This window comes from Eutrema salsugineum, unplaced genomic scaffold (assembly GCF_000478725.1).
Source record: "Eutrema salsugineum unplaced genomic scaffold, Eutsalg1_0 scaffold_4, whole genome shotgun sequence".
NCBI lineage: Eukaryota > Viridiplantae > Streptophyta > Magnoliopsida > Brassicales > Brassicaceae > Eutrema > Eutrema salsugineum.
The window spans coordinates 1,600,667-1,744,499 of NW_006256686.1; the positions used below are offsets into that span (position 1 = coordinate 1,600,667).

General features: G+C 39.2%; 9 protein-coding genes, 2 non-coding genes and 1 pseudogene across 11 annotated transcripts; 5 read left to right on the forward strand and 7 right to left on the reverse strand.

The window, feature by feature from the left end:
* Positions 1 to 2,344: 2,344 nt before the first annotated feature.
* Positions 2,345 to 2,452, reverse strand: LOC112084926. Its single transcript, XR_002898580.1, has one exon. It is a non-coding gene; the product is annotated as a small nucleolar RNA R71 (small nucleolar RNA).
* Positions 2,453 to 10,971: 8,519 nt separating this feature from the next.
* Positions 10,972 to 11,665, reverse strand: LOC112084610. Its single transcript, XM_024153847.1, has 3 exons — positions 11,525 to 11,665; positions 11,165 to 11,429; positions 10,972 to 11,090 (listed from the first exon to the last, which is right to left on the reverse strand). The coding sequence occupies exons 1-3, from the start codon at positions 11,663 to 11,665 to the stop codon at positions 10,972 to 10,974; spliced, it is 525 nt and encodes a 174-aa protein (XP_024009615.1).
* Positions 11,666 to 16,661: 4,996 nt separating this feature from the next.
* Positions 16,662 to 16,768, reverse strand: LOC112084768. Its single transcript, XR_002898429.1, has one exon. It is a non-coding gene; the product is annotated as a small nucleolar RNA R71 (small nucleolar RNA).
* Positions 16,769 to 22,659: 5,891 nt separating this feature from the next.
* Positions 22,660 to 24,891, forward strand: LOC112084602. Its single transcript, XM_024153830.1, has 2 exons — positions 22,660 to 22,684; positions 23,048 to 24,891. The coding sequence occupies exon 2, from the start codon at positions 23,053 to 23,055 to the stop codon at positions 24,670 to 24,672; it is 1,620 nt and encodes a 539-aa protein (XP_024009598.1). The 5' UTR covers positions 22,660 to 22,684; positions 23,048 to 23,052; the 3' UTR covers positions 24,673 to 24,891.
* Positions 24,892 to 49,914: 25,023 nt separating this feature from the next.
* LOC18013601 (protein CTR9 homolog) lies at positions 49,915 to 59,065 on the reverse strand. Its single transcript, XM_006396054.2, has 25 exons — positions 58,918 to 59,065; positions 57,926 to 58,072; positions 57,585 to 57,651; positions 57,273 to 57,467; positions 56,882 to 56,982; positions 56,400 to 56,453; positions 56,122 to 56,238; positions 55,963 to 56,026; positions 55,647 to 55,861; positions 55,311 to 55,398; positions 54,931 to 55,031; positions 54,737 to 54,829; positions 54,327 to 54,395; positions 54,117 to 54,209; positions 53,782 to 54,042; positions 53,476 to 53,556; positions 53,233 to 53,391; positions 52,706 to 52,801; positions 52,150 to 52,251; positions 51,966 to 52,073; positions 51,646 to 51,870; positions 51,041 to 51,307; positions 50,850 to 50,921; positions 50,393 to 50,719; positions 49,915 to 50,295 (listed from the first exon to the last, which is right to left on the reverse strand). Exons 2-25 carry the CDS (start codon positions 58,064 to 58,066, stop codon positions 50,116 to 50,118), a joined length of 3,276 nt encoding a protein of 1,091 aa, XP_006396117.1. The 5' UTR covers positions 58,067 to 58,072; positions 58,918 to 59,065; the 3' UTR covers positions 49,915 to 50,115.
* LOC112084611 lies at positions 58,372 to 65,175 on the forward strand (annotated as a pseudogene).
* Positions 65,176 to 68,543: 3,368 nt separating this feature from the next.
* LOC112084612 lies at positions 68,544 to 75,429 on the forward strand. The gene is made up of 15 exons (XM_024153848.1): positions 68,544 to 68,599; positions 69,081 to 69,419; positions 69,502 to 69,559; positions 69,677 to 69,760; positions 70,457 to 70,527; positions 71,014 to 71,893; positions 72,258 to 72,539; positions 72,738 to 73,052; positions 73,122 to 73,172; positions 73,247 to 73,333; positions 73,482 to 73,664; positions 74,121 to 74,434; positions 74,516 to 74,600; positions 74,697 to 75,165; positions 75,248 to 75,429. Exons 1-15 carry the CDS (start codon positions 68,544 to 68,546, stop codon positions 75,427 to 75,429), a joined length of 3,456 nt encoding a protein of 1,151 aa, XP_024009616.1.
* A 943-nt stretch (positions 75,430 to 76,372) lies between these two features.
* Positions 76,373 to 78,036, reverse strand: LOC112084613. The gene is made up of 5 exons (XM_024153849.1): positions 78,019 to 78,036; positions 77,659 to 77,911; positions 77,352 to 77,569; positions 76,807 to 77,256; positions 76,373 to 76,708 (listed from the first exon to the last, which is right to left on the reverse strand). Exons 1-5 carry the CDS (start codon positions 78,034 to 78,036, stop codon positions 76,373 to 76,375), a joined length of 1,275 nt encoding a protein of 424 aa, XP_024009617.1.
* A 15,964-nt stretch (positions 78,037 to 94,000) lies between these two features.
* Positions 94,001 to 96,106, forward strand: LOC112084614. Its single transcript, XM_024153850.1, has 2 exons — positions 94,001 to 95,139; positions 95,239 to 96,106. The coding sequence occupies exons 1-2, from the start codon at positions 94,001 to 94,003 to the stop codon at positions 96,104 to 96,106; spliced, it is 2,007 nt and encodes a 668-aa protein (XP_024009618.1).
* A 4,270-nt stretch (positions 96,107 to 100,376) lies between these two features.
* Positions 100,377 to 102,953, reverse strand: LOC112084347. The gene is made up of 5 exons (XM_024153467.1): positions 102,072 to 102,953; positions 101,855 to 101,986; positions 101,520 to 101,771; positions 101,140 to 101,448; positions 100,377 to 101,063 (listed from the first exon to the last, which is right to left on the reverse strand). The coding sequence occupies exons 1-5, from the start codon at positions 102,951 to 102,953 to the stop codon at positions 100,377 to 100,379; spliced, it is 2,262 nt and encodes a 753-aa protein (XP_024009235.1).
* Positions 102,954 to 104,299: 1,346 nt separating this feature from the next.
* LOC112084665 lies at positions 104,300 to 109,806 on the reverse strand. Its single transcript, XM_024153956.1, has 14 exons — positions 109,674 to 109,806; positions 108,326 to 109,205; positions 107,960 to 108,226; positions 107,590 to 107,890; positions 106,735 to 107,509; positions 106,583 to 106,639; positions 106,464 to 106,510; positions 106,335 to 106,391; positions 106,182 to 106,230; positions 105,745 to 106,058; positions 105,584 to 105,664; positions 105,225 to 105,461; positions 104,990 to 105,159; positions 104,300 to 104,910 (listed from the first exon to the last, which is right to left on the reverse strand). The coding sequence occupies exons 5-11, from the start codon at positions 106,966 to 106,968 to the stop codon at positions 105,616 to 105,618; spliced, it is 807 nt and encodes a 268-aa protein (XP_024009724.1). The 5' UTR covers positions 106,969 to 107,509; positions 107,590 to 107,890; positions 107,960 to 108,226; positions 108,326 to 109,205; positions 109,674 to 109,806; the 3' UTR covers positions 104,300 to 104,910; positions 104,990 to 105,159; positions 105,225 to 105,461; positions 105,584 to 105,615.
* A 774-nt stretch (positions 109,807 to 110,580) lies between these two features.
* Positions 110,581 to 114,200, forward strand: LOC112084348. The gene is made up of 6 exons (XM_024153468.1): positions 110,581 to 110,838; positions 111,828 to 111,831; positions 112,093 to 113,088; positions 113,328 to 113,527; positions 113,640 to 113,884; positions 114,086 to 114,200. Exons 1-6 carry the CDS (start codon positions 110,581 to 110,583, stop codon positions 114,198 to 114,200), a joined length of 1,818 nt encoding a protein of 605 aa, XP_024009236.1.
* Positions 114,201 to 143,833: the final 29,633 nt, after the last annotated feature.

The window sequence follows — 143,833 nt, forward strand, 5'->3', positions numbered from 1 at the left end:
AGAAACCTCTTTTATGTGAGGATTGAAAAGTATTTCAGAATGGTCTCTAGCATTCTTTATACGATATCTCCCTGTATGATTTAGAAATATTGATAACACCGTATTTTGACCACTTTTATGGATCATAATTGTATCTTATGCAGGTGTTTTAACTCTGTTTTCAATGGTTTTTAAAGTGTTTTCAATGTTTTAGAGTTTCAAAAGACTTTACAGGAAATTTGGGCAAAAGATATGCAATTTGGAACAAATGAGCAATTTTGGATAAATGCAGACCGTCAGAAGTATAACAAGCGATGAAGATCTTCTCACCGTCTGATCACCCCCAAATTTGAGACAAGATAGAGGATCCAACCAGCTTTCTAATGCACTTGGTTTGGAGACAATCCAACGATTAGATCTTCAGATACTCCTGATGCAAGAATGACAGAAAATGCAGTTCCGGAAGAGAGCAAGTGCCGGGACCGCGGCCAACACCCATTTTCCCGCGGGTAGAGCCACCACGACCGCGGACTTTGGTCGTTCACTTTCCCGACGACTTAATTAAAGCCCAGATCAATTCCCTTCGTTATTTTTGAAGCCCTAAGTGTCCAGAACCACCTCAGAAGCTATAAATACCCCCTTTAGGTCATTCCTAAAGGTGTGTAGACGACATAAGATAGAAAGAGAGAGAGACACACAAACCCTAGAGAGAGGGAGGCCGCCGGTTTTTGAAGGAGGAGCCGCCGCAGGAGTGACCATCGCGCCTCCTTCTGCTTCTCTGTTCTTCGTTTTTCTTCCTTCTTTTCTTTAGTTTCCTGCACTTTCAATTTCGTTTATGATGCTTTGTGACAATATGTTTGAGTAGTTACCCAGTTGGGTTTAAAGGGATTTTTCAAAGGAATTTCATGTGTCTTTGCTTATGAATCGATAGATTTAGGATTTATAATCTTCTAGATGTTCTTCGTTTGCCTTTAATCTTACTGCGTGATTCTTTGCTGGCCACTTAGAAGCCGATCTGATATGACATGTTGCGAAAGCTTTCATTGATTGTCTGAACTAGGGTGAAACGAGCAATTCTTCTATAGGAGTGGAAACCTACCTGTAGTTGAGTTGTGAATATTGATGAGTCTTGTTCTGCTATTGCATCTTCTCCCTTCCAGAATCAGAGTGGAAACCTACTGATTAGGGTTGCGAGAGATAGTTGTTTAGTGCTGCGAAAGTAGGCTATTCATACTTCCGTGCCTCGAGTTCTAGAACATACGTAGTTGATTACCTTTATCACTTGTTTAAAATCGACCTAGCATATACTATGAACCCCTGCGAAAATCCCTTGAGCCCCAACGTTTGTCTTTTATTGCTTACAACCTTCAATTTCATCTGCTTTTTAATCGCCATTTATCTGCTTTTCATTCGCTTTTACTTGCTCCAATTCGCCTCTTGTTTTAATCGCTTTTTACTTGCTTTACCTGCTTTAGTTTTATTTCAATTGCTTTTTCTTTGCTTTCTAGTTTAGATTTAGTGACAACCAAAACCCAAAACCAAAACCCAAAACCCTTCTAGTTCTAATCTGATTTAAGCGTTGCGTTGAATTCGTACTGAAACAACTAAGTCTCTGTGGATCGATACCCTAAGTACTACAGCGCACATCTGTGCACTTGCAGACATTTAGGGGTTATAAATTTAAAACCTGAAGCTTAGTAAAACGAAAACAACAAACCTCGCTTTTGCTCGCATCAAGTTTTTGGCGCCGTTGCCGGGGACTTTCATTTGTTTCGTTGCGAATCCCAGCTTAAATCCATTAGAACACTTGTTTACTTTTACCTTTTCTTTTGAATTTTTCAGGTTTCTCAGCAATGAGAGACCGAGAACATGTTCCCGGAACTCTTGGTGATCCACCAAATCGTGTGGATGGTGATCCAAGCGATGATGACCTGACTGATGATGAGTTTGAAGAACCGATATATTATGACAATGAGCTAATCGGATCGGTCAAACACAAAGATGATGATGAACTGATTGGAAGTTTCGATTTACTCGAAAAGTTCATGGGAGATCGAAGAGCTATTCAACCAGCCTTACCTGAGGATGGCAAAACCGAAATTAAGGTACCCCATATCCATTTAGTTCAACAAAATCAATTCTCTGGTTATTCATTCGAAAACCCGATAGACCATATCAAGACTTTCGAAGAATTATGTGCAACCATTACAGCAAATGGGGATTACCACAAGTGTAGTCTTTTCCCATTCTCTCTTAGAGATAAGGCCAGCAAATGGCTAAAATCTTTGCCACCTGCTTCACTAAAAACGTGGGCAGCGTGTAGAACTGCTTTCCTAAATCGTTTTTATACTAGAAATCGTACAAATCTCTTAAGAAAGAAGATAAGAACTTTTAAACAAAAAGAAGATGAAGATCTTTTAGATACTTGGGAAAGATTTAGGGAATACCAAAGAGATTGTCCACACCATGGATATGCCGAGGAATACCTGCTAAGTATCTTCTATCGCGGTATAACTCCAGAGTTACGACACTCTTTTGATATAGCAAGTAATGGAGATTTCACAACTAGATCTGTAGAAGATGCTCACGTTTTCATTAAAAATTTAGGAAACAGCATCCGAAATCAAGTAACCTTTGGTAATTCTGCACTTCCTGAGAAGAAAGAAGAAATTTCAGAAGTTATAAAGTGTCTTCGTCACATAATGAGTCATCTTGGATTGCAACAACCAAATAGGGTACACAATACGTGTAACTTTGATGGTTGGGACAACCCTATGGATTCTTATGATCAAGGGATGATGAACACTGCAGAAGTCTATCAAATTCAAGATTTTCCATTCGTTTCTGATCACCGCGGGTCCATTCGTCCGGACCGCGGCCAAGCAAGCTGGTTCTGACCGCGGCCAAGACGTGTTTCACCGTGGTCGTGAGCCACCTGACCGCGGGAATGCCTGGAACCCACCTTCCGAACCAATCTCGGCTATTCAATCTAATCCTGTTCCATATCCAAGTTTTCCCTCTTCTGAAGCTGAAAACCTAAACAAAAAGATTCTAGAGCTTGAAAAATCTATATGTCTCAAGAGATTAGTGATCTTAGATCTGAACTAAAAGAGATGCAGAAGGATTCCGATACCCTCCTTAACATAATGGTCAAAACTAATTCTAAAAAGTTAGAAAATTCTGAAGAGGAGCTAAGTGAAAATTCTTTCGAAAGCTCAAGTGAAGCAGATCCCTCCGATCATGTGAAAGCTATCACACTTAGGAGTGGATTAGCTTACAAAGAGCCAGAATTTCCTAAAGATCCCGAAGTTGAGGAAAAGGGTAAGGAAAAGGAGAAAGAAAAAGAAAGAATCACGAATGAAGATGTTGAAAAGGAAGTGGTAGGAGAAAAGGATGGAGAAGAAGTAAGAAAAGATTCATCCCGGGAAATCCTCGGAGAAGACCCGATTCCACCTCCACCAACTCGTGTCTATAAACCTAAACCTCCATATCCTAGAGCCTTAAGAGCCCCTAAGAAAGAAAAAGAAAAAGCTAAGCTGAAAGAGTTGATTGATCAATTAAATGTGAAATTACCTTTCGTAGAAGCTTGTGCTATGATTCCTGCTTTAAGAAAATACATGAAGGGTATTCTAACAAATTCTTTAACTCTTGAAGAAGGTGTTATGATGATAACCCATGAATGTAGTTCTATCCTGCAAAGCCAAATCCCTGAAAAGAAAAACGATCCTGGAAGCTTCGTACTTTCATGCACCATCAATGATGTAGCTTTTGAGCGTGCTCTCTGTGATTTAGGATCTAGCATAAACATGATGCCTCTTTCAGTAGCAAAACGTTTAGGACATCACACTTTCAAGCCCACTAAAATTTCTTTAGTATTAGCTGATCGTTCTGTTAGACAACCAGTAGGTATCCTAGTAGATGTTCCTGTAGAAATCGAAAAATGTTCCATACCCACCGATTTCGTAGTTCTAGAACTAGAAAAAGAACCTAAGGATCCACTTATTCTTGGAAGACCATTCCTATCTACAGCCGGAGCCATAATCAATGTTCCTGAAGGAAAAATCGACCTTCATCTAGCCGGCCTAGTTATGCAGTTTGACATGAACAAAAGTTTCGATAAACCAACTTTGGATGGCAAAATTTGTTGGGTTGATGAGTTAGACAGAATTATTGAGGAAGTCTATGAAGATCTGCTTCTATATGACCCTTTAAGTGTCACGCTTTCACCCGCAAAAGATGACCGCAATTTCCTTGAAGAAATTTCAAGTGAGTGCACACGTATGCTTGATAAATCCGAAACTTATAGGGAACCTCTTCACTATCTAGATCTTAAGGACCAAACAAACATTCCTACACCTCCTAAAGACACTGCTGCAGCAATTAATGATCCTTGGAGCGAGCTTAAAGCCCCTAAAGTTGAGCTTAAACCTCTTCCCGTCGGACTTAAGTACGCCTTCCTTGGACCAAATTCTACTTATCCTGTCAAAATAAACTCTGGTTTGACGGAAGAAGAAACCACAATGCTGTTGACTGAGCTGAGAAAGCATAGAAAAGCCTTAGGATATTCCCTTGATGACATACCTGGAATCTCTCCAGATCTCTGTATGCACAAGATAAATCTAGAGGATAATGCTAAAAACTCAATCGAAAGTCAAAGGAGACTGAACCCTAATCTCATGGATGTTGTCAAGAAGGAGATTATGAAGCTTTTATAAGCTGGAATAATCTTTCCTATCTCAGATAGCACTTGGGTTAGCCCAGTTCATGTTGTTCCAAAGAAAGGAGGAGGCACTGTCATTAAAAATGATAAAGATTAAATGATCGCTACAAGAATAGTAACTGGACATCGTATGTGCATCGATTACCGGAAACTGAACGCAGCAACTAGGAAAGATCATTTTCCACTTCCCTTCATAGATCAAATGCTAGAAAGATTAGCTAATCATCCCTACTATTGCTTCCTTGATGGATACTCCAGATTTTTCCAAATTCCTATTCGACCGGAGGATCAAGAAAAAACGACATTCACTTGTCCATATGGCACGTTCGATTACCGACGTATGCCTTTTGGATTGTGTAATGCACCTGCTACCTTCCAGCGGTGCATGATGTCGATCTTCACAGATTTTATTGAGGATTTCATGGAAGTGTTCATGGACGATTTCTCTGTCTATGGATCTTCTTTTGAAAAATGCTTAGGCAACCTTGGTAAAGTTCTGCAAAGATGTGAAGATAAGCACTTAGTATTAAATTGGGAAAAATGTCACTTCATGATACAAGACGGAATCGTGCTTGGGCATAGAATTTCCGGAAAAGGAATTGAAGTTGACAAAGCTAAAATCGAAGTCATGACCAGCCTACAACCACCCACAAACGTAAAAGGCATCCGTAGTTTCTTAGGACACGCAGGATTCTATAGGCGATTCATAAAAGATTTTTCTCAAATAGCTAGACCTCTTACGCGTTTGCTTTGCAAGGAAACGAACTTTGAGTTTGATGATGAGTGCTTAGCCGCGTTTCATAAGATCAAAGAAGCCCTTGTCTCCGCGCCAGTCGTGCAAGCACCTGATTGGGAACTCCCATTCGAAATCATGTGCGATGCAAGTGACTATGCAGTCGGAGCAGTGCTTGGCCAGCGAAAAGATAAGAAACTGCACGTAATCTACTACGCTAGCAGAACTCTAGACGAAGCTCAATGCAATTATGCTACAACAGAGAAAGAACTTCTAGCTGTCGTATTTGCATTTGAGAAATTCCGTTCTTATCTCGTAGGAACTAAGGTCATAGTTCATACTGATCATGCTGCAATCAAGTATTTAATGTCTAAGAAAGACGCTAAACCTCGGTTGATAAGATGGATCCTCTTACTGCAAGAATTTGATATCGAAATTCGAGATCGGAAAGGAGCAGATAATGGAGTTGCAGACCATCTTTCACGAATTCGAGTTGAAGAAAGATTGCCTTTAAATGACAGTTTGCCTGAAGAAAACATCTATGCAATAGATACTACCCCCCAATGCCAATACCGCACCACCTCGCCCTCTAATGCGACGAGCAGATGCTTTCAACACCCCATGGTTTAGGCACATAGCAAATTACCTAGCAGCGGATGTAGAACCACCACAATTCTTTGGTTATAGGAAAAAAAAGTTCATGAAAGACATAAGACATTATTTTTGGGATGAACCCTATCTCTATAAGAGATGTGCTGATGGGTTATTCCGAAGATGCGTGGCTGAAGAAGAGATGGAAGGAATTTTATTCGGATGCCAAAGCTCGTCTTACGCAGGACACTTTGCAACCTTCAAAACCGCTTCAAAGATCTTACAAGCTGGTTTTTGGTGGCCTACTTTGTTCAAAGATACTCAAGCTTACATATCGCGTTGCGATAAATGCCAAAGGATGGGCAACATAAGCAAAAGGAATGAGATGCCTCAAAATTTTATTCTCGAAGTCGAAATTTTCGATGTCTGGGGGATAGATTTTATGGGACCCTTTCCTACTTCTTTTGGAAACCAATACATCTTAGTAGCAGTAGACTACGTCTCTAAGTGGGTAGAAGCAGTCGCTAGTCCCACTAATGATGCAAGGGTCGTCATGAAGCTGTTTAAATCTGTTATATTCCCGCGTTTTGGAGTTCCTAGAATTGTGATAAGCGACGGAGGATCGCACTTCATCAACAGAGTTTTCGAGAACCTTCTTAGAAAGAATGGAGTTACACATAAAGTTGCTTCCCCATACCATCCCCAAACCAGCGGTCAAGTAGAAATCTCAAATAGAGAAATCAAGTCAATCTTGCAGAAAACAACTGCAGTTCATCGCAAGGATTGGTCTACAAAGCTTGACGATGCATTATGGGCATATCGAACAGCATTCAAGACACCATTAGGAACAACACCATTCAACCTAGTTTACGGAAAAGCATGTCACCTTCCAGTAGAACTAGAATATAAGGCGCAATGGGCTATCAAGGAGATGAACATGAATCTGAAAACAGCTATAGAAAGAAGACTACTTCAACTTCATGAGTTAGAAGAAATCCGACACAATGCCTACGAAAACTCGAAGATCTACAAGGAGAAGACTAAAGCATATCATGATAAGAAGATTATTTATAGAACTTTTGCTCCTAACGATAAAGTTCTTCTTTTCAATTCTCGTCTTAAGCTTTTTCCAGGAAAATTACGTTCAAGATGGTCAGGACCCTTCACGATAAAGGAAGTCAAGCCATACGGAGCCATAGTCCTATGAGACAGAACTGGAAACTCATTTACAGTGAATGGACAGCGTGTAAAGCCATATCTGGCTGAAGAAACCGAAGACGAGAGAGAAGTGATGTTTTTGATTGATCCATCATCGGCCAATGATGAGACCAAGGACTGTCACGACCCCAGCTAATTCTAATCGAACCACAATGTCAAGCTAATGACTTGAAACAAGCGCTTAGTGGGAGGCAACCCACTTGGTATTTTATCTATTTCCCTTTGACCTTTATTTTCTATTTCCATTGCTTTGTTTCTGTTTCATTTAATTTCAGATTTTCAATAAGGAAGAACAAATACAAAAGACGAGCAGCACTCTCCAGCACGATAAGTTCACTTAAACATTTCAACATTTCTATTTTCTTTACCATTCTTTCCAAGATTTATCACACTGAGGACAGTGTGAAATAAGTCTGGGGGAGGATGTTCATCCGTTACTAATGAAATTTGATTTGTTTTGAGTTTGTTTTGGACACAAAAAAATTTTCAAAAAGTTTTGCATAAAATTTTTCGAAAATCGTTTTCAAAAATGTTTTTCAAAAAGTTTTCAAACCAGGAACACAGTAAACATTACTATGATGAATTAGACCAGTGTGCTTCTACGCTATTTCTTCGTTTTTTTTGCTCTTTTGTGATTTAGGCCTAGACTAGGCGGTAGCTAAGTACTTGCATTACGAAATCCCACCAGATGACTTCTATTCATGGAGATTCTTTCTGACAGGATATACTAGCTCATTTTATTTGACCTTAATATTAACATTTAATTTTCTCACCATTGATTTTAGGCAGGCATCGACATACACATCTAGGACGTCTTTTACCCTCACTTTTACCACTCTTTGTCGTCCTAGATGACCAGTTTATCTTTATCTGGTACCATACCCTAAACCCAAAACCCTTGTTTTCAATCCTCGTGCATTCTCTCGTTAGTTTATATCAGCAGATATGTGCAAAAACGTCAGAGAGAAGAGGAGCGACACAGTTTTCAGTCACTCACAAAGGAGACTGAATGGAATTGGGAAGGAAGAGTATCAGAAACATCAAGAATCTTTACAAGACAAATCTTAACAGGTAATTTCGTGCTCTCTAAGACTCTATATCTAAAGGTGTTCCCTCTCTATTCAAAAAAAAAAAAAAAAAAAAAAAAAAAAAAACGAATGAATGAAAAGAGAGAGGGAAACAAAAAGCCTAATGAGTCCTAGATTGTCAAAATTTGTGGAGCAAGAAGTATCTACTAAGCGTTTATAGAGCTATGTTTTTGAAAGATTTACAAAAATCTAAGTCTGGGGGAGTTAGGAGAGAACCTGAGGAAGAAGGCCAGTAATCTATGGCAAGAAGAAAGTGACTGAAAACTGTGGATACCAACAGCTTCACTCTCTCTTGCGGTTTTGCATAATATCTTGCATTCTCCAGATCTTCCGGTAACCCGTAAACACTTTAAGCCTTACCCCTAAAATAACCCTTTTTACACCTAGCCTAGATTGCCTTGCCTAGACTTTCTTTGATGAGAACCACCGAGATTTCTAATGAATGTTAAGAGTTAGTTGACTGGAAGTCAGATCTAAGTGTGTAGATTTTCGCATGACGGATTAACGGACTAGTTTGCTTGTATTTTGGTGAGAATTTTCTAGACTAGATCCAATTAGATGTTTCACGATAAGTTATGGTTTAGAAGGACGCTCACTGAGATATTGTTTAGTTCCTGCGATTTTTTCAAAAATTTCTTTCCTGACTTAAGTTTGTTTGAGGACAAACAAAAAGGTAAGTCTGGGGGAGTTGATAACACCGTATTTTGACCACTTTTATGGATCATAATTGTATCTTATGCAGGTGTTTTAACTCTGTTTTCAATGGTTTTTAAAGTGTTTTCAATGTTTTAGAGTTTCAAAAGACTTTACAGGAAACTTGGGCAAAAGATATGCAATTTGGAACAAATGAGCAATTTTGGATAAATGCAGACCGTCAGAAGTATGACAAGCGATGAAGACCTTCTCACCGTCTGATCACCCCCAAAATTTGAGACAACATAGAGGATCCAACCAGCTTTCTAATGCACTTGGTTTGGAGACAATCCAACGGTTAGATATTCAGATACTCCCGATGCAAGAATGACAGAAAATGCAGTTCCGGAAGAGAGCAAGTGCCGGGACCGCGGCCAACATCCATTTTCCCGCGGGTAGAGCCACCACGACCGCGGACTTTGGTCGTTCACTTTCCCAACGACTTAATTAAAGCCCAGATCAATTCCCTTCGTTATTTTTGAAGCCCTAAGTGTCCAGAACCACCCCAGAAGCTATAAATACCCCCTTTAGGTCATTCCTAAAGGTGTGTAGACGACATAAGATAGAAAGAGAGAGAGACACACAAACCCTAGAGAGAGGGAGGCCGCCGGTTTTTGAAGGAGGAGCCGCCGCAGGAGTGACCATCGCGCCTCCTTCTGCTTCTCTGTTCTCCGTTTTTCTTCCTTCTTTTCTTTAGTTTCCTGCACTTTCAATTTCGTTTATGATGCTTTGTGACAATATGTTTGAGTAATTACCCAGTTGGGTTTAAAGGGATTTTTCAAAGGGAATTTCATGTGTCTTTGCTTATGAATCGATAGATTTAGGATTTATAATCTTCTAGATGTTCTTCGTTTGCCTTTAATCTTACTGCGTGATTCTTTGCTGGTCACTTAGAAGCCGATCTGATATGACATGCTGCGAAAGCTTTCATTGATTGTCTGAACTAGGGTGAAACGAGCAATTCTTCTATAGGAGTGGAAACCTACCTGTAGTTGAGTTGTGAATATTGATGAGTCTTGTTCTGCTATTGCATCTTCTCCCTTCCAGAATCAGAGTGGAAACCTACTGATTAGGGTTGCGAGAGATAGTTGTTTAGTGCTGCGAAAGTAGGCTATTCATACTTCCGTGCCTCGAGTTCTAGAACATACGTAGTTGATTACCTTTATCACTTGTTTAAAATCGACCTAGCATAGACTATGAACCCCTGCGAAAACCCCTTGAGCCCCAACGTTTGTCGTTTATTGCTTACAACCTTCAATTTCATCTGCTTTTTAATCGCCATTTATCTGCATTTCATTCGCTTTTACTTGCTCCAATTCGCCTCTTGTTTTAATCGCTTTTTACTTGCTTTACCTGCTTTAGTTTTCTTTCAATTGCTTTTTCTTTGCTTTCTAGTTTAGATTTAGTGACAACCAAAACCCAAAACCAAAACCCAAAACCATTTTAGTTCTAATCTGATTTAAGCGTTGCGTTGAATTCGTACTGAAACAACTAAGTCTCTGTGGATCGATACCCTAAGTACTACAGCGCACATCTGTGCACTTGCAGACATTTAGGGGTTATAAATTTAAAACCTGAAGCTTAGTAAAACGAAAACAACAAACCCCGCTTTTGCTCGCATCAAATATAAAGGGAAGAAATGTTAGAAGCTAAAATAACATATAAACAAAGTCGAAATGAATGTTCCCACTCGATTATAAAATTTTATTACTAACCTTCGGAATCATAGGTCAGACGAAACATGCGCAAAGTCAAGACTGTTTCATAAGTACCTATGTCTTTCCACTTCTTCCAGAAATCCAGAGCAGACTTTCCAATGAGTTCGATATCCATATCATTATAATTAAACCAAAAATTATATTACAACAACATTAACTAAATATATAAATACTCTGAATTATAAGACAAAAGATTGGCCTTTACATATATAGATGATAATATAAAATGTCTTAGTTCATGTCCCTTATCTGAATGTCCAATTTGTGAGAAGGTCCAAAAATCATCTCGTATGGGTCATTAATGTCAGTACTTAGATCATCATCAACATAGATGATTACGCCGATCAAATCTACCAAGAAACATTTTCATTACACAATATTTATAACCCTATATATTAAATTGAATAAAGGTGAGAAGCCTAACCGATAAAGTACTCAGTAGGGAAATTCCCTCGAATAATGGCATCAAATGGCATAAAATCCATCATATGCTTAGGATTGACTTGAAACGTCTTGTCTACAACAGTATCGGCATTCATGTTGATGAAGTGGTAGTTTATAGTATTTCTGAAAGATCCGAACGCATTGAGAACGTTGAAGAATTTGACATAATTCCATTCTCCTTCTTTAAACTTTGGACCGAGGGAAGAAATAAGATCCTGATCTATCGATGCCTCTATTCTGTAACCCTAAATTCGTGAACCAAATAATCATTTCAGAGATTCATGTGTTTAAATGTTCATAACATGCAACAGAATAAAAAATTTTCAAAATATGAACTTACATTTTCATCACCGAGGATAAGATGCAATTCCTGGCGATGATTACGGTAGTTGAATTGTTCCCAAACTCTTAGAACTTTTATAAGGATTCTGGAGTCAGATTTTGTGGGAGAAAGATACTCAAGGGTACAATAGCGAGGCATGTTTGAGGAAAGTGGTTGTTTTCTAGGACTTTAGGTTTGTTTTTAGTTAAGATGACGAGAAGTTTTTCTACTTGGTCGTTTTATATGTATAGGAAAACAATAGAAAGTATAGGGTTTGAAAGGTTGTGTCGTTTTGTAAAATCCGAATAAATAGCAACCTTTGACATTTATTACATTAAGTGACTTACGAACAAACCAAAATGGTTACATTCAATTCATTGGTATATTTGACTTTTATATTGATTAAATATATAGTAAAATATGTATATATGTTAGGAAATGTCATATCTTGTACTGACTACTTCTTTTTAATTAAGTCAATTACTTCGTTCCATTAATTACAAATCATTAATGAAAGTACAATACCAGAATTTATGTACTCTACTTTTTAATACAGACACAAATCACGGACCATCCAAATTTTGAATATCATTGCTATTTTTTGTAATCAAAGAAATAGAGTACGATTCTCGACAATATACCCAAAAAATGTAATTGTTATTTAGAAAATATAAAATATTTTCATCGGATAAGTTATCTCAATCAGAATAATTTAAAAGTATGGTTTAACACAATAAAAATAAGAGAAAAGGAACAACAACTTCTTTTACTGAGACTAGTCTTCATATTTATCGTGGACCGGAGGAAAATCATTTGAAGATGCAAGCCTGAAATAATATTAGGATTTTTTTATCATTATAAGCGTTATGTCAATATAAGAAATATAACTATCATATATTTAGAAATATTATAATATAGGATACAATATCAAAGATGGAATAAACATACTTCAACCTTGCACTTTCCACTTCTGGGGTAGGAGGATCCTCGAGAATATCAGATATGAATCTTTCCGATTCAACTATCCATTCATCTAAATACATAGACATACTCACTATTTGGAAAAAAATATATATGTAAAACTTGTAATTAATTAAAAATATCAAATAATGAGGTAGATAGTTACCTCTCCATCTAGTGAAAGAGAAAAATCGCAATACAATAATATGCATAGAAGAACTTTCACGATTCGTCCAAAGATCTTCAAATTTCCTTGCCAAGTTATCCCAAGCAATACATTTCAAAGTTTCTCCACTGTATATTTAAATCATTTAGAACATTATTATTATAGTTTAAAATTTATAAAACATATACAAATAACAGATGTTCTAAGAATAAGTTGTACAGACCTGAAAGCTTGAATTTTAAAACGAATAAGTGGACGTTCCATGGGTGTGTCCGATGTATCGGACATAGGAACTCCTAACTGAAGTTTCTGAACAAATGTGACAACGCCGAGAAGATCAACTGCAACAATAAAGTACTGCCTTTAAATACATGTTGGGGTTCCTTAGATAAATGATTTAAAAAAAAAAATTGTAAGAAACATACCAAGATATCTATCTATATGAATAAATCTATATAAAATATTCATGAAGGTACAGAAAGAGTATATTCCTCTTGAAGACTTCAGATCGGTTTTTCTCAACAATGGTATCCTCGAGGAAATGTATATGATAGTTGTTTGATGATATACTTCGACGAATCACTCTGTCAATAACTTCAAAATTACCAAGAAAACCCAATCGCCTTCAACCAATTCATAATCGAATTTGTCCATAATATCATATTGAATAGTAGACAGGATGCGATTGCCCTACACGGTTTATAAAAATAAATAATTTAGGAAAACATTCCTAAAACATATGTTTGATAAATCTTTTCAAACTTGAAAAACTTACAAATTTATCCGCAAGAACTAACATCCGATTAGGTCGATCGAAGAGAGTATAATCATAATAATCTCTTAGTGTCTGAACACAAATACGATATCCGCCGTTTGAAATCTGAAGATCGGAAAGTCTTTCACAAGGAGACATTCTTTGCTTTAATAATTCTGTGAAGATGGAAGATGAAAGAAAATAAGGAAATGAATAGTTTTTATGTGATGGAGTAAAACGGTTACTGTTTTAATGTCGTCTTAATTGAAACTCTCGTGTAAATTTATGCCAGTTGGTTGTAAATAAAAAAGTCACAAATTAAAGTTTCAAAAAATAATAATTAGGGAAAAACAATCTAGGGTAACATTAAAGTTCCACGATTAAATAAAATACGCCAAAAGGTTCTGATATACTCATATTTTGTCATGATTAGGATTGCATTTTTGTCCAAATATTGAGTCTCATGCATACATTTAGCTAGTTTTATTAGAGTTTGTCTTTAGTTCTAGCTTTGTTTAAGATTTGCATTAGGTCCTAGAGTGTCCTGCATTTTTGGAGTGTTCTCAGGTCATTTGGAGACTTTTGGGAGCAACTTGGAGCTGGGATCACGGAGGAACCCTCGCCTGTGTACAGCAACTTGGACAGATGGTTTGATGCCGACGAAACCTTTACTTTGATCGCGTAAGACGAAGGGCTTTCCCTACGATTTAGCCTCCAGTGTCTTCATCAAGAATCAAGAAGGTCGAGTCTAGTTTCCAGAACACTTGAGATCGTCCCATTTAGAGTTGTGAGCTGAAAGTTACGGCGATCGGAAGCAGTGCATGTCTCGGAGCCGATAAAGGACCAAAGCGACGCGCGTCAAAGAACTGGTGGACGGAGCCTTTTCCGACGTCACCTGAGCTCGAGCCCTTCACCAAACTTGTAGCTAAAGATGTCATCTGGCTCATGGAGTTGGAAGATCGAGGTTCGGACCAGCGAGCAAGGAGTTATGAACAATTTGGTGCAGGCATTTTGTATTCATACCGACCAGTGGCATCGACTGAAAGTCAGTCGGTATGAATGCAAACAAAACCTGACTTTTGCTGATCCTTGGAGTTCAAATTTGCCGCATGAATGCAGAAGAGGCACACCTAGTAAAAGTCAATCGGTGTCCGTCCCCTGAAGCTATTCTTTACGCGGCACCGAGCAAAACACCGAGTGAAGTTCTGGTCTAGATTCTGTCTAAGAGATTCTTTACGCCACACCGACCAAAATCACCGACCGAAAGTCAGTCGATACAACCTCGAAGAAGGAATTTTTTATGGGCCTTTTTGGGGCCAAAACCTAGTTTGTTCTAGGTTGGCCCATCTAGAAACCCTACCTATATATATGTTTTAGGCATTATCCAGCAGACTTAAGCTTGATTCTCTTTGTTTTCTTTGCCTCTTCTGTGAAAAACCTAAACTTTGTAAGAGGGATCTTCATTTTCTGGGTTGAATCAAGAGAGTTATTAGGGTTTAAAGCTGAAATCCATCATTATCTATCATCTACATCTTCATCTTCCACTCCTTTGTGAGTTTTAATCAGAGAGATTCAGAGATTTCTGTGTTTAAAGCTGCAAACCCATCATCATCCATCTTCTCCTCCATCTCCATTTCTCATCATTAATCATGCCAATCTTCTAAACTTGCAAAGGTTTAAGAGAGCTTAGTATAATTAGTGAGTAGTTTAGCTTAATGAGGTTCTAGATGTGTAGGTTAGGGTGTTAAGGTGTTAGATTAGGAGTGCTTAGGGCTAGATTCATTGATTCATTTCTCTAAACAGCTGTTCTCTAGGCTAGATCCTTGCACATCACTTGTGATCTAGATTCTGGGAATTTCATGCACCACAAGTGTTTGATGAAATTCCTGAAAGAGCTGTATTAGAGGTTTAAGCATTTGCTGCATGATGATGTTTTGTTATTTGCTTGAATGATCTTTTAGAACTGTTTCTTAATGCTCATTGATTCAAATTTCACAAATGATGATTTGGTTTGAAAGTGGATTAGTGTAGAGGTTAATGTCTTTATGAGAGGATTAATTTAGATTAGAGTTCTAAATCACTTGAATCATGTCTCATCATTGTCATTAACATTCCTGATTTAGCATCAAAGCACCCTAGCCAACTATCATGTCTAGAATCTCTTGCTTCCATCATCTCATATTCACACCACTTTTTATTTGCTTGTATAAGTTGATCATTAGCTTTAATTCTTGTTTTAAGTTTGTTTAGTGGAAGTAACATCAAAACCTTACTCATTTGGCTTGAATTAAGAACTGATCCTGCATCTTAGTATCTACACATGATGGATTGATACCCTTTGTACTGCAAAGTGATAAAAGGGATTGATAACCCCTCATTTAGAGCCTTTAAAACTCTAGTTATCAATTGGCGCCGTTGCCAAAGTGTGATAGCATTAAGATTGTGTCATTTCTTGAGATCAAGCATTTTCTTTTGTGTTTTCTAATTTCTTTCAAGTTCTGGTTGTGAGTTTCAGGTGCATGAACACCAGGTCCAGATCAAGAAGTTGTGGTCCACCTTTCCCCTTAAACGATAACATTAATCTTTTGGTTCCAAGAAGGAGAAGGGATAGGCGTGGAAGACAGACTGATCAGGCTGATATGGAAGATCAAAGACAGCATGTAGTTGACATTGAGCAACCGGCTCAGGTGCAGCAGGGTAATGGAATTGGTAATGCAGCTGGTTATGGAGCTGGTCAAGGGTTACATCAGGGTAATGTTCAGCACAAACAGGAGCATCAACAGCAAGCTTATGTCCACCAGGGACAAGCTCCAGCTCATCAGCAAAGGCATCAGGCCAATGTACAGCAAAGAAAACAGGTGCACCACCAACAGCCCTTCCAACACCAACAAAGGATATAAGAGCAGCCACAGGTCTATGTTGGAGAGAATGACAGGGCCAATTCTCATCAGTATGGAGCTGGAATTCAAGCACCACCTATGCAAAACAACAATTTTGAAGTGAAGGCATCCATATTGAATATGGTCCAGAACTCCAAGTTCCATGGATTGGCAATGGAAGATCCTTTGGAACATTTGGATCAATTTGATAAAGTGTGTGACTTGACATAGATAAATGGAGTATCTAAGGACATCTTCAAGCTCAGATTATTCCCCTTCAGTCTTGGTGACAAGGCATACAAATGGGAGAAGAATATCCTAAGAGGCTCCATTCAGACCTGGGAGCAATGCAAGCAGGCATTTCTGTCTAAATTCTTCTCAACTTCAAGAACAGCAAAGCTAAGAAATCAAATCTCCAGCTTCACTCAACATAGCAATGAGAGTTTTGGTGAAGCATATGAGAGATTCAGGAGCTACACTAATCAGTGCCCACACCATGGGTTTAGTGAGGCTTCTCTTCTCAGCATACTTTATAGAGGAGCTCTTCGCAAGATTAGGAACCAGCTGGACACTGCATCCAATGGAAACTTTCTGGGAAAGGAGATCCATGCTGCTTTAGAGCTAGTTGAGAACTTAGCAATGAGCAATGATACATATGGAAAAGACTTTGATAGAGCCAATAGGAGTGAGAGCTCCAGCAGGGATCAAAGGTATGAAAAGGACTTTAAAACACTTGAAAGTAAGCTGGACAAAGTGTTATTGGCAACTCAAAAACCAATGCACTTTGTAGGAGAGTATGAGAAACCTTCTCAATGCTTTGAGAACATCAGTGAAGAGGGTCTTACTCAGGAAGAGCTAAACTATATTGGGAATCAGAGGTTTCAAAGGTATCAGTATGCCAATGCCAATCAGAACCTTTCCTACAGGAATCCCAATGTAGCAAACCCATAAGACCAAGTCTACCCTACCTCTCAAGCTCCACAGAATTTTGTTCCCAAGAACAACTTTCAAGGGTATTTTCAACCAAAGAATCAGTTTGTTCAGAATCAGGGTTACAATCAGCATCAGCAACCACTTCAGAGTTCTGGTTTCAGTTCACAGCAGCAGCCAAAGGCACCACCAGGGTTTGGTCCACCACAAATCCAGCAGCAGGCACCGGTTCAGCATCAGTTCCAGTCAGAACCTGTTCACCAGCAACCACATATGGGGTCAGATATGGTTGGGATTCTACAACAGCTGCTCCAGGGTCAATAAGTGTTTGCAAGTCAGTATGCATCTATGCAGCAGGACATCAAGGAATTGAAGCAAAATCAGGCCTCTAGCTCAAGGAACCAAGGCCAACTACCTGGTAAGCCTGAACCCAATCCCAAGGAGTATGCTAAAGCCATTACACTGAGAAGTGGCAAAGAGCTACCTGGTATTGAGCACAACAATGTGATCATTGAGGACAATGATCAAACTGAGGGGGAGGCAGACTTAAAGGATGATCAAGTTGCTGAAAGATCAAGGAAAGAAAAGGGTAAAGAGGTGGAAAAAGAACCTGAACCAGAGACTATATGTTCCACCACCTCCATACCAACCCAAGCTCCCATTTCCAGGAAGATTTAAGAAGCAGCTTGTAGACAAGGCAAGAGCTATATTTGAGAAGGTTCTCAATGAGACACCACTCACAATGCCTCTCATTGATGCATTTCTAATGATGCCAAAGATGGGTAAGTTTTTTAAAGATGCTATTCTGAACAAGACTAAAGAGCTTCAAGGTATGGTGGTATTGAGTCATAAATGCAGTGCCATCATTCAGAGAAAGTCCATTCCAAGAAAGTTAACTGATCCAGGGAGCTTCACACTCCCTTGCGCCATAGGTTCCCTGATGTTTTCTGGGTGCTTTGTGATCTGGGAGCATCTGTCAGCTTAATGCCATTCTCCATAGCAAGGAAGCTTGGATATAGAGTGTTCAAACCTGCTAGGATCTCTCTTGTCCTTGCAGACAGATCAGTTAGGTTACCTGTTGGGATGTTGGAAGATTTGCCTGTTAAGATAGGTGGTTTTGAGGTTCCTACTGATTTTATTGTTCTAGAGATGGATGAAGAACCAGCTGATCCATTGATTTTGGGCAGACAATTCCTACCCACAGCTGCAGCAATTATTGATGTAAGAGGTGGCATCATTGAGCTGCAACTTGGTAAAGAGAAGCTGAAGTTTGATATCAAAGACATGATGAAAAACCCTACAATTGAAGGAAAATGCTTCTATGTTGAGACAATGGATGAGCTTGCTGATGAGCTCCTAGAAGAGTTAAACACAAAAGATCATCTTCAGATAGCTTTAACAAAGGAACATGGAGATCATGGCTACCTTGAGGATGAAACTTTGGAGCTCATGAAGCTTTTGGAGTCTCACAAACCAGAGGGGAGCACCAGTTCTTACCTGAACCTGCATTATGAAGGATCAGAAGTTGAAGAGGACCAGTTTAGAAGCTCAGAAACGCCAATGGTTTGCATTCATACCGACCAAAATTCAGTAGGTATTTTGCTCGGTGCTGAGGGAACCATTTTGCCGGTGGGTGTGATAAGATGGATTCTGCCGTGTGTATATCGACTGAATATACCGACCAAAAGTCAGTCGGTGTGAACATGATGGCTGGTTCAGAAACGGGTTCTCAAGAGGCTGTAGGGGTTGTTCAGAGGCAAGAGAACAATGCTGAGGACAAATCACAAGAAGAACAGCCACAACAAGCCTCTCAAGCAGCTTGGGAAAGAGATTGGGATGCAAACAAAGCACCTCAAGTGGAACTCAAACCTCTTCCCAAGGGGCTCAGGTATGCTTTCTTAGGTCTCAATGAGTCTTATCCTGTCATTATCAATGATATGCTGTTAGAGGACCAAGAGCATAGGTTGTTAGAAGAGTTGAGGAAACATAGGGGAGCCATTGGCTACTCTCTGGATGACATAAAGGGTATCTCACCCTTCCTATGCACTCATAGGATTCACTTAGAAGAAGAGTCTATGTCATCCATAGAGGAACCAAAGGCGTCTCAATCCCAACTTAAAAGAAGTAGTGAAGAAAAAGACTCTCAAACTCCTAGAGACTGGGATAATTTACCCAATCTCAGACTCGAGATGGGTTTCACCAGTCCATGTGGTGCCCAAAAAGGGGGGAATGACAGTAATAAGAAATGAGAAGGATGAGCTGATTGCTACTAGAACTATAACTGGACACAGGATGTGAATAGATTATAGGAAGCTCAATGCAGCCTCTAGGAAAGATCATTTTCCTTTGCCTTTAATTGATCAAATGCTAGAGAGGCTTGCAAACCATCCCTTCTTTTGTTTTCTAGATGGTTACTATGGATTCTTTCAAATCCCCATAGATCCAAGAGACCAAGAGAATACCACATTTACTTGTCCTTATGGTACATTTGCATACAGGTGCATGCCTTTTGGCCTTTGTAACGCCCCTGCCACATTCCAGCGATGCATGATGCATATATTCTCTTACATCATTGAAAAGAAGGTGGATGTGTTCATGAACGACTTTTCTGTCTATGGCTACTCCTTCTCTGATTGTATTTCTAACTTGTCGCAGGTCCTGGAGAGATGTGAGCAGCATAACCTGGTGCTGAACTGGGAGAAGTGCCATTTCATGGTGCAGGAAGGGATTGTACTTGGGCATAAGATCTCGGAGAAGGGCATAGAGGTTGACAGAGCAAAGGTGGAAGTGATGGTGAATCTGCAAGCTCCCGATTCAGTCAAAGGGATAAGGAGCTTCCTTGGGCATACAGAGTTTTACAGAAGATTCATCAAAGATTTTTCAAGAATAGCTAGGCCTCTGACTAGGCTGTTGTGCAAAGAGGTTGACTTTGTCTTTGATGCTGAGTGTGAAGAAGCCTTCAAGAAGATCAAGGATGCATTAGTCAGTGCACCTATCGTTCAGGCCCCAGACTGGTCTCTTCCTTTTGAGGTTATGACTGATGCTTCAGACTAGGCAGTTGGAGCTGTGCTTGGTCAGAGGAAGGATAGGAAGCTTCATGTCATCTACTATGCCAGCAGAACCCTTGATTCTGCCCAGGAGAGGTATGCTACCAAAGAGAAGGAAATGTTGGCAATAGTCTTTGCATTTGTTAAATTTAGAAGCTACCTGGTGGGATCAAAAGTCATTGTATACACTGATCATGCAGCCCTCAGGTATCTAATGACCAAGAAGGATGCCAAGCCTAGACTATTGAGATGGGTCCTCTTACTTCAGGAGTTTGATATGGAAGTACAAAACAAGAAGGCTATAGAGAATGGAGCTGCAGACCATCTCTCTAGGTTAACAGTGGACTCTGAAGTCCCTCTTAATGACTCTCTCCCTGAGGAATCATTGATGGTGCTCAACTCTTATTTGGAGTTTGAAGAAATGGATAGCATCCAAGAGAAGAGAATGCCCTGGTTTGCTGACATTGTGAACTTTCTTGCTTGTGGAGTGGAACCACCAGAGCTTTATGCTTACCACAGAAAGAAGTTCTTCAAATATATCCAGAGATACCATTGGGATGAACCTTACCTGTATGTTCTGAACAAAGATCAGCTGTATAGAAGGTGTCTTGCTGAAGAGGAGATGCAACCTGTGTTGCAAGAGTGCCATGGATCAGCTTTTGGGGGTCACATGGGAGCATTCAAGACTGTGGCCAAGGTTCTTCAGAGTGGGTTCTGGTGGCCCACAATGTTCAAGGACGCTCAAGGAGTTGTTTCAGCATGTGATGCCTGTCAGAGGCATGGGAACATTTCAAAGAGAAGTGAGATGCCTTAAAATCTAATATTGGAGGTTGAAGTTTTTGATTGTTGGGGAGTGGACTTTATGGGGCCTTTCATCTCATCTTATGGGAATCAGTACATATTAGTAGCTGTGGACTATGTGTCCAAATGGGTTAAGGCTATTGCTTCCCCTACCAATGATTCCAAGGTGGTGGTCAGATTGTTCAAGAACATAATCTTCCCAAGATTTGGAGTACTCAGGGTTGTTATTTCTGATGGAGGGTCTCATTTTGTGAACAAAGCCTTGGAGGGATTGCTGAGGAAGCATGGAGTGAAACATAAGGTAGCTACTCCTTATCATCCTCAAACTAGTGGCCAGGTTGAAGTGTCTAATAGACAAATTAAGGCCATTCTTGAGAAGACTGTTAGCTCAAGCAGAAAAGATTGGAGCAAAAGGCTGGATGATGCATTGTGGGCTTATAGAACAGCCTTTAAGACTCCAATTGGGACATCCCCTTTCAATCTGCGATATGGGAAGAGCTGCCACCTTCCTGTTGAGCTGGAGTACAAGGCATTATGGGCTGTGAAGTTGCTGAACTTTGATATCAAAACAGCTCAAGAGAAAAGGATAATTCAACTCCATGAACTTGAAGAGATCAGGTTGGGGGCTTTTGAGAGCTCCAAGATCTATAAAGAAAAGACCAAGGCTCTACATGATCAAAAGCTTTTGAAAAGGGAGTCCAAGAAAGGTGACTTGGTGTTGCTGTTCAACTCTAGGCTTAAGTTATTTCCTGGAAAACTTAAGTCTAGATGGTCTGGTCCCTTTAAGATTCTTGAAGTTAGGCCATATGGAGCTGTTGTGTTAGAAGGTAAAGACGGTCAAGAGTTTGTGGTAAATGGTCAGAGGATCAAGCACTACCTAGTCTCACAAAGGAAGGAGGAAGCTACGTCAGTTCCCCTTCTTGATCCACCATCAGCATACTTAAAAACTTTAAACAAAGTGCTCTTGGGAGACACCCCAAGCTTATCACTTGTACATACTTTCTTTCTTGCTTTCTTTTGAACTTTTAGGACTTTTTGAAGTGTTTTCTTGAGTGTGTGTAGGTCTAAAATGGTTTAGGAGTTGTCTTGTGGGGATTTTGATGCAGAACAGTTCAAAAATCGGGTGTGAATCGCATTAGTATCGACTGAATTGTACTTGGTGCATTCACTCGGTGTGGAGGTTTTAGTATGACCGAATGAATATCGACCAAAACACCGAGTGAAATGTAGTCGGTATGGTGTCAAGAGGAGCCAACCGTGACCAGCACCAAGGAGATTTCAGTCGGTGTTTTTAGTCGATATTCTGCTTGAGAAATGCGAATAAATATCGACTAAAACACCAACCAAAATTCAGTCGATACTACCTGGAGGGAAGATACAAAAAAAAAAATGTGGCCCCAAGCTCTCCATGGTCAAAGTCAAACCTCCAGCTGTCAACAGCTGTCTCCCACAAGCAAGGAGAAAGCAGGACCACAGAGAGAAAATCGATTTCTCCATTGTTACTCTGTAAAAGCTCTCTCATCTGCTTGAAATCGATTTTTAGCCTCCATTAAACTGAGCTTGAATCCATTCTTGCACTGCATCATTCAACTCCAAGGTACATTCCGAGCTCAAGCATCTCATCCTTCTTGGTTTTAACCGGTTAGATTCTTTGCAACTTCTTGAACCGATTTCTTGTGGGTCTGACCTTGGAGTAGCTTAGATGAGCTTGGAATCTTGGGGTTTAGGTTGTGAATGGTAGGGAAAGAACCCGCTTGAGCTTGTTAGACTCTGAAATCTAGCTAAAACTCTCTCAGTTGTACTTGTGTTCTTGAGCTGTTGTTGGGATTTTAGAAAATTCTGTTGAGTTTGGATTTTGATGTTTGGACTTGGAATGGATTGATATGATGTTGCTTGAATTTATCCTGATGATTTTCTTGCAAGCAAAAATCATTTTCAAATTTTTTGAGACTAAATCCCTCTCATTGCGCTAATGGCTCTTTTTGAGATTCCTTGATGAATCAGGTACCATGGGAAGAACAGATGAAGCAGGCTCAAGTGTTGCTGCACCAAAGCCGCCAAAGAGAACTTATGGGAAAGCTTGTGCTTCAGAACCCAAAGGGAAATCAGTTGCAGCCAATGTCAAAACAAAGGGGAAGGGCATTGCAACTAGCTCAAGAGCAAATGGGAAGGAAAAGAGAGCTGAGAGGAGCTCAAGTGAGGAGTTAAGTGAGGAAGATGCCAATGTCGTTGTACCTGCAGCTGAACCACCAAAAAAGAAAAAGGTGGTTAAGAAGCCAAAAGCAAAGCCTCCCACTTACTCTGAGTACTTGAGAAAGCTTAGATCTATGAAACAAGAAGAGACTTTCTACCCTGACCTTGATCTGCTGCAGAGACTTGGGATTCTCGATGAGGTCAGGGGTGTTCTTCACACAATTGGTCTTGGTAACTTGATGGAGATGCTACATCCTTCTTATAAGGATGTCACTTGTCAGTTTCTTGCTTCTTTGCAAGTAAACCACCACAATGAAGAGGGACCAGACAACATTGCTGCTGGTTTTGGGTCAATAGAGTTCAAGATCGGTAAGGAACAGTATGAGGTAACTTTCAGAGAAATCAGTGATGCTTTTGGGTTCCCTGTTGAAGGAAGAAGCTGCCTCAGGAAACTGGCCTACTATGGAAATGATTTGCAACAGTTGTGGTGGGCTTTAGCCGCCGGTTCATATGAGGCTGGAGTGAGCAAAGCCGCAGCAATCAGGAGTCCTGCTTTGAGAATGGTACACAAGATCCTGGCCGACACATTCTTGGGAAAGAAAGAGTATTCCACTGTATATGATGCTGAGGTGATGATGATTGGTGAGGGGCTTAAACCTTTGATGCCTTCATTTAAAAGTGGACAGATTTTTTATGGTGATTCTCGCAAGCCTACAATGGCGGCTCTGCTTGTCAAGAACTTCATGGCCATTAAGAAATGGGCGCATAACAACAGAATAAAGGAGCCAAGTATGCGCATTGGAGGCCTGATCACTCCCATCTTGCAGCATATTGGAGTTGAGCTAAGTGGTGATAAGATCGGCTACAGGTTGATGGATGCTTATCTTAAGAAGATCAACTATCTTCATGGCACTGTTGGAGAATTTTATGCCTACAACTTCACTCTTGAAGAAAAGATTACTGCTAGAGTCTTGTTTCCCAATCGAGCCCTTACCTCACTTGCAGAGAGAAAGAACATTGCTTTTTATATCACCAAAGATCAGTACTACAACCCAGAGATTCACCCTCCTGTTCAGCTGATCAGAAAGCCCAATGCTGCCAAAAAGCCGTGTGTGAACACACCTGCTGAGGAGTCAAACCATGTTAATACCGAGCTTGAATTGCCAAGACCAATCTATGGGAGCCGCAGGTATTGTCTTGATCCTTATGATGGCCCCATGATGAACAACGCCACTGAAGCTGCTCATCGCCGCACCAAGAATCTCCAGAGGTGGAACAAATGGAAAGACAAGAACTTTAAGAAGATGGCCGGTACTGTAAGGAGCCTGGTGTACACAGTTAAGAAGATGGGTTCTAAGATCAAGAAGCTGAACGCAAGCTTGAGAGGTACCAAAGAGGTGAAGCCGCTGAGAGTTCATGCCATGAAGAGCTGTTGAGGACTTGTGCCGGTCCGTATGAGCAAGATCCGAATGATGAGGAGCTAAGGGCCAGGAGGGAGGCAATGCAATCACCATCAGACCAATCCTCCAATCCATCAGTCTCAATGGGGTCTCCAGCCCCATCTCTAAGTCCTTGAGAAGGTAACACTCCACTCTTGTAAATATGCATCTAGCTTAGTTTATTTTCACTTTCCATTTTGTGATTTTTCTTTGCACTTCTCCTTCATGCTTTTATAACACAAGGGACTGTGTTATCTAAGTGTGGGGGAGGGGTTTTATGTTTACTAATCATGTTTATTCTGCTCTTATTTTCCTTTTCACTTTGAGTCTCATTTTGCATTCATCTAAGTGCATATAAAAACCAAAAAAAAATTAAAAATTCTGAAAAATTTTCACAAAAAAATGCTCATGTAGTTGCATTCACATTTTAGATTGAGTCTAGTTTGCATTTTCATATAGGTTGCATCATATGCAAATGGGAGTAATGATAGATTTTTTTCTTGAAGAGAGCATCATTTTAAGAGTTTGGTCCTTTAATGCATTGCAAAACTGGTATGAAATCAAGTGTGAACCATGCTTTGAACTGGTGTCTCAATACTTCTATGCTAGCTGGATCGAGTTGTGAATAGCCTCAACCTTGCTTAAGTGAGAACCCTTGAATTTGACATCTAATTATCATGTTTGTGCATATCATTGTGAATTCATGGGTACCACATACATATTTGAGATTTCTTATCCCTTTTAATCACTCTTGCTAGCTCAAATAGCTGATCTCTCATCTTGAGACAGTTCCCGGCCTTTAGCCAAACCTTTCTTTGAAGCCTAAACACCCTTCTTGTGTACATGATTTGTGAGGCCTTGTTTCTAGTAGACTTGGTAAAAAGTGTTGGGTTTAGAGCGACAAAGATAGTGCTGCATGTAGACACTAGTCCAACATCAAGGGCTAGTCTAGGTTTAGGTGAAACTGAGAGCATTGATTTGGAGTTGTGAGCTGAAAAAGAAAAAAAAAATCTGAGTGATGAAAGTGGAAAGAACCGGATTGGTTGGGGGAATGAATGCTAAAATGAAAGAAAGTGAGTGTGTGCTGAAATGTAAAGCTCATGTGTTGAAATGAAAAGAGTCTCATGAAAAGAAAAAAAAAAGGAAAGATTCAAAAAGAGGCTGGATTAAGGAAGAGCTTGTGTGTTAAAGAAAAGAAACACACTAAGTGGTTGTTAAAGAAAGCATTCCCCAAAGAGATGAAATGAAGAGAGTAATGTGAGCTGATTGAGTGTCAAAGACAAATTGCCATTTGGGGTGAGTAGGCTAGAGAAAGAGTCTAGAGAGGTTTAAAGTTGAGTGTGAAAAGCATTTTGGGTGTGGGGTAGATGCAGTTCTATCTTTGTATGCATCCATTGCTTTTTACCCTTAGCATTTTACTGAAGTCTACTAATTTTTGAGTGATCCCCTTGCATGGAGTACCAGTTACTTGATTGAGATCATTTTAATCTCAAAACACAGTCCCAAGCCAAATGAATTCACTTGATTTGCATGAACATGATCCATTTGAAAATTTTAATGAATGTCAAAAGGTTGAGGTTAGGAATGCTTGTGAAGGTTGGTGCTTGAGTTTGGTTCATTTGGTGACAAGTATGGCTAATTTTTATGAGTAAACCAGTTTGCATTGCAGTCTAGAATTGGTAACTTGAACAATGAGCTTTGAATTCTTTTAATGATGATCTCTCTTTAAAGAAATATGAACTCCCATGCATTCAACCTCTCTCTCTCTCATTTGTTCTTGTTTGCTTGAGGACAAGCAAAGCACAAGTGTGGGGGAGTTGATATACACATATTTTGTCATGATTAGGATTGCATTTTTGTCCAAATATTGAGTCTCATGCATACATTTAGCTAGTTTTATTAGAGTTTGTCTTTAGTTCTAGCTTTGTTTAAGATTTGCATTAGGTCCAAGAGTGTCCTGCATTTTTGTAGTGTTCTCAGGTCATTTTGAGACTTTTGGGAGCAACTTGGAGCTGGGATCACGGAGGAACCCTTGCCTGTGTACAGCAACTCGGAAAGATGGTTTGATGCCGACGAAACCTCTACTTTGATCGCGTGAGACGAAGGGCTTGCCCTGTCATTCATTCTCCGGTGTCTTCATCAAAAATCAATAGGGTCGAGTATAGTTTCCATAACACTTGAGAAAGTCCCATTTGGAGTTGTGAGCTGAAAGTTACGGTGATTGGAAGCAGTGCATGTCTCGGAGCCGATAAAGGACCAAAGCAACGCGCGTCAAAGAACTGGTGGAACGGAGCCTTTGCCGACGTCACCTGAGCTCGAGCCCTTCACCAAGATTGTAGCTAAAGACGTCATCTGGCTCATGGAGTTGGAAGATCGAGGTTCGGACCAGCGAGCAAGGAGTTATGAAACATTTGGTGCAGGAAATTTGTATTCATACCGACCAGTGGCACCGACTGAAAGTCAGTCGGTATGAATGCAAACAAAACCTGACTTTTGCTGATCCTTGGAGTTAAAATTTGCCGCATGAATGCAGAAGAGCCACACCGAGTAAAAGTCAATCGGTGTCCGTCCCTGAAGCTATTCTTTACGCGGCACCGAGCAAAACACCGAGTGAAGTTCTGGTCTAGATTCTGTCTAAGAGATTCTTAACGCCACACCGACCAAAAGCACCGACCGAAAGTCAGTCGATACAACCTCGAAGAAGGACGTTTTCATGGGCCTTTTTGGGGCCAAAACCTAGTTTGTTCTAGGTTGGCCCATCTAGAAATCCTACCTATATATATGTTTTAAACATTATCCAGCAGACTTAAGCTTGATTCTCTTTGTTTTCTTTGCCTCTTTTCTGAAAAACCTAAACTTTGTAAGAGAGATCTTCATTTTCTGGGTTGAATCAAGAGAGTAATTAGGGTTTAAAGCTGAAATCCATCATTATCTATCATCTCCATCTTCATCTTTGATGCGGACATCAACCCATCAAGACGACTCATGGTGATCTCAACACTTGGAAGAACTAGGTGCAACGGACATGAGAGTCTAGCCAAGGGTAAAGGAGAGACGATCTCCCTTGTTGAACAAGTTAATGGCGAAGGGGAGACGACTGTCATTAATTTGTTCTCTCTAGACTCCTATCCCATCACCAGGAATCCATTAGATCACTCAATCTTAACCGGACCAAACCAAAGAAGAGGCAACCAATCTATTGAAGATTCTGCTCAGCCCAAAAAGAGCCACGAGCCTTGTTCAGGCCAAATGAAGTCCAAAAACAAGTGTTACAGCCCAACTACTACTTGGATTACCTTCCTAGCTCAGCCAGAGCACGCCTCGAAGTGGAATCAGTCCAATTGGAGTTCAGATGAAGGAGTTATTAAGTTTATAAATCAGGTGATACTCAACTTACCCGATTTGGACATATCCGCCTTAATTGGAGAATTACGACTAAACCAAGAGGAATTAAGCTCTAAACCGACTTGTTCTGGAATCTTGACTCATCAAAAAATCACAGAGAATTGGAATCAGACTGATATCGATTTTGGTTTAGGAGATATTCAATCTTTAAACCAATGGATCCTCCACTTGCCTTATTTGGAACCTTCCGGGTTTTGGAGACTTCAAACATATCAGTGGCGCCCAGGAGACTCTGAGTTACTTGTAGAAGCTTTCTACAACATCCTAAGGTGCACCAACATGCATTGGATCAGGCGGATCCAATTGAGTTCTCAATTAAGCCAACCGGAGCCGTTTAAGGAAAGTATGAAGACTGACCGGTTCAATCTCTTACAAACCCGATTTTGGCGACCAGGAGAGTTTCTTATACATGTAGAGGAGTCTACAAACGTCTTACCATGCTCCAGAAACCACAGGATCAGGCGGATCCTCATATTTGTACACTTTCCTTTTCCGGAAGCATTCACACTTGGAGGAATATCTCACCAACGGCTCTTTTCTCTTGAATGCTACGACTTGGACGTGTTTTATGAAGAAACTAATGTGCCAGAGAAGCTCACCTATCCCCTCAAACCGTCCAGATACAAAGGCTACATCACTTCCTCTACTTTGGCCGATTCTCGCCATAATAGCTCCAACGGCTATATTCTCTTATTGCTAAGATTTCTTTTCTTCTTTTTAGACTTTAGAACGTTGTAAGAGCTCTATATAAAGCTCATTATATCATTTGTACAAATCACCATTCAATATTAAAGTAATAAAGCATTTTCGTTTTTCTTCAAAGAGAGTTCTTTGCAAGAGTTGTTTCTTTTGAATATTGTGTGTGATTCACATTGTTCATTAGAATTCTTGGATTAAACTATTTGTGTGATTCAAGTAGTTTGTTCGATCACTTGATAGAGAGAGTCTATCATCAACAGATTGAGTGAGTCAATCATCCTATCATCGCGCCATCTCTACCATCTATTCCACCTTCCGCCAACAAAGCTTGTTGTCTTTGACAACCTTGTGAATTATAAGACTTGGTGTGATTCCAATCTTATATCATTTGGCATCAGAGCACAAGTTCCTATCAAGGTGCTTTTGTTCTTATCTTTTTCTTTTTGTTATTTCAGTTTTTGTTTCATCATAAAATTTAAAACCCATAAAAAACTTGTTTCAGTTTTGTTTTCATTGCTTTGTTATTTGATTTCTTTTATAAACTCAAAAACCAAAGAAAAATTATTTATTTGTTTTATTTAATCTCGTTTCATAAAAAGAAAATCCACAAAAATATTTGTTGTTATTGATTTCTCTTTATTTTTTGTTTTTGTATTATTTCCATTTTTACAACAAAAAAAAACACAGAAAAAAAAAATATTCCTTGCTTTTTAAATATTCTGTAGTTTAATTTAATTTTCGAAAATCAGAAAAAAATAAAAATAAGAAATTTTCTTTTGTTATTTAAGTTTTTGAATTTGTTGAAGAAAAAAAAAAAAAAACAAATTTGGCCATTTTCTTATTTTTGAAAAAAAAAAAAAAAACTCTCTCTCTTTCCTTTTCTTGTCTAGAACGAAACTGATCCACCTTTTTCCTCTTTGGTTTTACGAGATAAATCCTAAGGAGCAGCCACCATGGATTCTAGTGAAGAAGATGAGCCCATAGGGTTCAATGGAGATGAATCTGATGGTTCAATCCAAGGGTGGTCCGATGAAGAAGCTTATTATGAGTCTCCACCATGGCCAGGAGATGCTGACTTAAGCTCTTACTATGGAGAAAAATCAGATGAAGACGATCTTGAACCAGAGCCACCAGATATCTATGAGCCACACATAACAACAACGATTTGGAGCCAGCCAAGAGAACGTTTTTATGAAGAGGAGTATGGCGAAGGGTCTGCAGAGGATTGTTATGGAGATGAAGCCGATGAAAAGCCATGTGATGACTCATATGTGGATTATAAGCAACCTCTTCGACTAGAGAAGCCCCACTACATCATGGCACCAAGCCCAACACAATCATACACCACAGCAGCCGTGACAAAGACACCGACTAGAAAGAGAAGTAGTTACAACACCAAATCTCTTATCTTTTCAGGTTGTAGCAAGGACCCTGAGGTTTATCTCAATTGGGAAAGCAACATGAAGCAGTGGCTGCACGCAAACAATATCCCTAAGGAGAGGAAGCTGTCAAATGCAGTATCTGCTCTAGTTGGAGATACTTACGATTGGTGGCAAAAGGAGAATGCTCATGGCCTCTACAACAAGCCAGTGCGTGATTGGGGAGACCTTAAAGCCAGGATGTACCGAGAGTTTGTGAAGAAGCACCAAACTCACAGCAGCATCCCACCAAGGCCCATACAATACACCACACCAAGGAGAGTGATGACAACACCACGGTTGCACACTGATCAGCCTGAGCAACACAATACACAGAGGTGCCCACAAGTTGCAACTCACATGCAGAGTTCAACACCAAAGCGTGAGCTGCAAGCAAAATTTCAAAGTAAGACCTCTAACTCTTTGAAATTAAATGAACCAGTGTGTTATAGATGCCATAAGAGAGGTCACTTTGCTGCTGTTTGCCCTGAAAGACAAGTAATTAAAATTGCTAGTCCTGAACAGAATTTGAATTCAAATGAATTTAGCACTTGTTCAGTTCAGCCTAGTTATGAAATTTTCAATTCAGGATTGATGCACTTGTCTTTGCCAAAGGTTAATAATGCAGGTCTAATTCAAGACATGGAGCTTACAGAGAGAAAAGTAGACCACGAGCCAAATACATATGATCCAGAGCCAGAGAGTCGAAATGAGCCACCACCATTTGTTGGTTTAGCTGCGGATAAAGGAAAACCAGAGGACACAATTTCATCAACTGTACAGGAGCAACACGAGGTCAAATTATATCAGACTGCCCCTGAGAAAGATGAAGTTGTCACTAGCTTCACTCCGATCCAAGATGAGCCACCAGATCCTACACTGAATCCAAATGTCATGACAACAAAAGGAACAGAACTAATCGACAGTTCTGATCAGGTAAGTAACACATTTTTCTCATTAATTTCTGAACATTCTAAATATGTGATAATGAATCTACTATATCCAGAGACTTGTGAGAAAGTTGCAGCACCCAATCTTTGTTTTAAACAGCAAATCTATGACCAACTTGTTGCTTCACATAAAGTTAATAAAATGGTGCAACCTGAATCACGTTTCTATGTTTCTAGATATACAATGACTGCTATAACACACTTGTTTTTTGTCAAAGGTGTCAAAGATCTTGCAGGTACAGGAGAAACATTACAAAAGAGCAAACCGCCAAAATTTAATGGAGAAACACGATGTGAAAATAAAGTTTTCATAAAGACGACTACCTTGCTACCAAAGGAAATCAACAACAAACCTTTGAGAGGAGTCATTTCCTATTTACTGATCAAAGAAGAACCACCAGACAATCCAAAGCAATCCCACCTGAACCGAGATGGAGAAATGACCCAAGGTAAATTTCTAGACTCACATCTTTACCATGATACTAACTTGCTCTATCTTTGTGCAGATGAACTAGTTTCGAGAACGAAACTTTTTCAAGAGGGAGGGTATGATGCGGACATCAACCCATCAAGACGACTCATGGTGATCCCAACACTTGGAAGAACTAGGTGCAACGGACATGAGAGTCTAGCCAAGGGTAAAGGAGAGACGATCTCCCTTGTTGAACAAGTTAATGGTGAAGGGGAGACGACTGTCATTAATTTGTTCTCTCTAGACTCCTATCCCATCACCAGGAAGCCATTAGATCACTCAATCTTAACCGGACCAAACCAAAGAAGAGGCAACCAATCTATTGAAGATTCTGCTCAGCCCAAAAAGAGCCACGAGCCTTGTTCAGGCCAAATGAAGTCCAAGAACAAGTGTTACAGCCCAACTACCACTAGGATTACCTTCCTAGCTCAGCCAGAGCACGCCTCGAAGTGGAATCAGTCCAATTGGAGTTCAGATGAAGGAGTTATTAAGTTTATAAATCAGGTGATACTCAACTTACCCGATTTGGACATATCCGCCTTAATTGGAGAATTACGACTAAACCAAGAGGAATTAAGCTCTAAACCGACTTGTTCTGGAATCTTGACTCATCAAAAAATCACAGAGAATTGGAATCAGACTGATATCGATTTTGGTTTAGGAGATATTCAATCTTTAAACCAATGGATCCTCCACTTGCCTTATTTGGAACCTTCCGGGTTTTGGAGACTTCAAACATATCAGTGGCGCCCAGGAGACTCTGAGTTACTTGTAGAAGCTTTCTACAACATCCTAAGGTGCACCAACATGCATTGGATCAGGCGGATCCAATTGAGTTCTCAATTAAGCCAACCGGAGCCGTTTAAGGAAAGTATGAAGACTGACCGGTTCAATCTCTTACAAACCCGATTTTGGCGACCAGGAGAGTTTCTTATACATGTAGAGGAGTCTACAAACGTCTTACCATGCTCCAGAAACCACAGGATCAGGCGGATCCTCATATTTGTACACTTTCCTTTTCCGGAAGCATTCACACTTGGAGGAATATCTCACCAACGGCTCTTTTCTCTTGAATGCTACGACTTGGACGTGTTTTATGAAGAAACTAATGTGCCAGAGAAGCTCACCTATCCCCTCAAACCGTCCAGATACAAAGGCTACATCACTTCCTCTACTTTGGCCGATTCTCGCCATAATAGCTCCAACGGCTATATTCTCTTATTGCTAAGATTTCTTTTCTTCTTTTTAGACTTTAGAAAGTTGTAAGAGCTCTATATAAAGCTCATTATATCATTTGTACAAATCACCATTCAATCTTAAAGTGATAAAGCATTTTCGTTTTTCTTCAAAGAGAGTTCTTTGCAAGAGTTGTTTCTTTTGAATATTGTGTGTGATTCACATTGTTCATTAGAATTCTTGGATTAAGCTATTTGTGTGATTCAAGTAGTTTGTTCGATCACTTGATAGAGAGAGTCTATCAACAGATTGAGTGAGTCAATCATCCTATCATCGCGCCATCTCTACCATCTATTCCACCTTCCGCCAACAAAGCTTGTTGTCTTTGACAACCTTGTGAATTATAAGACTTGGTGTGATTCCAATCTTATATCAATCTTCCACCCCTTTGTGAGTTTTAATCAGAGAGATTGAGAGATTTCTGTGTTTAAAGCTGCAAACCCATCATCTTTTATCTTCTCCATATCCATTTCTCATCATTAATCATGCCAATCTTCTCAACTTGCAAAGGTTTAAGAGAGATTAGTATGATTAGTGAGTAGTTTAGCTTAATGAGGTTCTAGATGTGTAGGTTAGGGTGCTAAGGTGTTAGATTAGGAGTGCTTAGGGCTAGATTCATTGATTCATTTCTCTAAACAGCTGTTCTCTAGGCTAGATCCTTGCACATCACTTGTGATCTAGATTGGGAATTTCATGTACCACAAGTGTTTGATGAAATTCCTGAAAGAGTTGTATTAGAGGTTTAAGCATTTGCTGCATGATGATGTTTTGTTATTTGCTTGAATGATCTTTTAGAACTGTTTCTTAATGCTCATTGATTCATATTTCACAAATGATGATTTGGTTTGAAAATAAATTAATGTAGAGGTTAATGCCTTCATGAGAGGATTAATCTAGATTAGAGTTCTAAATCACTTGAATCATATCTCATCATTGTCATTAGCATTCCTGATTTAGCATCAAAGCACCCTAGCCAACTATCATGTCTAGAATCTCATGCTTCCATCATCTCATATTCACACCACTTGTTATTTGCTTGTTTAAGTTGATCATTAGCTTTAATTCTTGTTTTAAGTTTGTTTAGTGGAAGTAACATCAAAACCTTACTCATTTGGCTTGAATTAAGAACTGATCCTGCATCTTAGTGTCTACACATGATGGATTTGATACCCTTTGTACTGCAAAGTGACAAAAGGGATTGATAACCCCTCATTTAGAGCCTTGAAAACTCTAGTTATCAGGTTCCACAAAAATCGCAAACAAAATAAGGAATAGAGTTCAAACGTTATCCACCCATTGGACAAATTGGTTACAAATATCAAAAGCAATAATCAATCACCAGCAATGCATTTCTGCAATAAGTTCATTACGATGTCTTGCTTCTTCATAACTTCATTGGGATCTCTTGTTTCGGTCACTTTTTGTTAACAGATCTTTCACCTTCATCCAAATAGTCGGGACTCTTAATTACCTTCTTAGAAGAAGGAGTGAGTGAAGATCCAGACGATGGATTCTCAAGTTCGTCTGAACTCGTAAGCATCAACGGTTGCTGGAGACATAGGTACATTGTTGATGTCTTAATTTAACTAAACGATGAAAAAATCAAGCTTTAGAAGTTTGTAAAAATTTATCATATATTACCTCTAATCGAGAATCCCACTCCGTCATAATGTCGACATCTTGAGACTATAGTTCTACTACATACGGAGACTGGCTTCCTTTTGTATGTTCTTCTGAAACTGTTATTTTGAAAAGCATCCTCATAGTTAGGAGCTTTGTCAAGCCATCAGGGAGCCCTCTTGGTAAATCCTGCGCATCATTATATATAATGGATTAATATTATTTAAGAAAATGTAAATATTGCATAATGTATTCAATTATTACACAAATAACCTCATCATTTTGTTCCATTATAGACTCAGCTGAATGACCTAACAACTTTTGAGCAGTGTCATCAAACATTAGGAAGCGGAAATCGACGTCTAAATCATCAGTTACAAATAATACAATGTAGTACCTACATTGTTTGAAAGATATTAGAAGAATGAGTTATTTAAACGTTACAATCATAAACATGTAATGTAGTGCCGGAATAAATGTATGATGAGACGAATCAATGTAATAAAATAAGGCGAACATTTATCTAGTCAATCAGAGAAAGTCAATATTTATAATTTTGCTATATGTGCTAGATATATTACCTAAGCATACTTAATGAAATAAGTAATGTTTTCTTGACTTTATGGGACAAATCATTGTATTACCTTGCGACGATGGTATCATATGAATAAATATCACCACAATTCTTGCAACTGAAAAGAGGAATCCTCTTACCGTAATCTTCATCATCAGACATAATTTCATGCTCTAAAACTTTGATGTTGCAAGGTTTGCATGCCCAATAATACCACAGCTTTGAAGTGTCAACGTCTTTGACCGTAACACATGTTACAATCTTGTCAGGCTATAACAAAACCATTAATATGTATATAGTTAAATGTAAATATATTTATACCATTTTCAAAATATATAGCTCATACCACTTTTGTATCACGAATTCCAGCTATCGTCCGCCTCCTATTTTTCACACCTAAGAATTCTTCACGGTAGTCAATAGCACCACCCCAAGAAGTCGAATAACTCTGTTCAGCATGCACAATCATTTGATTTTTTTTGGCAACCTACAAAAACGTAAACAATAATTATATAAATTCTAACATTTTAAAATGATATTAAATTGTCACATAACATATTTGAGCTTTCTTATCCCTTTTAATCACTCTTGCTAGCTCAAATAGCTGATCTCTCATCTTGAGACGGTTCCTTGCCTTTAGCCAAACCTTTCTTTGAAGCCTAAACACCCTTTTTCTGTGCATGATTTGTGAGGCCTTGTTTCTAGTAGACTTGGTAAAAAGTGTTGGGTTTAGAGCGACAAAGATAGTGCTGCATGTAGACACTAGTCCAACATCAAGGGCTAGTCTAGGTTTAGGTGAAAGTGAGAGCATTGATTTGGAGTTGTGAGCTGAAAAAGAAAAAAAAAATCTGAGTGATGAAAGTGGAAAGAACCGGATTGGTCGGGGGAATGAATGCTAAAATGAAAGAAAGTGAGTGTGTGCTGAAATGTAAAGCTCATGTGTTGAAATGAAAAGAGTCTCATGAAAAGAAAAAAAAAGGAAAGATTCAAAAAGAGGCTGGATTAAGGAAGAGCCTGTGTGTTAAAGAAAAGAAACACACTAAGTGGTTGTTAAAGAAAGCATTCCCCAAAGAGATGAAATGAAGAGAGTAATGTGAGCTGATTGAGTGTCAAAGACAAATTGCCATTTGGGGTGAGTAGGCTAGAGAAAGAGTCTAGAGAGGTTTAAAGTTGAGTGTGAAAAGCATTTTGGGTGTGGGGTAGATGCAGTTCTATCTTTGTATGCATCCATTGCTTTTTACCCTTAGCATTTTACTGAAGTCTACTAATTTTTGAGTGATCCCCTTGCATGGAGTACCAGTTACTTGATTGAGATCATTTTAATCTCAAAATCCAGTCCCAAGCCAAATGAATTCACTTGATTTGCATGAACATGATCCATTTGAAACTTTTAATGAATGTCAAAAGGTTGAGGTTAGGAATGCTTGTGAAGGTTGGTGCTTGAGTTTGGTTCATTTGGTGACAAGTATGGCTAATTTTTATGAGTAAACCAGTTTGCATTGCAGTCTAGAATTGGTAACTTGAACAATGAGCTTTGAATTCTTTTAATGAAGATCTCTCTTTAAAGAAATATGAACTCCCATGCATTAAACCTCTCTCTTTCATTTGTTCTTGTTTGCTTGAGGACAAGCAAAGCACAAGTGTGGGGGAGTTGATATACACATATTTTGTCATGATTAGGATTGCATTTTTGTCCAAATATTGAGTCTCATGCATATATTTAGCTAGTTTTATTAGAGTTTGTCTTTAGTTCTAGCTTTGTTTAAGATTTGCATTAGGTCCTAGAGTGTCCTGCATTTTTGTAGTGTTCTCAGGTCATTTTGAGACTTTTTGGAGCAACTTGGAGCTGGGATCACGGAGGAACCCTTGCCTGTGTACAGCAACTCGGAAAGATGGTTTGATGCCGACGAAACCTCTACTTTGATCGCGTGAGACGAAGGGCTTGCCCTGTGATTCATTCTCCAGTGTCTTCATCAAAAATCAATAGGGTCGAGTATAGTTTCCATAACACTTGAGAAAGTCCCATTTGGAGTTGTGAGCTGAAAGTTACGGCGATTGGAAGCAGTGCATGTCTCGGAGCCGATAAAGGACCAAAGCAACGCGCATCAAAGAACTGGTGGAACGGAGCCTTTGCCGACGTCACCTGAGCTCGAGCCCTTCACCAAGATTGTAGCTAAAGAGGTCATCTGGCTCATGGAGTTGGAAGATCGAGGTTCGGACCAGCGAGCAAGGAGTTATGAAACATTTGGTGCAGGCAATTTGTATTCATACCGACCAGTGGTACCGACTGAAAGTCAGTCGGTATGAATGCAAACAAAACCTGACTTTTGCTGATCCTTGGAGTTCAAATTTGCCGCATGAATGCAGAAGAGCCACACCGAGTAAAAGTCAATCGGTGTCCGTCCCCTGAAGCTATTCTTTACGCGGCACCGAGCAAAACACCGAGTGAAGTTCTGGTCTAGATTCTGTCTAAGAGATTCTTAAAGCCACACCGACCAAAAGCACCGACCGAAAGTCAGTCGATACAACCTCGAAGAAGGACGTTTTTATGGGCCTTTTTGGGGCCAAAACCTAGTTTGTTCTAGGTTGGCCCATCTAGAAACCCTACCTATATATATGTTTTAGGCATTATCCAGCAGACTTAAGCTTGATTCTCTTAGTTTTCTTTGCCTCTTTTCTGAAAAACCTAAACTTTGTAAGAGAGATCTTCATTTTCTGGGTTGAATCAAGAGAGTAATTAGGGTTTAAAGCTGACATCCATCATTATCTATCATCTCCATCTTCATCTTCCACCCCTTTGTGAGTTTTAATCAGAGAGATTGAGAGATTTCTGTGTTTAAAGCTGCAAACCCATCATCATCCATCTTCTCCATCTCCATTTCTCATCATTAATCATGCCAATCTTCTCAACTTGCAAAGGTTTAAGAGAGATTAGTATGATTAGTGAGTAGTTTAGCTTAATGAGGTTCTAGATGTGTAGGTTAGGGTGCTAAGGTGTTAGATTAGGAGTGCTTAGGGCTAGATTCATTGATTCCTTTCTCTAAACAGCTGTTCTCTAGGCTAGATCCTTGCACATCACTTGTGATCTAGATTATGGGAATTTCATGCACCACAAGTGTTTGATGAAATTCCTGAAAGAGCTGTATTAGAGGTTTAAGCATTTGCTGCATGATGATATTTTGTTATTTGCTTGAATGATCTTTTAGAACTGTTTCTTAATGCTCATTGATTCATATTTCACAAATGATGATTTGGTTTGAAAATGGATTAGTGTAGAGGTTAATGCCTTCATTAGAGGATTAATCTAGATTAGAGTTCTAAATCACTTTAATCATATCTCATCATTGTCATTAGCATTCCTGATTTAGCATCAAAGCATCCTAGCCAACTATCATGTCTAGAATCTCATGCTTCCATCATCTCATATTCACACCACTTGTTATTTGCTTGTTTAAGTTGATCATTAGCTTTAATTCTTGTTTTAAGTTTGTTTAGTGGAAGTAACATCAAAACCTTACTCATTTGGCTTGAATTAAGAACTGATCCTGCATCTTAGTGTCTACACATGATGGATTTGATACCCTTTGTACTGCAAAGTGACAAAAGGGATTGATAACCCCTCATTTAGAGCCTTGAAAACTCTAGTTATCAGGTTCCACAAAAATCGCAAACAAAATAAGGAATAGAATTCAAACGTTATCCACCCATTGGACAAATTGGTTACAAATATCAAAAGCAATAATCAATCACCAGCAATGCATTTCTGCAATAAGTTCATTACGATGTCTTGCTTCTTCATAACTTCATTGGGATCTCTTGTTTCGGTCACTTTTTGTTAACAGATCTTTCACCTTCATCCAAATAGTCGGGACTCTTAATTACCTTCTTAGAAGAAGGAGTGAGTGAAGATCCAGACGATGGATTCTCAAGTTCGTCTGAACTCGTAAGCATCAACGGTTGCTGGAGACATAGGTACATTGTTGATGTCTTAATTTAACTAAACGATGAAAAAATCGAGCTTTAGAAGTTTGTAAAAATTTATCATATATTACCTCTAATCGAGAATCCCACTCCGTCATAATGTCGACATCTTGAGACTATAGTTCTACTACATACGGAGACTGGCTTCCTTTTGTATGTTCTTCTGAAACTGTTATTTTGAAAAGCATCCTCATAGTTAGGAGCTTTGTCAAGCCATCAGGGAGCCCTCATGGTAAATCATGCGCATCATTATATATAATGGATTAATATTATTTAAGAAAATGTAAATATTGCATAATGTATTCAATTATTACACAAATAACCTCATCATTTTGTTCCATTATAGACTCAGCTGAATGACCTAACAACCTTTGAGCAGTGTCATCAAACATTAGGAAGCGGACATCGACGTCTGAATCATCAGTTACAAATAATACAATGTAGTACCTACATTGTTGGAAAGATATTAGAAGAATGAGTTATTTAAACGTTACAATCATAAACATGTAATGTAGTGCCGGAATAAATGTATGATGAGACGAATCAATGTAATAAAATAAGGCGAACATTTATCTAGTCAATCAGAGAAAGTCAATATTTATAATTTTGCTATATGTGCTAGATATATTACCTAAGAAATACTTAATGAAATAAGTAATGTTTTCTTGACTTTATGGGACAAATCATTGTATTACCTTGCGACGATGGTATCATATGAATAAATATCACCACAATTCTTGCAACTGAAAAGAGGAATCCTCTTATCGTAATCTTCATCATCAGACATAATTTCATGCTCTAACACTTTGATGTTGCAAGGTTTGCATGCCCAATAATACCACAGCTTTGAAGTGTCAACGTCTTTGACCGTAACACATGTTACAATCTTGCCAGGCTATAACAAAACCATTAATATGTATATAGTTAAATGTAAATATATTTATACCATTTTCAAAATATATAGCTCATACCACTTTTGTATCACGAATTCCAGCTATCGTCCGCCTCCTATTTTTCACACCTAAGAATTCTTCACGGTAGTCAATAGCACCACCCCAAGAAGTCGAATAACTCTGTTCAGCATGCACAATCATTTGATTTTTTTTGGCAACCTACAAAAACGTAAACAATAATTATATAAATTCTAAAATTTTAAAATGATATTAAATTGTCACATAACATATTTGAGCTTTCTTATCCCTTTTAATCACTCTTGCTAGCTCAAATAGCTGATCTCTCATCTTGAGACGGTTCCTTGCCTTTATCCAAACCTTTCTTTGAAGCCTAAACACCCTTCTTGTGTGCATGATTTGTGAGGCCTTGTTTCTAGTAGACTTGGTAAAAAGTGTTGGGTTTAGAGCGACAAAGATAGTGTTGCATGTAGACACTAGTCCAACATCAAGGGCTAGTCTAGGTTTAGGTGAAAGTGAGAGCATTGATTTGGAGTTGTGAGCTGAAAAAGAAAAAAAAAATCTGAGTGATGAAAGTGGAAAGAACCGGATTGGTCGGGGGAATGAATGCTAAAATGAAAGAAAGTGAGTGTGTGCTGAAATGTAAAGCTCATGTGTTGAAATGAAAAGAGTCTCATGAAAAGAAAACAACAAGGAAAGATTCAAAAAGAGGCTGGATTAAGGAAGAGCCTGTGTGTTAAAGAAAAGAAACACACTAAGTGGTTGTTAAAGAAAGCATTCCCCAAAGAGATGAAATGAAGAGAGTAATGTGAGCTGATTGAATGTCAAAGACAAATTGCCATTTGGGGTGAGTAGGCTAGAGAAAGAGTCTAGAGAGGTTTAAAGTTGAGTGTGAAAAGCATTTTGGGTGTGGGGTAGATGCAGTTCTATCTTTGTATGCATCCATTGCTTTTTACCCTTAGCATTTTACTGAAGTCTACTAATTTTTGAGTGATCCCCTTGCATGGAGTACCAGTTACTTGATTGAGATCATTTTAATCTCAAAACCCAGTCCCAAACCAAATGAATTCACTTGATTTGCATGAACATGATCCATTTGAAACTTTTAGTGAATGAGAATGGTAGAGTTTTAGGGTTTACGATAGGTGGTATATATAGGTAGAGAAAGTGAATGAAAACATTTTAAAAATGATGTTAGGCGGGATTTCAATTATTTTGAGAATGAGAATGAAATGAAGAATATGGATATTCGGAATGTGCGTAGAAGTAGGTATTGTTGCGGGAATATTTGAGAATCAATATATTCAAATTGATTTAATTGCCAAAATTGATGTCTAGTATTAAACTGTAACATAAATTCTTGTTTCTTTTTTGAAAAATTAAGATTTCTGTATATTTCGTTACATTAACTCGGTAAATTCTGCTAATAGTTAATGTAATCTTCCATTTTGGGAATCATTTCTATTTTTTTACGCGAAAAAGTTTTTAAAAATCAATAATTTTAATAAATTTAGAAATGGGCTTCTCAGACGTATAGGGCCAAAGAGTGTTTTTAAAATACAGATAATTGGGCTGGGTCAGGTATAAAGATCCGCGTGTTTATCCGTTTATGATTTTCTATTCTTTTGTTTTTTTTTAAATAAGAAAAACTTGGACAGAATTTACACATCAGCATCATCATCCAATGAAATTGCGCAGAACTAACGACCTTGCCATGTCACATTTGACGTGGAATAAACGTCATCACTGAGCAAGGGAGCTTTTCTAAGCCAATCAAATTAAAACAAATCGGATTTTTTCATTAAACTACATTCTCATTTAATATATAGGATTGTGTTTAAATTTTCTTATTGTGTGCGGTTGCGTTGGTGTTCTCAATCTCATCTTATTTTATATCATTAGTGATTTAATATTGTGTTTTTTTTTTTGTTTTCCAGGAGTTATAAAATATTAAATTATAAACTCAACATATATGTGAGACTAGTATAGTATATATATTTATCAATATAGAAACACAGATATATAAATATAGTTAAATTTCGAGAGACAATATCCAAAGTTTTCATTTTTTGCATTTAAAATTTTTAGTATTGGTGACTAACTCCACATAAAACATGTATTTAGTTTTAAGAATTACCTATAATAGCACAAAATTAATTTTCTTGTTACAAAACTAGCATAGTCAAATTAAACTTTCAAAAGTAACACTATTTATTGTGTGAAGATATTTGTTTACTATAAATAAATTGCAAATAAATTATTATGTTTACTGGTATACGCCCTTCTTCTACAGATGCTAAGGATTCTATAAGCTGGACTTATACAAAAGATGGAAATTACTCGGTTCGATCAGGATACCACCTGCTACGTAAGTTATCTTCCCCAATTGATAATGGTTCACAATCTGCAAGATCCATTTCTCCAATGTTATTTGGAAGCTAAATATTCCACCCAAACTCAAACATTTTTGGTGGAGGTACACAATGCTTTACCACATGCAGAAAATCTGAAGAAGCGAAAGATGATTGTAGATGATACTTGTCAAAGGTGTGGAGAAGAAACAGAGAGCCTTAACCATCTTCTATTCCAATGTCGTGTCAGTCAAGAAGTCTGGGAACAGGCTCCATTACCAACTCCATCAGGTGATTCTCTTCTTAATAACTCCTTCGTTCAAAATCTAGAATCAATGCAGAGTCTAAATGATAACCATAGAAAGGACGTTAGTTTATTCCCTTTCCTTGGTTGGAGAATCTGGAAAGCGAGAAATGATCTTATTTTCAATACTAAGACATGGTCAATTCCAGATATTATCAATAAGACTCTACTTGATTATCAACTTTGGAATGAGGCTGTCCGGCTTAATCAGTCTCAATCTCAGTTGATTCATGTTAATTCTAACGCTTCGGAACGGACTGTGAACCAAGTGAAAACATTTCAAGACGTGCTTACTAGGACCACTGACTACTGTTGTCTAACGGATGGTTCATGGGTCTCCCCAAATCAGTGTGCAGGCGTAGGTTGGGTTTTATATAAGAAGAATGGCCAAATGGTTCTTAGAGGACAAACAGCAATTATACCTACCCCTACACCATTGGAAACAGAAGCTGAAGCTTTGAGGATGGCAATGATTCATTACTTTGAGGCTAGGATACAAGAACATCATGTTTTGTGGAGATGCCTCGAATCTGTTCCAATCGATTGCAACATCTTCAATAGCTGATGGTCAACAAAGAAGGAGTCATTCCTTGTTATCTACTTATTTGCAAGATTATTAAAATCTTGCTCACGGAAAGAGTGTCATAAGTTTCCTTCAGATTCCACGCACTGTAAACTCTGTTGCTGATATGCTTGCTAAGGATGCTAGGACTAAAGTTTTAAATCTTGTAATATCTTGGAACTGTGTACGTTAACTTTTCTATTAATAACAAGGACAACAAAAAAATATATATTATTATGTTTGAATTCCCTTTTACCAATTTAGGTTTAGTTTTCTTTTGTTAAGAAACAGTCTTGAGCCATTTTAATGTTGAACTTGTGTAACTATGAAAAGTTAAAAATGAATGATGCTGTATTTGGAACAAAAACTAAAGAATTTCAATTTGGAGAACTGCCCATTTATATTGGCATTGGTCGTTAAAATTATCGTTATCAAGATTGTTAAAACGAATATGAATAATTACTATTCTGGGAGATTTGGTTTAAAATTTCGAAAATTATATATTTGAAAACTAATCCATTTTTAAAAAAAGTTGAAAAATTAATCTTGAATATAAATTACCAAAATATCATAGATAAATTAAACATAGAAATCATTGTTAAACATAAAGATGATTATTTAAGATACTAGATTTATAATCTGCACGTTGCGCGGAATTTCATTTTTAAACTAATATGAATTGTTAAACAACTAATTTATTTTATTAATCTTTTATTTTTTTTTATTTTTCTGGTTTTCTTAACTTTCTTCTACATTTTCACATTCTTATACTTTGTCATCTTCGTCGTCCGGCCTCTTTCCTCATCTTGAACGTTTTTATCCTTATATTTTCCTAAATTTCTCTTCATCAGCTTCGTCTTTTTTTTTTCATATTTCTCTCCATCGTCTTTGACTTCTACTTCTTCTTATTTAACCTCTTTTTTTGGATAACTAGGAGATTCTGAGCCGAAATCCATATATTCCCCTAGGCCCGGACTAACTTTTAATATTATTACTCGTCCCAGCTGTCACTTAATCCTGTGACTTCTTGGATTACCCCATAGTACCTTTTCAGTCGAGCTATCGACCTCTGGTCTTATTTAACTTTCTTGTCGTCTTCGAATTTTTCCTTCCTCTTTTTTCATTTCAAGTTTTCTGCATCTTCTTCTTCCGATTTTGTTCTGTCTCTTATTCTTATTAATCTTGTGTATAAATTCTTTATCTTCTTCTACTTCGTCTTCATCTGCGTCATTTTTTTTATCTTCTGGTTTTTATTCTTTTTCCTATTTTCCTTACTATTTTTCATCGTTTTTGATTTTTTTCACCATCATCTGAAATTTTTTTCCAAGTTTTTACTCTTCTTCTTTTTGATGAAAATAATAATTATAAAAAATGTGTCAATTAATTGAGCCATTAACTTTAATATTAGTGTTCTTCTTTTTTTTTAAAAAAAAAAATAGGTATTATTTTAAAGTGTATGAATTAATTAAATCATTAAATTTTTTTTTTTGATATGGACACCTTAGAGCATCCCCATCGGTGGGTTATAAGGAGAGTATCTCAATATTAAAAAAAATAATAATAATAATAAAAAGATGAGAGAGAAAGGGAGAATCGCTTCTCAAAAAGAATATTACCATTTGATGCAGTTTTTCAAAGTGTAATTGCCAAAAAATATTTTTTGGAAATGGTGTACTTATCTTACTTGTTCCCATTTTTTGATTTGCCCTTCCTTTTTTTTAGAGTTAATGCATGAAACTATCCTCCTAAGCATGGTTTATTGCCAGAGTAGCCTTGGATAAGTCTACCTTGCTAGACTATCCTTATAAAATTTGTCAATGTCCATTTTATCTATATGTTAGACATTATTACAAAATTGCCATTATTTTATTATTTTTAAAAAATTTTGTGTAGGAAATATTTTAAGAAAATAATAAAGTAATTAAAAAGTTAAGAAAGTCATAAGTTGGGTTCTAAAAAAAAATCCTCAGCAACGACATAAATGGTGATTGGCGGCGAATTAGGGTTCTTTTTTCTCCGACCAGATTTCGGCGTGGACGGAATGTTTTCCGGTAAGGATCTTCTTCCTTGCACTTTGCTGTACTTTCCTCTTTGTTAAGGGAAGTTTCTGCGGAGTTACGCGACGACGAAGAGGTTGCGACGACGAGGACGAGTTTGCAGAGTTACGACGACGAGAAAGAGTTTACAACAAAGAGAAAAAGTTTACGACGACGGTTTCTGATGAGTCAAGTCGTCTCTGCGGTGAAGTTGGAGCTTGCGGCGGCGGCAGCGGTGATTTTTTGTGAAAAATCTAACCCTAATTTTTTTTTTTGCAGGTGTTAGGCAAAATTCCGGTGGGTTAAGAGAAATTCCGGTGTGGGTGACGAAGTTCCAGTGAGGGTGAAGAATTTGTGGTGAGTCATGGTTCTTGTATGGTCAAATTCTTCATAACATTGTGGTCGATTTGTTTAGTTTTCATGGTAGATTTAAATGGTATAATATAGTTTGGTAGACGTGGTTATAAATGATAGAATTTTGTTTGGTATACTTGTTCGTAAATGATAGATACTAGTAGACTTGTTTGTATAGAGATTGGTATACTTGTTTGTAAATGAGAATGAGTGATAGACTTGTTCAAAAATGATAGAATTATCTTTGGTAGACTTATTCGTAAATGATAAAGATTGGTAGACATGTTCGTATAGAGATTGGTAGACTTGTTCGTAAATGATTGAGAGTGGTAGATTATTTTTTTTTGTTGTATAGTTTGGTAGATTTGTTTTGCTTGAGTGTTACTCATTGGAGGTCACTTAGATTCTCACTTCACGAGTATGGTGTAATTACTGGTCTCAACTGTGATCACGTAGACGATAATGACTCTTGGGACATCGACTATACAGAGCTTTGGGCAGAGTTGGGAGTGGGACCAGCTCACAGATATCAACATATCTATGATTCGTTTTAAGTACGCTTTTGAGATGTACTATGAGGTACACGAACCAGCAGAAGCCCTGATGTCTGATCTGAACCCGCGTGGTGAAGCAGACAACAAGTACGGACCCTACACAACCTCGGCGAAATGAAAAGGATGGGATGAGGTAGACTTTTTTGGGATCTAATATTCGTCTATGGGTAGACCTATTTTGTATGTCAAACTCTTCTGACGGTAGACTTGTTATGTTAAACTCTGAAAAAAGTAGACTTATTATGTCGAGCTCTAACGACGGTAGACTTTTATTGTTTTGTACGTCGAGCTCTAATGACGGTAGACTTCTATGTTGAATGTTTTTAGGACTTGTTGATGTAACTACTCCTTCAAAATAACATGTTTTTTTTTTGGCATGATGTTGGTCATTTGAAAGTTTGGTATATTTGTTGTCGAAACTGTTCATTATTTTGCATCAAGTAGGACAAGTTCGATACAAACAAGTGCTACAAAGAGAGTTCAAAAGTGTAGAAGATCGTACAAGTCTGATAGACGGATTATTACAAGAGAGTTCGGAAAAGTTGTACATAGAAAGTTAAGGCCTTGCATGTGAGGCGATTATTTCCACTTTTACCAAAGTTATAGCATTTAGGCATCTGTCTTGGATGTGTGTTCGCCATGGCAGTCTCGAAGGCACTCTTAATGCATGTGTTCTTTGGCTTTCCCGGAGGGTTGCGAACGAAAGAAAGATGACAAACTTTGTTAGCCACTTCTTCTAGCACCGGTAATGTTATATCTCTTGGTATTACACTTCTTGTGTAAGCATGTTGCAAGTAGTTCGTTTGGTATTAGGGATGGCATAGGGAGATTGGTGAAATATTTCTTGCTTCTGCAGCGGTTATGGCTTGTACATAAGGGGTTTTATCAAGATCAAACCTAGGACATGCACAAGCAAAAGTTTGGCATCTTCAACTCTGACTTGTTTACGAAACATGCCAATAAGTCTACTACAACTACTACTTCAATTAATATGTCTACCATAAAATAGAAATAAGTCTACCAAATATATAACAAGTTTATCACAAATGTAAATTAATCTACTAAAAGAATCCAATTACTTGAAGCAACTTCTCGACCCCGGTTATGAGAGTTCTTTGCATTTTCAACTCGACGGCTGCAACCTTAATTGAAAAAGATGATACAGTCAGTTTTTTTGTAAATTAAGAACAAATGTGGGTAAAATGGTCATTTCTCGTTTTTAAAAAGTCAAATGACTACCAGTAAAGAAGATTAATAAGTTTACCACCCAAGTAAATACTTATAAGTCTACTAAACTGAACAATATTTTTCCAAATAGAGGTTATCGGAGTAAGTACAAAATACAAATATAAGTCTACTATGATTGTAAATCAGAAACATTAAATCTACAAAGAATTAATAAATCTACCGTACTATTAATTAAACCTACCACATTATTTTCTGAAATACGAACTGTTTTAAATCTACTATACATACTAATAAATCTACCAAATGCTGATAAAGCTACTATAAATAGTAATAAATCTACCAACCTAAATAAGTCTATTGTACATCAAAGTAAATAAATCTGTCACCATTACAAATAAGTCTACTAAATTTTAAGATAAATCCGTCGCCATTACTATTTAAATCTACCAAAAAAGTCAAACACTTACCATAAATTAATGGAATATTCATAAGTCTACCATAAAAACCAATAAATCTACCAACAAAAAATATGTCTACCAACAAAAAATATGTCTACCAACAAAAAAATAAGTCTACTATGCTATTAAAATATGTGTACCAAAACAAATATACTAAGTTTCAACAAATCTACATTTTCTCAAATAAATCTACCAAAAAAATTTGCGTTGACCAAATTTGTACAAATCTACTACAATATTGGTAGATTTATGTTTAATTTCGCGCTATTTTTGCTTACGTAGCATATAAAAAGTAATGGTATTTTCGTAATAACTTTTTCTAATCAAAGCCCAAAAGGACAAGATAGGTATACAAGATTACTCTAGTATAAAAAATAAAAGTGTGTCAAACTATTAATAAACATAAGTTTGGAGGATACTTTAGTAATCCTCCCTTTTTTAACCTTTTATTTACCTAGAGAAAAATACTAAAACATACGGGATCTACTTAAATTCACTCATCACCTTCCACATACTAAATCGCATGGGACCCACCTTAATTTATCAGCTTCCACACACTAAATCACACAGGAGCCACCTATATGTATGCAACTATATGGATAAATATGTAAATATGCATTTATATTTATATAGTTACATCCATCTATAATATATGCATATAGATATGCATATATATCTATATAATTGTGTCTATATATATGCAGCTATATGGATACACATGTAAATATACATGTGTATCTATATAGTTACATCCATCTATACTCTATGTACGTAGATACGGATATATATATATAATTACATAAATATTATATATTTGTGTTCACGTGTACGCTACTATATGGATATGTATGTGTATATATATATATATATATATATCTATATAATTGCACAGATATCCATATATTTGTGTCCATGTGGACGTTACTATATAGATATGTATGTGTTTATCACGACAAAATAATTTAAGTTAAAAAATATAAAATGGGTATCAAAGTATTAATAAAAAAATTATATAATTTCTAGTGTCAAAATAATTATTCAATTATTTTTTAAATAATAGATAAATAACAGTCATTTGTTTCAACCAAACAGAAAAAATGTGTTTTTTGATAATTAAAACACAAAAGTACCTGTTTTATACATTGGAAACTTAAAAGTACCACACATGATAACACACTTTTTCTCAAATGAGAAGTGTCTAGATACCCATGAGATATCTAAAGTATAACTATTTCTTTGTTATCAGTATATCTTTTCAATAAAAAATAAAATTTAATTCAATATTAAATTATATTAAAATACTAATATTTGATTTTTAAAAACCTTATTTGAGGATTTAAGCGATGGAGATGTTCTAAGATGGAGGAAAAACTCCTATTTTAAATAAGATTTTAAACTATTATGTTTTTTTTTTTTGTTAAAAAATTAAACTACTATGTTTTCTGTTCTTCTTTCAAGAAAATGAGAAGAGATCATGGGAAATGAATACCTTAGAGAAAATAGAAGTTGCTTATAGGGAAAAAAGAAGAAGAAGAAAATATGCTATACAAACTCAAAATTAAAAGTATCTCTGAGCGGCAAAGAAATATGATAAGCTGATTCATCAGAACTGTTGTAATTGAAATTAACTACGTATGTACAGTTCTACCATGTTTCTCTTATCAAAGTTAGAAACTAATCAATCTAAAATCAAGATAACACAAAATACGATTTGAATCCATGACATCATTTTGAACATGATTATATATACTTATAGGCTGCAAAGCGTATTGAAAATGGTGTTTTTTTTTATTGATGAAGAGAAGCAAGTCAAAGATTTGAAAGTATCTTGCTCTTTGAGTGGTAAAGTTTGTAGTCTAAAACTAAAAGATTTTTAGAAACTAACAGGCTATGCTCGAAGGTAAACAAGTTAAAGAAAAAAAGAAGTAGACGATACTATGACTTTCTCTTTTATTTTACCTATGCAATTTTATTACTCTTGAGTAAATTTTAAAATCTATCTACTTGCAAATTCTCAAAATTCATAAATGATTTTATTGTTTTTTTATCTAATAAAAAGGTTAGTTTTCAAACTTTGTTTTTTAGTTTTCAAAATATATGAAAATTTTGAAATATTAAATCAAATTTCCTCTAAAATTTTTTGTCAAACAGATTTCGGGCAATGACTAAAAAAAAATGATTATCCATTACCATTTAATGAATAAACAAGGCTCAATCCAAGTAACCCAAAATTCAATCTGATTCTTGGCCTGTGAATGTAATTTGTCCTCACACTCTAACTCCTAGGAAAACTGTTAAAAAGACAAATAAATAGAATCTTTATCACTAAAGTTACAACACAGAGAAATCTGTTATGTATGAAAGATCTCAATTTGCCTCCTCGTCCAAATCAGCGTCTTCTTCTTCTTCCACATTGCTCTCTTCTTGCCTTTCCGGAGAATTCTCTTTCTGGGGGCTTGGATTTGGCTGACTCTCCATCATTTTACCTTCTTCATCTGATGACGAAAGTGCCCTTCGTCGTCTCGCAACTGAAGCAGGTACTTGTACCTACCCAAACCGATTCAGTGTCAAAAACATTTCCTTTGATTCATTGCATCTTATATTGCAGTTTATGGAAAACTGAAACAACTGGGCATTGTATTACCTCATCATCATCAGCATCAGGATCTTCGAGCCCAGCAGCAGCAAGAAGATCATGAGCATCATCATCCACAGGTTCCTCAGCTTCTTGATTCTCCTCTTCCCTATTATAATTAGTGTTGGCGTCTCCATCTTCCACTTCATTGTGATCATCCATCGTACCAACTTCTTCCTCATCATCCTCGTAGTGTCGAGCCCTTGAGCTCTTGTCCTTCCTTTTTCTCTTCCCACCTTTCTTTCTTTTCCTCTCACTCGGCCTACCATCCCCTTCTTCATCTTCAGCTCTATCCTTACGCTTATGAGATCCATGTGTGTTGCTTTTCCATTGTTCCTAGAGCATTCAAAATTACAGCACAATATCAGCATAGCATCCTAAACATCTCTGAAGAAAACCATATTAACAAAAAAACGTTGAGAAATCTCTCCATAAACATTGTAATCAACCGAAGGAGACCACTCACCTTGATACGTTGAATTTTTTCTTCTTCCTGCTTAAGGCGTCTCAGCTCGTCTTCCTGTTTTCTTTTTTCCAACTGTCCAAGAGAGGGAACCCATCAATGCATATCACTGACTTGGAAATCTTCCATATAAAATCATCGTCACCAATATAATTTTGTTGCTGCCAATGGTAAACTTGCAAGTCCATAGTTACCTGATGTTTCCTATGCTCTTCAGCTTTACGGCGTGCTTCTTCTGCCAAAGCAGCCTGACGAGCAACTTCTAGTCTCTGCCGGTTCTGCAACTCCTCACGCTCAGCTGCTTCACGGTGAACTTTTGCTCCTTCCAGCAAGTGTGTGCAATACTGAACATGGGTTTGTATTTTCTTACCATCAAACCCATGAACGTGGAGGTCTGAAGCAGCAGACAACTGACTGAATACACGAACAGCATTCTCTGCTTCTGTAACTGTTTGGCGCACCTGCAGAGTCATCAAGCAGATTCTCCTGTCAGATGGAATTCAATTAGTCCCCATTGGACGAATTAATTATGTCTAAGCTTCTCCGTATAGAACAACATCAAATCCTAGGATCAGGTGTAACTCATACTAAGATTTCAAAGGTTAGCCATTACTATGTAGGGTCGTGGTGAAAAGTTCTACGTATACAAGCTGTAGAAGCAAGCTCATACTTATCTATTTCCAATCGGTGCATACTAATATCTGCCTTTAAGCATAAGAAACACAAGGCTAGGGTCAGAAAGAAATAAGGGGAAAATTTTAGAGGCTTGGAAAAAGTAGATGATATTTAGTTTGACAACCTCATCAGCTGTTCTCTTTTTCTTTTGTAGTGTGGAAGACGATGATTTCTGCATTACCGCACCCAAATCAAATCTGAATGTGTAATTTGAAGGAGTCAAGTGAATGGCCCTTAAGAGTGTCTTTTTGCACTCTTGCCAATGCTCAGCCTCATAATGGGTACGGGCTAAGTAAAGAAGAATTTGAGAGTCTGTGTTGTAAAAGAACTTCCGCAAGCAGTTTTGATACTGCAAACAACAACATAGTTCATGAACTGAAACATCAGCAAAAAACATAGAAATTAATCCAAAGAATATATAAATACTCTATAAAGTTGACAAACCATTTTCACGGCTAAGGCAAAATTCCCTTGAGCAAAGTACACATGAGCTAGATTAACCCATACATCAGGCATCTGAAGAAACACACTTCCGCTTGCAGCTTCTTGAACCTAAAACATTGACAAAGTTCCAAGACTTGAAGAGTTTAACTAGTCTAAACCATGAACAGTAAATGATTAAGCTAACCTGAGTAAAAAGATCCTTGGCAATATCAAACTGTCCTTTCTCTGCCAATATAATGCCAGAACCATTGGCCGCATACAGATTGGAGTTATGTTGAGTCAGGACCTGTTAATTCCAACGATCGAAAATCAGTAAACAGTTCAGGTCGCCCCAGGCATCCATCAATAAGAAAAACGAATTCATGGCAACCTAATGCAGATCGCTTGACCCAGATGATCAGCTGAAATTTCATTCAAAGGTTGTTCCACTAGTTTTCAGATCTCACTCTATTATTAATGCGCTGAGCGAGCCCAAAATTCCTCATTCTCAAGACTTAAACCCACACTTGTAAAAAAACAATTCAGATAGTACCAAAGAAGTACATGGAAAATAAGATACCCAGTGCAAACAGCTATGCTATAAAATAACAGACTGCAGGACAGTCATAGCTCTACGATAATCATATTGGAATGTCCACCACCCTCCACCCAAAACAAACTCCATAAGCACATCTATCAGGGAATATTTACAAAATTACTAATAATGAAAAGACGGGAAGGAAGAAGATAAAACATCATACTTTAGTATAAAGTTCCTTGGCCTTCTCCAGATGTGTAGCTTCTAATTTTGGATTTCTTTTCTCATTGCGCATTGCCGCAAAGTAATTCCAGTTTCCCTACACCATCCAAGAAGAAATATTACATAAAAAATAACTAACACCTCAATGAGTCTGGGGAGCAATTCCAACAATCTAAGAACCCAAACCACACTAAATTATCAATGCGGTCAAGACAGAATTCCATTCCACTTCAGTTAGAAATCAACTAGAAAACCAGCCCTCACAAGGCTGCTTGTAGCGGAACCGTACAGAATGAAAGGCTGGTGTTCCATACATATATATAAACGGTATTTTCTGTGCATGCCCCTTGGCTAAGTGTTTTACAAGACAGTCCGGATCGCAGCAATTGCTGATGACCAGTGTGAGGTGCTTCTATAAATTGATTCGTAGAAATGATTATGCCATGTGCTTTGAACAACCCAAAAGGAACTTAAAATGATTCATATATTCTGAAACCGCAAAAGAGAAATGGAAATAAAAATATATACCAGAGAAAGAATAGCATATGAATCCTTCCCATCAGTCGCATCATTAGCAGCACGAAAGGTTTCTTTTGCCTTAACCCAGTCATCATTCTTAAGCTCCAACTCACCAAGCAGAGACAAAGCATTTGGATTTTTATCGTCCACCTTAAGAGCTTCATTCACCTATAGGGAAAAGTAGGAAAACGCAGTCAGGAATAGGAAGCAACTAATGTTGAAAATTAAAATAATGTTGAAACTGTAGAAGACCAGTTCAATGGCTAGAGGAAGGTTGTTCTGAGCTTTGGCACTCGCAGCAAGCCTTAAATAAGCATCTATGTAGCCAGGATACTGCACCAAATAAGAAGTCAGAGCCAGTCGACAGAAATCAAGAGACAGACATCTGATTTTTTGAAAGAGAATCAGAATATATTTGTGAAATCCAAGTAAACAGTCCAAATCATCTACCAGATACGAAATCTGTAAAGCGGCTCCTCAAATTGTTTCCTTTTTGTCTAGAAAAACTCATCATGAAATGGAATAGCAAACAATACCAAAAGATAGGAGTAATTCTACCTTGAAAAGTATCAACCGATACAGAAAAGTCGCTGTTTCTGTTTTGTGTAACTGTTCAAGTAATCTAGCCAGGTTAAACAAAGTTGTGACTTTATTCCAAGGTACATCAACAGAGTGACCACTTTCAATCAGCCTATGGAAAATGCCAGCATCCTTGTACCCTAGAACAGATACACCCGTCTGTTTCAAATTTTCTTTGTCATCAAAGAAGCTCATCCATATTCCATCACCCAAAGCCTCTTGAAAATTATCGAGCGCAGACTGAAATGAAAAAGAGTATTGAAACCAATCGCCAAAATTAAAAAGAAAACAAGCAGTAACAAACTCTTACAAACCTCAAAATCTTCTTTCTCAAAATGTAAAGCACCAATGTCATTCAGGACTTCGATAGGAACTTCTTGCCCTCCTTTTTTCATGAGCGTTCGTGCCTGGGAGTTTTCATTATTAATTCTCAGACAAGATGCCTTCTTTCTTGATAATGTACAAAATGATACTGTACTTGAACAGGATATACAATAATCAAAATCACACTTTATAAGACTTACCATTTTGAAGGCGTCTAGTGCAGCCCCTGTGTCAGATGATATCAGCAGCTCACCAAGGCCAATAAATGCCTACAAGACCAATGCAGCATGTAAGCAAAGACAAAGCTACAAATCTAACAAACAACAATTGGAATAGATAAGGAATCATATCCCATTTATTTTAACAACACTTCAGAAATTAAGAACTGTGAATGAAATAACCCAAAAGGTGTTCTCAATATATATGGCAAAACTAAGCCTTGCTACTATGGTTTTCTTCCTGGCATCATGTTACAGTTTAGGCAAGAAAAGTGGAGCTCGAAGGTGATCCATAGTATGGTAACAAAGACAACGATTACTACCAAAGAAGCCATGCAAGTATCAAAACACTTTGAAAGATCAGGCTTAAGAATTATGTGAACAAAACTAACCTGGGCATCACGTGGATCAAGTTTTGTGGCCTTCCGCATGTACTCAAGGGCCTTATCAGTTTTTCCAAGCTGAGTATATAAGTGTCCGAGAGCCTAAAGAAAGACAAGAAATATGAACATTGAGCATTTTTAAAAATTCAGAGGATAATAAAGACTGAAAAATCAAATAGAGGAAAAGCATGCAGTCAATTAACCTTCAACGTCTCGCAGTTGTCAGGATAGACTTCTAATACTCTCTCAAAGTTAGATACTGATCCTTTAAGCTCCCCCAACTTTAATTGTACTTGACCCAAACCTGCGACATCAACAAAAACCACAATCAGTGACCATACGGGATACGATGATCAACCCAAACTGAGTTAAACTAGAAACTGAGAGAACGAGATGTTATACAGAAACTTGTTCATACACATACTTTTAAGGGTGCAACTAAATATTGACGGTCTCATTTCAGATATTCTACTGGTTGAAAAGGAAAGAAATGATGAAGGTGCAGTATGATCATTGTTAACCACTCAGATGGTAACAAACAAAGAATCAAGGAGAAATCAGTAGGACAGTGGAGAAAAGTTACCAAAGTAGGGAAATACAAATTCTTGTGGGTTATTGTTAGTTTCTTTGATGGCTGCCATATAGTACATCCCAGCCTTTTCATAGTCCCCCTAGAACAAAACCATCATCAACCATCAGAAAGGGAGATTACACGAAGGAAACAAATGATGCACTCTCTGCCCGTCGAAGAAAGAAACGCATCAGATCTCAACTAGAATTTCTAAGCAGGCTTTTCTCAAAAGTTGTTCCACTTCCATAACACTAGCATGTTCCGAGATGCTTCACCCCCACGTATACGCAATTAATTCAAGACTAGGTAAGAATGGAGTATACCAAAGACGAAAACAAAAAATCTAACCTTGCTATGATATGAGCGTGCTAAATTGTAAAAAGAATGTGACTTTGTTGGCCCATGAGTTGAGACAGCTAATGCCGTTTCAGTCAGCTGCTCAACAAGAAAGTGCTGGCCGGTAAAAAAAAAGTGATTGGCCAAATAATTCAGGGCTGCTGCGCAGTAGGGATAAATCTCAAACGCTTGCTGCATTCTCTCCATTCCTTTCCTCATTCCTACAGCTATACATATGAAATATCATCAGTGAACGCCAAAAAGAGATTTAGTTAATAGAATCTCCTCAGCAAGCATTATCAGAAGACTTAGAAGTGAATAAACTTACAGTCATTAGCTTGCAAATCCATGATCCCAAGTGCCACAAGAGCCTCAACATTATCAGGGTCTAGCTGCAGATATAGAATATGGTAAAGAGCACTATTTATTGAAGCATACAATAGGCAGTATCATAAGAGAGTGAGATAAAAAATCCAGTATAACTTGCCTGCAAAACACGGTCAAACGCTTGTCGTGCTTTATCTAGTTGCCCCAGCTTATAACGACAAACACCAATTCCCAGTCTCACAGCAGCAGGACACCCGGGATATACTTGCAAAGCCCTCTTAAGACAGCCAATGAATAAATAAACAGACACAAATGAGAAGATTATCAATTAGTTCTACAGATAGACTAGACTATATCACCTATAAAATCCAAGATATAAATTTGGAACCCAAATCACAAAAATAAAATATAGAAGTTGATAATATAAAAAAGGCAAACCTTGTACAACTGCAGCGACTCGGAAAAACGTCCACGACTAAATTCTACTGAAGCCTGGATACGTGATACGGCAAGTTATTAATTTGCAGAGAAATAGAAAATAGACTAATACATAGTAAGGTCTAGGGTGGTAAGCGTGCAAGCGTCAGAATCAAATTCTTATGATCCAGAAATCTGATATACCAGCTAACCCAAATTGTTCGTTTCCTGAATGTAAGTAAATGTGCTTTAAGAAACAAAGGAAATTTTAATTTCCTAAACATACATAGCTGTACCCAAAAGTTTAACCCAAAGATTTCTAGGTAACCAAAGTTATGTTCCAACATGCTCCAATAAACTTGGCAACCATGATCGTGCTTCAAGAAACTAAGAAAAACTGATGCCTTTCGTCTGGCCAAGAATTGAGAAGATGATGTATATAGAATCCAACAACCTACAATTTTGGCTATGTGACAGAAAATAAAAATCATAATTATTTATACCTGACCCAGGAGAGCAGGAACGTTATCAGGGGCATTGCCTAACACAATCGTAAATGCCTGAAGTGCATTATCTATTTCACCCTTAGCCAGTAAGAGCTGACCTGCAAACAGACAATTCTATTTCAGGAATTCATATCTAGTAAACATAGAGCACCTCCACCTTCAAATTCCCAATAAAGACACTTTACAGGGAGAAACGGAAAACAAAGATTGGTATAATGTGTGCCTTTTAACAATATGAGTATAATTTAGCAGATCATAAGTCTATTAGATCTCTTGCAACAGTAAAGTATCCGTGAAAACAACTTCCTATGTCTAGCTATCTATTAGCGACCATTATAAGCGAATATAACGATTATTACGAAATGAACAAGAATCTGGTAGTGATTACCTTTCCCAACCCAAGTCGTAGGTTCATGCATATCTATTCTCGACGCTTTGTTATAATATTGTGTTGCCAAGATAAAATACTCTTCTTTTTCTTTGTGTTTCGTCTCAGTTTTACCTAGGTAGCTGTAATACGCACCTAGGGCGTTCAGGATTGCTATTCTCTCGTACTTAACATCAGCATAGTACTCGTCAATGTCTTGTCATTTGTCAAGAAGAAACAAAATGAGTTTCCCCAAATAGTTTAATTCGGTATACCGATAATCTAAACTATAATGATACAATTCTGAACGATTAGCATCATATTCATGCGTACCAGAACTTGACCCCTCCTCCAATATTTGACGAAACTGCTCAATTTTCCCTTGCTTGAAGTACTCTCTCTTCACCATAGAATATATAAGAGATGAAGCCAAAATCAGAAGAAACAGAAACTATAAAAGCAGAACGATCATGCTTCTAAGCTAAAAAAAACTATCCAGATAACTAATTTGCAGAGCTTGATAATCCAAAAGCAGCGGATTTTGAAATTTTTCAATCAAACCCAATCACCCTTTTAACCTCAACGAAGCTCGATAACCCAATTGCAAGAGATACCTAAATAGAACATGAAAGAAATTTCAAACAGAGATGGAAAATTGAGTTGAAGGAACGAACCGCGATTATGAGCCAGAGATCGAGAGGAGCTTGTTCGGCTTTAAGGATGTCAAGGATGTCAGAGGCGTCGCGAGGGAGCTGATCAAGAACAACCCTAACTTCTTCTTCCGAATTTTGAACCGGTATGTACACACTCGCCATTGCAGGCTAGAGAGGAAGAGCGAGGATTAAACCAGAAGTGAATTAAAAACCCTAGATTTTAGAGATTGTAGTAAAAGCCAATTTTTGCACTGGCAATCTGTTGAATAAGAGAAAGCGAACGATGAAGTTCCGATTAATTTTTTTTTTTTAAAAAGGTAACTAAGCCGACGACAAATTACCCAATGGGAAAATTTTGGTGTGGGAGCGACCGACTAAAATGCCATAAATAAAAAAAGGATGCCAAAATGTCATAAGTCTAATAAATAATTTAATTTTTGTTTAAATATAAAAACTGTGAAATTACCTTGATTATCCTTCTTCGTCTATAATATTATTAACCCAACCATAATTTTATCCACCCATCTCACTCAAATCTAATAACCCGACCCAACTTACATTTCTTGAATAATTATACCATAAATTCACAATAAAAAAAAAAAGAACTAAGAAAAAAATATCTATATCATCTTCACCGCTTCGATAATCTCATTTGATCAATGTTCAAAAACAGAAAATTTTCTCCCATCACAAAAACCGCGACAAAAGTTAGAAAAAAATCAAATCTTGTTTATGGGTTCTACAGTTAAATTCATGGGTCGTCTTTGAACATTGATCAATCATCTTCTTCTGCAGATCTGGAAGCTCCCAGGAATAGCTTCGAGCTTTAAGACGACAATTTTCACACATATTATGACGAGATACACCGGTAAATTAGTAACGAACTAACTTTCTGTTTTTATATACTTTCTCTGAAATTGGAAACAAAACTGGTGAATGACTGTTTTTTTTTTTCATTTTAATAGCAGAGTTATGGATTTGAAGAAGACGAATGGTACAAGAGAAGCTGTTACCCAATTGAGGAATCAATGAAGAAGAAGATCACCGAGGAGCTCTCAAAACGTTCCAACGATAAACAAAATTCGCCGAGTCTTGTAGCTAAGCTGATGGGAATGGATGCAATTCCTTTTGAGTCAACTAAATCAACGGCTTGGATCGATCCTCGCCAGATTACTAAAGTGGATCAATCAGGAGGAAAAAGAAACAAAAAGGGAAGGTTATCATTGAAAGTATACAGAACAGAGTAGAAGAAATGGGCTTACAAAATAATGAAGACCCACTACAAGAAGAGGAAGAAGTATCAAGCCCAAGTGAAGCCCAAGGAACAGTACCACGTGCTACTTGTACGAAAAGCAGAGCACACAATTGCAGAGTTGAAGCTGTTGATACAAAAAGACAAAGTTGGAGAATGACGAACACCTACTCTACTCCAGTCCCAAGCGTGTGAAAGGACGAAGATCACACGGTGTAGAAGGATCCAGAACTAGGGTTTCAAGTATAATCCTTGTATATATAGACATGAAACACCGATTGTAAAGAACAAGTGAAAGGAATACAAAGTTCACATTTTAAAAAAAGTTTGTCTCTTTCAGTGTCTAAATTCTTTCTCTTCGTGTCTTTGGTGAGTGTGTGTGTAATGTCTGAAATGTCTAACATGGTATCAGAGCGTGGCGAGGGTGTGTCCGATCTGTTTCCCTTTCCCACGAATATCAGTGTTGCTAGCTTTGTGTCTGTCAAGCTCGGCGACGACAACTACCTGGCCTGGAAAACACAGGTCGAGGCGTTACTCCGAAGTCAGAAGCTGCTTGGTTTTGTTGATGGTGGTCAGAAGCAGCCTACGGAGAAGATTCGTGTTAAGTTTCAGAATGAAGTCAGTGAGGTGAGTAATCCTGACTATGAGGCGTGGTTACAGACTGATCAACTGGTCATGTCGTGGTTATTTGGAACTCTGTCTGAGGGTGCTTTGGGGTATACGTATGGATGTCGCACTGCTCGTGATGTTTGGGTCTCTTTGGTGGAAAACTTTAATCAGTGTTCTGTTTCTCGGGAGTATGATCTTTTGGCCAGTCTTCAGGTTTTAACAAAAGGGAACATGGATATGCGTGAGTATCTCAGGGAGTTTAAGCTGATCTGTGACCAGTTGAGTTCCATTGGAAAGCCGGTTTCGGAAAACATGAAGATCTTCCGCTTGCTCCACAGCTTGGGAAAACCCTATGAAGCGTTTGCAACTTCGATTCAAACGTCATTGCACAAGCCTTCGGTTCCCACTTACACTCAGGTTGTTTCTCAACTCATTGCCTTTGACAACAGAATCAAGGCATATACTCCTGCACCTGTTGATGCTCATATGGCCTTTCAAGCTCAAGCTCAGACCTTTGTGCCTCAAGCTCAGTCCTTTGGGCCAAATGGTCGTGGTAACAATGGTTACAGAGGTCATGGACGTGGTGGTTATAACACTCGGGGTCGTGGCTTTACTCAACAAGTCTCCAACTGGTCTGGTGGCTCCGCTAGTGGTTCACAGCAACAACAGTCTGGTACTCGTCCAGTGTGTCAGATCTGTGGCCGAACTGGTCATACTGCTATAAAGTGCTGGAACTGATTTGATCATGCTTACCAGAGTTCTGATGTACCACAGGCTCTGTCTGCTCTGCAGATCTCTGGATCCTCCGGTCAAGAATGGTTCCCGGATTCTGGTGCTTCGTCTCATATTACTAACACGGCAGCGAATCTAGAGACAGCACAGCCTTATCATGGAACTGAGACTGTGATGGTAGCGGATGGCAACTATCTTCCTATTACCCATGTTGGTTCTACTTCCCTTCCAACACCTTCAGGTAAGTTACCTTTGCAAGATGTCTTGGTATGTCCAACTATACAGAAACCATTACTCTCTGTCTCTAAGTTGTGTGATGATGCGGATTGTGGGGTTTATTTTGACTCTGATCATGTGTGTATTGTGGACAAAACTACTCAGAAGGTGTTGAAACAGGGAAGAAGACAGGATAGTCTGTATCATTTGGAGAACTTGGGAGCTATGGCGTTTTATTCTTCACGTCAACAGTTCACAAATGATGATGTCTGGCATCAATGTCTTGGACACCCCAATGCTCAAGTTCTCCACCATCTGAAGAATAATCACTCCATTCGTAGCAATCGTAGTGGTACTATCTCGGTGTGTTCGTCTTGTCAACTTGGGAAGAGTTCAAGACTTCCTTTTTCTAGTTCTGAATCAACTGCCTCAGAACCTTTGGACAGGATCCATTGTGATTTGTGGGGTCCTGCTCCTACTTTGTCAGTTCAAGGCTTTAAGTATTATGCTATCTTTGTGGATAATTATTCTCGCTTTGGTTGGTTGTACCCTCTGCGGTTTAAGTCTGAATTCTATGAAGTCTTTGTTGGTTTTCAAAACTTGGTTGAGAAACAGTTTAATAGAAAAATCAAGGTGTTCCAAAGTGATGGAGGTGGAGAGTTTACTAGTACTCAACTAAAACAACACTTTCTTAACCAAGGAATCCAACATCTCATGTCTTGTCCGCATACGCCGCAGCAGAACGGCTTAGCAGAACGACGACATCGACATTTGACAGAGTTGGGTCTTACTATGATTTTCCACAGTCATATTCCTTTTCAGTACTGGGTAGAAGCATTCTACACAGCCAACTACCTAATTAATTTGCTGCCTTCTTCTGCTTTGCGATTCAAATCTCCTTATGAGCTTCTCTTTAATAAGCAACCTCTGTATACCTCCTTACGTGTCTTTGGTTGTGCATGTTATCCTTACCTGAGGCCATATAATACCTCCAAGTTCTCACCAAAGTCAATGCAGTGTGTCTTTCTTGGCTATAGTCCTCAGTACAAGGGCTACTGCTGTCTTCATCCTTCTACAAATCGTGTCTTTGTCTGCAGACATGTAATCTTTGATGAAACATGCTTCCCCTTTCATGTTAAACCACCAACTCCTCCTCCGTCTTCCACCCCTGATATCATCTCTCAATGGTCTCAGTTGTTTCCAACAGATCCGGACACTGTATCTAAGATACACCCCTCACGGTCCTCTTCTGCTGATCAGCCACCAACGAGTTCTGAGTTGACTACTTCTCTGGAGGGTGAGTGTTCTGTGCGTACGGCAAGCATTGATCTTGATCCTATTGGCGACAGCGCTCCTCCCTCCAGTGATAGGCTAGTCATCTCATCTGATTCCTTGCTTCCAGTTGCTATGCCTGAACTACCTTCTCATCCAATGGTTACGCGAGCTCAGAGAGGGATTTCAAAACCAAATCAACGCTATGTTCTCCTCACTAACTCATCCATTCCCAAAGTTCCTAAGAATATTAAAGAGGCATTGCAACATCCCGGATGGAGAGCAGCAACAGAGGAGGAAATGCAAAACATTTATGGTAGTCATACTTTTGATCTTGTTGCAGCAACTGACACTATGAATATCCTTGGCTGTCGTTGGGTATTTACTGTGAAATTGAAGGCAGATGGCTCGGTGGATCGTCTAAAAGCCAGACTCGTTGCTAAAGGTTTCTTACAGGAGGAGGGAGTAGACTTTACCGAGACATTTAGCCCTGTAGTTAAAACTGCAACAATCCGCATTGTTTTGGCTGTTGCCACTGCAAAAGAATGGCCTCTTAAACAGTTTGATGTAAAAAACGCATTTCTACACGGGGATTTACAGGAAGAAGTCTATATGATGCAACCCCCAGGATATGAAGATCCAACACTTCCAACTCATGTCTGCAAACTTCGAAAATCCCTCTATGGCCTTCGTCAAGCACCACGCGCCTGGTTTGAGAAGTTTGCAAATTTTTTACTAGAGTATGGTTTCTTCTGTAGTCCTGCGGACCCCTCTCTCTTTATCTATCATCATGAGCAGAAAACCATGGTCCTCTTACTCTACGTTGACGATATGATCCTTACCGGAAGCAGTCCAACATTACTTACAAAGTTTGTTGAGTTGCTTCATACAGAGTTTTCTATGAAAGATATGGGTCAGTTGAGCTACTTCTTGGGTATACAGGCTGTGTTCCATCCTTCAGGCTTGTTCTTACATCAGTCTAAATACACGGAGGAGATCCTTGTTACTGCCGGAATGGCCACCTGCAACCCGATGCCAACACCTCTACCTCTGCAACTAGATCATGTTCCCAATGGTGATCAACTCTTTGAGAATCCAACCTACTTTAGGAGCATCGCCGGTAAGCTCCAATACTTGACTCTCACCCGACCAGACATTCAGTACGCTGTAAACTTTGTCTGTCAACGAATGCACGCTCCAACTGTGGTTGACTTTGTCTTGATGAAACGAATCCTACGATACCTTCGTGGCACAAGCTCACTTGGTCTTCTCTTACCCAAGAATGATGACTTGAATCTTACAGCATTTTGTGATAGTGATTGGGCTGGTTGTAAGGTTACTCGTCGGTCAACTACTGGATTTTGTACTCTCCTTGGCTCTCACTTGGTGTCTTGGAGCGCTAAGAAACAGCCAACTGTTTCAAGGTCTTCAACCGAGGCAGAATATCGTGCCCTTGCATCTACGGCTGCTGAACTCACATGGATCTCTGCAGTATTACGAGACCTTGGTGTTCATCAGCCTCATCCTGCTCAGCTTCTGTGTGATAACTTGTCTGCGGTTCATCTCACAGCCAACCCCAAGTTTCATAATCGGACTAAACATATGGAGGTTGACTATCATTTCATTCGGGAAAAAGTTGCCCTTGGCCTTATTGAGACTTCACATATTCCAGCTCACAGTCAACTTGCTGATATATTCACAAAGTCGCTGGCTAAGGAACCGTTCTGCAGGCTTCGCGCCAAACTCGGAGTTTGTCTTCCACCACACTCGAGTTTGAGGGGGGATGAAAGTATACAAAACAGAGTAGAAGAAATGGGCTTACAAAATAATGAAGGCCCACTACAAGAAGAGGAAGAAGTATCAAGCCCAAGTGGCCCAAGGAACAGTACCACGTGATACTTGTACGAAAAGCAGAGCACACAATTGCAGAGTTGAAGCTGTTGATACAAAAAGACAAAGTTGGAGAATGACGAACACCTACTCTACTTCAGTCCCAAGCGTGTGAAAGGACGAAGATCACACGGTGTAGAAGGATCCAGAACTAGGGTTTCAAGTATAATCCTTGTATATATAGACATGAAACACCGATTGTAAAGAACAAGTGAAAGGAATACAAAGTTCACATTTTTAAAAAAGTTTGTCTCTTTCAGTGTCTAAATTCTTTCTCTTCGTGTCTTTGGTGAGTGTGTGTGTAATGTCTGAAATGTCTAACAATCATCATCATCATCATCAGTGAATGTAATGGAGACAGAGGAGATTAATCCACCAATGCGCCGAGAACATCCACAAGAAGAGGAGCTTCAAAGATTCCGAAGAGAGTTTGAAGCTTGGCAAGCTGATAAAAGGTTTAAAGATTGTTCAAGAATCGTTGATTCAGGCTGCGTGGGGGCTCGTGAAGACAAGGAGAGGCTTTTCACAAGAACTAGAAGCTTTGGTCGAGATTTAAGTCAGACAAGAAAGCTCCTACTAAGATTGTGGTTTTAAGACCTGGTATTCAGAGAGTGTATGATTACGAAGATTCGTTAACAACTTCTTCAGGTACGACCACTGAAGGAAGCACAGGAAGCAGCATTGAAGAGTTTCTTGAGGAAGTCAAGGAGAGATTGAAAGGTGAGCTTCAAGGAAGAGCTCTCAAGAGAAGTTCATCAGTGAGAGGAAGCGGGATCGAGACTCCTTTCAGCGAAATTCTTCAGATGATTTCCGAGACTTAGGAATGTTTCGAGAAAAGAGATGAGTCCTACAGATGATTCTGCGATCAAATGTAGCCGTTTGCGACCTACTGTATCAGATGCAGAGAGCTTGCGGAAACAAACCGAGGAAATCGATGAAGAAGACTGTCCTAGGACGAACAGAGATATTCCTAAGAATGGTCCTTCATCGCCAAGAAATCTCAAAAGATCACTATCGGCTCCTGTCTCAGGGACATCATTTGGTAAGCTTCTGTTATAGGATCGGCATTTTTTGACAGGCGCACAGATCATGAGAAAGCACAAGGCTGTATTAACAGAGCGAGAAGAAACAGAAGCAGAAACAGAACCAACTGTTGTTGTGGATCCAATCAGGAGGAAAGAAAGATTTAATCTCACGAAAAAAGGTTTCCAGCTTTAGATAAACTCTTAGAGGAAGAATCTTTGGTAAGAAGATACGTTCAATGATCGAATCAAACAGTTTTGAGGTCGTAGAAGTTTGATGACCTAATGGCTGCAGCCAATGAAGAAAAAGAAGCTGCAAAAGCTCAGGTGTAGAGCTGAACATAGAAGTTTCATGATCTGACTTCTTTCATCTTGATCTTTATATATTCTGACAAGCACTTGATTTGTTTTATTTCATTAATTTTTGGCTGAATTTGAGATATTATCTTAGATGTTTTGATTTATATATTATGAGTTTTTCACAAAATAAGAAGAAAACAAAAAAAGAAATCAGCATCTTTTTTTCATTTTTTGTTACATTCCATTTAATTCACCTTTTTTATTCAAATGCAAAGATGGACAACTAAATACAATTATGGATAACTAAGTATAATTATGGTACAATTAAAGACAACCAAGTACAACTAATAATAAGTACAATTTGGTACAAGTAATATAACTATATAATTTAAAATTATAATTAAAATTAATTAAAAAATAATTACAAAAATACGTGCGCCGACAAAAAAGAACATGTGCGCAGTTAAATAACATGTGCGTCGTCAATTTTGTATCCATATTGTCCAGTTATCCAAAATTCTTCATAGTTGTCATTTGGCGATTTTAGCATTTTTCTAGTTGTCCCTTAATATAAATTATTATTTTGTAGTTGTCCACATGATTTTCGACTATTGCAGTTCATTTATGCAAAATCATATATTTGCATCTTTTCCATCAAAAAATTGTTAACATTATGAAAGTATTTCTTGTATCATAAGGGGTGTTTGATGTGAAACCAATAATATGTCTTAGGAAAATGATAATTTTATTTTATCCATGTTATTAATATTGTTCCTTATAGTTTAATACATGTTTGCATCTCTTAAGTATATATTTTCTTTATATGTTTAATTAAATTAATTATTATTCTTTTTTTTTTAAATTAAGGAGTTGCATAAAGTTGTCCTTACTTGTCCAGTTGTCCTTTGCTTATTCACATCCACGAAGCTAGATAACACGTGCCCAGACAAAAATAGACATGTGCAGCAGTCAAAGTATCACGTGCGCCATCAATTTTGTACATAGTTGTACCCAATTGTCCAGTTGTCCAAAATTCTTCATAGTTGTCCTTTGACGATTTTAGCATTTTTTCAGTTGTACCTTAATATAAATTATTATTTGTAGTTGTCCACATGATTTTCGAGTATTGCAGTTCATTTACAAGGTTTTCATAACACAAGTTATGAAAAATCATATATTTACATCTTTTCCATCAAAAGATTGTTAACATTATGAAAGTATTTCTTGTATCATAAGGAGTGTTTGATGTGAAACCAATAATATGTCTTAGAAAAATGATAATTTCATATTATCCATCTTTTTAATTTTATTCCTTATAGTTTAAGACATGTTTCATTTCTTAAGTGATTGCTTTCTTTTTATATTTAGTGTAATTTATTATTATATTTGTAATGAAAGATTTGTATATAGTTGTACATACGTGTCCAGTTGTCTTTTTGCGATTTTAGCATTTGCATTGATTTTTGATTATTAATTATTATTATGTAAAATCAAATATTTTACCTCTTTTGTTTCATAAGGTGATTAACAATATAACATAGATGAAATAAGATATCTTATATTTGGAAATATAACATAAATATTTCCAAATATGAGGTATTAAATGATATAACATAGAGAAAATATTTTGAAATCCATTGAAATGTTTGTGTGGCTGATGTTCATTATCTGCTGAAAATAGAATAAAAGAATTCTCGATTAGCAATTATTCAAGATGGCTTAGTTATACCTATTTGTACCAGTTGTCCTCTATCCCGTTGTTGTGCCATTTGTACTGGTTGTCCTCTATCTCTTAGTTGTACCATTTGTGCCAGTTATCATCCTCTGCAGATTTGGTGATGAACTCTGGTTCTAATTCAATATACCTAAGAATCACTACGATTCAACAATTATATTCGACAGATTACCTATGCAGAAACCTGATCGTCACATAAAAGTGGGTTACCAATCCAATTTTCAATTAGAACAAAAGAACTCTCAATTATCAATCATTCAAGTTGTCTTAGTTGTACCTATTTTGTACTACTTGTCCTCTATCTCATAGTTGTACCATTTGTACTAGTTGTCATATATCTCTTAGTTGTACCATTTGTACCAGTTGTCCTCATCTGCAGATTTGGTGATAAACTCGGGTTCTAATTCAATCTACCTAAGAATCACTACAATTCAACAACTATATTCGACAAATTACCTATGTAAAGACCTAATTGTCACATAAAACAAGATTATCCACCCGATTTGAAATTAGAATAAAAGAATTCTCAATTAGCAATTATCAAATTGTCTTAGTTATACCTATTTGTACCAATTGTCCTTTATCTCATAGTTGTACCATTTGTACTAGTTGTCCTCTATCTCTTAGTTATACCATTTGTATCATTTGTACCAGTTGTCCCCTCTGCGGATTTGGTGATGAACTCAGGTTATAATTCTAATCTATCCAAGAATCACTATGATTCAACAATTATATTCGACAAATTTATCCATACAAAGATCTAATCGTCACATAAAATTAGGTTACCAACCCGATTTGCATATCGAACAAGCAATTTTAGCAAATCTAATTTTTAAATTGTGAAATCCCCAAATCTCCAAATAAAAACCTACTGTATTATGAAACTTCAACAATGGTGGAAAGAGGAGATAAAAACAGAAATTAACTACAGAGGAGGAAGATGAGGAGGAGAAGGAGGAAGAGGAGGAGATGAGGGTTCAATGACAAAGAAGGGATTTTGGTGATTTTTATTTTTTGGATTCGTTGATGTCTCAACAATGAAGAAGAGGGAAAAAAGAAAGAAATTAAAAATTGATATTTTTTTAAAGACAAAAATTAAAATAATCAAATTCCACCAAAATCAAAATGCCATAAAAGCAATTCATTAAGAGTATTTTTGGAATTCTATAAGTATTATGGCATCTAGACTCCATTGTGGCACGTTAGATTTTTCTTTTTCAAATTGTGGCATTTTAGCCATTGATTCTTGGTTTGGTAGCAACACAACAAGAGTTATTTAGGTGATTGAAAACTAATTTTTTTCATAGGTAGTAAGTACCCAATACCCCCTCATCTTCATTGCATTATAACACGCTTTATGTATTATAACGTATGTGTCTTTACATTTTTCATTTTATCTGACATCTTTCTTTTTCATCCAACTTTACATTTAATTCAAATTTCTCTTTCCACGCCTTTATAGGGAAACTTAGGTCCTTGAAATTCATTTTGAATTTCAAAACACCCACACCCCAGTAATATCGTTTTCATCTTCAATTTCTGACCACTCTCTCTCTCGACGAATGGCGATTGAGACTAGTTAGCGACGTCGTCTTTTTTTTGATATCGACCATGGTCGGCGAGTCTTTTACATCACCTTCTTCTCATTCGGCGGCGGATTCTGAAAGGTATATGCTTTTATCTTGTCTCGTCTGCCACTCCTTGGGGTGTCGTCGATTTAGGATCCATATTCGCTACAATGAATGACATGAACTCTGTTATCACTCGCACTAACACGCTTATTGTATATTTAAGTTTTAGATCTGAAATTTTCAGTTCTTTCCTAGCTCTTTTTAGTCCATAGAAATCGTGTTCGCGTCATTCTAAAGGATTTTCAGCTCCATTGTTTCCAGCTTCATTGTCTTCTTGACCCACTTGTAGTTTAGGTGATTGTCCAGATATATTTCCCGTAGATCTCTATTTCAATTATACAGCACACATAGTAGACAACTACCGTGTATGTATATTAATCGACTACTAACTTTCAGTAGTCAACTTCAGTTCTGAAGGGGGTAGTTAACTAATGCACACTAAATACTTTACTTTCATGATAGGTGGCTTCTTTTACTTGGTAGTTAACTTTTTTTTTATCTCTGCTGTGTTTCGTAGGAATATCTCGAGCCTAGCAAACCCCGATGTCAATCCTTTGGCAAATAATGTGCTTCCGCATATTCGTGATGCAGTCGTTGGCATATTCGAAAGAGTTGGTACGATATCTGCGAAAGACGCTTGTTCGTTTGCGTCATCATGTAATTTCCTGAACCAAACATTCAAGGAACCATCTGTGATGAGGGTTATTAACCTATCAGCTTTCGTCAAGAGGCCGATTGTAATTCAGAGCTACCCTACCTTTTTTGAGTCAGCGATCAACTCAGGTAATCCAACTGCACTCTATCTTCGTGGCATGAGCAGAATAACGGCTGCTAATGATATCGAAGGTTCTCTGAGGTTTTTGAACCAAGCATTACAGTTGAAGCGGCGACTGTAATGCTGGCAATCTGTGTTACCGCTGTTGGGCACTACCCAATAGGGTTGGATATGTTAGACCGTGTATAGTGGCGGACCTACGTTATGGGTTGGGATTTCAAGTGACACCCCTTAAATTATATATACCTTGTTATTTTACTTAAAATTAATAGAGATATTTTGAATAATTTGGTTGTGTTCACTTGTTTTGACACCCTATAATATTAAGCTTGAACCAGGTAAAAATTAATCCTGGGTCTGCCACTGACCGTGTATTTGGTTGGAGAGCAACAATCGAGCATATGATCTTCATTGGGGAGCAAGTAATGGATTTAATCAAGAAAATGGTGGTGCCTGATGGTCATACATCTTTACCCCATATTGCTGTTGATTTCCCCAGCTGCCGTTTGAAGCATCAGCCAATGTACTGTGAGCACTGCTACCTCTACATTCACTACCACCATGCAAAATTCTCTTTAGACCCCTAATTTGTTGAGTTATTCAGTACCTTGTAACAACCCATTGTATGTTTGATGGTTGAGCATATTCGTTGTATTCGACTATTATTAGTTTCCTACTGTAGTTGACTATTATTAGTTGTCTATTATTAGTTTCTAATGTAGTTGACTATTATCAGTTTCTACGTGCTTATAATTACTGAATTAATGTAAGACTAAATGTTGTAGTGCGATTAATTTTGGGAACCTTTAATCTTAGCAGGAAATAATTTTGGGAACCATTAAGCATAGCAGAAAATATTTTTAATTGTGGTTAACAACTGCTGTATTCACTGATAACCGTTTTTTTTTAAAATGCAAAAAAACCGCAATTAAAACTTCCTTTACTGCCCTTCATAAGTTCACGTCTGCCATTTCTCATTTTCTTCTCTCACACCATGAACTTATTTGCAACTGTCATTTCTCTCTTTATCTTCCCTCTTCTCTTTCATCTTCCCCTACGCCTTCCCCTTTAACCTTAAAAGACACCCAGTCACCGACCGTTTTTTTATCTTGCGTCAGAACCGCCTCCGCCGCACCGATAACGATGACCCAGTCGCCGTTTCTGTTGCGACGACCCCAACAATTTTCAGGTAAGTTTCTTTTCACCGTTTATTGTAGTTCCCCATTCTCTAGATCCCGATTCGCCGCCGCCATCGTACGCAGCAGCTGTTCTTGAAATACTGAATTCCCATTTATATTTCAGTGGCTATTAGTATATAATTACCCAATAGTCGTATATTTTCGCTCTGTAAATATAGTTTATTGCGTAATTTGATGTCGTCTCTTCCCCAATTACAGATATAGTTTTTTGTGTTTTGGTTTTCAACTATTTCTAACTTCTCTAGGGATTTCGGGGTGACCCCCGGATTTCTTTTGGTATGATATTATAAAAATTTGTCTACAATTAAACAACTACTTTATCACAAGCGAGTCTATGTCGATTTCGATTGTATACTCGATGGTACTTGGCGTCTACATGCATATGTTATTTGATTACTAGTAGTCAGTTAGTTAACTTTTTTGCTATTAGCTTCAACCGGTAGTTAGTGACTTATAGTCATTTATTTGTTTTTCAGAAGACAAGCTATGATCCGGTTTCCGGACCGACTGTTTGCCTTAGGCAACGAACCGGCGAATAAGAAGGTGAATACCTACTTCCAGCTACCTTATCTCGACACAATAAGTCATGCTTTGGAAGAAGACCATATGGAGAAGCTGTCCCTGTCCCAATTTGGAAAACTTATTGAAGCAGGCAACAAGATATCATCATCAGTCAGATTTCTTCATTTCATTTTGTCGAGGCAGCTGGTTACAAAGAAAAAAGAGCTTTGGTGCCTCTTTGCTGGCCAGCGAATTCACTTTTCTATAAGAGAGTTTGCTATTACGACGGGGTTAGATTGCTCCAATTTACCACCGCCGAAAAAGTTGAAGGAAGACAAGGTCAATGAGTATACCATTGAATTGTTTGGTGCTGAGAGGAATGCAACCCCTGGATGGATAGAGACTACCCTTGCCGGCCGACCGTACAAAGATAAAGCTACCAGATTCAAGTTGGCATGTTTACTCCTCATTGACGGTATTGTCTGTCCTACTTCAAAAAATGCCAAAATTAGTGCCGAGCACATCATGCTGGTACAAGATGTTGACAAATTCCTGGAATATCCATGGGGTCGGAAATCCTTTGATCTGACTATTCACAGCATCAAAATTAGGATAGCTACGAAATTGTACCTTTGTCAGCCAACATGTGCTTTTCAGGGTTTTCTACATGGATTACAGATGGTCGTTTTGGAGTGTGCTCCTTCTATTCTGAAGAAGAATGTAAAAGGTAAATCAACCAAGCATACCCTGAGGGATGACGATGATGAAGAAGAATTCCCAAGTATACGGACTGGTTCTATGAAACCAATTAATATCTCGATGCCTCATGTGAAGTCTCTCGACAATAATCAAAAGGTATGTTATACATTTTTTAATCCTGGTAGTTGGTTATTAATAGTCAATAGTAATTACAATATTATGTCTTATACTTATACAGTGTTTCGGATAAGGACCATAAAAGTCTACAACTATTATGTTCTTTATAGTTAACTATTGATAATCAAATAGTTCGATGTAACTCTACTATTGATAATCAAATAGTTTAATACATGATAGTTGACTACTATTACGCGATATTCAGTACAATGTTATGTCATATATTTATACTGTGTTTCAGATATAGAACCACTAAAGTGTCCAAACAGTTATGTTTGCTGTAGTTAGCTACTGATAATCATTTACCTGGTAGATATCTACTCATGAAAATTCCACATCACAGGTGGCTGTCACAGCAATTTTACCGAACGATGAACATCTTTTGGATGATACCGATCTGGAGTTTGATGATGATGTCTCAGACGAAACCGTAGCAAACTTACTGGCAGCAATCAATGAAGGCCATAAATTTTCTAGGAAGACATGGAATGGCGGTGAAAAAGCAAGTCTTCATCAAAACCAGCCAAAGGCACCAGCGTCATCGTCTCGGAACACATCGTCTGATGTGGATTTAGATCCTGCTGCTTCTTCCATTCTTGAAAAGGTGGAACGTGATAATGCGTTGGTATTATTAGAGATAAAAAGTCTTCGTGCAGAGTTCGTTGACCTTCGTTCCGAAGTATCTTCCACTTTGTCCACATTTAAGGAATATATTCGGAGCCTACAAGGGCCTTTGTCCGAAGTTGGAGCACCTTCTAAGCGATAGCCTGGCCGTAGGGTCAAGTCAATTCCACAAAGACCCAAACACGTTAGATTTCAGCAGGTTTCTTCCTCGGAGGAGTCCAAGTCCTCAGATTCATCGAAAGATGATGACGGCGATGACGGTACCAAGAGCAAGGATCCAAGCAGTCCTTCTACCGAAAGTGACGACGGTGAGGATAGCAATGTCGGTGATGTTGTTGAAATTGATGATGGTGATGACCATGAAGATAGAAGGGAAGCTGATGCTGAGGGATCTGGAGATGCTGGCGATGTGGGTAGCCAAATGCCAGTCGACGTTGATGATGTCCAAGACGATGCTACACTCGCGAGCAACCAGATTGCGAGTGTGCTGTCTGATTTATCAGAAAAAGTACAGGTACATAGTCAACTATTAATATGCATATACTTGTAAATCAATTACTTACACACTGTCTCTTTAATGTAGGTTAATGTAGAGGCTTCAAGAACCCAGCCTGTGTCATCACCACTACCACATGTGAGTAGACAACTATTAATAGATACATAACAGAAAGAAATTATTTTTCTTCCGATTTTATTTATTTATTGTAGGTCAATCTAGAGCTTTCGGAAATTATACCAATGGTCTCCGAGAATGAGTCCGGCAGTGTTAGCACACGTCAAATGGAAAACGATGGGGTTACACACGTCAACACACGTGACCATCATACGAGCAGGTTTATACAACCCTCTTCGGAAAGTAGTTGAATACAACTCTCAAATAGTTAATCATGCCAGCTTGTTCTTAGTGGTCGGCTATCTGTTATAATAATCTCAGGGTGTATAGGCGAATGACCAAACCGGTGCCGAGAAAGATGTCCCACCTGTTGTAACCAACAACCAAACCGGTGCTGTTCAAGATGTCCCACCTGTTGACACCAACGACCAAACCGGTGCCGAGCAAAATGTCCCACCTGTTGAGACTAACGACCAAACAGGCGCCGAGAAAGAAGTACCACCAGAATCCCAGGTTCGTTAAGTTTAGTACTATCATCAATGAGTAGATGTACGAAATATAGCCCATTATCTAAGTATTCAACTATGTGTCATTTTGACAACACACTTATGTATACTAGGTCATGCTGTAGACCCAACACACTATTCCTGAATCTGCGAACTCAGCCAGCCCACATATGGAAACGGTTTGTAATCTATCATTTGTTTTTCGTTAGAATTAGTTAGGACCTATCACTTCAAGTACTCAGCTACTAATATATGACTATATTTTGTCATGATTGTTGTACGTTTTACCGTAGGAAACTCCGGCAGAGCACTTCGATTCTGTGCAAGGAGACCCAAATTTTGGCACGGTCGACGATGTCGTCGAACCTTAAAAAAAGGTGTAACTTCGTAATCGTTTATATATCAAATGTAGTTATCATCGGTTATTTTTACGTGCATAAGCAACTATTTATGTGCCTTTAAGGTATTGGGGGAGGATGTCACAAATGCCCAGAAAGAGATCGATATTCCAGCAGGCGTTGATCCTCCTGTTTGGTCACTGGGTCTTACACAGGAAGAAAAAAATATGGCCCAAACATCTCAGAAAGGAGCAGAAGAACAGGGAGCTATTCGCAAGAGTAAACGACTACCCGTCCCTTCATCACAGATGACCGACTTTATAGTCCCACGACCTAAACATGCTAACAAGACTGAGAAATCGGTTGACCTGTTGCATTTGTTTTCAACACCGAACTTTGAACAAGTCATCCTCCTCCAGAATAGAATGAAAGACACTCGGTGAATAAACACTTATTTTATTATTGTTTTGTATTTGACGGTAGTTAACACTGGGTCCTTTGATGTGATTGTTATCTGTAGGAATTTTCCTAGTTGGGATGGGATTGTCCTCTTTGTCAACATTTTGAAAGAAATTGTTGACCTGAAATTCCCAATTTCCGTTATGGTAATTAATTTACACAGTTACTTATTATCAATAGCTGACTATGTTCATTGTGTCTACTCTGTAGTTGAATACTTCATCTTCTATCTGTTATATTAGTCTATCGACAGCATTATTAGGTTATTCCGTCATCAATTGGCGGAATTGAACGACGTTCGGTGCACTTATGACTTTGTTGAGTACACGTTCCTTCACGGCATCGTTGAAATCCTTCCGCAATTCACAAATCCCCCAAAAAGGAAACTTGTCTCACTCCCTCCTGGTTCAGCTGCATACGTCAAAGCCAGGCGCTCATGGTACACTCAGGTTGCTCGGATTTATTGTCCCTATCAAGTGGATGACCAATACTGGGTGGGGCTATGCATCGATTTTGAAAGCCACAAGATTATGGTACTGAATGCGTATGCGACACTCAAAGAGATGAAACTTAAGACAAGTGTCGCACCACTTGCACAGTCTCTACCACATTTTATCAAGAGGGTAGCATACAATACAGAGATGAAAGCTGACGACATAACGGCGTTCACAATAAAAAATTTTAAACCAATGTTCCAAACATCGGCATTAGGTATTTCCTATTACTATTAGTAGACATATACGTATTAGTTGCTTACATATAGTTAACTATTTTTTCATTTCTGTACGACCAGGTTATCTGGGTGTGCTGGCACTCATGTCTATTCAGTTGCACGCTGCAAATATGCCTCTAGACTATGCTGTGGGTGATGATGTTGTTCGTGACGCTTCTCTGAAGTTTGCTTATGATCTCCTATGTTTGATCGAACCGCCTTCTCTAGCCGATGTCGTAATTCGAAAGGACCCTGCAGCTTGATGCCAACAATATTTCCTTGTTGTTTTATCAACTTATTCTCTGTCAAACATCTCATATCGCTTTAGACACTTATCATTTTATAAACTATTGTTATGTTTGTGTGCTTTATGAACTTCGACATTATTAACTACTAGTAGTCGCCTATTATTTTTAATCAGAATTAAGCATTACTAATAGATTCGCTGATAGTAATCCATCGCGAACAAATAATTCTGTACTAGAACTAGTTAACTATCACGCCCATAACAACTACCAATGTAAATCCAAATGATCCCCCAACTATTAAGTGTAAGGGAATTATATTTTCTATTGTAAATAAGAATTATAGACTACAAGTAGCTATCTAAAACGAGAATCTACTATTAAACTACAGCCCAATGCGACATTAATAATATTGTTAATTAACTACATGTAGACAACTATCAATCGTACGATGTTTTAAAAGAGATTCCAAATGCGTCATTACCATTAGTAATCACATCCAAAAGGCAAAGAACATGTTTTTAGGATGCGTAGTATCAAATTCAAAAATAACAAAATAAGTAGGAGAGAAAAGTAGCTGAGGCATTACAAAACAGTATCCAATATCCAATAACTTATTTTAGGATGCATAGTTCCGAAAGAAGCTTCAAATTAGTAGGAGATAAGAACCAACATAAAATGTAGACCCTTAACTTGCATTTGAAGTGCATCATATCCGATTCTCCTCTGCCTCATTTCAACATAACCCATGTCACTTCACTTACCTTTCATGCATCGGTAGTTTGCTTGAAGCTTTGTTGTGTCCCTTTCCAAGACACCTGCTGCAAACCCTCGCCGCCTTCCTTGAACGCCTCTATTAAGTTAGAGAACGTCAGCAGACGATTACGCCAACCATTTAGAACACAAGTGATATAGTCGACTACTCCACAGACAACTACTAACTAACAAATTATTATTACCTTCAGCTCTCCACGGGATGGGATCCTTGTTTTCCTTGGTCGCCCTGGGGTCGGCGCATTAATGGTGGTAGTAGTTCTGTCCCACCAGAACTTACAGGAGTTGGTACCGGATGGAAAGCTCCTTCATAAAGGGATCTTCGGTACCTTGTGGTGTACACCTCCCCCACAAGCTTATCTAACTCAATTTTGCTGCACGAAGAAGCTGCCATTGCATGACGGCATGGTATGAGAAGCATTTGAAATTCCCTGCAGCTGCACGACTTTAAAACAAGGTTCACTTTGAACCTTTCCCCCTGTCTATTGTAAACTTCATACTCATCCTCTCCGACCACAACCACCTATACATCAACATAGTCAGATACAAATAGTTGTCTACAATGCACAACATGGACCTATTTAATGGTAACTGATAGGCCAGTAATCGACTACTATTTACCTTTGACTCGGTGCAACCATAGAAGTTATCGTCCAACATGTCACAGACTTTAGGATTGATAGAATTTTGCTCTGCGGCGGATGCAGCTTTCCTCCTAACAAACCAGCTGATTAGACTCATCTGTATGGCCTCAAGCATTGAGATTAATGGAAATCCCCTACACTCTTTCAAGACTTTGTTGAGAGACTCAGCAACGTTTGTGGTCATTACGTTGTACCGTTCGCCGATGCAGTATGATCTCGTCCAGTGTGGTAACCCTAAATCCTGTAAGTACTTCGCACAGCCAGGACTTACGCTTTGGAGATCTGCAAATATCTGTTGAAATTCGTACACGGTATATGCTTTAACAGCTCTGACCATCAGACCAGGTAGCCGACTTTCTTTAAACCGTGCGGTGATGTTCCTTGCTAAATGAACAAGACATGCACCATGGCCGGCAGCAGGGTACACCTAGTATACCAAAAAATTGTTGGTTATTAATAGGCAACTATATGTACTTAGCTTTTTGGCATGAAATACTTAACGAATATGTAACTATCTCATACCTTTTTGAGTCCAGAGTAGATTCTCCTGTGTCTGTCTGAAACAAACATAACATCACGATCATTGGGAATGATAGTTTTCAAGCAATTGAAAAACCATTCATAAGATGCATCATTCTCGCTGTCCACAACTGCATATGTAATTGGATAGATCTGAAAGTTCCCATCTTGAGCACTAGCACATATGAGACAGCCCCCATATCTGCCAACCAGATGAGTCCCTGAAATAATAGAGAAGTATTATTATTTGATTATGTATCATGGATAGTCAATTATCAAAGTAGTCATATATAAATAGTTAGCAACTAACCATCAATAATCACCACTGGTCTTAAGTATGGGAGTCCAGCAATTGATGCATCAAACGAAATGAATAGGTACTTGAATATTTGACAACCATTTTTGTCCACTCCGAACTCAGTTTTGCAAACTGTCCCAGAGTTAGAGTTCTGTAGATTCTCCAAATAAGAAGAGAGCAATGCAAAACTTCCAGAGACCGATCCAAATGCTTTCTCCAATGCAAGTTCCCTGCATCTCCATGCCTTCCAATATGAAATGTTGACCTACATTTCGTAAGCCGAGAAAGGCCGGTACATCATTTATGTCCTCAAATAGACAACTACATGTAGTCAGCTATACTGACTAAAACGTACTACTAAAATTATCATACCTGGAACTCCTGAAGCATGATTCGCTAGATTTCGATTGGGTCGGGGCCTCTCTGTCCCGCCATAAATTGTGTCTGGATCAGCTCACCAATCACTTGTGTTGTCGCTTGTTTGTGATATTTCCGACGGTCTTCAATGGGGCATGTGTGCTTCAACTTCGCCTTCTTAATTTGGAAGTTCCCAGTGGCATCCATGAGGGAAGCGTATACCCGCCAAGGACATGTCGGATTGATGCAAAGAAACTCCATGTAGTTGGGTGTTGAACGTGGGGTCCTGAAGTGGAATTTCCTATTGATGGCGTGAATAGCCAACTTAACTTTACACTCCACTTTGTTTCTGAAAATTCTGCCAACAAAAATTCTATCGCCTTCATATCGCATGTCTCTCAAAGCACTGTCTATCCCTGAAAATTCAATTTGTTGAACTTGATCAGAAACATTGGTATACGTCTATCAAGGTAGTTACCTATATATATATAACTATCAAAGTCCACACTCCGTTGCTCTTTTCAAACCATTTTCCTTTCACGAACAACACCATTTGTCTTCCTGCCATCTACACAAACAAAGGTGAAGAGGTCATAAATATCCAACTACATATGTTAAGTAGTCATAATTTATCCTCAGAAGTAGTTATACCTTCAAAACCAAGAAGTAGACAAACCCTAGAACAATTGTTTACTAGCGACGGTTTATGGAAGTTTTCTTCTTGTCTATTTATTTGATCCCAAGGGTCCCCTCCACTAAACCTATCCGTACAGATTGACAACACGACAAATGTCATTTGAGCGGGCAAAAAGGAAACAAAAAGTTTGTGTTGCTACTGTGTCAAAACGATGGTAGCATCTGCGCTTAGCTAAGTTCGTGTGGTCCCTATCCGCCACAGAAAAAGCAATGTCTACTTTTCGGGAGCAAGGGGCATACTGTCTTTTCCACCCCTACTTTTTGGTTGACTTCTGCTATACAGTGAATTGACTGCTTTACGATGTCACGCAATTTGTCCCTCCAGATATAATATTGATGCAAATCACCCTTACCCAATCATGTATACTGTTAGTTCATCTTCCAAAAAAAAAAAAAAAAACGGGTCACAAAAAAAATAAAAAAATTGTGGAGCTGCTTATAATGTTAAATTGTTAATGTGGAGCAATGTTTTCAGACCGACCCTCCCGGTCGGACCCGGTTTAGATTTAGTGTTATATTACCCACCAGCTATAAATAAAACCGATAAAATTTAGAGTGATTTGCATGAATAATACTTCCTACAAAAACAATTAGGCAACTATCATTAATACCCAGTCAATTGAAAAAATGACAGTAATCAACTGTCTAAAGGATGGGGAAAATACGAAAAATCTACTGCTTCCTTATCGGAAACATCTTCTTTTTGCTGACACGAAAAAGACGTCTGCTTTATGAAAAGTTTAGGACGCTACCATCAACTTTAGTACTTTACCATCGTATTTCGAATGATAGCAGTCATAACTTTTTAACATTGATTGTAGTGTAAGCGCCTAGGTTATTTTTGTGAAATGTCTAGTGGACTAGGTTTAAGAGTCTCCTACCACCATCATAAAAGCTTTCACCAAACTCAGAAAGCTTTTTACATTTAAGAACTCACAAAAAAATTAAAGTTCAATTACTTCTCAAAAATTCGTTTTGACTTATTTTTCGTCTGTAGTCACATTATAAACATCTGACTAACTCTACAAATTTTGAAACAGATGGTTGGAAACCAAATCGTTTTGTTTGTTAAGGGGAAATGGTTTGAAGATACACTGGGTGTTTGGGCTTTCATAACGGACAAAACAGGTCACAGCCAAAGAGCTTTCTTAACAACGAGGATGACATACGCCGAAGTTGTGAACATTGTGAGGGAGAAGTTCCAGTTAAGTGAAGATGAAAGGGTGGCTCTATCGTATCAATGATCATCGTACATGCTAATGATGACAGCAAAGATGCACCGCCGGTAGCTGTTCAGAAAGACGACGATGTAGCATGCTTCATGGAAATACGCTCTGAAATCGAGCAACTGAACTTATGTGTGACTGTGGACGAAGATATGACCGAATGTGTGCGTAAAAGAGCTATTGTGGAGTATCAAGATAACGGAAACGATGACTCTGAGAAAACGTCCGAAGATGATGGTAAGTCTGTCACTACAAGAGAAACACCCTTTTACAATGGCCGAAACTGTTGTAAAATCATTGTAAAACACCTATTAGGACGCACTTGCGACGGTTTCAAAACCATCGTAAATGCATCGTCGTAAAAGACATTTCGTCGTAAAATCGTCATAAAATCTAGGATAGTCTAAAACTGTCGTAAAGTCGTCGTATAATTTATGTCGTAAAAGCGTCGCAAAATTTGCAGCAAATTTACGATGAAAGTTATGGTTGTAAAATTACGTCGAATTTACTTCGATTTGCCTCGATTGGTTGTAAAATCGTCGTAAAAACCGACGTATGACCGTCGTAATTCTACGACGAAATAACCATCGTAATATCATCGTATTATTTTTTGTTTTATTCATCGTAAAATCATCGTATATTACGACGATATATGAAAATAATAATAAATATTATTACGACGATTATACGACGTTTTATTAAAATAGAATAAAAATTACTAAAATAAAATTGAAATTTTAATTAAAATAAAATAAAATTAATATTTAATTTAATTAAAATTCAAAATAATAAAACTTACATTAATTACAAAAAGATCTATCAAAAACCTAAATCTACACTAGTGTCGTCTATCTCCGCATCCTCGTGCTCCCCGTGTTGGCCCGCAGGTTGCTTGTCGGCAGCTCGGTTAAAGTTTCCCGACGCCTTGTCCCGATTCTAGGAGGATCAACCCTGAGATACTGGAACATCTCCTCGTCCGTCTGCACCGGGGGTTGCCTCCTCGAGGATGAAGAAGAAACGCCGAGGACTCCAGATGCCCGCATACTGTCCAACTGTGCCGCGATCAATGGGTTGTCGGTGCCCAAAATATCGAAGAGACTGTACAACTGGTCGATCTTCGTCTCGTATTGCGTCCGCATCTGCTGGAGCTCCTGCCGAATAATCATTGGATCCTCTGCCCAGGCATGACCAGTCGCAGAAGCGATTGGGGTATCATTGGATCCTTGAAAACATAAGTAAAACCCCTATATTTAAAGACGTTAAGTAGAAAAAAATAAATTAAAATTTATCTCTTCGAAGATCTTGTCCATCTCCGCCACCGTCAAGGTCGGGGTGGACTGGACCGAGCTACCTCCGGGAGACGTCGGAGGCACCTCGCACAGGCAGCGTTGTAAATCGCCTCCGCCCCAGGATTTGTGAATTCGCCGTTCTTCTTCTTGTGGGTTTCGGCGAAGACCTTCGTCATCAGAAGAAGTTCCTCCCCGTTTTCTTCAACCTACAAAATCAAATGGACAATGTTAATAAAAATACTTAAAATACTAAAAAAAAAAACTTGTTAATTAAGCTTACCATCATCAGACGTCTCCCGGCAAAAGGGACCTGATCGAAAGTGTGTGGGACGTTTTTTGGTTGTCCCGCTGATAACACCGTATTTTGACCACTTTTATGGATTGATTTTAAATGCTTTTCAAATAATTTTTATTTCTTTTAAGTGTTTTACTATTATTTTCTAGTATTTTTAGTTCCAAGACTCTTTTCAGGTAATTAAGGCAAAAGATGTGCATTTTGGAGCAAAAGATCATTTTGGATAAATTCGGGCCATCATAAGTTTTACATCCGATGAAGACCTTCTCACCATCAGATCATCCCCAAAATTGGACATAATATAACGGAGACAACTAGCTTTCAAAATCAATTTGTTTGGAGGCAATCCAATGGTTAGATCTCCGGATATCCTTAATGCACTGAAGACATGTTCTGCAGTCTCGCGCAGGAAGGAAGCACAAAATGAAGATTCAACCTCAAAGACCAATCCCCGCGGGTCCAGGAGCCACGACCGCGGGGAACACACTCTCGACCGCGGTTACGAGCCTCTGGCCACGGCCAAACCCCAATTCACCAAGGTCAGAAGCCTCGCGACCAGTGCCGACTAAAAGGCTGGCCCATGACCCCGTTTCAAACCCAATTCGTCTTTTCTTCATTGAAAACCCTAAGGAAGACTGTAGAGAGTTCAATACCTATAAATATGTGTCTAAGAAGACCTATTTTCGTGTGCCTCAGAAGAATCCCTTTTGGGAGCCACCAAATTTAGTTTTTTTTAGGGTTTTTATGTTTTTATGTTCTTAGTTCTTAGTTTAGGGAGATAGAGATTTCTCTTGAACCGTCTTTATGTCTTATCTTTATTTTAATTCGGTTTTTTACTTATATCCATCTTTCAATTTCGTTTTCATCTTCTTCATATTAGATTAGTTGTTTAAAGGATTTGAAGAGAAGTTTTCTCCGAGCTTAGATCTCGAAATCGAGATGCTTCTTCTTCTTCTCCTTGTCTGTTTTTCTCTACGTCCTTCTTCTTATTAATTTATGCACGTCTCTTCTATTTACTTTATGCACGTTTTGGAATGATGAGGTATGAGTTTAAAGGCTCGATCGAAGGGAATCGACTATGTTCGATAGGGATCTTCGCGAGATAAACCAAAGCCGAATTCTAAAAATTTTTCTTCTAAACTTATACTTAAAGCATGGATATAGCGTCGCGAACTAGAGACTGATCTAGGTCCTTGGTGTTGCGAAAGTATTCATCCGGGGCTGGATCTAGTTTGAGAAGAGCAGATCAACCATAGGAGTGGAAACCTACCTATGGGCGAGCTGTGAATGTTGACGAGTCTTAAGCATATTGTATCTTTTCCCTTCCAGGGTCAGAGTGGAAACCTACTGGTCAGGGTTGTGAGAAATAGTTGATTATGATCACGACAGTGGCGTATTCATACGTCCGTGACTCGAGTTCTAAGAATTTTCTAGGATCAATTTTAAGAGCTTTGTTCATCCTTTAGATTTATTATCGATTTATTCACTTCTAGTTTTCAAAACTCTTTTCAAAACCCTTTTTAAAACCCTTTTTAAAACTCTTTTCAAAACCTTTTCAAATCCCTTTTTAAAATACATATATAGATATCGCACAACCTATCCAAAACCCATTTTTCGTCTTAGACTTCGTTTACAATTCTGGTTCTAAGGCTCTGCAGGTAAAGCGTGGATTTCTGTGGATCGACACTCTAAGTACTACAACGCACTGCTGTGCACTTGCAGATATCTAGGGTTATAATTTTAAAACATGAAGCCGCGAAGTCAACCCTAGCAGCATCACCCGCATCATCTTTAGTGTTCTTGAAAAAGAAAAATTTGTTAGTTTATATTAATAAAAATATTAAATTATTATATATATCCGTAAACACATATGAATTTAAATTACAATTAAACCTGGATCCCGAACACTTGGCGGCAATGGACTGGAAATACGGATCTAGCCATTTCTGCACTAGACCCTCACAGACAGTATCAGCTATAGGAGCCGGCTTTGCCTTGTTTCCGTCAACCTCTCACTTCCTCTTTCAGTCAGAATTGGTGTTGTTGAGGCGCTGCTTGACCTTCTCTCTAAACGCCGTCTTCACACGGTCGAGTGCAGAAAGTTCCCAATGCTATTTTTACTATAAAAAGATCAAAAAGTTAGTTAGAAATAATTTTAAAATAAATGTAAATAATTTTAAAATAAATAAATCTATATTTATACACTAACCACGAAACACTTGAATCAAGTGTCGAAAGTGGCCTGGTCCAGCTTCCTAAAGTTGGTATGAAGTTGTACGAAGAACCTCTTGATGGTATCAGAGACGCTCTGACCGACGCAATAGTCAACACCAAACCTACATCGTAAAACTATATTTGTTAGATATCAAATTTATTAATATATAAATTATATATATATATCTGTTAAATTTTGATAAAAAAACGTACCCGCAGGTCAGAGTGAGACGTACCCGCAGGTAGCTTTATATATTAATATATAAATTGTATATATATTTGCGTATTTGCGTCGTAAATTTACGATGAAATTACGACGATATTTTAAAAAATCATCAAACTACAAATTTGTATATGTAATATTGCATTGATGAACTTCCCAAAATGCTTTTATATTGAGCTATTGGAATAAGGACATTATTATGCCAATATGATTGATTTGGTGAATGAGATAACAATTTTTTCTATCATCCTATATAATTCATAACCTTTTACTTAACATTTATAAAAACATGCTTAAACTTGCAAATATGTATGATTTTTTTCAAATTTCTTATTTTTTATCAGAATGATTACATTTCATATAAATTAAGATAACCTCAAAAACATTTGTGAAATAGTAAATAACCAATCAAATATAAAGGTTTCAAAATTTGTGATTTTGATTTTACGACAAATTTACGATGATTTGGCCTTTTCGTCGCTAAATCGTCGCAATATTATGACGAATCGTACTGAAAAACGTCGCAAAAACGTCGTCATGTTCTAAAGTAGAACATATATATATATATATATATATATATATCAATACAATATTAACATCGAGAGATCAATATACTTAAGCAAAAATTAACATACACAATATTGAATCAGGGTTTAGGGTTTGAAAAACGTCGCAAAAACGTCGTAATGTTCTAAAGTAGAAAAAAAAATTTCTAATTTATACAAAATTACAACATATATATATATATATATATATATATATATATATATCAATACAATATTATCCTAAAAGACCATGATAATCATTCAGATTCATTTTCTTGATGTTCTTCATCATCACTTTCGTCTTCCAAATCTTCTTCATCGTCATCGCTTTCATCAAATTCATCTGAATCACCTTCTTCTTCTGTATCATCGGGGAGATCTTCAACTTGCCTGTTCTGAAGGTCAATTAAGAATATATTCTCATCAATATCTGGTTTAGTCAGGTCTACACAAGATTCTTGTTGCAGTGGAAGATCCTCAACCTTTACAATATTTCCCCTGGGAGCCACTTTAATAACAGTTAACCATGAGATCCATGTAGCTCGAACTCGGGGATATAGCACAAATGTGACTTGTTCCACTTGAGAAGCTAATATATAAGGCTCAAACCTGTTGTACCGTCGTGATTGGTTCACATCGACTACTCTAAATTTGTTTCATCATACCCCTCTTCCAACGGTTGGATCAAACCAATTACATTTAAAGAGAACTGTTTTCATCCTTAACAAACCAGGATACTCTACTTCAATTATTTCTTGCAAAACTCCATAATAGTCTATGTCACCCCTCACACAAACTCCGTAGTTAGTTGTTGCCCACTTGGCGCCGTGAGTGAAATACATGGATGCAGTCGTTATTTTGGCCATCAGATCCTAGGAGTAACTCAAGGAACCAAATTAGATATTCATCTGGATCATTGGGGTCCACCTATATATATAATAAAAAAATAAACTTTGCTTTATAAATTTCTATATGTTTATATTATTACATGCATCCTATAACAATAATATACATATTATACTTATTTGTGCTTTCAACCACTGCGCAAAGTGTTGATCTTTACGATCATTGATTTCAGTTTCAGAAACACCAGAGATGCATTCTTTTACCTCATCAACGAATGTGCTGCCAAAAATACATATATATAATGTTAAAGAAACTTAATTAATATCTCATTTAATATATATATATATATAACTTTGTTAATATATTATATACCTCTCGTACGTTGCCAACTCTTTGCAGTTTAGCAGGATGTATTGCCAACTCTTTGCAGTTTAGCAGGATGTACGTATGTGCGCTGTGATAACCTTTTTCAGTAGACCACCAAACTTCCTTTACTTTTTTACTAAGACGTCCGATCGGCGAGAATATATCAGGTACACCCTCAACTGCATATGTTTGGCCAACTCCGCCATCGTCATATCGACGGGTAGCTCTTTTGCGTGTTCGTACTTTAGGTGCAAAATAATACGAAGTGAAGTGCGAAGTCTCCTCAGTTAAGCTGCCCGCCACAATTGAACCTTTTACTCTAGCTAGGTTTTTGGCTTTACCTTTAAGATGCTTCATGAAACGCTCAAATGGATACATCCACCTGTACTGAACCGGTCCACCTAGCTCTACTTTGTGAGGGAGATGAACGGGAAGGTGTTCCATAACATCAAAAAATGATGGCGGGAATATCTTTTCTAAATTGCACAGCAAGATTGGAATATTCGCTGCCAGTTGTGCTATTACATCAACTGATAATGTTCGTGTACTAAGATCCTGAAAAAAAGCGTCAATGCCTGCATTAATACATATATAGATAATATTAAAAATTTGGTATGTACATATTATAATAGGAATAAAGTGTAGTTAATATATAGTAGTAATAATTTACCTCTAACAGCTTCATGGACATTTTTGGGCAAGAGTTCAGCAAATGCAAATGGGAGTAATCGTTGCATAAAACCGTGACAGTCATGACTTTTCATCCTTGAAAACTTTACCCCCTTATCAACAGATTTAGAAAGATTAAAAACATACCCATCAAAAAACTTAACGTCAGATGAAACCCAATTGAACAATGTTGATTTCTGTTCTGCACGCAACCAAAATACAGGAACCAGTGCTTTTCTGTTTCTCAATATATGTAATTCAGTTCTGTTGCATAAATCAGGCAAGTCCAATCTTGACTTACCATTGTATTTTGTTCTTCCCGGCACGTTCATCACTGTATGCATGATGTTATCAAAAAAGTTTTTCTCAATATGCATGACATCAATATTGTGTCTGAGTAGATGATCTTTCCAATACGGAAGTTGCCAAGAATACTTTTCTTGTGCCAATTATGATGAACTCCGTGAGTTATCGTTTGCTGGAGTGTGCCAGTTTTCCCCACGAGTTATCGTTTCCTCTGCCCCCAATCCTCGATTTGCGCTTCAATATTAGTTCCTGTTAAATATACGGGTGGAGGGACACATACACTTTTATTCTTTCTAAATAACCTCTTGTTCCTCCGATATGGATGGTTTTCCGATAAAAACCTGCAGTGACAATCAAACCATCATGTTTTTCTACCATGTTTTAGCTGAAACACATCAGTTCGATCAAGACAATAAGGACAAGATAACCTCTCGTGTGTAGTCGATCCTGATAGCATACCGTATGCGGGGAAATCGCTTATTGTCCAAATAAGCAACTCGCATAGTAAATTTTTTCTCCTTCGAACAATCATATGTTTGAACACCGGTATACCACAACTGATTCAACTCATGTATGGGTGGCTGCAGAAATACATCGAGAGATCGCTTCGGATGATTGGGACCTGGGAACAAAATATTCATAAAAAGAAATTTCCTTTGCATGCACATATCTAGGAGAAGGTTATAAGGGGTCAGGATTAGTGGCCATAAAGAATATTGTCTACCGTCAGTTCACAGACTAAGATAGACATTTCGTTTGAGCTTAGCAAAATCTGGGTATACCGTATTGAAGTGTTTCCACGCTTTTGCATCTGATGGATGAGTAACTTCTCCATCTACTTTTGTATGTTCTGCATGCCATCTCATCGATGCAGCTGTCCTTTCAGATTGATAGAGACGTTTCAACCTATCACTTATAGGAAGATACCACATCCGTTGGTACGATATCTTTTTACGCCTAGAAGTTTGCGGCCTGTATCTTGGTTTTTGGCAAAATCGACATTCCTGCAGCTTATCGTCATCTTTCCAGAAAACCATACAATTATCAACACATACATCTATAATCTCAGAAGGTAGACCATGACTAGAAATCAACTTCTGTATTTCATAGTATGTTCCACAGCCAAATTATCCTCCGGGAGATACTCTTTCATAAGATCAGCCCAATCATCCATGCAAACCTCAGCTAAGTTATGATCTGTTTTAATTGACATCATCCTAACTGCCAATGATAAATTTAGACTGACCTTCTCTACATCCTTCATAGATTGGTTGATTAGAATTGTCTAACAAATCATAAAATCGTTTAGCATCTATATTGGGTTTCTCAACAACATTACCAGTATGCATTTCATGAAATGCATCTGTAACCATCTCATGCATCCTATCATGATCTGGACCTTGATCAGATTGATACTGATTAGGCTGATAATCATTTGATTCATCAAATTCAACATGACTTTGATAATTACTACTACTACTACCAGCATTCCCAGGAGCATTACTGCCATATCATTCTCCATGTTGATACCAAACAAAATATTACGGAATGAACCTCTATTAAATAAATGCGTCCACACTGTTTGGATTAGAGTATATCTTGTATTCTTGCATTTCAGACAAGGACAAAACATGATACATGAATATTTCCAACCCGTTTTTGAATTTTTCTGTCAACGCCCCTTCTGAATCTTTTCGCATATACATCCAACTTCTTATCTCGTATATAGACATGTTGAATAAAATTCAAAAAAATCTCTCTCTCTCTCTATATATATATATTTTTTTTGTTGTTATTGTGTTTGAATGATGTTGTGAATGGAATAGGAAACGATGATGTATTTATAACAAAATTTTGCTCTTTACGACGCTTTTATGACGGTTTTTACTTCGATTTTACATTGCTTTTACATCGCAATACTCAATTTATGACGATTTTACATCGATTATATTTCAACGACCATATGTAGGTGATCATGTTTAAAATATTTTTGACCTACATTATATTTCGACTTAAAAACGTCGTAAGATTACATCGATTAACTTACAACATAAAAACGTTATAAAAATACATCTTTTAACGGCAATTTTGCATCGACAATAGATGCTCGCTTTAATCGACGTAAAATCATCGTAATATTTCGTAAATATTAGGACTAATTTACGACGATTTGTTTTTTTTTGTCGTAAAAACGTCCTAAAACCATCGTAAAATTGCAACGATTATTGAACCATCGTAATGAATCGTTGAAAATCGATTGTTCTCTTGTAGTGTGTAAACTATATATTTTTGTCATATAGACAACTATGCAAGGGTGGTTATGTATATAATATAAGACTATTATAGTAATAAAGATAGATCTGGTGTCTGTTCTGTTTTTATGAAAGTAGTTGGTTATAGATAGACGACTAGCTATATACTTGGTAGCTATTTATATATTTACATGATAAGTTTTTTTTTTAATTTTATCTTGTAGTAACATATATATCTGTTTATAGTCACCTATATATAGTCGACTATGTTATTACATGTTATTGAATGTGTATGGTTTATGCCGTTAAAGGGCGTGAAAAAATGGACGAATTGGCTGCAATTCTTCTTGCTGGGGAGGAACCCAATTTTGGTGGACGAAGCGATGAAGAATATTATGCAGAATTGACGAAGAACTGCATAACTTTTCAGTTGATGAAACTGTGAACGGAAACAATGCGGCGGTCAGGATTGATCGGAAAGGAAAGGCCGTACAGGAATCCTACAAAGCAGGATTCGATGGGGAAGGCCCAAAGCAAAGGGAAAAAGGTGAGAGCAGCTGTGGTGCAAGTAGGTTCAGTTGCGCCCAGGAGACGATTAATGATGTATTCTCCGACACAAAAGAAATGCCGGCAATGTTTGGAAGAAATGCTCCTCTGATAGTGGACGAAATCGAAGATGATGGCAAGTAGTCGACTTTAAATAGTCACTTACATACTCTTGCAAAAATGTAGTTGAATACAACCTAACTTGTTTTGCATACTTAGAAGGGATAGAAAGTGCTCTATAGAATGTTCGATACGAGGGTGATGGTGCTTTTGTCAGTTGGATATTCCGAAACAAGGTTGAGTGCAAAATCAAAATGGTTATATACGCTGTCAACAAAAAATTTCACTTTAGGATGCCACGCTCAACACACATTTCATGGAATTCATATGTGTGAACCCAGATTGCCGATGGCGCATATGCAGTTCACTGATGGACGGGACCGGCAACTTTCAGATTAAGAAGGCACAATTAAAGCACACCTGCCCCATTGACGACCGGGATAGTTTCACAAACAAGCAGCCACGCAGGTCATAGGGGAACTGATACAATCCCGGTTTCTCGCAGGCCGAAAGGGTCCTGGTACTAACAAAATCCAGCAAATCGTGTTTCAGGAGTTCCAGGTAAACATCTCGTACTGGAAGACATGGCAATGCTAGGAAGTTGTGGTCGGGAAAGCCTTTGGATCTGTGTTGGGAAGTTTTTCATTACTACCATCTTATCTTGAGAATTTGCAAACCTCAAACCCCGAAACAGTCTGCAAAATGGAGTTTCGACTGGACAAGAATGGATGTAAGTGGTTTAAGTATTTGTTTATCTCATTTGCCGCCTCAATTGCAGGTCTAAGATATGTAAGGCCTGTTGTCTTGATTTATGGCACCCATCTTGTTGGGTGCTATGGTGGCTGCCTAATTTGTGCAAATGGGCAAAATGAGAACTTTCAAATCTTCCCAATTGCTTATGCCGTCGTCGACAGCGAGAATAATGCATCCTACGAATGGTTCTTCAGATGTCTGCAGACTGTCATAAGCGATGATAGAGTAGTGATGTTCATCTCCGATAGACACTCATCGATCTACTCAAGTCTTAAAAAGGTAAGTAACTATTGAAATACTTATTAACATAAATAGCAGAATTATATGTAGGTGACTATTGTTTAAAAACCAAAACTCTGTGTAGTTGATGGGCTTCAGGGTCGCAGGTCTTTTGCAAGCTCGTTGGTCTGGAGTTTTAAATTTATAAAACCTTAATGTCTGAAAGTGCACAAATGTACGTTGTAGGACTTAGGGTGTCGATCCACATGGAAGATAACACCAAACTGGGATAGTAAGCCAAATCATAAACTCATAGGGGTTTTGGGGTTTATGGTTACGCGAACTAAAACTAATCATAACCTAATATTTATGGGAGACTAAATGCAATGCAAATGAGTTACTAGATAATATCCAAAGGGTGTTCGACTCAAACTAAGGACTCTAAACTCATAGGAGAAGATTTATACTTCTCTGGTTTACTCTAATCGATGGGCTAAGCATCTTTCGATTAGCTTCCGGGCGATTTATCCTTATCTATTTCTGGGATCTGCATGGAACTGGAATAGACATATGTATGGCTTATTAACTCTCGTCATCTTAACCAACTAATCACTTAAATCTGACAATTAACTCTCGCTCTCATGCCAAGAATAAGATCTTGCATTTAATACTGAATTTGTGTGCTCACATCTTCTCTATAGGTAGCTTTCGACTCCTGTACCAACTATGTTCTTCTGAAATTATGTACAGATGATCTGATACAGCACTCTCGTGGCTATGATTGATCCTAGCCTCAGAGATTAGGTCTTGAATCTAACCTCATGCAGTATAAACAACTTAAAAGAGATGAGACCTAGAATATGGCTTAGAACTCTAGAAATCCTAATCGAACATGTATTCCCTTTGATACTCTTTAGAGACTTGATTCTCTGGGACTGATCTAATATGATGCAGGAAATGATAAAAGATATGAAAGATGCAGAAAAATGGAATGAAAAAACTAAATAGATAAAAGAGGAGAAAGAACAATGGTTCAGGGGAAGAATCCACATCTCCATAGCCTAACCCTAAGAAAACAAAGTTTGGTGGCTCAAAAACTCATTACAGGAGCACACACCCGATTAAGACTGCTAAGAAATGTATTTATATGTCCTAAGACCTTCTGGGTCTCATTTAGGGCTTCTCTGCAGAGAAATTATGAAAGGCTTTGATGTTGGGCCTTGTGGCTTGGCATAAGTCCACCGCGCATGAGCGTCTTCTGGGGCAGGTGAAATGCTTGTTTGCCGCAGGTGAGAGTCTTTCGGGACTGGAGAATTCGGTCAACTTGCTTTTCACATAACTTTTAATTGCATCGTTGGATTGTCCTGATGTAAAATGTTAAGGAAAGTTGGTTGTCTCCTATTGAATGTCTCCAAATTTGAGATGGATCAGACGGTGAGAAACTCTTCCATTTGAGGCTAGACTTCTGACGGTCTGACTCTGAGCTAAAAATGTGGATTTCTTCCATTTTGCCATCTTTTTCTCTAAGTGTCCTGAAAAGAGCCTTGAAACTACAAACATAGAGAAATCATAATAAAAGTTCCTAAAACTGATTAAAACCTTTGAAAAAGCATTTGAAATCAATGGTGAAAATGAGTACAAATACGGTGTTATCAGTAGTTGAAGTTACATATATGTAGATGACTTTTTCCTAATTTTCGTGATTACTCCTTAATGTAGTAGCGATTGACTACTACTTGTTTCGTTGTAGGTATACCCCTCTGCTGGAAATGATACTTGTTTAGTCCACCTAGTAAGGAACGTGACAACCAGATCAAAGAGAGTCGCTTGCCATCACTAATGGTCTGTGCGGCTAAGGCATGTACAATGTATGAGTTCAACCAACTGTTTGCAGAGCTGCAAAGTGTTAACCCTAAATGTGCTGACTGCTTAACAGATTTGTGTCTACCACACTAGACCAAGGCCTTCTGTGTCGGTCAGCGCTACAACATCATGACAACCAATGTCGCTGAGTCGCTGAACAAAGTGCTGAAAGAATGTAGGGAATTTCCTTTAATTTCGATGCTTGAGGCTATTAGGATGAGCCTAATGGGATGGTTTATACGAAGGTGAGCTGCATACGAATCTGAGTTACATCCCCTCACAGATAAAGTGCAAGACATCATGAACAAGATATTATATGAATGCACAAATTTGAAGGTAGACCTCTGATAGTGAATATAACTATTGGTTATTTAATAGTTGACTACTCTTACTCATATTCAACTATAAATGGGGCGATATAAAAAGTAAATGTTTACTTGTAATTGACTACTTCACATGTAGGTGGTTGTTGTAAATCAGCATGAGTTTGAAGTTTACGACCGAAAGTGGGGCAAGTTTGAAGTGAATCTGCAGCTGCAGGGAGTTCCAGATGCTAGTTATTCCATGTTGCCACGCAATGGCTGCTAGCTCATTCACCAACATTACAAATGAACACCTTGTGGGAGATGTATACACCACCGATTTCATGAGATCACTTTATGAGGGGGTTTTTCATCCCGTTCCACCTGTTAGTAATGGTGAGGCGGAACTTCTTCCCCCCATTATGCGCCGCCAACCTGGACGTCCAAGAAAAACCCAAATCCTTTCACGCGGAGAATTCAAGGTTCGACTTTTTATACCTTAATATATGGTTAAGGTAGTTGCCTATTGTAGATACTGATTGCAGAAATTATAATGTCTCAGAAACAATCTACAAAGGCGGTCAGGCTTTGCACTAGGTGCCTTGGTCGGGGACACAACAAAGCTTCCTGCAAACTTCCGGTTCGAGAGAAATAAGCAGTTATGGACAACGTGTTATAATCAGCTACCACGAGAGAGTACCTGTTTATTCATGTTGGAGGTAAAAACCGCATCCCTGGTTTTCTCCGGTACAAACCGAGATCGGCACGACGTAAGCCCAGTTTACGAAGGAAATGTACCGGGAGTGTTGGGCCGAGTGAGTTCTTGGGCCGAACGCAGCCCATCAAGCCGAAGTCGGTCAGAAACTTCTCAAAGGAACCGAGAAGTTCTCTGAGTTTGGAGGATAAAGGAAAGTTTCCGAATAGAAAAAGGAAACCGACGAGAAGAAAGGAAATTGTCATGAGAAAAGGAAAAGGACCGAGAGAAAAGGAAAGTCTTCTCGGTCCCATATCGCAGAAGGTGTGCACAAATGACCGACTTGGAAGACATATATAAAGGAAGAAGAATCGACACCGGAAGACACAAGAAATTCCAGAAAAGACTTAGATACTGAGAACTCAATATTGTCTTAGTTTCATAAAGTCTTAGTTTGTTATTAACCGAACTCAGTTGTATTCTTCGATCGATCTAATAAAACCCGAGTTTACCGATCTAAATTACTGTTTTGCCCCTTGTCGATATTCACTTATCAACAATTGGCGCGCCAGGTAGGAGGGCTCAAACAGAATTTTCAGTTTTAGATCGGACTTCGGATAGATCGAATCAGCAATGACAGACCAAGCCAACATTCATGAGAAAGGAAACCCACTCGGCGAAGAAAACGACAACGTTCGAAACCCTGCGGAGCAAACAGGAGGAATCCCTGGAGAAAACGCTGGGGCTGAAGCCGGCCAAACTCTCGCAGCCGTAGGAGGTTTCGGAACTGAACTACTGCTCCAAGTGTTCAACGCTCAGTTCGAGGCCATTAACAAAAGGAGCGAAGAATGCTTCAGTCAGATGGCAGCACAAATCGCCGAGCTCAGTCAAGCACGAACTCCACTTCGAGTTCGGAACATCATCGACGACCTCAATACTGATGGTGATCCAGCCGGAACTATGAGGTCCACTGCTGTCAGATCAGCGAACGCACCAGCACCGGATCTAAGTCGCGACGCCGAATTCGAGGCGATGAAGGCACAACTTCGCGAGATCACTTCAAAAATTCATCAAGCAACAAGCGTGGTTCCAGAGATCGAGCGCGTCATTCAGGAAACACAAAAGACACCCTTTACGCCGCGCATAGCAGGAACGCCGGTCAAACATATGGAGAAACTCAAGATGAAGATCTATGAAGGCAATACTGATCCCTGGCACTTTTTGACATCATTTGGCATCTGCATGAATCGATATCAGTTCAAATCCGCCGAGGAGAGTCTAGGAGGAGTAGCTCTCGACTGGTTCTCACGACTCGAGGCGAACTCGATAGATAACTATAAAGAGTTGACAACGGCCTTCGTTAAACATTTCTCAATGTTCATCAGACAGAACACCAAGAACTCCGAGCTCTGGCAAATAGCCCAAGGAGCAAGCGAGAGCCTTCGTGATTTCATCCAGCGCTTTAAGACGATTGTCGCCAATTGTACGATCAGTGATGAAGCCGCCCTCTTATGTCTTCAGAAAGGAGCTCAGATAAAGACTAGCTTCCGGAGCGCGATTACACACAACCCCCCACAGACGTTGGAGGATGCATTACACCGAGCTAATACTTACATCACCGAAGAAGAAGAAGAGGACGCTTATGAGCAAAACTATTCGGCAAAGCAGCCCGAACGTTCAAAAGCCACCACTAACGAACCACAGTCAGGCTATAGCAGAGGGTACGAGAATCGCAAGAAGTTCTACGCTAATGCAATCCAGCAACCAACCAGGTAGTGGAATAATAAGTGGGTCCGTAGTGAAGAAGATCAAGACGAGTCCTTGTTCTGCGAATTCCACAACCGCAAAGGACATAGCACCGAAGAATGCAGGCGTCTGCGAGAATACTTGCTCGCGCAATACCGAAAAGGGCAAATCTCGCTTGACGATCTCCGTCGCCCAAACATTCCAAGAAGCAAGTCGCCTCGACCGAATAACATACAACCCGAGAACACCGTCGCCAAAGATCCACCAACTCCACCAGCTTTACCATTAACGCCGCGTCCACCGAATCCACCTGCTTTACCCGAACAACCGAAGCGCTATCATGACGACCGTGCCCAAGAAAATCATGCCCCCAAAGCAAGGAAACGTGTCAACATGATAATGGGAGCCATAGAAGCTTGCAGCTATTCGGTTCGGGCTATCAAGGAATACAGTAGACAGGCCGCCACCGCGCCCAAACTCCTGCATGATCCACCGAAGGGAACGCCTTTGATATTCACCGAAGCCGACACAATCGGATTGCATAAACCGCATAACGATGCCCTCGTCGTCAAACTACTTCTCGACGATGTTGAAGTTAGTCGCATTCTGATCGATACATGCAGTTCGGTCAACATTATCTTCAAGGACGCACTTGACCAGCTCGACATACCATCAGACAAGATTGAACCCTTTATCGAGCCACTCACAGGGTTCGACGGCGAACGTTGCATGACGGTCGGCACGGTCAAAATCCTGATCTACCTCGCCGGAGTCGCGAAAATCATCCAGTTCGTCATTCTTGACAAATCAGCGATCTACAATGCCATTCTCGGTACGCCATGGCTACACGCGATGAAAGCAGTGGCCTCAACGTACCACCAGTGCCTGAAGTTCCCAACTCCTGACGGTGTTTACACTCTCCGAGGAAACCAAGCAGTCGCTCGATCGTATTACATAAACGAGTGCAAGCTTCGTTCGGCCAACCAAGCCTAGTTCGCAAGGTCCGACGACCAAACTCACCGAGCTCATCGTCCGGCAAACAAAATCCAAGCAAGAGTCAATTATTCAAGTCTGCATCGGCGAACTAAGACCGGAGCGCCAAGTCGGCATCGGTGCCGAACTCGACCCAAGTATCCGCGATACACTCGTTCGCTTCCTGAAACAACATTCGTCCACTTTTACATGGTCGATAGAGGATATGCCCGGGATCGATCCACAAACCGCGTGTCATGAGCTCAACATCGATCCGACGTACAAGCCGATCAAGCAAAAACGCCGAAAGCTCGGACCAGAGAAGGCACAAGCCGTCAACGATGAGGTCGAGCGGTTGCTCAAAGCAGGATCCATCACCGAGGTCAAGTATCCTGATTGGTTAGCAAACCCTGTAGTTGTCAAAAAGAAGAACGGCAAATGGAGGATTTGCGTTGATTTCACCGATCTTAATAAGGCGTGCCCGAAAGACAGCTTCCCTTTGCCTCATATCGATCGCCTTGTGGAAGCGACTGCCGGAAACGAACTACTCTCGTTTATGGACACATTCTCCGGGTATAACCAGGTTCTTATGCATCCACAGGATCGGGAAAAGACATCGTTTATCACGGACCGCGGCATATACTGCTATAAGGTGATGCCCTTTGGTTTAAAGAATGCTGGAGCAACATACCAACGCCTGGTGAACCGAATGTTCGCAAGCCAGCTCGGGCGAACTATGGAAGTCTACATTGACGACATGCTCGTCAAGTCGCTCGTCGCTTCCGATCATGTCCGCCATCTTCGCACATGCTTCGATATTCTGGACCAATATGGCATGAAAGTCAATCCCACTAAGTGCATGTTCGGTGTAACGTCTGGCGAGTTCCTCGGATACATAGTCACGCAGCGCGGTATTGAAGCTAATCCGAAACAGATCGCAGCTATACTCGAGCTCCTGTCTCCGACGACCAAACGAGAAGTCCAGCGACTAACCGGACGGATTGCAGCACTTAATCGATTCATATCCAGATCGACAGAAAAGTGCTTGCCATTCTACCAACTTCTCCGCGGTAAGAAACATCTGGAATGGAACGAGAAGTGCGAAGAAGCTTTTTCTGAGCTTAAGAAGTACTTGTCTACACCGCCTGTTCTGTCCAAGCCCGAAACGGGCGAAACACTCTACCTGTATATCGCGATTTCGGAGTACGCGGTCAGCAGCGTCCTAGTTCCAGAAGACCGTGGCGAGCAGAAGCCAATTTTCTACACAAGTAAGTCTCTCGATGGATCGAAGTATCGCTATCCAACCTTGGAGAAATTCGCCTTCGCCATGGTTATCTCCGCACGGAAGTTACGTCCGTACTTTCAGTCTTATTCGATCGTTGTCCTGACCGACCATCCTCTTCGCACCTTCCCTCACAGCCCAAGTCAATCCGGCCGACTCGCCAAATGGGCCATTGAACTTAGCGAATATAATATCGAATACCGAGGAAGGACTGCGACGAAGTCTCAAGTCTTGGCAGATTTCTTGGTCGAACTCCTACCTGAGCTCGTCGAAGCTAAACCAGCCGTACAACCTTGGATCCTCCATGCCGATGGCTCCTCTTCCCATAAAGGATCCGGCGTTGGGATTCGTCTCAAATCTCCCGAAGGAGAGGTCATCAAACAATCGTTCCGCCTTGGCTTCCCGGCATCTAACAACGAAGCCGAATATGAAGCACTAATCGCCGGACTATGACTTGCCAAAGGAATCAGCGCTGAACTTGCCCACGCCTAATGCGACTCTCAACTCGTAGCTAACCAGTTTCACGGCGAATACGAAGCCAAGAATGATCCTATGGATAGGTACCTCAAAGTCCTTAAAGATATTGCTTCAGAATTCTCGACCTTCGAGCTTACAAAAATACCTCGTGATGAGAACGCAACCACTGATGCTTTAGCCGCCCTTGCGACTAACTCCGATCCCGATCTCCGGCGAACAATCCCAGTCGCGGCAATCCAAATTGCAACATCGTTACGAGACGACGTGATTACGAAGCCTGACCCAACCTAGCTCCACCCCTTACCCGAAAGACAAAGCCTAAGGAAGTTGTCACCGATCTCGATGCCAATATGGACGAACAAGATGACAACGAGTCCGATCACGAAGACGAATCCAAAGGCCAACACGTTCCAATTGATATCAAAGCCGAGGGTGAAGATGAGCCCAAAGATTGGATTTTAGATATTGTGGGCTACATTGGCGATGGAACGGTTCCCGCAGACAAATGGGCAGCTCGGCGCCTTAAGGCCCGCGGCTCGATACGTGGTTATTAAAGGTACTCTCCTCAGATGGGACGCGTCCGGTGTACTCTTAACTTGTGTTCACGGCAACGACATCATCAAAGTAATGCAGAAAGTACACGAAGGAGAAGGAGGAAATCACTCCGGAGCTCGGTCTTTGGCGTTCAAGATAAAAAAGCTGGTTATTACTGGCCTTGTATGCTTTCCGACTGTGAAAAGTATACAGCACGCTGCGAGAAGTGCCAACGTCATGGCCCGATGATCAACCTTCCTACCGAGCTCTTGATGACTTCGACCGCACCATATCCTTTCATGCGTTGGGCAATGGACATCATCGGTCCATTTCGCCGATCTACAACTCAGAAGCAATACGTTCTGGTTGTAACCGACTACTTCACCAAATGGGTCGAGGCCGAGGCATACCCCGAAATACACGGAATCGACGTCAAAAAGTTTGTCTGGAAGTTTATCATATGTCGACACGGAATCCCATATGAGATCGTCACAGATAATGGAACCCAGTTCACTTCAATAATTTTCACAGATTTTTGTGCCAAGTGGAAAATCCGACTAAGTTTCTCTACCCCGCGATACCCACAAGGAAATGGGCAAGCCGAAGCCACGAACAAAACCATTATCAATGGTCTGAAGAAGCGACTGGATACAGCTAAGGGAACTTGGGCGGACGAACTCGATGGCGTCTTATGGTCTCACCGAACTACACCACGACGTTCCACCGGTCAATCACCTTTCTTCCTCGCATATGGTACGGAAGCTATGTGTCCAGCCGAACTCAACGTTCCAAGTATTTGCCGAACCATGCTCACTCAGCAACCTGATGCGAATAACGACATGATGTTCGACACATTCGACTTAGTCGAAGAACATCGCGAACGAACATTACTCCGGATACAAAACTACCAACAACTGGCAGCTTGTTACTACAACAAGAAGGTTAAAGGCCGTCACTTCGAAGATGGCGATCTCGTACTTCGCAAAGTTTATCAAAACACAGAAGAGAAGAACGCAGGAAAACTCGGCGTGAACTGGGAAGGACCATACCAAGTAATGAAGGTTGTTAAACCCGGCGTTTATCAACTCATGAAGCTAGACGGAACCCCGACCCCGCGATCATGGAACTCAATGCATCTCAAACGATACTACTACTAGTTCGTTACGAGATAAAAAAAAAAGCCTCCGAAAAAAAAAAAGCCTCCGAACTACTTAGTCTGGAGCAAAAGACCTTTTTGTACTTAGAACTACGAATGGCTTGTTCCCTTTAAAGGGTACGTAAGCAGCTCCCAACTATAACATCAATAAATTTTTATTAAGTTAAAAACGTCTAAGTTTTAGTTCGGCAATCACGAGATACCGAACTCCTTGTTTTTACATCGACTTCCTGGCCAGTTGTTTGATAGCATTCCACATGAATGCAAACTTAAAAAGCCAAGATCCGTCTCGCGAACACCCACATGGTACCGTGGTAAAAACCACATATTAAAAGCCGGGGCCAGTCCCGCATTAAAATTTCTAAGTCACCAAGGACAATAAGCCGAGCTCATCTCGCATACTTAGCTTTGACTTAGAAAACCTTGAACTCGTTTCGTGCGTTTACAGGAGTTCAAATAAACTCACTCCTCCAGTACGACACGATTCACTTGGGTTCCCCAGGCCGAGATTAAATGCTCGCACAATAAGTCGAACTCCTCAGATTCGCATTATAAGCCAAGTTCTCAACACTTGAACATATAAGCCGAGTTAACGCAATTCGCTACCGAATAATTCAATTGAATTCAAGCTAAAAACCGATCTACTACTTGAAAGATTTTACGAAATACTCGAGATAGAACAAAAAGCATATAATTAAAGCCCTTCAAGAGGCAAAGGAGTTCGAAAAATAAAGAAACCCACCGAGGATTTAGAGATAAACAAAATATTACATAAGCATATAAAGTTACCCATTATAGGGCAAGCGAGTTCGAGTTAAAAAAAAAAAAAAAAAAACAAAAGGCTAAGCGGTCTTCGAAGTCGCAGCTTGATAGGCATTAAGTATATCTTCGTTTGAACCGAACTGCTCGCATATCGCTGGATGCTGAGCACTCTGAGTCACGTTCACGACCGGCACATCGTCCTCTTCCGGGAATGGGGACATCCGCTTATCTTCTTCTGTGAGGACGCAAGCGTCGATCGAGCGGAAGTCTTCCAAAGCCTTAGCGTGCTTTGCCTTGATATCAGCTACCATCTCGGGTGGGACTTCGTACAAACCCTTCTTCTTCAGCTGTTTGATGAAGCCGAGAACTCCAGTGAGCTGGTTGACCACCAAGTAAGGCTTACGAGCCCGATCTGCGCCATCCAGACTGCGGATAACTTTTTCCAAGCGTTCGCAAGCCTTCGCGTGAACGCTCCTAGCTCTACCTTTCCAATGGGCCACCAAACCTTGTAGCCGCTCCTTATCTTTCTCGAACTCCCGAGAAAGCAAGCCTTGCGCCTCGGTCAGCTCGGCTCTTACCGCTTTCAGCTCCGAGCTCTCCTGCTTCAGCAAGTCAACAACAGTGTGGAGAGAGTCGTTGATCTGGAGCTCGGTGGCGAGACATTCTTCCGCCTTACAGATCCTCTCTTCTAGCTCGGCGACTCTAACTTGCTCGTCGTACAACGCAACTTCATACGCTGCGACCAAGTTGTTGGTCTGACTGGCGAGCTGCACAAAAGAAAGTGTGAATTAAAACTCATACTTAGGAAAGTAGTAAAATAAAGAAATGGAATCAGGAAAGTACCACGGCAGTTGTACGAGCAATCCCCTTGTACAGGTTTGGAAACCGGAGCTCGGGGACCGCCGGGAGACTCGGGACCTCGGTGGAGATCTTGTGGTAAAGGTCGGCACAAGCGTCGACGTACTCCTCAAAAGGACCCTCCTCATCGTAATCGAAACACACCTTAGTCCTTTTGGCTGGCTCTGGTTCCGGAGAATCTTCGGCATGCTCCCTATCTTGCCTCTTCCGGGAGTTGGAGGCTTCAGGCTGATCCTGAGGAATCGCGAGGTCCGACATTGCAGCCGTCGGAGGATCGAGCTCGGCGGCGGTATCCTGCGCACGAGAAGAACCTTCAATCCTCTATATTTTCTTCGAGGATTTCTTCCTTTTCAGCTTCTTCTGACCAGCCGGTCAGGTGAGTTCGCAGCATGTGGCAGTTCTTCGGGCTGCTCGTTCGTCCCTTCAGTGGCAGGGATAGAAGCCGGATCTGCAACGTTCGGTTCCTCCTCATCGAACAGAGTGGGGATCTCGTCCAGTGAAAGCATCCTGACAGTTCGAGTTTGTTTAGCTTGCGGTTTCGGTGCTTTGCGTCTAGGAGCAGCTCGAGGCTTGTTTGCTCGACTCTTTGGCTTCGGGGGCTTCGGGGGCTTCGGTTCCTTAACAGAAGCTGTAAAACGTATAAGGAAGAGTTCGGAACAAACTCAAAATAGGAAAATAAAAGTGAACTCGATAATCAAACCTGCTTTCTTAGCTCGGCGCTGAAGAATTTCTTCCCAAACTCCGGGCCAACGACGTTTTCCGGCTTCACTAAAAGCTGCTTCAAATTCGGAAGTGAGTCCGGAATTGAGAAGAATGCATGGGAGATGACGACCTGCAAAGATGAACAGAAAAAGAGTTAGAGAGATACGAAAACAAAAATCAACAAAATATAGAGTCGGGATGTCAGAATTGCTGACTGTGAGATCGTTCATCTCGAGGAAGAAGTACTGGGATTCCGAGTCGTTATATTTACTGGGTTTAACCCCAGTGACGATGTTCTTTCTCGGATTGGCGTTCGCCTCGAAAAACCACTCCTTGGACTTATGGATGTTGACCGAGAAGAGATCTTCGAAGAGCCGACTAGTCGGAATCTCATCGAGCTCAGTACACAGCGTAACGAAGCCAACGTAGTTCGTTATCGATGCCGGCATCATCTGAGTAAGAGCTACGCCACGCCGATTGCAATATCCGAGCAGACGGGAAGGGATTGGGAGAGAGAGCCCGCATTGCGTGAAGTACGTTAAGTAAATGCAGAGCAAGCCTTCAGGAACGTCCCATGGCCGATCTCCAGCTTCAGGTATTATGAAGATGACCTTGTCCGAGAGCCCGTTTTCTTCGAGTACGGCCCGAACTGCACCCGGAGAAAGTGAAGAAGATGGCACGTCATGAGGACGAACGACTCTTCGCTTTGGAATTGGTGGTGATGCGTGATTCACCGCTTCAAGGTTGTCCTCGGCGGCTTCTACTTCAGTAGCGTTCCCCTCGGAGTTTGCTCCTTCAGATTCCGCAACCTCCTCGATCTCGTGATTAACGCCATCAGCGTTCGGCCCAGCTCGAGCTCCAGTTTCACGAGTCTCTGTTGCCAATTGTTCAGGCGCTTCAACTCGCGGTCGAGATCGGCTACTACTCGCACCAGCCGATCTAGAGTTTTTGCGAACCAACTGTGGAAGATTACTCTCTTTTTGGGAAGAACTCGATGAATGAGGATTCGAGGAAGAGGAGCTCGGTTCCGAAGATTCGCGGCAATCTTCTGGCAGAATTTGGTTAGAAGAAGAATTGATGGAAGAACTAGAAGACATCTTGAGCTCAGAAATGTAGAGTCGAAAGGAGATCTGAAGAGAATGAAGAACAGTTTGAAGATGGATCGGAAAAGATTGAAGATCGATCAGAGAACTTGAAGATTAATCGGGAAATTTGAAGATTGATCGGAAAATTCAAAAGAATGCGGCGACGGAGGTTGAAGAAACTAGAAAGAACTACAAATAAAAACTAGAGAGAGAAACGAAATCTAGAGAGAAGGGAGAGCAGCGTACCTTATATATGCTTGGGCGAGAATAATGAATGCGTTGGGGATTTATTCCTTTATAAACAGTGGGAATCGTGGTTCCTTGATTTTCACGAAATCCCGGAATTCACGCGCCTCATTGAAGACAGGTTGCGAAACGTACGGGAAAGCGAATCGCTTTCAGTTACCGAGCTCGGTTCGTGACCTACTTTTAAGTTTAGATCAAATGAGTTCGACTAAAAGCCGTACCCTTTCATCGAACTGAGGGGGGGGGGCTAACTGTTGGAGGTGAAAACCGTACCTCCGGTTTTCTCCGGTACAAACCGAGATCGGCACGACGTAAGTCCGGTTTACGAAGGAAAAGTACCGGGAATATTGGGCCGAGTGAGTTCTTGGGCCGAACGCAGCCCATCAAGCCGAAGTCGGTCAGAAACTTCTCAAAGGAACCGAGAAGTTCTCTGAGTTCGTAGGAAAAAAGAAAGTTTCCGAATAGAAAAAGGAAACCGACGAGAAGAAAGGATATTGTCATGAGAAAAGGAAAAGGACCGAGACAAAAGGAAAGTCTTCTCAGTCCCATATCGTAGAAGATGTGCATAATGACCGACTTGGAAGACATATATAAAGGAAGAGGAATCGACACCGGAAGACACAAGAAATTCCAGAGAAGACTTAGATACTGAGAACTCAATATTGTCTTAGTTTCATAAAGTCTTAGTTCATTATTAACCGAACTCAGTTGTATTCTTCGATCGATCTAATAAGACCCGAATTTATCGATCTAAATTACTGTTTTACCCCTTGTCGATATTCACTTATCAACAATTCACTAGGCAACAAAAGCCCCAAGCAGGACCTTTTACGGAATTTCTTTTTTAATTTGAGATATTATTCGGCTATTTTGAGACCTTATTTCCTGTTTTTGAACTATTTTTGTCTACTTATGTCTAATTTGTTTTTGAGACCTATTGATTTCATGCACCATTATTCTCTGATTTTATGTTTTAAAAGTACTAAGTAAGTAGACTAGTTGTCAATTAACGTAACTTTGAACTGAACAGATGTATTTGTCAATTTATTAGTATACTAGTAGACAATGAGTTCAGTTAAATTCAAATAGATGACTATGTAATATTCCTGATTTTTGTGATATAAATTACAAAATGTAGCCAACTATCATAACAACCCCAATTATCGAGTAGACGACGTTAATAAAATAAAAGTTATATATTGTTACAACACAAAGTTCCATAAGTGACCTTTGGAGTGGAGGAGGCTAGGCTACTCCGAGAATAGAAGTGAATCTTTTCTTTCTATACGAAATTCAAGATTCAGTTTGTCTTTTTCTCTAACTCACTTCCTTTTTTCTTTGTGAGTAATTCGTGGTCTAATTAGACAACATCTGGCTTCGAACATAGGGTCCACTATCGGCCGTTCCAGGCTCGGCTCCGATTCTTACATAGCTCAGCTCGGAGCAACGCGTCATCGGACGAAAGAACTGGGAATGGGCGCCTGGTTGCTTGCTTAGGTCATACTAGTAAGTTAAGGTTTATCAAAACGAAAATAATACAACATACGTACAAGTTTAAGTGGAAGCAGGCGGGTCGGTTGAAGCAGGCGGATCGGTTGAAGCAGGCGTATCGGTTGAAGTAGGAGGGTCGTCACCTTCCACCAAATTGTCGTCAATTACACGGTCGACCGATATGTTCTCTGTGTGCATCTGAAGTAGCATGAGTGTGACGCTCCGCTATGGCCTGAGATAAATCAAATTTGTAATTAACTAAAAATAAACGTATACAAGGTAACTGACTATAACAGATATAAATAGAATACCTGAACTTGGGGATTGAAAAATAGGCTTAGCAATGGAAAGGTTGAAGGCGTCAAGGGTGTCGTTCCACATCTCTTGATTGTACGCATCTTTCTTGATGAAGTATGGAAGTGATACAGAAAGGGGAACTAAGAGATTCTTAAGCTTCAACTCCTTAAACGCCTTGCTACAGCTAAGAACAACTATCTCATGTGCCTTCAAATCAATGCAAAGACCAACCCAATGCCTATTGTCAACCTGGTAGGGGCAGTAGACACGAGCGATAGCTGTGTACCAAGGCTGCCTGATTTTGACATATGCGGCCGCACCTTTGGGGAGCTTAATCTTGGTCTTCCTCGAGGTAGAAACAAATTAGGCATGCAGCTTCACAATTTCATTGATTAAACCGAACTCAACAAAGTTGTAGTTCATTAGATGAGCTCCTCTGGTTAACCACAGCTGATCACGGATACAGGCAATTATCGCATTCATGCCCTATTGCCAAATAATAAAGTAGTAGTCCATTATTATTTAAAATCTATGAAGTAGTATATTATTATCTATTGTTATAAATAAGTATATGACTATTCAAAGTCGACAAATATCCAATGAGTTACCAGGGTGCTAATAACTTCGTACGAGAGATTATTTAATTGACGATGTTCGGAGTCAGATTAACGCCGTAACGGGGGATAACTCTACGATAAATATATGAATCATTAACATTCAAATATAGTAAGCTATTCTACACACTTTAAAAAAAGATAGGAGTACATACCTCATTTCTTTAATTCTTGCTTCAAGGAGGGATACTAGTTCTTCGGTGGGTCTTGGGAAAAAAGAAGACAGGTCTACTGTTTTATTTGTCTTTTTCTTCTTGTTCTGAGGGTACACAAAGTCTTCAGATGTAGATGCTGGAACCCTTGGGCGGACGCTTTTACGTATTGGTGGAATGCTTTTAGAAGAATCAGCAATGTCTGAAACCCTTCTCACCTCCTCTTCTATTTGTCTAGATTCGGCAAGGTTCTTCTCTTCTTGAGTTAGCCCAAGGGAAAAAGATGGGGGATCGTCGATTACTGGGTACAATGATTCCTAAGTAATACCTTTATGGTTAAAAGGTAGTCGACTAGAAATTTCTCCATTAAATAAAGGGGAACTGTTTACAACACTAGTTAAAATATTCGACTACTGGTAAGCGAAAACATACCTTCTCACCTGGTACTTCTGTGACTGGATCTGGGCAGTTAACGTGATCATCGGGCACCTGAAATGAAGCAAAACAGTAAAGACATAGGCTACTACATATATGTAAGGGTAATGAAAAATTCAGATTTCGAAATAGTCCGCTGGTAATAGATATATACCCACCTGATCTCTAGCGGACTCGGAATCGGGATTTGGGAGGCCTGCATTAACCTCATTTGCCTGAACATAAAGTGTAAGGTAATGGAAATATTAAATTTTTAAATATTTAGCTACTAATAGGTAATTACATACTTGCTCGTTAGCCGATTCTGAATTTGGAAATGCAGTATCCTCACAGCCTACACAGAAACACTACATGAATGAAGTTATCTGATTATATAGTTATTGACTTTTAGTAGACGAATACAAACTGCAACTTTATCAGACTCGGGAATCGGAACTTGCAGGTCTGCATTTTCCACGGGTGCCTGAACATGACGAGAACACGAATTGAAAAAATGATTGACGATTTGTATACCTAAACTAATAGAAAATAGTTGGTTGCAGATAAGCAAGTACAAACCTGTACATTAGCTTCCACCAAAGTTGGATCTGCAGGAGGAATTGACGGAATGGGGAGATCTGTATTATCACACTCGATAAGGTCAGAGGTATTGATATCTTGAAGCACCTCATCTATCCTTTTTGAAGCCATGGTCGCGTCAACGAAAGTATCCCCTCCTATGTGTGGAACTTCATTACTAGCCAGCCCATCATTTCTATCTTTACCAGCATCGTCTTTCCCGGCATCCTCCATGGAAATGTCAGCGTTCTGCTTCTAGGTTCGATTAGGATTTCTAAGTTTCTAAACCATATTCTGGATCTCATCTCTTCTAAGTTGTTTATAATGCATGAAGGTAGATTCATGACCTATTCTCTGAGCCTAGGATCGATCAGAACCACGAGAGTGCTGTATCAGATTATCCATACCTAGCTTCAGAAGAACATAGTCTATACAGGAGTCAAAAGCTACTTGCAGAGAAGATGTGAGCATACGAATTCAGTAATAAATGCATGATCTTATTTCTGGCATGAGAGCGAGAGTTAATTGTCAGATTTAAGTGATTTGCTGGTTAAGATGATGAGAGTTGGTTAGTCATACACATACCTATTCTAGTTCCATGCAGATCCCAGAAATAGATAAGGATAAATCGCCGGAAGCTAATTGGAAATGCTTAGACATCGATTAGAGTAAACCAGAGAAATCTAAGTCGTCCACTATGAGTTTAGAATCCTTAGTTTGAGTCGACCACCCTTTAGATATTCTCTAGCAATTCATTTGCATTGCATTTAGTTTCCTGTAAATATTAGATTAGGATTAGTTTAGGTCTCGTAACCAAAAACCTCAAAACCCCCATGAGTTTATGATTTCACTTACAATCCCAGTTTGGTGTTTCCTTGCAGATTAGACATATTTCCTGTGTATCGACACCCTAAATCCTACAATGTACATCTGTGCACTTTCAAACATTAGGATTTTTATAAATTTAAAACTCCGGACCAACGGACTTGCAAAAGACCTGCGACCCCGAGGCTCATCAGACATCGTTTTCATCATCTGTTGCCTTTTGTGTAGAGGTTTCAACAGGTGCTGTTTGATTAGGAACATCACCAAGTTTTACTTTACCAATCTCGGTGCGTAAAAAGGTAAGCTCCGATATGGCCGTCTTCACATCACCCTGAAGGATCTTGAAATCAGATTTTAGTGACTTTATTGCTTTTATAATGGGGGAAATAGCAGTAACCACCTTTTCAAAAAATGCTGAAGCTGCAGAGTCAACTGGATCATCCCCATTGCAATACACTTTTAAGGATGTCGATGTTTGTGGCTTTGATAGCTTGCTATGTTCAGAGGCCTTCTGACCGCCCACCCAGGTCTTATGTGTGAATGTATCGCCATGTTCAATGGCACTCAACAAATTTTCAACCTTGGGGTCATCTACTTCATCTGGGTAGAACACCTCCTCCTCGTTGACGACATTGTCCTCATCGTCGAGAATGTGTTTGAAATCAATCTGAAAATAGTAGACAACTATTAATAGTGACATACTTCCTTCATCCTAATTAGTATACATGCTTTGTAGACAACTAAGTGACTACTAATAGTTTTTTACCTTATCGTCTTAGTCGAGCATCCTGACATAATTCATCTAGATTTGAATTGGCTTCTGTGCTCCCGGACGTAGTAGAGGAATCTCATCGTCCTCCTCTTCATCATCCGCTAAAATGTGTTTAACACCCTTTCCCTTAACATCATTTGTCAAGAAAGTGGGAGCACAAGCAGGAACAACCATCTGCAGAGCGTGTAAGAAGCCTTGAAACGCACAGGTGGTCTGACCCAGATTTGACAGAATACCACATCTACTTTTGATGCTTTCCATTGTGATGTCAAATGATTTACGACCCCAAGGATAAGAAAGGAATTCGTCCACGTCTTTAACCATCAAGATGTGATCAGCATTAATTTTTGTATTTTTTGAGGTGGGACAGACAATCCCGTCGACTAGAAGTAGACAAGCAAGCCTGAATCTAGTCTCTTTGTCCTTATAAGGGCAGCCCAAAAGGGTGATTGCTATCCAAACACAAGTGGTGTTTTTCTCAGCACCAAATAACTGTTTAGTGTATTTCTTGATTTCATCTTTGTCAGCCTCAGAGGACGAAGGTATAGTCGAATAATCCAGACCAGTAGCAATTGCAAACTCCCTAATCGAGAATCGAATTGGCTGCCCAGAGAGAAGATATCAAATCTCTTTCTTCTTCATGGTTACAAGTTGCCTAGACAGTAGAAAATGGGGAGCCTAACGGACGACGCGGTCTTGTTGCCAGCTTCAAAAAGTTTTCTTAATTGGGAATCCATAAGCTTCGCTATGTGTTTGTCTTATAGTGCAAAGCTAATTGCATCAAGGTAGTTGAGTTGAAAGTATGTATTTACTTTCTTGAGGTTCATAGCCGAACTTGAAGAACCTCTCTGGATATGGACTCATTGAGTTTCAACTGCAAAAAATATTAACAATACATAAGTATATGTCTAAATATGCATGCTTCTAATAATACCACAATACATGTTTGAACAAACAACCAATCAATAGGAATACTGATTTATTGTTAAAAATGTAGGGAACTATTAGTAGCCAGCTATTATATATATGGTAGATTCTTATCTGCTTATTTATGTATATACTCCGTAACAGCCCAACAAATCTGACACGAGGCCTGTGTAATAGATCGATAATAAAAAGTCGACTACTTTGGCGGCAATGACATGCAAAAAGAAAACGGAGAAGAAGGAACAATTGTCTTTTAAGAACTTTGAAATTGAAAATTGTATAACTAGAAAATGCCCAACTCGAAAAGGGGGAAACAATCGATGATGTGGTAAAACAATTCAAAAAAAAAAAAAAAATCAGTTAATGAATTAAGGAAGAGCAGAGATCGATTCCAAAGATGAAGTAATGTTTTTACCTAAAAGACAAACGGCAAAGGTGGAGAACTTTGAGCGGCGCGGGATAGATTTTGTTGGGGCAGGGTACAATTAGGGTTGGGCGGAATTTCTGAGATGATTTTTTTGAATAAAGGAAAACGTAAACGAATAAATATGACAAAGAAAGAGGAAGAGGCAGTTGTCTCTTCAAAGACAGTAATAGAGTGGAAATAAAAGAGTTGTAGGAATGTAATGATGGTTGAGATTTACAATTTCTTTTAAAACTAAAAATTTAGCGGTTTTCGATACGAAAAATCAGTTGTCACGCATGATAGAGAAACCGCTAAATTAATGTTCATCAAGCATGCTATAGGGGTATTTATAACTTTAAGTAACAGTTACCAATTAATTTCAAATTTGAATATGGAAGAAGAAACAAATAGTAATTGACTATTAATAGCAGATGTTATGGACTACAAATTTAAATATATAAATAGATGATATTCAAAAGTAGTTGCCTACAAGCATAATAGAAATTCGAAAATCAAAAACATAAAAAGTTAATTACCAACAAAATAACATAGTCAGCTACATATATTGATGTGGACATCGACTCTAAGACCTTATTGGAATTAATGCCATCAGTCTAAGACGGGGCTATGACATGCTCCAAGATTAAACAACTCAGGAATAGATACAAGAGGGCTTTACACATCTTTATCAACTCACTAGAACCAGACAACCCATTGTTGCCCGACCTGAATGTCATATATGGCTTAAACGAGCTTTGCGGCCAAACCGAGACCAAATACTTGGGAGCCAGGAATGACCCACCAGACGATCAAGTCTCTCAGGCCAAAATGGTAATCTCTCGACCAATTTTTGATTTAAATGCTAACAGTCCGAGCATAATTTCATTTTCAGGCTTAAAACTTGAAGAACTAAGGAATGACTCAAACTTTGGCCGAGACGCGAGAGATTTTAGCCGAGAAATCAGTACCACCTCGGCCAGACCAAGTTGGAGATGGAATTTATCGTACTGAACTTGACATCACTCGACCAAAATCACCAGCTGAATCCAACGCTCGAGACAGAAACAAGTTTGCCCGAACGGATAACGAGATTGCCGAGACCATGCAAGATTTAGCCGATAATTTAAAGACACCCGGGCTAGAACCACCAGACGACTTGGAAACCTCCACAAAGGTAAGATCTCTCGTCCAAGTCCATATTCTGAAGCTAACAAACGTGGAATCTTGCCCCACCAACGAGCAGATTTAGAGCTGCTTCACAACACACCACCCGGACCCGAGAAAGGCCAAGAAGACCAAGAAACTAGGACGGAGCATCAAAAAGCTTGAGGACTTGAAGACAAGGACTTAGCTACATTGGAGAAGCACTTAGAAGACTTTACAAGAAGGTTCCAAACCAGAGACGCCACAGCTTCAAGCTCGGCCACCACAGCAACACAAGCGGCCAACCGGAACCCTTCACACCAAGGTAAGCTTTTCAATTATTATATTGTCCTTGCAGGTGATCTCAGCCTCCACAACGGCTAAGTACTACATCAAAATGACGTCAGTAGTTTAGTTTAAAAGAGTCTTAAGCAAACTTTCCATTTTTGTATTAAATGAAACGATGAGTTTATGATTTCGTAAACTAGGTTTGTTTCTTGTTATTTTCTTTCAAAGTCCTGTCGTTTTGAGTATTTTCTTTTCTTCTTTGAGTCGAACCCTAGAAGGTTCAAGCTGACGGACTATTTATAAAGTCCCACACGCAGCTTTGTAGACACCAATATTTTTCCCGTTATCAATAAAAGAAAGAACTTTCTTCTAAGTTTCCGAGAAGCGGCTTCTCATCTTGTTCATTGTTTTTTTGTGAGATTCAAGCAAGCGTGAGCCCCTGCACTGTATCAGAGAGTAACCTCCCTTCTGTGTCGTGTATTCACTCCGCCAATACAACATCTGTTGATCCCACACGAGAGGGCGACCGCCTGCGTGTCAGATCCCGATCTATCGGTCATTTACTGAGCCAAAGAGAGGGCGACCGCCTGCTTTGACTCTCCGCCACCTTATTACCCGTGAGAACCCCCTGGTTCTTACATCATCTGGTATAAGAGCCGAAAGTTCTGCTTTCGGTTTGCTTACTCCTATCCTTTTTACTTATTTTGTGTTTCGGCATTCATACGTTGCTAGATCGGTTAGTTATTCTAAGAGAAAAGTTAAAAAAAAAAACTTAGCTTGAGTAATTGTTCCTTGTTTTGTTTCTTGTCGCCTAAAGAAAATCAAAAAAAAAATTTCTAAATCATTTTTTTCATATCATTTTGTATTGTTGCATTTTGTTTACATTAAAATAGAAAATTCAAAAACAATTAAGTTCAAATCTTAGTTATCTCTTGCGTTTGAGTTTCATTATACTTTTGGTACTTTGACGAGTTGTTGTTTTTGTGAGAATTACAAGAAACCATAGGAGATAACACCGAGAACGCTGCACCTGCTCACGCCAATGGACAACAACACAACGAGCTCATGGCCATGCTAGCCACCATGATAAAAGAACTGAGAGATACACGTGAACGTGTCGCGAGACTCGAACCACCAGCTCACCGAGCACTGAATCATGTATTGCCCCAAGCCTTAATGGCTCAGTTTGTGGACGGTCTCCAAGAGATAATAGCCCGAAAAGTGGTGAGAGTCAAGTATAGTGGCCTCCACGAATTATTGCATCTTTCAGTTCAGGTGGAACAACAAATCAAACGCAAAACCTCGCTAACAAACCAGAACCGAGGGAGCCAGCCGTGGCAAGCTAGTTCTAGTCGAACCATTGACAAGGGCAAGGCCGTGAAAGTTGATTCACGTCTCAAATCAAAAGCCACCGAGGCACCAAAGACCAATCGACCGGAACCAGGTAAGTTTCAAAACACTAGTCAAGCTAGAACACGCGATATAACCTATTTCAAGTGTCAGGGACGAGGGCACTATGCACGAGACTGTCCAAATCAACGGGTAATGATCATCACTCCGAGTGGAGGATATGAATCTCAAGACGAGCCCGAAGAAGAGCCAGAGGACAATGAAGAGGATGTGGAATATCCTGATACTGGTGAATATCTCTTAGTGACTAGAAGAGTCCTAAGTGTGCAAGTTCAGCCCGAGGAACGGATCCAACGAGAGAACTTGTTTCACACGCGATGCACCATTAACAACAAGGTATGTAATCTTGTTATTGATGGAGGTTCATGTACTAACGTGGCAAGCAAGTTTATGGTAGACAGGTTAGGGCTGGTGAAGATCAAGCACCCGAGGCCTTACAAACTACAGTGGCTTGACGATGCTACCGAGCTCAAAGTAACCAAACAAGTTACGAGTCCTTTTAGTGTGGGCAAGTACAAGGACGAGGTGCTTTGTGATGTTGTGCCGATGCAAGCCGGGCATCTTTTACTGGCAGGCCATGGCAGTTTGACAAGGCTACCTTGCACAATGGCCGCACCAATTTTTACAGCTTTACACATCTTAGCCGCAAATACAATCTAGCACCACTCAGCCCCACCGAGGTCCATGAGCTTCAAATCTGAATGCAACAAGAGGCTAAGTCTTCTAAATCAGCACTATATATATCTACTGGTGAATTAAACCGTGTTTGGAGTGCCAATGGCACTATGTTATTAATGCTTTTCAAAGAATGTCTTAGTGCAGGGTTAAAGGAACTTGAGCTTCCACCCGAGGTAGAGGCCTTAATCAAACGGTTCGAAGATGTGTTTCCCGAAGAGATCCCACCAGGGCTACCACCTCTACGAGGAATAGAACATCAGATAGACCTTGTTCCAGGCCAGCCGCTACCAAATAAGGCAGCTTACCGTATGAACCCGGAAGAAAGCAAAGAGCTTGAGAGCCAAGTGCGAGACTTGATGGACAAAGGCTATACGAGAAAGCCTCAGCCCCTGTGCCGTGCCTGTTCTACTAGTGCCCAAGAAAGATGGCACCTAGCGCATCTGTGTGGATTGCCAGGCCATAAACAACGTTACTATCAAGTATAGACACCCCATTCCGCGTTTATACGGCATGTTGGATGAACTTAGTGGCTCCACTATCTTCTCCAAAATGGATTTGAAGAGTGGGTATCATCAGGTCAGAATGCGTGAAGGAGATGAATGGAAAACGACTTTCAAGACCAAGCAAGGCTTGTACGAGTGGCTAGTCATGCCTTTTGGCTTAACTAATGCTCCAAGCACCTTCATGCGACTGATAAACAGGTTCTTCGAGAATATATAAGTAAATTTGTAGTAGTTTATTATGATGACATACTTATATATAGTAAAAACCTACGAGATCATCTCACACACCTTGAATTAGTACTCAAATCACTTCGCAAGGAAGGCCTTTATGCTAACCTCAAGAAGTGCTCATTCTGTACTAACCAACTCGTGTTTTTAGGATTTGTTGTGAGTGAACAGGGTTTACAGGTGGACAAAGAGAAGATCAAAGCCATACAGGAATGACCCACACCCTCCACCATCGGTCATGTACGAAGCTTTCATGGGTTGGCCAGTTTTTACCGGCGATTTGTGAAAGATTTTAGCACCGTGGCCGCACCCCTCTGTTGGGATTTATGAGACAAAGCTCAACAAATGGTGGAAGCATTCACTTAGTGAATGAAACCACTTAACCCACACAAAATAAACTCGATCTCAAGAGAGTAGAGAACATCAACTTGTGATGAAATCCACACAATAAACATGAGTAGAATCAAATCTATGAGGAAGAAAACGATTCTATAAAGGGAAAGCATCTAGTTTGAGACTAATCTAAGCAATGAACACAACACATAGAGAGTTTGTGTTCTTGAGATGCAAGACTCAGTAATCTAGATGAGAGAAGCAAATAAAGAAGAGTTTAGTGAGTGTTTATGAAGTGATAAGGCTGCCTTAAGGGCAGTCACTACAAACGATTTTCCCTAAGGACTCTACATTGCGAAATAGAATGAAGAACAAGATAAAAGAGAGAAATCACTTCATTGATTCTGTGTAACATTTACAAGCTCGGTTACATCTCTTTTTATAGAGAGAAAGGAAGAGAGGAAGCCCTAACACATGAGCCAAGACTGAGAGTGACATAAAGAGAGCGTTTTTGTCTTGTTAAGAGCTGAAAGTGACAGCTCATAAACGGTCACATGTGACTAAAGTCACATGTGAGAGCAGACTTGAATTTGAATTCGTTTCCCTCCTCTTCTTGTCACTTAGGGCCTTAGTCCTTGCATTCTTTAGGCTTTCTTGGCGTCCTCTTCTTCTTCTTATCTAATGGGCCTCGGCCTTACACAACCTTAGACTTGTACGGACACCTCTTGGAGTTGACTTGGCCGTACAGTTCTTCTTCTTCTTTAGGCCGAGGCTAGACTTGATCAATAGCTTCTTCAGCCTTGTCTTGTCTTCTTTTTATCTTCTTTGAGAGATCTTGGAGTTGTCTTCGGCCTTGTCTTGATGTCATTGGCCTTGACACTCCTCTTCTTCCTCTTCTTTGACTTGGAGATGATCGGCCTTGTCTTGTTGACTTCGGCCTCACCTCTCCTTTCCTTCTTTCACTCTAATACCCTCACGGCTGTCATCAAGAAGAACGTTCCATTTAAGTGGGGAGCAGCTCAAGACGAAGCGTTCCAAGCCTTGAAGGAAAAACTCACTCAAGCACCCGTTCTTACGTTACCGGACTTTGATGAGATGTTCGAAGTGGAATGCGATGCCTCCGGATTAGGGATCGGAGCTGTGCTGCATCAGAAGAAGAGACCGATGGCGTATTTCAGTGAGAAACTCCATTGGGCCACCCTCAATTACCCCACCTACGATAAGGAGTTGTATGCGCTGGTTAGAGCATTGGAGACGTGGCAACATTACTTGTTGTCCAAGGAGTTCATCATACACATTGACCACGAGACCTTGAAGCACTTGCGTGGCCAAACCTCACTTAAAAGAAGGCATGCTAAGTGGCTTGAGGTCATAGAGACTTTCCCCTATGTAATCAAGTACAAAAAAGGCAAGGAAAACGTGGTAGCTGATGCTTTATCAAGACGCCATACGCTTATAGCGACCATGGAGGCCAAAGTTTTGGGCTTCGAGCACATCAAAGCACTATACAAAGAGGATCCTGAGCTTGGTGAAACATATAACGATTGCTGAAAAGGCCCCACAGGTTCTTTCTATATACACAATGGGTTTTTTTTTAAAGATAAACGCTTGTGTATTCCGCAGGGATCAATGAGGGAACTAGTGTTTAGTGAAGCCCACGGTGGAGGATTAATGGGACACTTTGGGGTGGATAAAACTCTGGCTGTCATGATGGACCATTTCTATTGGCCACACATGAAAAATGACGTGGAACGGTTCTGTTCAGGATGTATCCAGTGCCACAAAGCCAAATCCAGGTGACACCCTCCCGGTATATATATGTCTCTGCCTATACCTAACGCCCATTGGGTAGATATTTCGATGGATTTTGTCTTAGGTTTGCCCAAGATCAGACACAAGGATTCCATCTTTGTTGTTGTTGACCGGTTCTCTAAGATGGCCCACTTTATACCGTGTGAAAAGACAAACGACGCCACACAAATAGCCAATTTGTTCTTCAAAGAGGTCGTACGTCTACATGGGATCCCGAAAACAATCATTTCGGACCGAGACACCAAGTTTCTCAGTCATTTTTGGCGTACCTTGTGGAAAAAGTTAGGCACCAAGCTCCTTTTCTCCACAACTTACCACCCACAGACCGATGGTCAAACAGAAGTGGTAAACCGAACCTTATCCACATTACTTAGAGCAGCACTTGGTAAAAATATGAGTACATGGCTCGATTGTATTCCTTTTGTAGAATTTGCTTATAACCGTGTAAGACACTCGACTACAAAGATATCTCCATTTGAGATAGTTTATGGTACTAACCCCCTTTCTCCAGTGGATCTTAGACCTATAGCACATGTAGACCAAGCCAATCTAGATGGATTGAGACGAGGAGAGCTATTCAAAAAGCTGTATGAGACGGCGAAGACCAACATAGAAAAGAAGATCGAGGTCTACAAGAAGGCCGCAGACAAAGGCCGAAAAGACGTCTCATTTGAGCCAGAAGATTGGGTCTGTTTACACATGTGGACAGAAAGGTTCATTGGTCAGTGTGCATCCAAACTCTCACCGCGAGGCGACGACCCATTCAAAGTATTGAGCAAGATCAACGACAATGCTTACCGTTTGGATCTTCCAGGTTAGTATAACATTTCACACACTTTCAACGTGGCTGACTTATCTTATTTTGATGCAGGTGAAGAAGTTTTGGGGGCAAAACCTTTAGAAGAGGGAGGGAATGATGTGGACATCGACCCTAAGACCTTACCGGAGTTAATGCCATCAGTCCAAGACGGGGCCATGACACGCTCCAAGCTGACGGTTTTACACATCTTTATCAACTCGCTAGAACCAGACAACCCATTGTTGCCTGACCTGATTGTCATATATGGCTTAAACGAGCTTTGCGGCCAAACCGAGACCGAATACTTGGGAGCCAGGAATGACCCACCAGACGATCAAGTCTCTCAGGCCAAAATGGTTATCTCTCGACCAATTTTTGATTTAAATGCTAACAGTCCGAGCATAATTTCATTTTCAGGCTTAAAACTTGAAGAACTAAGGGATGACTCAAAATTAGGCGATACGCGAGAAACTTTGGCCGAGACGCGAGAGATTTAGCCGAGAAATCAGTACCACCTCGGCCAGAGCAAGTTGGCGATGGAATTTATCGTACTGAACTTGACATCACTTGACCAAAATCACCAGCTGAATCCAACGCTCGAGACAGAAACAAGTTTGCCCGAACAGATAACGAGATTGTCGAGACCATGCAAGATTTAGCCGATAATTTAAAGACACTCGGGCTAGAACCACCAGACGACTTGGAAACCTCCAACAAAGGTAAGATCTCTCGTCCAAGTCCATATTCTGAAGCTAACAAACGTGAAATCTTGCCCCACCAACGAGCAGATTTAGAGCTGCTTCAAAACACACCACCCGGACCCGAGAAAGGCCAAGAAGACCAAGAAACTAGGACGGAGCATCAAAAAGCTTGGGGACTTGAAGACAAGGACTTAGCTACATTGGAGAAGCACTTAGAACGCTTTACAAGAAGGTTCCAAGCCAGAGACGCCACAGCTTCAAGCTCGGCCACCACAGCCACATAAGCGGCCAACTGAAACCTTTCACACCAAGGTAAGCTTTTCAATTATTATATTGTCCTTGCAGGTGATCTCAGCCTCCTAGTTTAGTTTAAAAGAGTCTTAAGCAAACTTTCCATTTTTGTATTAAATGAAACGATGAGTTTATGATTTCGTAGACTAGGTTTGTTTATTGTTATTTTCTTTCAAAGTCCTGTCGTTTTAAGTCTTTTCTTTTCTTCTTTGAGTCGAACACTAGAAGGTTCAAGCTGACGGACTATTTATAAAGTCCCACACGCAGCTCTGTAGACATCAACCTTTTTCCCATTATCAATAAAAGAATGAACTTTCTTCTAAGTTTCCGAGAAGCGGCTTCTCATCTTGTTCATTGCTTTCTTGTGAGATTCAAGCAAGCGTGAGCCCCTGCACCGTATCAGAGAGTAACCTCCCCTCTGTGTCTATTCACTCCGCCAACACACCATCTCTTGATCTCACACGAGAGGGCGACCGCCTGCGTGTCAAATCCCCATCTATCGATCATTCACTGAGCCAAAGAGAGGGTGACCGCCTGCTTTGACTCTCCGCCACCTTGTTACCCGTGAGAACCCCCTGGTTCTTACATCATATATGTAGTCCATTACAACAGTAGCCACCTACACTTCTAGAATATTCTTTGCAGTTTAGTACTGCATGAATAGGTAGCAAAGTTAACAGCACTTCAAATGGTGTTGAAAATGACATTCTAGAAAATCAGTCAAGACCGAAGGCAAAAATGCAAAGCCATGATTCACCATTTTCATCATTGTATCCATAACATCTTCCCCCAACTGGATCATGTAACACATGCATGATTTCCAACCAACTATACAGTCTAAGAGCTACAGTCCCCTTGGATAATGACCATATGCGGTGGCACAGATTGCAAACATTAATGTCACCGTATCAATTCCCGCCTTAAACGCCCGATTAAAATCACTCAGGGAATCGTTGATATCAACATCAACAACCGATCTGGTCATACCGCGAATGTACAATACGTATAGATTACCAGATTTGACTGCTGACTGAAAAAATTCAGGAGAACGAGATATTAAACAGAGGTGTTTAACAAATTCAGAGAGGTTAAGTGATAACACCGTATTTTTACCCATTTTCACAATTGATTTCAAATGCTTTTTCAAAGGTTTTAATCAGATTTAAGAACTATTATTATGATTTCTTTATGTTTGTAGTTTCAAGGCTTTTTTCAGGAAACTTATAGATGGCAAAATGAAAGAAATCCATATTTTTAGCTCAGTGTCAGACTGTCCGAAATCCAGCCTCAAATGGAGACCTTCTCAACATCTGATCCAGCTCAAATTTGGAGACATTCAAGAGGAGACAACCATCTTTCCAGAGCACTTTACATTGGGACGATCCAACGGTGCAATCAAAAGTTATAGAGAGAGAAAGTTGACCAAATTTATCAGTCCCAGAATACTCTCACCGTGGCAAACTAGCAATTCAACTGCCCCGGAAGACTCTCACCCGCGGTGGACCTATGCCGAGCCACTAGGCCCAACATCAAAGCCCATTTCGTCATTTCTCTGCAGAGAAGCCCTAAATAAGACTTGGAAGACCTTATGACCTATATATACAGTTCCTAGCAGCTCTAATCGGATCCTGTAATGAGTTTTTGAGCCATAAAACTTTGTTTTCTTAGGGTTAGGCGATGGAGAAGGGAATTCTTCCCTGGATCCATTGTTCTTTCTCCTGTTTATCTAATTATAGCTTTTCTATTCCATCTTATGCATTCAATCATGTCTTTTATCATTTCCTGCATCATGTTAGATTAGTCCCAGAGAGTCAAGTTTCTAAAGAGTCATTGATAGGAGTCTATATTTAATTAAGATTTCTAAGTCTCTAAACCATATTCTAGATCTCATCTCTTCTAAATTGTTTATACCGCATGGATGATAGATTCATGACCTATTCTCTGAGCCTAGGATCGATCAGAGCCACGAGAGTGCTGTATCAGATCATCCGTACCTAGCTTCGGAAGAACATAATCGCTATAGGAGTTGAAAGCTACCTATAGAGAAGATGTGAGCATACAAATTCAGTAGTAAATGCATGATCTTATTCCTGGCATGAGAGCGAGGGTTAATTGTCATTGGTTAAGATGACGAGAGTTTGTTAGCCATACATATGCCCATTCCAGTTCCATGCAGATCCCAGAAATAGATAAGGATAAATTTCTCGGAAGCTAATTGGAAGATGCTTAACCCATCGATTAGAGTAAATCGGAGAAGTATAAATCGCCTCCTATTAGTCTAGATCCTTAGTTTGAGTCGAACACCCTTTAGATATTCTCTAGTAACTCATCTGAATTGCATTTAGTTTCCCATAAATATTAGGTTAAATTTAGCTTTAGTTACCGTAACTAGAAAACCCCAAAACCCCCATGAGTTTATGACTTCCAGTTTGGTGTTTCCTTGCTGATTAGACATCTTCCATGTGGATCGACACCATAAGTCCTACAACGTACATCTGTGCACTTTCAGACATTAGAATTTTATAAATTTAAAACTGCGGACCAACGATCTTGCAAAAGACCTGCGATCCTGAGGCCCATCAATTTTTTTGGCGCCGTTGCCGAGGAAGTTTTTAGCCGCAGAAGGCTATAGATATGTCGAGTTTCTGCAAAAATGCCATAGGAAGTAAACCAAACTTATAAACACCCTAAATTTTTCTTTTTCTGCACATCCTTTCTTCTGTTTGCCCTAGTTCCAGATTCCTTGAAGCATGGATCATCCAAGAAGAAACCCTAATCCCGAGCGAAGGTTTTGCAACCTGTGTGATGCTCCCTGCGCATGTGAATCACCATTCAGGCGTGATTCCAACCACCAGGATCAGATCCCTCAGCCGAACAACCATCTTGGAGACTTGCGAACTCCAACCTACCGAGATGAACCCTATTTGCCACCCCTGGTGAACCGACGACCATCTCACCCTGACCTCATCAGATTCTTCACCAAAACTTTGAGAAAAATTGATTCAGTGTCCAACTTAATCGAGTAGAAGACAAGCTGAATCGGTTCCTTGATTCCCAAGCCTTCGTTGAAGCTGCCCTAAGTACAAGGATAGATGTCATCACCATCGACCTTAACAAGAGGCTTGATGACCTCTCTGAGCACGTTAAGACACTGGAAGGACAAAGAACCAAAGACAATGAAGTGCTGAATCAGAGAATGGAGTCTGTCAAAGAAGAGCAAGGGAAGAACAAGTTCAACATTCGACAAAGTGAAAGGGAAATGCAAACCCTAACTTTCAAGATCGATGATCTGGATAAGGAGCTGAATGAAAGCAAAAACCAAACCTACGACTACACATTAGAGCTGTGCCAAGGAGTAGGAAAGGTTTTTGACAAGACTGAGGAGCTTGATTCTACTTTAGATAGAGTTGTCTATGCTCTATATGAAATGAAGTAGAAAAGAAAGTTGAGAAACTTTCTAAATATCGTAAGGAGAATGATCAGAATACTGGAACCAATGATTTGGATACCCAAGGCGTGCCAGACAACCACTAGAGGCAAGAGAACAGCAATGGAGAAGAAGAGAATGAAGAAACAAGAATGGTGAGCTAGATGGAGCTGACCGCGGATGCGAGCACTTCACCCGCGGCCAGGCTCTCTTCCACCGCGGCCCCGAACACTTCACCCACGTTGGAGCCTATTTTTCAGACTGGCGTCCTTTCAACCTCTACCTGAAACCTGTTCAACTGAAGACCGACCCCTTGTGACCAGATCTCAGTTGTTTGATCAAGTTGTCTTCTCGATCACTGTACAAGCATCAAAAGAAAACAAGGAATCCAACACTTATGCACCTTGCAACATGGTTTACACTTGTGACAATGAGCTTCAAGAGAAATTCTTAAAAGATGAAGAGTATGGTTTGTTTGTTGAAGATGCAAACCCTGGAGACAATTCATCTAGTAGCAACTCAGAACCAATAACCAAGAGCATATCCAGAGAGAGACTGATCAAGTTCAACAACTTTGTGAAGTCAACCCCTCTCTACCTCGGACTCAATGATATTTGGAAGCAGGGCTGCTACAAGTTTTCTTCAGATACAGCAAGGAAACTAAGGAGAACATCTACACATATTTCAAGATAGCCAAGTACTTATCTTTCCCTAGATCATCATATGATGCAGCTATCTATAGGATCCATCTCAAAGACCCACAAGAAGCCAGTGATTACACTAACAAGATCAGCAAGGAGAAACTTGAAGAGTTCAATCAGGTATTTCAGAGTCTACCCAAAGGGATTTTGTTTACCAAAGCATGTAGTGACTACATGATTGGCCATTTCTTCTGTGATAGCAAAGAATCTATCCAAGAGATGAAAGACTTGTTCACATACGCCTAAGAAGAAAGACCAGTTCTAACCCTGCACAAAGTTCAAGACAACGGTCAATTTCTTATCTTTTGTGACATTAGAGGTGAAAGATTTCTCAATGTTCTTTGTGACTCTGGAGCTTGTATTAACATGATGTCCAAAGCATCTGCTTTGAGACTTGACATTAAGCACATTTCAAGTACCAGGACAAGGATTAGCTTAGCAGATGATTCAAGTGCAATTCCAAGAGAGATAGCCCGAGAAATTCCTCTAAGGATTGGAGATTGCCTAGCACCTGTCGATCTCTACATAGTCAAGACTAAAGATGACTCATATCCAGTTATCCTTGGATGGACTGATAACACCGTATTTTGACTACTTTTATGGATCATAATTATGTCTTATGCAGGTGTTTTAACTCTGTTTTCAATGTTTTTAAAGTGTTTTCAATGTTTTAGAGTTTTAAAAGACTTTTCAGGAAACTTGGGCAAAAGATATGCAATTTGGAACAAATGATCAATTTTGGATAAATGCAAACCGTCAGAAGTATGGCAAGCGATGAAGACCTTCTCACTGTCTGATCACCCCCAATATTTGATACAACATAGAGGATCCAACCAGCTTTCTAATGCATTTGGTTTGGAGACAATCCAACGGTTAGATCTTCAGATACACCCAATGCAATAATGACAAAAAATGCAGTTCCAGAAGAGAGCCACGAGCCGGGACCGCGGCCAACACCTATTTCCCCGCGGGTAGGAGCACCGCGACCGCGGCCATTAGTCGTTCATTTTCCAGATGACTTAATTAAAGCCCAGATCAATTCCTTTCGTTATTTTTGAAGCCCTAACTGTTCAGAACCACCCCATAAGCTATAAATAACCCCTTTAGGTCATTCCTAAAGGTGAGTAGACGACATAAGATAGAAAGAGAGAGAGATTTCGTGTAACCCTAGAGAAAAGGAGCCGCCGTCTTCGAAGAGGAGCTGCCGCAGGAGTGACAATCGCGCCTCTATCTGCGATTCCGTTCTTCGTTTTTCTCCCCTCTTTTCTTTAATTTCCTGCAACTTTCAATACTCTGTGATGATTGTTTACAATTTGTTTGAGTAGTTATCCAGTTGGGTTTAAAGGGATTTTTCAAAGGGAATTTCGTGTGTCTTTGCTTATGAACCGATTAGGATTTATTAATCTTCTAGATGTTCTTCATTTACTTTTAATTTTACTGCGTGATTCTTTGCTGGCGAGTTAGAAGCCGATCTGATATGATATGTTGCAAAAGCTTTCATTGATTGTCTGAACTAGGGTGACACGATCAATGATTCTATAGGAGTGAAAACCTACCTGTAGTTGAGTTGTGAATGTTGATGAGTCTTGTTCTGCTATTGCATCTTCTCCCTTCCAGGATCAGAGTGGAAACCTACTAATCATGGTTGCAAGAGATAGTTGTTTAGTGCTGCGAAAGTAGGCCATTCATACTTCCATGCCTCGAGTTCTAGAACATACGTCGTTGATTACCTTTATCACTTGTTTAAAATCGACATAGCTTAGTCCATGAACCCCTGCGAATTTCCCTTGAGCCCAACGTTTGTCTTTAATTGCTTACAACCTTTAGAATTTCCTTGTTTCTATTCTACTTTCATTCGCTTATTACTTGCTTTACTTGCTTTCGTTTTTCAATTGATTTTTACTTGCTTTTTAGTTTAGATTTAGTGACAACCAAAACCCAAAACCAAAACCGAAACCTGTTTAGTTCTAGTCTGATTTAAGCACTGCCGTGAATTCGTACTGAAACAACTAAGTCTCTGTTGATCGATACCCTAAGTACTAGAGTGCACATATGTGCACTTGCAGACATTTAGGGGTTATAAATTTAAAACCTGAAGCTTAGTAAAACCGACCAACCTCGTTTACAATCGCATCAAGTTTTTGGCACCGTTGCCGGGGACTTTGATTTGTTTCGTTGCGAATCCCAGCTTAAATCCATTAGAACACTTGTTTACTTTTACTTTTTCTTTTGAATTTTTCAAGTTTCTCTACAATGAGAGATCGTGAACATGTTTTCGGAACTCTTGGTGATCCACCATATCATGTGGATGATGATCCAAGCGATGATGACCTGACTGATGATGAGTTTGAAGAACCGATCTATGATGACAATGAGCTAATCGGATCGGTAAAACATGAAGATGATGATGAACTGATTGGAAGTTTCGATTCACTCAAGAAATTCTTGGGAGATCGAAAAGCTATTCAACCAGCCTTACCAGAGGATGGCAAAACCGAAATCAAGGTACCGTAAATCCATTTAGTTCAACAAAATCAATTCCATGGTTACATATCCGAACATCCGATTGACTATATCAAAACGTTCGAAGAATTATGTGCAACCATTACAGCAAATGGGGATTACCACAAGTGTAGTCTTTTCCCATTCTCTCTGAGAGACAATGCCAGCAAATAGCTAAAATCTTTAGAACCTGCTTCACTAAAAACGTGGGCAGCGTATAGAAAGGCTTTCTTAAATCGTTTTTATACTAGAAATCGTTCCAATCTTTTAGGGAATAAAATAAGAACTTTTAAACAAAAAGAAGATGAAGATCTTTTAGTTACTTGGAAAAGATTTAGGGAATACCAAAGAAATTGTCCACACCATGGATATACCAACGAACACTTGATGGGTATCTTCTATCGAAGTATTACTCCCACTACAAAAAAATAGGTATATTGCAATGACGATTACATATTGCAATATGCCATAATATTGTTGGAAACATATAATTTGCAATATAATTGCGACAATTTTATAATGTTGCTATTTGTGTCTTGTTGCTAGTTTCACAATAATTTGATTTGTTATTATATTTATGGTATTAATACAATGATATTTTTATTGCAAATTTATCGTATTAATGCTACAAAACAGACATAGCAAATCATTAATACAAAACAGACATAGCAAATCTTGATTTGCAATGAAATTAGTTCTTGTTATTTTGTGGTATTCACGCAACAAAATTCTGGTTAGATACAACAAACAACAAACATTTGCAACTTCAAATTGTCATCAATATCTGCGGAGATTGGCGGCTTGCAATTTAAGGCTAGGTGGTTTAGGCAGTAACCGATTTCTCAGTCTACTACCGACTTTAAAAAAAAACCGGTGACAATTTTAAAAACCAGTGACTAGTTACTATTATTCAGGCCCAATAACTGTCCCAAATGGAGTAAATTGCGAAAGGAATTTCCTACGGGCCCATTGTATGTATGAGTATAATTTAATTTCTTGAAAAGATGGAAGACTCTTATTTATAGTGCAGCTTCGCCTTCTCAGTTATCCAAATTTGTCGATGTGGGACAAGTAAAATATAAGGTGAATTTCAGATTTAATCCATATTTCAAAGTCAAACACCAAACTAACCTCCTTTTTTCCTCTCTCCAACTTTTGCCATTTTCTCACAATTTTATCCTTTCCACTTAAACTATTAACGAAAATGCCATTATACATCTATTTTTTCGATTTTTCTTTAATTTGGCTAAAGTCTCTCTGGACCTTCTAAAAACCTTTTAATTATGAGAATGCCATCTTCTTCAATTTCTTCAACCACATGAACAACCATGAAAATGGAATATATGCTTCTCAACTAATTTTAAAGCTGTAATAAGTAAATATTTGAGCTCATTCACTCATAACCTTCCTCATTCTTTCATAATTTCTTCTCCAAAACATCTGGGTTAAGTTACAATGCCAAAAGTCATGCATTTTCGGTGATTTCTGGTTACTTGACATCTGGATTGCTTATTTTTGGTGAAATCCTGAGTTCTGGGTGCTTAAAGGAACTGTAGCCAAGCTCAATTTTGTTAAAGGTAATCGTCGCACTTCAATTTCTCCATATTTCAGTTTTCATATCGCGAAAGTAGACTTCTCGTGAAGTATACTGAAGTCTACTAGTCAACATAAGGTTATTTTTGCAATTGACTTTTTAAAAGTAGACTTCATTAAACCTCACGAGAAGTCTACTCGATATCCTTTGAAAACAAAAATAAGCATAGTAGACTTCATTTGAAGGTTTAAGAAGTCTACGAAAGAAAAGAGATTATTTTTGTAGTTGACCGTATTTTGACTTTTTAATGTAGACTTCTTTCTAAAGTCTACTGTTTACGTCTGCACAAGAAGTCTACTTTTAAGTTACTTTTGTAGTTTGACCAAAAACGTATAGGTCATTTTAGTGTTTGACTAAAGTTTTTTAAAAATAAAAAATTCAGAAAACTCCGGAAAGCTGCAGTAGACTTCAGAAAGAAGTCTAAAAACTGTAGACTTCTTTGGGAAGTCTACTTATATTTTTCGGTCAAACTTAGAAGGAATCTTTTTTTGAGTAGACTTCACAGTGAAGTCTACTAAAGATAGTCAATTGCAAAAATAAACTATTTTTTCCCGTAGACTTCTATTGAAAAAGTAGACTTCAAAAGTAGACTGTCAGAGAAGTCTACTCTTACATGAAGTCTACAATAGAAGTCTACTTTGTTAGTCAATGGCTTGGTCAAATGCTAAAGTAACCTTTTTGGCCGGAAGTCTACTGAAGGAAAAGTCAACGGATTGGTCAATTGCAAAAATAACCTGTTTTTTAGTAGACTTCTTTAGTAGACTTCACTATGAAAAAGTAGACTTCTCCTCCAGTCTACGTTTGAAGTCTGCTTTAGAAGTCTACTTATTGCAGTTTTTTTAAAAACGCGTTTTAGGCAAATTTATAAAGTATTTTTTTAATTTTTTGGATTAGAATTGCTTCTTAGTAAGTGATTGAACTACCCAATGAATTTTATTTCATTTCATTCGATATTTATTGTTGAATCAGAAGTTTCGATTTTTAAGCTACTTAGCTTATCAAAGTAGACTTCGTCGTGTAGTCTACGTTTGAAGTCTGTATTAGAAGTCTACTTATTGTATTTATTTTAAAAACATTTTTTTGGTACATTTATAAAGTATTGTTTTCAATTTTTTTGGTTTTGAAATGCTTGTTAGCAAGTGATTGAACTATTCAATGATGTTCATTTCATTTAAGTCAATATTTATTGCGGAATCAGATTTTTCAATTTTTAAGCTAGTTAGCTTATCAAAGTAGACTTCTCATGTAGTCTACGAAGTCTTCAAACGAAGTCTTCAAACGAAGTCTTCGATGTAAAAACATTTGATATCTGTGTTTGCTACAATGTGATTTGTAATTACGTTTGCTATTGAGATTTTTTCTTACAAAACTACCTATGAGTTTAATATGTTTATGTGTTATGGTTCAATTTTTCTTGTTCTATTAGACTTCCAAAAATTTTCAACCCTACCATCTATTTGTATTTCATAATTGTTGAAGTCTATGAAATTTGGTTGTATTCATTTGAAAAAACAAATTGTCAAATGAAAATCTGATTTTGAATTGTTTGAGTTTGCTCGGTTTGAATTGTGACAGAATTTTTAGTATTGTTTTGATTCAAAGGTTCCTTTGGAATCATTAAATTTCTGGTACATTGAAAAAAAGATACAACTTCTCCTTTTCTATAATCACAAAATGAAAAAAAATGAGTAGATTACAAAATAGATCTTAAATTCACATTACATAAACTGACCTAAATTTTCCAAACCAAAAACATCAATTAGAATGAAAAACAATGACCATAACTAAGAAGACAACCAAGAACAAAACTGAGAGTGAAAGTGAAACAAAGTTCACTCCCAAAGACTTTAGTACCCAGAGACTCTAACCTCTTCTCTCTCCCCTGTATATATACAATTTAAACATCTCACAATCTAGAGGCTATCACAAGCACAATCCAGAACCCAGAAAAATTGAAGAAAAGCCCAAATCGTTAAAGGTACCAAAAACAGTTATCAGTCTTTTTCGCCGGAGAAGTGAAGATCCAGGTGAAACCAAAGGGATCTGTCACTTTCCCCTTGACTCCACCACCAGCTTCAACCTCCGATATGTCCTCCACTTTCACAGCTCCGGCAGCAACAGCAGCTTCGACGTCTTCGCACTGATAAAAAGAAATAAAACCAACTCAATAATGTTCTCCAAAATCCATTAAAACAAGTTAAAATCCAGATCTAGAAAGAAATCAAATGATAAAACAAGTAAAACCTTAAAAAAAATTGAGAAAACACGAAGATCCAGACGCCAAATATGGAGAGAGAAAGAGAGAGCGCTCTTACGCAGAACCAGAGTTAAGGGAGACGTTGCAAACAACGATGGTAGCACCAGCGAGCTTGAGCTCAGCAGAGAGAAGGTGAGGGATCTCCAATGGTGCGATATGAGTCAGACATGGCTAGCTGGATAGTGAGAAGAGAGGCGAGAGAGGCAAGAGAGGCTAGAGAGGCGAGAGAGGCGAGAGAGGCAAGAGAGGCTAGAGAGGCAAGAGAGGCTAGAGAGGTGAGAGAGGCGAGAGAGGCGATAGAGGCGAGAGAGGCGAGAGTTTTTTTTTTTCATTAAAAAGTTAGGGTTACATCTTATTTATATATGAGACAAAATCTTGGATAAATCTTTTTTGGTTATATTACGGTTTATATATCGGTTTGAACAATTTTTAATGGTTAGAATAATTTTTTCGGTTTAATTTTGGTTTAATTTTTGGTAAAATTATTTTATTCGGTTAAGCAGACTTTCATATAGAAGTCTACAACTTTTAAAACCTAAATGATAAATTTTCTTCTACTTAATTTAAAAACATAAATTTCCATTTAGCAGTATGAAAAAATAATTTATGTACATTTGGGTTACGATTACGGAATTTATGAATGTAAATTTGATACCAAATTATTTGTTTTCTACATTTTAAAATGAAATGTCCAGATTTAATTACTTAGTAGACTTCATTTCGATAAAAAAAGTCTACTATTAGACTTCTTTCTCTCTTTAGTAGACTTCGTCAGGGTGTAAACGGTAATTAGGACATCCGTTTTTTGTTTACTCATACAGGATTAAATGGTATTTTCACTACCCCTTTAGGTTATTTCTGCCAAATGTTTTTTCAGGGGTGTACTTTTGTATTCAAAATCAAGTTTTAGGTTATTTTTAGCAAAAACCCCTAAAAGATATCATGGATATTTACGGGTTCAAATTAAATATGGATCTTCGACCCACTAATATGTCTTTTAAGTCTACCATTATGCATATATTTATACATATACAAATTTTAGTTCATATATCCTCTAATATAAAAAATTAATCTTTAAAATGAATAAATATTAAATAATATTAAAATAATCAAATTTAATATAAAAACTAATCCCGATAATCTCCGATTAATTCCTGATTTTTTTTCTAGGCGCTAGATGAATTTCGACCGCCCAACTAACGCCTAGCGCTTTTTGAATATAGGTGCACACCCTTGAAGAGATGTCCTTTTTTATGCACCACTAAGAAATAAAGTAAACAAGAGTTTGTTGATTGCGTAATATGCACCTATTTCTTATTGGTTTATTTTTGTTTTGCCATTAATTAATAATTATCATATTTTTTTTTGTTAAAAAGCTGATAATTATCATATTATTGAGATAAGAAAATATTGCATATTTATTTTTGAATAAATTTTTAATTAACCTTTAAGTATATCCGTTGATATTTTAAATTTTAATAAATAACAAAAATTAAGAAAAATAAATTTAATTAAACCGATTAACTAAACTAAACAGAAAAGTATCAATCAGACATATTTTTGTAATATTATGAACAGGAAAGAAATTTATATAATAAATCACAGTTCTAGTTTAGATATTTTTAACAAAATCAGAAACTCCAAACTAGTTCTAAATTGAGAAGTATAATTTTTAAAGCTTCAAAAAATATTTATTTAAATTTTGTATAAAATCTAAATGTTGCAAACGAGCTATTAAAATATTACAAATTTAGTGACAAAATTGTCACATGTGTTGTCACGTATTTTTCATATATTTTTTCTAGCAAAAAAATCACAATTCATTATTGTTGAATATTTCTTGCAAATTAGTAATAAAAGTATGCAACATGTATCTATCATTGCAAAAAAAATTGCAAAATTTGTTGTAAAATTTCAACGAAAACTGACTTTGCAAAAATTATGTTGCAATAGGAATATTTCGACACAGCAAGTAATGGAGACTTCTCAACTAGATCTGTAGAGGATGCTCGTGTTTTCATCAACAATTTTGCAAACAGCATCCATAATCAAGCAATCTTTGGTAATTCTGCACTTCCTAAGAAGAAAGAAGAGATTTCGGAAGTCATGAAGTGTCTCCATCACATAATGAGTCAACTTGGATGGCAACAACCAAAAAAGGCACACAATACGTGTAACTTTGAAGATTGGGATAACCCAATGGATTCTTATGATCAAGAGATGATGAACACTGCAGAAGTCTATCAAATCCAAGATTTTCCCTTCGTTTCTGATCACTGCTTGTCTATTCATCCGGACCGCGGTCAAGCAAGCTTTCACCGCGGTCGTGCTGTTTTTGACCGCGGCCAAGACTCATTTCACCGCGGTCGTGTTCAACCTGACCGCGGGAAACTGTCTTCCGAACTTGTCTGGAAACCACCTTCCGAACCAATCCTGGCTATTCAATCTAATCCTATTCCATATTCTAGTTTTCCTTTTTCTGAAGCTGAAAATCTACACAAAAGAATACTAGAGCTTGAAAAATCTAGGTCTGAAGAAATTAGTGATCTTAGATCTGAATTAAAAACGATGCAAGAAGATTTCAATGAAAAAATTTCCACCCTCCTTTACTTGTCCATATGGCACGTTCGCTTACCGACATATGCCTTTTGGATTGTGTAATGCACCTGCTACCTTCCAGGGTGCATGATGTCGATCTTCACAGACTTTATTGAAGATTTCATGGAAGTATTCATGGACGATTTCTCTGTCTATGGATCTTCTTTTGAAAAATGCTTAGCCAACTTTGGTAAAGTTCTGCAAAGATGTGAAGATAAGCACTTAGTATTAAATTGGGAAAAATGTCACTTATGGTACGGGACGGAATCGTGCTTGGGCACATAATTTCGGGAAAAGGAATTGAAGTTGACAAAGCTAAAATTGAAGTCATGACATGCCTACAACCACCCATAAACATAAAAGAAATTCGTAGTTTCTTAGGACACACATGATTCTATAGGCGCGTCATAAAAGATTTTTCTCAAATAGCTAGACCTCTTACGCGTTTGCTTTGCAAAGAAACGAACTTCGAGTTCGATGATGAGTGCTTAGCCGCGTTTCATAAGATTAAAGAAGCCCTTGTCTCCGCTCCAGTCGTGCAAGCACCTGATTGGGAACTCCCATTCGAAATCATGTGTGATGCAAGTGACTATGCAGTCAGAGCAGTGCTTGGCCAACGAAAATATAATAAACTGCACGTAATCTACTACGCAAGCAGAACTCTTGATGAAGTTCAATGCAATTATGCAACTACAGAAAAGGAACTTCTAGCTGTCGTATTTGCATTTGAGAAATTCCGTTATTATCTCGTAGGATCTAAGGTTATAGTTCGTACTGATCATGCTGTAATCAAGTATTTGATGTCTAAGAAAGATGCTAAACCGAGGTTGATAAGATGGATCCTCCTACTGCAAGAATTCGATATCAAAATTCGAGATCGGAAAGGACAAGATAATGGAGTTGCAGACCATCTTTCACAAATTCGAGTTGAAGAAAGATTGCCTCTAAATGAAAGTTTACCAGAAGAAAACATCTATGCAATAGATACCACCCCCACCAATGTCGCACCACCACATCAACTCATGCAACGATCAGACGCTTTCAACACCCCCATGATTTAGGCACATAGCGAATTACCTAGCAGCTGATGTAGAACCACCACAATTCTTTGGGTATAGAAAGAAGAAGTTTCTAAAAGACGTAAGACATTATTTTTGGGATGAACCCTATCTCTATAAGAGATGTGCTGATGGGTTATTCCGAAGATGCGTGGCTGAAGAAGAGATGGAAGGAATTTAATTCGGATGCCATAGCTCGTCTTACGCAGGACATTTCGCAACCTTCAAAACTTCTTCAAAGATCTTACAAGCAGGTTTTTGGTGGCCTACTTTGTTCAAAGATACTCAAGGTTATATATCGCGATGCGATAAATGCCAAAGGATGGGCATCATAAACAAAAGGAATGAGATGTCTCAAATTTTTATTCTCGAAGTCAAAATTTTCGATGTCTGGGGAATAGATTTTATGGGACCCTTTTCTACTTCTTTCGGAAACCAATACATCTTAGTAGCAGTAGACTACGTCTCTAAGTGGGTTGAAGCAGTCACCAGTCCCACCAATGATGCGAAAGTCGTCATGAAGCTGTTTAAATCTGTGATATTCCTGCGTTTTGGAGTTCCTAGAATTGTGATAAGCGACGGAGGATCGCATTTCATTAACAGAATTTTCGAGAATCTTCTTAGAAAGAATGGAGTTACGCATATAGTTGCTTCTCCATACCATCCCCAAACCAGCGGTCAAGTGGAAATCTCAAATAGAGAAATCAAGTCGATTTTGCAGAAAACAACTGCAGTTGATCGCAAGGATTGGTCTACCAAGCTTGACGATGTATTATGGGCATATCAAACAGCATTCAAGACACCATTGGGAACAACACCACTCAATCTAGTTTATGGAAAAGCATGTCACCTTCCAGTAGAACTAGAATATAAGGTGCAATGGGCTATCAAGGAGATGAACATGAATCTGAAAACAGCTGGGGAAAGAAGACTACTTTAACTTCACGAGTTAGAAGAAATCCGACACAATGCTTACAAAAACTCGAAGATCTACAAGGAGAAGACTAAAGAATATCATGATAAGAAGATTATTCATAGAACTTTTGTTCCTAACGATAAAGTTCTTCTTTTCAATTCTTGACTTAAGCTTTTTACAGGAAAATTACGTTCAAGATGGTCAGGACCCTTCACGATAAAGGTAGTCAAGCCATACAGAGCCATCGTCCTGTGGGACAAAACCGGAAATTCATTTACAGTGAATGGACAGCGTGTAAAGCCATATCTGGCTGAAGAAAGAGAAGACGAAAGAGAAGTGATGTTTTTGATTGATCCATCATCGGCCAATGATGAGATCAAGGAGTGTCACGATCCCGGTTAAGTCTAATCGAGCAACAATGTCAAGCTAACAATTTGAAACAAGCGCTTAGTGGGAGGCAACCCACTTGGTATTTTATGTATTTCCCTTTGACCTTTATTTTCTATTTCCATTGCTTTGTTTCTGTTTCATTTAATTTCAGGTTTTTAATAAGGAAGAACGAACACAAAAGACGAGCAGCACTCTCCAACACGATAAGTACCCTTAAAAATTTCAACTTTTCTATTTTCTTTACCATTCTTTCCAAGATTTATCACACTGAGGACAGTATGAAATAAGTCTGGGGGAGGATGTTCATCCGTTACTAATGAAATTTGATTTGTTTTGAGTTTGTTTTGGACACATAAAATTTTCAAAAAGTTTTTCAAAATGTTTTACATAAATTTTCCCAGCAACTTTTTCATAAAATTTTTCAAAAATCGTTTTCAAAATACATTTCAAAAAGTTTTCAAACCATGAACGCAATAAACAATACTATGATGATTTAGACCAGTGTGCTTCTACGCTAATTCCTCGTTTTTTTCTCTTTTTGTGATTTAGGCCTAGACTAGGCGGTAGCTAAATACTTGCATTACGAGTTCCCACCAGAGGATTTATATTCATGGAGATTCTTTCTGACAGGATATACTAGCTCATTTTATCTGGACTTAATTTTGACTTAATTTTTTCATTAAAGCACTAGATCAGGGAAATGAATCATACATTCAGGACTCCTTTATCATTTTACCACTCATTGTTGATCCTGAATGGCTAGTTTATCTTTAGCTAGTTCCCCACCAAACCTAACCTCTTTCAAACCACATGCATTCTTGTTTTTCATTGTCTTATATGCAGATATGTGCAAAAACGTTGGAGAGAAATAGGATCAACGCGGTTTTCAGTCACTGAAGACGAAGACCTATAATTTCATTGGAATGATTCAACAAAATGAGAAAACTCAGTTTGCCTTGGAAAAACTTCAAAATCTTGGTACGATTTCGTCCTATAGACTCTCTCTCTATAAAAGGTTGTTTTCTTTTTTGAAAAAAAACCCCCAAAAAGAAAAGAAAAAATAGAGAGTCTAGGAGGATCAAATTTTATACTTGAGGCAAGCTTGATTCGATTATATGGAGTTTTGGAGATCATTTTCAGATTCCCGGAAAATATCTCTGGGGGAAAAACTGTTTACGACAAAGGAGGAAGATTATGCAACAACATTTGGCAAAGGAGAAGTGACTGAAAACTAGCGATCACCAACAGGTCCTTCTCTCTCTTGCGGTTTTGCATAATATCTAGCATCTTCCAGATTCTTCAGGTAACCCGAAACACTTTAACTCCACCACTTAAGTAGCCCTTAATAGCAAGCGCCGTCTACCCTGAATAATGTCTTTGATGAGAACTCACAATATACTTAATGAATGTAGAAAGCTAGTTGACTGGAAGTTAGATCTAAGTGTGTAGATTTTCGCATGACGGATTAACGGACTAGTTTTATTTGTATTTTGGTGAGAATTTGCTAGACTATATCCAAATAGATGTTTCACGATAAGTTATGGTTTAGAAGGACGGTCACTGAGATACTGTTTAGTTCCTGCGATTTTTTTTTAAATTCTTTCCTGATTTGATCTGAGTTTGTTTGAGGACAAACAAAAAGGTAAGTCTGGGGGAGTTGATAACACTGTATTTTGACCACTTTTATGGATCATAATTATGTCTTATGCAGGTTTTTTTAACTCTGTTTTCAATGTTTTTAAAGTGTATTCAATGTTTTAGAGTTTCAAAAGACTTTTCAAGAAACTTCGGCAAAAGATATGCAATTTAGAACAAATGAGCAATTTTTGATAAATGCAGACCGTCAGAAGTATGGCAAGCGATGAAGACCTTCTCACCGTCTGATCACCCCCACAATTTGAGACAACATAGAGGATCCAACCAGCTTTCTAATGCATTTGGTTTGGAGACAATCCAACGGTTAGATCTTCAGATACTCCCGATGCAATAATGACAAAAAAATGCAGTTCCAGAAGACAGCCACAAGCCGGGACCGCGGCCAACACCTATTTACCCGCAGGTAGGAGCACCGCGACGGCGGCCATTAGTCGTTCAATTTCCAGACGACTTAATTAAAGGTAAGCCGAGTCCAATGTGCGGCTTGCGTAATAGATCACATAGAGCTTTTTATCCTTCTTCTGCCCCAAGACAGCTCCCACGGCATAGTCTGATGCATCCGACATCACCTTAAATGGCAAAGACCAGTCGGGTGCTTGAACAATCGGCGCACTCACCAAAGCTTCTTTAATCTTCAAGAATGCTTCCATGCATTCATCATTGAACAAGAACTCCACTTCTTTGCACAAGAGCCTTGTTAGAGGTCGAGCTATCTTCGAGAAGTCTTTGATAAACCTCCTGTAGAAGCCAGCGAGCCCCAAGAAGCTTCTTATTCCTTTGACCAAACTTGGAGGCTGTAGATTCACCATAACCTCGATCTTTGCGTTATCCACCTCTATGCTTTTCTCTGATACCTTGTGACCCAATACAACCCCTTCTTAAACCATGAAGTGGCATTTCTCCCAGTTCAAGACAAGCCTGTTGATGAGGACATTGAAGCTGAACCGGATCTAACCAAGCCTCAACTCCTAGACATTGAGGTCCCAACGATGCATGAAGGACCAATAACCAGGGCTAGAGCAAGGATACTACAACACAAATACAATCAAAGAATACAAGCCGCAGCTAAAGAAATAACAAAGGAAGATCAAGAGCAACTAGAAGAAAGCCCAAAGGAAATGGATCATTGTCTACACGTTTGGACCAAGACATTTCAAGAGCCTCCATCAAGCAGCCCAAAGAATCAAGAGTGTTGGCCTCTTTTGACAAGACAAGCTGATAACTAAGGTTTTCAATGTTTAAACAAGCTGGCTTGGCTAGGGAGAGGCTATGAGATAAAAATGATATCATCAGTGTTTACACGGGTTCAATGCAGCTAAGGGATCTCTCTATGAATGATCAAAATTCGGCAGAATGCTAAAGGTAACCGATGCATACAAGGGCAGAAACTCATCCCACCCCACTCTCTACTCGAAGTTTCCTCCCATGCTCAAACTCTCAAGAATCTCTCTTATCACTCTCATCATTGCCTAGCTAGGGGATTCACTTCCTTTTCTTAATGCACAAGTCTCGGAGCTCACGCTTTTATCAGTTTTTTTCCATTTTCGTTTCATGATTCCCAGCCTCTTTTCTTTCTTTTCAAAACGTTTGAGCTCTTTGGCTTCTTTTCATTTTTCTTTTCTCCTAGAGGCTGGGTTTTCTTTCTCACAACACAAGAGCTCGGCTTCTTAATTCAAAATCTCCAAGGCAAAATTCTTTTCTTTCATTCCCCTAGCTATCTCTTCTCTTTCTTTTCCACTCATCTCACCTTTTTCCACTCACCAACAAGTCTTTTTCTCACATTCATACCTCGCCAATACTCTCGGTTCCTTGATGTTGGAACACAGCTCTCAGTGAGACCTGCCCTTGTCGCCCTAAACCTAACACTTTCTGCTAAGTTTGATCCAAGGTGGCCTTTCAATTCACAAACAAAAATTGGCTCGAAAGAACGATAGGTTCAAGGTGAGGGAACTGATCCATGATGCGGATTCAGTTACTTGAGCTAAGGAAAAAGGGTGATTAAACAGTGATTCTAGCTCAAGTATGTATGTCGGTATCCACAAGCTTATTTAAACAATGCACCACAAGATATAAAGTCAAGTTCAAAGTTCTCACTTAATTAGAGTTGAGTTCAATTCAAACTTGCTCCTCAGATTCAAATCGTTTTCAGACTTTGCAAGCACAGAATAAGGTTTACAAGCATATTTAGTTCCAGTTCTCAAGGTGATGTACTCTCTAGGAAAAAACCTATCATTACTCCTTGCATTGATGCAATCCTACATGATGCAACTAGACTCGATCCTAAAATGTGAAATGCAATCTAGAATGAACATTTTTTTTGTGTGAAAATTTTCTGATTTTTCATATGCACTAAACAACATGAGACTCAAAATGCATAAAGGAAAATAAGAACAAAGAAAACAGGATCAGAAAACACAAAGCTCCTCCCCCACACTTAAATAACACAGTCCCTTGTGTTATAAAAGCGCGTGAGAGGAGTAAAAAGAGATATAGACAGAATGCATATTTACAAGGGTTTGAAGTCGATACCTCAGTCGCTGAGGTCTGATCCCAAGTAGTACGAGGGATTTGAGGTTGAACATGACGGTGTGGACTGTCGTGTTGGGCTGTTCTCCGAGGGTTCAGGTAGGAATGTCGTGGCCGGATCGATCCAGTCTTCTTTGCCTGGTGGAAACTCAGGGATCCTCGCGTTCGAGCTCTCTCCAACCTCCTCTTGTGTGACCGGTGCTGTTGAGGTCGCCGAGTTCTTATCAGGTGAAGAAGGTGCGGTGAGCTGCTTAACCTTCTTCTTTAGCTGCCTTACACAATCCACCAGTGCATGGATGGTCTTGTCTTGCCACTTACACCACTTTTGGAGAGTGTTGACTCTCGAATACAGCTTCTTGGTGTGATACTCGGGTTCTCCCCACACGTAGGGGGTCGAAGTGGTATCGGACAGCTCCTATTCTTCTCTCAGAGTATCTCGGTTCTTAATTCTCACACCGCAGTTCCTTGTGTGTTCGGAGGTTTACTAGACGCAGCCTGTTCTTCCTTGGTGCACTTGCGCAATGGTGGATCGAAGAGAGGGTTGTACAACTGATCTTTGAGCACGTAGAAGGAGACATTACGTTGCTCATTTAACATGGTGAGGGATCTGTTAGGCAGAAGAACTTGTGTACCATCTCTGGGGATCAAGGTGAAGTTGTAAACCCATTTGTTCCCTGCCTTGCCTCCGAAGAAACCGCTCTTACTTAGATATTGTTCATCAATGAAACCCGGTTTAGACGTGGAATCAGGGAATACAAACCCTTTTGCTCTCAAGATCTTTGTCACCACCCAACCGTTCTGGAGTCTCCTTGTACCTTTCTTCTTCCGATCACACCACACATTGTGATGGTAAGTGAGCATCTGAATCGAAAAGAATGCACCTAGAGAGGGTACATGTATCGGCCCTTGGAACTCTTTCTTGTTCTTCATCTGAGTGACGAGTGGCTTCAAGCCAAGGCCCAACATTTCAAGCTCGGTCAAATGAATAACTCTAGGGTTGTAGGTCGAGAATAACATGCGGGCCAAGACTCGGTTAGCGTATCTGATCGCCGGGTTTCTGATGAAACTTTTCTTGCTCTTGCCTCCCAAATATGGTCCAAAAGCAATGGTTTCCCATAGAGCAGCTAACTCTTCCTTCGGGTACACAAATTTCTCCAAGGAGCTCTCATTCCTCAAAAAGCCAAATATCTCATCTAGCTCCTTGAAACTGACCTTGTAGCTTACCCCGTCCATCTCAAACTCTATATGACCGAATCCTTTCCCATGCAAGCGCTTGGGATCTCTTTTTGGGTATATGAATACCTCAAGAGTAGCCAGGAACTGTTGTGTAATCCCTTCATAAGCAACATCACTCAGCTCAAAGAACGAAGCCAAACCCATGTTTTGAAAGATGAGGGTGACATCGTCGAGTATCTCAAGCTTCTTTAACAACTCCATGTCAGGGAACCGACCTTGAGCCACCCTCACCGAGTTAAAATGGTCCAAATACTCTCAGTGGTTGGAAAGTGTTCCCCTTCAGGCTCGGACTTTGGTTCTTGCTTTGCCCCTTCATTACATTCGGCCTTATGCTCATGCGTGTCACCCTTCAGGACCAGTGCTCCAGCTTCCTCTTCATCAGATTCTGAAGCTACTTGCTTCCCTTTCCTTCTTGGCTCGGTCACAGATGCAAGCTTGAGCTCGCTGTTTTGATAGATAAGACTTTTTAGGGTCTCAAGGCTATCAATCCCCTTGTCAATGTAGCACAAAGAGGTTAATCAATCCAAGAATGTGGTGATAGACACTAAGTTATATGATCAAGTTCTTAATTCAAGTAAACAAGAGTGGGTTTTGATTAATCTAGAGACAACTACAAACATAAACTGGATTAAAGACTAATGACAATGACAAAACAAGAACTAAGCAATGACAAATGATGTGAATATACTATGATGGAGGCATGAGATTCTAGACATGATAGTTGGTTAGAGTGCTTGGTGCTAAACTAGAAATGCTAATGACAATGATGAGACATGATTCAAATGATTAAGAACTCTAATCTAGGTTAATCCTCTCATGAAGGTATTAACCCCTATACTAATCCATTTTCAAACCAAATTCCCATTTGTGTAATATGAATCAATATGCATTAATAAACAGTTCTCAATGATCATTCAAGCAAATAACAATACATCATCATGCAGAAAAATGCTTAAACCTCTAATACAACTCTTTCAGGAATTTCATCAAACACTTTTGGTGCATGAAATTCCCAGAATCTAGATCTCAAGTGATTATCAAGGATCTAGCATAGAGAACAGTTGTTTAGAGAAATGAATCAATGAATCTAGCCCTAAGCACTCCTAATCTAACACTTTAGCACCCTAACCTACACATCTAGAACCTCATTAAGGTGACTACTCACTAATCATGATCAACACACTAAATCCTTTGCAAGATGTGTTGTTAATCATGATTAGAAGTTTGATTTGATGATAAGAAATGATGGAACAGGATAAAAAGAAACTTCAAAATCGATATTAAGCTCTCTAAAACAAAGTGTATTAGTTAGGTTTTCACAAAAGGGGAAAGAAGACTAAAAGTAGATTCAAGGTTCTCTACAAATTAGGTCTAAAAACCTTATAAAGGAGGCTTGGGCGAACCGGGTCAACCCGGAACAAACCGGGTACTGACCCGGCCTTGGTGGGCAAAGATGGGTTTGCCACGGTCTGGTGTGTTCTTGGTGTGACCGTGGCAATCCTGACCGTGTCAAAGTCTTCACTTGTGTTCTTGGTTCCTTTTGATGCCACGGTCTGATCAAGCTTCGTCTGGAACCCGTGGCAAGTCACCGTGTCAAACGCCGAAGATGTGTAAAGGTTGCCACGGTCAAGCTCCTAGACCGTGGCATTCAGATCGTGTCAAAACCCGCATGTATGTGAAATCCTTCCCAGCCAAGTATTTGTTTGCCACGGTCAAGTCTCAGACCGTGGCATTGAAACCGTGCCAAAACCCGAAGCTGTGTAAAAGTTGTCTCCAGCCAATTGTTCATTTGCCACGGTCAAGTCCCAGACCGTGGCATTCAGCTCGTGCCAATCGCCGAAGGTTTGCAGGAGTTGCCACGGTCAAGCCTCAGACCGTGGCATCTAGGCCGTGTCAATCGCCGAATGGTTGCAAAGTACTTCTCAGCCAAGTGTATGTTTGCCACGGTCAAGTGTAGACCGTGGCATGAAGATCGTGTCATTGGCCGAGGGTGCACAAAAGTTTCCACGGCCAAGTGTGGACCGTGGCATTCCATCGCGGCATGTTTAACTTAGTCATTCTGGGCTGTCTGGACTATCTCGCATTCCGGAGAGTTTAACTTCCTGGAGACTTGTCCGAATTGAATGATTTCGGTTGCAGAAGACAGAGGACTCATTTATCTCCAACTTTGGTGAAGGAAGCTTCGGTGCTTGGGAAGTGTAAGGCTTCCTGGAGGGCACATCTTTGCAGTGCATGTACACGACCAGAGAGAGGCGTCTAGACATGTGTCCATTCCGGAGACCGTATCTTCCTGCTCATAGATCCGAATTGAATGCTCTTGGACGTTCTGGAAAGAAGACTCAAATGTCTCTGATTCTCATGAAGGACCCGGAAACTGAATCGGCCTGGAAGTGCACCGTCCTTCGTATCCTTCAGAACTGATCTGCTCGGTCCGGAATACCTGCGAGATAGGGGTTCCTTCCGACGAGCTTAACTCTCTGCTCACGCGTCCGAATTCCACGATTCCACTTGCTATGAGACCGTGATCCAATGCTCGCCAACTTCTATGAAGCACGCGCCATCTGAATCGGATCGGAAGGTTCCCCGGACAGGCGATTTCTGAGACATGTTTGCACCCGGAGATTTTGGCCGATACACTTCACTCGCGGTACGTGTCTTGGTCGACAAAGTCCACCCGCGGTACGTGTCTTGGTCGACAAAGTCCACCCGCGGTACGTGAAAATGGTCGACAAAACCTTCCTAGCCAGCGAGAATGGCCGATAACCTCCATAGACCCAATTTTTGCCACTTTTCAAGTTTTGCTCACCATTCCACCTCTTGGATTCATCTTTTCAGCTCCAAATTCACCTGATAGACACTCAAAACATGCAAAGACTCATTGGGACCTAATGCATCTCCTAAGTTCTAAAAAAAACCCGAAGGACCTAAAATGAATGAAATAAAACATGATTTGGAATGATTTATGCAACCTAAATGATGCAAATTATGAACATATCATGTTTCTTGCACGCTTTGCAGCTGGCTCGCCTTCGCCTCCTTTGGTGTTCGCGGAAGATTTCTTGCTCGTTCCTCCATTTCGTGCCAAGGCCACAGCTTTTCCTTTGGTGTTCCTCTTCTGAGCATCTTTTCCGTGGGCTAGGGTGGTTGGTCTCTCGGTCATCTGCAAGAGAAATTCTCAAAGAAGAGATGAGAACCGAGTGCATCGCTAAGCTCAAGCGTCAAAAGAACAAGCAAGAACAGAGCTTTCTCTCAAACAGTGGTGGTTTAATGGTTTCTCAGGCTTAAAAAGGTCAACAAACAGTACGATTCAATCCTTTTTGGAAAAGAAATACAGACAGTTCAGCCGAGAAACTCATTTCACCATTAAAGCCGATTCAAAGCACAATTTCTCATGAATTTTAAAACCTCAAGAACAAACGATTTTCAGTGCAAGAACCAGTTTTTCATGTGTTGTCTATCCTGATGGAATTTCTAAAATTGTTCCCAAAGGTTTTAATAATCTAAAAGAATCGATTCCATATTTTACAAACAATAAAGCTTGCAAACAACAATGGAAAAAGATGAGTTCTTTAGAATGCAAATACATTTGGGAGCACCAGATTCGAGCTTAATGAGATGCTTATGCAGAATAGAAAACACCTTACGAGTCTAGAAAACTTGGAATCGTGCGAAACTAATGAGAAATGAGAGAGTTAAGAGCATGAGATGTAGAGAAAAGGGTGAAGAAGGCAAACTCTGCGTTTTGGCTCGGTATGGAGGCAGGTATGGGTTGGAGCGCGCTTTCCAGCTGGACTTTGGACTGTTGTGGGACTGGTTCCCCCTTCCTTTCAAACTCCAGCTGTTGACCGCGCCAAATTCTCCTTGACCGAGCGTTTGAAATCAAAATGCCGTGCAAAGCCTTTAAGACACCGCGGTATGGATAAGACGAGGGCCGTACGGTCTGGACTTATTTTTCTCGTGTTAGCACAAGCGGCCTCGACATGTTCCACCCCGAGGGCACCAAGCCGAGGGTTTTGAGCTCATGCTAACACGTAAATTCTCGTGGCCCTCAAGTCTTTTCCATTGACCGCACAAACCTTCTTCTTTGACTTAAGCGTTCCCAAGTGTTCATGTTTTCGTTCTTTTTCGTTACCAGGCACCTCGACATGCTCCACCCCGAGGGCATTATGCCGAGGGTGCTTGTTGGTGCTTGGGGGTTTTGGTGACTTGGCCCCAGTGTAAACAGGTCGCGGCCTCAAAACGAGGTTTTTTAACCGTTTCTTGTGAACATTGCCTCTCGGTATAATTATACCGACGTGTTTACACCGTGGGCTTCCCCCCCACACTTAGTCATTTCGCGAGCTCTCTTTTCACTACACGGCCCTTGATGTAAATAAGGCAAGGAGTTTAGCCGAGGTTCTCAGGCTTTCACTCGGTAAAAGGTGACCAAGGCATGATTATGCCGAGGGTCGATACCGAGGCTTAGAGTACTCCTGTTCTTAAAACATCAGGCCGTGTATTTACAAGCCTTCTTTGCTTTTCTTTTCTTCCAAGATCCGCTGTCTAACACCTGAAACACTTAACAACCCCTTCAATAAGCTTTAAATAAAAAGAAAACGAAGATTAAAATGAAGTATTTACAAGGATAAGCTTGGGATGTCTCCCAAGAGCACTTTGTTTAACGTCTCTAAGTTTGACTTTACTTACCTTTTCAGGCAGTTTTGGGTTCAAGAAGAGGAACTGAGGTAGCTCCCTCTCTTGTTTCTGATGCCAAGTAGTGCTTTACCCTCTGACCATTCACAACAAAGCTTTGTCCATATTTTCCTTTTAAAACAACGGCTCCATATGGCCTCACTTCAAGGACTGTATATGGACCGGACCACCTAGATCTTAGCTTTCCAGGGAATATCTTAAGTCTCGAGTTGAACAACAGAACTTGGTCCCCTTCTTTGAACTCTCTCTTGTGTATCTTCTTGTCATGGAGCGCCTTGGTCTTTCTTTGTAGATTTTAGAGCTCTCAAAAGTATCTAAACGGATTTCCTCAAGCTCATGAAGCTGTAGAACTCTCTTTTCCTGAGCTGTCTTGATATCAAAGTTCAAAAGCTTCACTGCCCACAAGGCTTTGTACTCCAATTCAACTGGT

Excerpts from the sequence above, each read along its gene's own strand:
- LOC112084610 (XM_024153847.1), bottom strand. The coding sequence starts at position 11,665 with ATGCCTCGCTATTGTACCCTTGAGTATCTTTCTCCCACAAAATCTGAC. Across the intron at positions 11,430-11,524 it reads TTATCCTCGGTGATGAAAAT|GGTTACAGAATAGAGGCATC; the intron begins GTAAGTTCATAT and ends TCACGAATTTAG. Across the intron at positions 11,091-11,164 it reads CCCTACTGAGTACTTTATCG|ATTTGATCGGCGTAATCATC; the intron begins GTTAGGCTTCTC and ends GTTTCTTGGTAG.
- LOC112084602 (XM_024153830.1), top strand. The coding sequence starts at position 23,053 with ATGGGAAGAACAGATGAAGCAGGCTCAAGTGTTGCTGCACCAAAGCCG.
- LOC18013601 (XM_006396054.2), bottom strand. The coding sequence starts at position 58,066 with ATGGCGAGTGTGTACATACCGGTTCAAAATTCGGAAGAAGAAGTTAGG. Across the intron at positions 56,983-57,272 it reads TACGACTTGGGTTGGGAAAG|GTCAGCTCTTACTGGCTAAG; the intron begins GTAATCACTACC and ends GTCTGTTTGCAG. Across the intron at positions 56,027-56,121 it reads CGTTTGACCGTGTTTTGCAG|CTAGACCCTGATAATGTTGA; the intron begins GCAAGTTATACT and ends CTATATCTGCAG.
- LOC112084612 (XM_024153848.1), top strand. The coding sequence starts at position 68,544 with ATGGTCGGCGAGTCTTTTACATCACCTTCTTCTCATTCGGCGGCGGAT. Across the intron at positions 70,528-71,013 it reads ACGACCCCAACAATTTTCAG|AAGACAAGCTATGATCCGGT; the intron begins GTAAGTTTCTTT and ends TTTGTTTTTCAG. Across the intron at positions 74,435-74,515 it reads AATAGAATGAAAGACACTCG|GAATTTTCCTAGTTGGGATG; the intron begins GTGAATAAACAC and ends TGTTATCTGTAG.
- LOC112084613 (XM_024153849.1), bottom strand. Across the intron at positions 77,570-77,658 it reads ACCAGTGGTGATTATTGATG|GGACTCATCTGGTTGGCAGA; the intron begins GTTAGTTGCTAA and ends CTATTATTTCAG. Across the intron at positions 77,257-77,351 it reads TCTACTCTGGACTCAAAAAG|GTGTACCCTGCTGCCGGCCA; the intron begins GTATGAGATAGT and ends TTGGTATACTAG.
- LOC112084614 (XM_024153850.1), top strand. The coding sequence starts at position 94,001 with ATGACAGACCAAGCCAACATTCATGAGAAAGGAAACCCACTCGGCGAA. Across the intron at positions 95,140-95,238 it reads GCAATCCAGCAACCAACCAG|GCGTCTGCGAGAATACTTGC; the intron begins GTAGTGGAATAA and ends CGAAGAATGCAG.
- LOC112084347 (XM_024153467.1), bottom strand. The coding sequence starts at position 102,953 with ATGTCTTCTAGTTCTTCCATCAATTCTTCTTCTAACCAAATTCTGCCA. Across the intron at positions 101,987-102,071 it reads TCGAGATGAACGATCTCACA|GTCGTCATCTCCCATGCATT; the intron begins GTCAGCAATTCT and ends TCATCTTTGCAG. Across the intron at positions 101,064-101,139 it reads TTGCTCGTACAACTGCCGTG|CTCGCCAGTCAGACCAACAA; the intron begins GTACTTTCCTGA and ends TCTTTTGTGCAG.
- LOC112084665 (XM_024153956.1), bottom strand. The coding sequence starts at position 106,968 with ATGGAGGATGCCGGGAAAGACGATGCTGGTAAAGATAGAAATGATGGG. Across the intron at positions 106,640-106,734 it reads TGGTGGAAGCTAATGTACAG|GCACCCGTGGAAAATGCAGA; the intron begins GTTTGTACTTGC and ends CGTCATGTTCAG. Across the intron at positions 106,231-106,334 it reads CCGAGTCCGCTAGAGATCAG|GTGCCCGATGATCACGTTAA; the intron begins GTGGGTATATAT and ends GCTTCATTTCAG.
- LOC112084348 (XM_024153468.1), top strand. The coding sequence starts at position 110,581 with ATGACTCAAACTTTGGCCGAGACGCGAGAGATTTTAGCCGAGAAATCA. Across the intron at positions 113,089-113,327 it reads TTTACTGGCAGGCCATGGCA|GGTTAAAGGAACTTGAGCTT; the intron begins GTTTGACAAGGC and ends GTCTTAGTGCAG. Across the intron at positions 113,885-114,085 it reads TTCATGCGACTGATAAACAG|GGTTTACAGGTGGACAAAGA; the intron begins GTTCTTCGAGAA and ends GTGAGTGAACAG.